Raw genomic sequence first — 144,179 nt, 5'->3', positions numbered from 1 at the left:
GCACAGCGCCTGCCTGGCAAGGGTGAGGTCATGAGTTCCACTCCTGGTACCAAAAAATAAAAAAACTGAGTGTGCCTTTCAAACTTCTGGAGCCGATGGGGCATGGAAACAGGGCTGACACCACTGCACCCCTCTCCACAGCAGACCCGCAGTCCCTGCGCAGCTGTCATGCTGGCCCCTCCACAGGACTGGTCCCACGGGGACCTCCCTCCAGCATCTTGATGACCACCCCAGGTCTCCCACCCGACCCAGCCCCCCGAGGGACCTCAGGGACTTGTTGGTGTGGGCGTGGTGGCCTCCTCTGGAATGTAAACTACAGGCAGAGTCTCCTTTAAAGCAGAAAGCTGAGCAGCCCTGGGCTGCTGGGCAACGCCTGGCCGCCTCTTCAGACCCCACAGGGACCTCTTCTCAAGCCTCTGCCCCCAGTCCTCTACCCTTTCTCTTCTCAGGTCCATGACTACCTAGCCAAATCTCCCATGACCGCCACCGGTCCCCAGAGGCCATGGACCCAGGTTCCAGCTGCCAGGGGATGCTGGCTTCCTGACCTTCACGAGAGGGCTGAGGGCTCGGTCGCTCCCTTCCCCCTGCCTGACTGCCACATGACACTTCCCTCCCTCCCCCAGGCTGGTGTCTTCTCTCTCTTCTGTTTGCTGCTAAAGGAGAATGGATCTCAAAGCTAAGTGCTAGTGGATAGCCTGGGTAGGAAACCTGGAAGATGAGGCCATGAACCCGAGTCTCAGGACCTGCTGGGATACCCCCATGTGTACAACATCTCCCAGGCTGATGCTCAGCTCATGCCTGCCAGCTTCAGTGTCACAGTTGCTGGTCTTCATCGGTCCCAGCTGCAAGCCGAGTGCAGTCCACTGAGAAGGGCACTCAATGGTGAGGCTCAGTCCCAAACCACATGTGTGCAGCTGTGAGCCTGTGTGTGCACTCTCAGGTCACACTGACTGAAAGCAGCACACCAGTCCCACTGTGCCAGTGGCCAGGCAGGAAGATTGCAGCCTTGCCAGCTGGGGGACAGTGCTCCACCCCGTGTGAGTCTGCCAGGCATTCAAGCCACTCCATGAGGGGAATGAGGAAAGTGTGAAATCCAACAATGCTGGTGTGACGGCATACACCTATAACCCAACAGGAGGAGATGCAGGCAGGAGGATCACTTAGAGTTCCAGGCCAGTCTGGGCTGCATAGCAAGGCCCTGTCTCAAAAAACAAAATGAAACAAAATTGTTCTAGTAAATAAATAATCCAAACAGCCATGTCTCTCCTAGCATCTTTGGCCAGAGGTAGGAAACGAATTATCACACAGGAACAATAAACTCGCCCCTAACACCATCTCCCAAGAAGGCCACACTGCTTCCAGGGAACTCCACTCTGTACCAAGCAAGTTCTGAGGTCCAACGAACACCAGCACCCTCACCTCCCACCCCACCCCTGTCTACCTGCCTGCTGTGTGGCACAGAGTTAACAAAGCCAAACGAAAGTACAATTCTGCCTCCTCAGGGCTGATGTTCTTTCTCTGTTTATGGAAGCACAGAAGAGAAGGATGTCCTGATGAAGCCACAGTGGTGCCCAGCGTGTGTGGATTCTAGGGGAGGGATGCTATGTGGGGACCTGAGTCATGCTGGCTGGGCTGCAGTCGTCCTGCACACTGACAACTAGAAAATTAAGTGGGCAGATGAGAGGAAGCACACAGCCCCCTGATTTCCCAGGGGCAAGTAAAAAGTTAGTCATTTTCTATATCGTAACAGGAGACTTTTTGTTTACCATTTTCTCTTCAAGTGGAGCAGGACACAGTCACTGAGCTTTTCTTACCACGATAATCCCACCAGCCTGCGGGCAGCATCTGCCCCAGCACAACACCCAGACCCAGCCAGACCCTGCCCAAGGCAGAGCCCACTGCACGGCGGTCAGGAGCATCAAGCACAGGTGCCATGGCAGGGATTTGAAACTGAAAGAATCTGAAAGGGCATGGATTAGGCACTCAGAATCCCAGGAAAATCTGCAAAGTAGTTCAGATAAAAGACATAGATAGAGAAAGAACCTGTTATCTCTGTAGTGCTTGTATACACCTATGTTTTCTAAATTTACACATTTAAACCAAGTGGCATCTGGAGGTAACAGCAGCGTGCAAGGTGATGGGTGCATTGTTGATGGAACAGAGATATTGCCCAAGGTGATTAGAAGTCTGCCAGGCTCCTGAACTGCTTTAGGTGGAAATTAGAGGGAGGATGACCCTGTCATTGGCAAGTGGAATTTATGTTTGATGAGATGTCCTCCCAGGCTGCCAAGTTTTTTCCTGACAGAAGGAGTGAGAGGCAAGACAGAGTCCCAATTGCCCGGGTGATGGTAACTTTTTGACAGAGGAAAATTTTGAAGGCAGAGTTCTGTTCCATTGTCTACCAGAAAAGTCACAAGTTAGCCCCTGACTTTTTAATGATCATAGGCTCTCAGGATTCAATTCGATGGAGCTCAAACTGTCCTACCCATCCAGGCCCGACAGGGTAAGGAGATGTTCAGGATGAGGAGAGATTCAGGGTGAGGTGGACCTGGGTAGTCAGGTTTCTTTGTGTCTCACAGATGGAGGGGACATTGGTCTTTCCAGTGTCCAAACTGTCTGCTATCAGTCCTGGGCTGTGATGTCTGAAGAGCCCCTGAGATCAACTGTCACAATAGGGTTGTCATCTGATCCAGGCTGAAGCCTTTGAGCAGTCTTTGAACCTGAAGAGACATTTATTTTTCTTAGTTCCCATAGTCCTTATCGTTAGCCAGAGGGTATGGTTACTTATCAGATTGGGTTTGTGTGTGTGTGTGTGTGTGTGTGTGTGTGTGTGGCTATCAGGATTCTGGGTAACAGCAATAACTTTTAACGTATTGTTGGGTGTTGGGCGCAGGCGCTCAACATACCATACCCCAGCCGGGACTAAGGACCACGCCAGCTTCCGCAATGCACTACGTTCCTCTTTAAATTAGCCAACCCGTGCGCACCGCGCTCACTCCGTACTCTGTGGCAACTCCTGATTGGCCACAGCTGGATATAGTAGCCAGAGCCTACATCCCATTCCCGCCCTGCTTCCTTGTGGCAGCCTGTGATTGGTCACGGCCAAATATATAAACCAGAGCCTGCGTAAATAAACTAGCAGTTAACTGTCGTCCACAAAAGCGTCTCCTGTCTCCTGTTTCATTGGAGCTGCGCCGGTCAGTTGGGCTTTTGCCACCCTCTTTGATGTCTTTGAGAAATGCTTGACTGATTTTAGATTTCTAGGTAGAGCAATCTTTGAGAAAGGATATGGCAACTCACTTGTCAGGGCTGACAGTCTAATTTCCCTCAGTCAAAATGTGAAACTCAGAAGGAATTGCTGACAGCCATCTTGGCTGGGCATTAGATGATGTCATTTGACCAAGATAGGTGTAGCTGTGAAGCATACGGTTCAGGGAGAGGGCTTCTATGGCCAAATGCAGGCAGTGGCTAGCCAAAATCAGCTCGTCTGGTTGGAAGTAGATGAGTTGGGAGCAGGAAGCAAAGCTATAGGTGTTGGCAGCAACTGTGCCAAGGCAGAGTTCTCAGGAAGCATGGGCCTCTTTTTTTTTTTTTCCTTTGAGACACAGGGAGTGCTTTGATCTCATTTTTAGCTCTATAAAAGCCCTTTTTCCTGAAGTCAGGGATTGGGTTTTGACTAATTAATTCCCATATCTGACTTCCTACATATGTGTGCTATGTACTCTTAGACAATGGCACAACAGCCAAAGGGTGGGTGCTCCTCAGAGAGAGACCATTCAGATGCCTGCCTGCCCATGCCCCTTGTTGTCATTAGGCACAACTTAGCTAAGGAGGGTGTGAGGCCTCTATGATGCCATATATTGATCACCAGGGAACTGCAGGTAAAAGCCCAATCAGCTACCAAGAGCAGTGCTTCCCAGTTTGGTGCACAAATGGAATAGCCTATTGCCTATTCTGTCCAGTCCACTCACACACACATTTATTAAACAGGCACTCAGAGGTTAAACTCTACAAGTCCCTTCCCATGATGGTGGTCCTGACTAATAGGAATTGATCAGATTCCTCTTCTGTTCAATTTGAGCAGGACTGACAGTCAGACTGGGGTGCCCCTGGGGCAGGGGGGGGGGTGTCTCACCTGAATCAGTCAAGCAGACAGACAGATTACATCATTCTCCCTTTAGCCATGCCATTCAAGCAGGGAGCCTGGAATCCTCCTCCAGACCTCTGAGGGGACTAAAGAAATCTCCAGGGTATGCCTTCCCACAAGGGTCTGGAGAGGTCCCTGCTCCATCTAAGGGGGCTATGATCAATGACCAAAGAGGTCAGCATGATCAGTCTTTACTACCAGCACACCAGATGCTACAACAAACAGAAACACAGAAACTACACTCAGGATTCGGAGACAGATTTACTTTACATTGATGAACATTGACTGGAATCATTTCCAAAATATCAGGCCCTGATTTATGATGGTCTAGGGCTCATATGGGAGAAGTAAGCAGGAAATACAGAAGCAGAATGACTTGTCAATTGAGGATTGGTTCCTAAAATATGCATCATAGTGACCACCTATGCATCACAGTAATGAGCCATTTCTAGGAGACAGAAGCAACTGTAACTGCAACAGGAACTGAACAACTAAGAAACTGAATTATGGGGCTGGGGATTTAGCTCAGCAGCATAAGCGCATGCATAGCAAGCACAAGGTTGTGAGTTCAATCCCCTGTACAAAAAAAGAAAGAAAGAGAGAGAGAAAGGAAAAAACAAAGTGAAGCTAAAGGGGGGAGTGCATTTTCTGTTACAACACAGCTGCCACAAGTCCTCATCGTCTGCCCTCCCATTGTGTCTTGAAAGAAGTATTGTGGGATCTGGGTGAGTGGTGACAGGACAAGTGACTCCAGGTGCCTCTATGAAATGGGATGTGACACCCCAGAGTGGATAGGGAAGAAGGGCCACCTACTCTGTCCCAGTCACCCTCCTCATGTGCCCCTGCTCCCCACTCTGGAGAGAGCTGAGAGGGGGTGGTGGGGAAGAGGGGAGACTTGCTCTTGCTCTGCAAACAAGTCAAGTAAAACTTTTACACAGCTAGATGCAGTTTTAAATACACATTTAATTCCCCTTGTAACACACAGCTGTTCTTATGCATGCACATTCTAATGACCTATGATTCTTCAGATAACTCATAGATATAATTTATTAATGAAAGTGTCATTTCCACACAGAAGATTAGACTATGCAAGGCTGGCTGGGAAAGTGGGTGTGCCCTGCTAATTGCAAAGTTCGGGACACATGCACAGGACAGTTCCCCAAGCCTGCACAGGGACTTCTCATCAGATCTGGGTAAGTTGTCCTAGGCCTGAGGTCAGCCCAGTGAGCGAGAGATCAAAACAATCACTCTGTGCTTGCTCGGGTCCACTGCACTCTTCACGGTGGTCTGCACTCAGGCTGTGGAGTGCACTTCATTTTCTGCTTATGCTTGGCCCACACTCACTCTGCAGAGCCTGTGTCTTTCCTCTCCTTCAACAAATGTAAAAGCTCGCAACCCTTTGTGCTTGTCTTGACCAGCTCTTTGCTCAGCACAGAGAACCAGAAATCACACTGGAAATGGCTGCAGCCTGAAACCCAGTAACAGTTCACTCAGTGAGTGCTTGGAGTCTTCCTGTTTACAGGTGCAAGTGATTGTGACACATGGAAGAAAGCCTGTTTGGCTGCAATGACAAACTCAGATGTCATGCCACACGGCGCCTGGCTTTGAGCTCTCCTGAGTGGCCGGGACAGGCCTTGGAGAAGCACGCCGAGGTGTCTCCTCTCAGTACAGACATGTGAACCTACTCAGTGATGCGACATTAGGAGAGAAGGCATCTGAAGTCCTTTCACCTACGAGTCCCCTACAAGTCCCTACGAGGGACCTACTCAGTCCCTCTCCTGAGTTTTCTTCCAGGTCGTCATCTAAGTATCTCAGAGCTATTGAGAGCCACCCCAAGACCTCACACCTGGTGAAGACGGGAAAGCGCTTTCCCCTTCAGGACTATCCTGGGAGGGTGTGGCGATGCCAGGGGATTTCTCACCCTCTGGCTGTCCCCTTTCATTCGGTTACTTTTTCCCCAGTGATTTTTAGTTCCTACCACATCCATTTCCATGCTTTTTTGCTCCCATTTTTGCACCCATTTTCCCTTCTGTTCTCCCCTTAGCACCTCTTCCTGCTCCATCTATGACCCCCCCTTTCAGTCTGCCCCATTCATTACTTCCCGCTGTCCCATTTTCCTTTGTTCAACTCAGAACAGCTGCCAGAAGCTTCCTGGTTGCTAAATTACTGCATCACCCACACCGCCTTTTTCTGCTCTTAATTCTTGTCTGCTGCTGTGAAACACTCCCTGAGGGCAGGCTCCTCTCCATGCCCTGATCCCCCATCCCATCCCGGCTTCTTGGCCTTTGCCCCTTGCCCCCGCCCAGTGCTACAGAAGTGCCAGCTCCCCACTAGCTCTCGCACTGAGGCAGGGAGGGCAATGTGCAACTCCTGCCCAAGGATGGCAGGGAGAGAGGTGTGGTCTGGCTCCGAGCCTTGGCACCACTCTTTGGGGCTTCTGTCTAAACCCGAGTCCGCCCGCTTTTCCCAGCCGAAGGTTTCCATGAGAATCCACTCAGCTGCCGCCCTCTCACAGGCGCATCTGTTCCCCCTGGAGGGAAGTTGCTAATGGCTTCCTGAGTGTGATTTGCACAAAACAGAGGGTAAGAACAATATGCAAGCCCATAGTGCAATTTTCCAGACTCCAGCGCTTTCCAGAGAGCTGTCTGCCATGTGCTGCTGTGAGGCATAGCTGGAGGAGTGGCAGCCCCCTCATAACACATCCTTGAAAGGTTCCAAGTCACCAGCACAAGAGTGGCTTAGTGAGAACGGCAACTCCGAATGTCCAAACGCTGGCACAGAGGAGCCGGGTTCAGCGCCCCTCAGCCTACAGGGGCAGGAATGGCTCCCACCCAGTGGTGAATTCCTCCTGTCCCCTGTCTGTGTATGTGGCCCTTAAGGCCTCCCCTGAGACCCACCCCATGCTGTTGTTAACTGGGTGGCCACACAGCCCCCACCAGACCCTGAGTCCCTGCTACTGCACAGCAAGTGCTCCAAGGTCCAACCGAATCCTGCACAGATACCCGCCAGGCCTTCTGCAGAGAAGAAGTTGGGCAGCAGTTCCTGTGCTAAGGCGGAGTTCATCAGGATCACACCAGGAAAGAAACCCGTGCACTCCCCCAAATGCACACTGAGCATATTGGTAGAGAGGAGCCTCCAGGCTTCACCACCCTGAAATTCAAGGCTTTGCTGATACCCCTGAGGAACCTGAGACAGCAGACCAGGCAGCTGCAGCCTCATCCTCTAGGGAGAGGCTTGTGGAGAACAGAAAGCCCTGCTGTATTTCTCCCTAGACGCAGGACAACCTTGGCCACTGGGCCACGTGTGTGAGCCTCCTGGTGTCTTTATTCTCCGTGCTGCCCTTGTGAAACCGCTAAGAATCATGTAGACCGCTGGTCTCCTGCATCTGCTCCTCTTTCTCTTCTTTCTGACTTGAAGTTTCTGAGCACTGCCACATGGGCTGCTTCCCACCAGTGAGACATTCAGTGCCCCTTTCTGCTTCGTTCAACCTTGTCCAGGGCCCAAGCCCTATGCTGCCTGCCCCTGTGCCTGTGGTCTGTCCCCACAAGCAGAGCCACCTGGCTGCACGTCGGAGAGGATGTGGCCCTGGCACAGGGCACTCTATGTGGACAGCGCCTCTTCATGCCCTCAGCGCCCATTGCCAAGGACGCCGCTACTCTGGGACCCTCCCCAGCTTCAACAAAAAGCCTGGGCTTCCCTCCCTGAAGATATTCGCAGGCACAGCGCACACCCTGCCTGGCAGAAACCACATGGCCATACTGCCCACATGAAAGGGAAAATATAAACATTAGGAAGGTGTCTTCCTTTCCACTGAAATAAACCTTGTTCCTATGAAGCAAATCCCCCAGGGCCAAACCTTGAGTTTTAAATTCAGTCATTTCAAATAAGCTGAGAAGGCTAAGGGATAGTGAAGACCAGTGATCCAGGAAACAGAGCATGGAGCTAACTTGTTGGCAGTCTAAGTTACCTTCTCATTGCTGTGATGAAATACCTACCAGCTACAGTGAAAGGAGGAATAGTTTATCTCCTTGCACAGTTTCAGAGGTTTCAGACCCTGGCCGGACAGTTCTATGGCAGAGGGGTGCAGCTAGCAGCCAGCAGTGAGACTTCCTCCTTCCTTCCCTTTCTATTCCTTTTGGGCTACAAGCCTATTGGTTGGGGTCACCACACCCAGAGAAGGCATTTCCCATTCAGTAATCCAGCATCCACACCCAGAACCATGCCGAACCAGTGAGCATAGTAACCCAGTGCAGACATCCGTGGTCCAGTCACCCCCGAAGCCACACCTAGGAGCACATGAGGCTTTGGGGGACATTTGGGTAAAAGTCATAACTTTGGGTCATCAGATTTCCAAGAAAATCAAATTTTGCTATACACATTTGTCACAAATTATATCCAAAGTTAGGAAACACAACAGAGAGAATCTATAGAGACAAGTAAAGATTCTATGAAAACGCTTTCACTGTGGACTCAGGATTTACCAACCTGAAGTGGGGTTCACCATGATTTTCCAAATACGTTTTAAACAATAAAGTCATGGCATACAGCTAAGATAGGACCCATGGGTGATAAATCATATCTTAAATTAGCCATCAGAGCTTACTGAACCAACAGAAAGCTAACCACTGGGCTTACTTCCTTGTTTTCCTGTCTTTCCACCTTGAATTACAGGGATTTATATCCCACATTATAAAAAGTAGATGTGTCTTTTAGAATTTGAACTAATTTTTAAATTGCTGCCTGCTAGTTGCAGCCAATCAAATATTAGTTTTTTTAAGGTTAAAAAGCCTTCATACATACACACTACATGGATAAGACTATATTTTATATTCTACAATTTTTTAATTTAACTATATGCTGAATCTTCTTATGATATACACATAGATTTACTCATTCTTTGTTATTTTACTCTACAATAAGGAATCACCATATCAAACCTTTCTGTATTACAAACAATGCTTTAATGGGATATGTGTGCATTTATTTTCATTTATATATCTGAGTATTTCTGTGGGATTCATGCTGGGAATTGGAACTCTTAGGTAAAAAGAGCTCTATATTTTTATGCATGAGTGAAGGCAAATCTAAACCAAAACCACAGGTAAAGATACTCAAAATCACTAATAACCAGGAAAATAAAAATAAAACCACAGCTTTATAGCTATTAAGCTGGCAAAGATATAAAGGATCAGTAAAACCCACAAATAGTGGAAATGTGATAGAAGGGGTTGCCTTTGTTAGAAAACAATGTGGCATGACATCAACAAAAATTAAAAATGCATATGGATGCCAACCCCACGCCTTCGGTTAAAATCCAGTTCCACTAAAACAGAGGCCCAAACCATTGGGACATAGAAAGCACATTGGTTTCTCCCAACAAAGTTATTAAGCTCGCACTGCTGCCACATGTCACCTGGGCAAGGAGGGAGCAGGCGATCAGGACCCTGAGACGGGTGATCTGGGGCCTAGGTCACCGAGCCCACTGACCGCAGATGGGTGTTGATGCCAAGGACCAAAGCCCAAGGCCAAGACCACAGACCAAGCTGTGCAGCCCAGGAAAGTGGAACGAGATGCAGAGGCCACTGCACCTGGGGCAGTCGGGGCTGCACAGTGGCCTCCAGATGACACTGCCAGTGAGGCCACAGGTGCTCGAAGGCTGTGATGCTGGCACAGGCGGGATGTGAGACTCGGTGAGCGAGGGTTCACTTTCTGCACAGAATCAAAAGAGTCTGTGACTCAGTGGAAGCCGAAGTTTCATCGGCTCGATGCCTTGGGGCTGTGTGTGTTCTCACAGGAAAGCTGAGACATCACACACTCACTGCAATGACCCGGAGCTAAGGCTGGGATCACCCACTGCCCGTGGTGCCTGTCACCAGCCGAGCTGCCCAAGGCCTGTCCTGCCCATCCCAGCTCTGGCAGAGAAGGGCCCTGCTCCCCCTATCATTCACATGTGTCCCATGTGCAGGCGTGTCCTGGACACACTGTGCAGCATGGGTGTCACTGAGCTGACACCTGCTGTCCTCCCCAGAGCCCAGAGGCAATGAGCAGCAGTGATGCCCATGAGTACCCAGCTGAGGGACTCTGGTGGCAGGGCTGGTCCACTGCCCGGAGGAGCATCCAGCTTCCGCCACAACCTCAGAGCACACAGAGGTCACACAATGCCGGCCGACATTCGCTCAGAAAGCAGAGTCCAGGCTCTCACACTGCCACCTGTCCATCCCTCTCCCACAGCTGTGTGACCTGAGGAACCCAGTAACAGTGCCACCAGACCCCAGTGCTTTTCCTGTGGCCACAGCTTCCTAAACTCTCAGAAAGGTGTGGAGATAGCACTCATGAAACATGATCAGCAAGTGACTCACAGTGAACAAAAATAGACATGGGAGCAATTTGTCATTCTCTGAGAGAAGAAGAGGAAAGTGCTCCAAAACTGGAAAAGGGACTCACTTTCCAAAGCTCCAAAGACAGAAGCTCCAGGTGAGGCAGGAAGCGGCTGCGGTGAAGCCGAGCAGGGAAACCGAGCCAGGGCTGCAGTGTGGCCGGTTTCCTGCACAGCCACCAGGCTAGGTCGCAGGAAGCTGACGCCACCTCGTGTGCAGCTGTGTCCACTGGCCCCTGACCCACACTGCCCAACTCACCTTGGGCCTCTGACCGCCAGTGCTCTATGTGGGTGGACTCTAAGGTTTGGGCTCCAGAAAGCAAGAATGGGTATGCCATCCACCCTGTCCAGCCCTGTGGACCTCACATGAGCACCTTGATGAGAGCCCCATCCCCTAGGAGCACAGGAGCGCTCCCACCACAGCTCTTTCCATAGACGTGTACCGCGTGATATGGAGTGCTCCCTGTACCAGAAAGCAGGAACCTTGGGCAGCAGGAATGGGCTTGGCTGGCCACCTCCCCCGGGAGTTACTGAGCCTTGAGCACCAGGTGCTGACCAGAACTTGGGGCCTCCAGGAGCAAAGCAGACAACATCCTCCCATAGAACCAGGGTCACTCGCAGGCCCTGGCTGAGTGCACTCCCATCACTGCTGTCCTGGAAGAGCTGCCTGGTGCTGTGCAGTGTCCACAGGAAGAGGGGAGGGGAGGCTTAGGTAGGGAAGGCATGGCAAGGACCCAGAACACTGGGACACACTGGTCGGCAGTGCAGAGAGCTCCCACGAGAGACTGGAATCGCATCTTGACAGCAGAGCCTGGACTTAATGGCACCTTCAGTACCAGGCAGCCTCATGATGCTGACCTGACCCAGAGAAGCTAGAGAGAAAACCAAGGGAGAAGTGAACAGAGGGAGGAAGCGGCCCTGAGAGCCGAGGGAATATGGAGCTCCAGGAACAGAGACGGCTGATGCTGGCCCTGGCCCGTGGACAGCAAAGCAACGTTGGGATCATCTTAAAAGCAGAGATGGTCCTAGCCCGCAGGGGCATCTGGGATCCATGGTGCTGCACATTCCCACGGCCATTAACCTCGTGGGCATCTAGCACATTACTTAGTGTCTTTTGTGCCTCCTAACTGGGGGGCCTGTTGCCCCACAAAGGCCCTGGCAGCAGCCCAGAAGCCAGGAGCAGGCCGTGGCCACTGGGGCCTGGGCTGGGGCCTGCTGGATGCCTGGTCCATGGGGTCTGACAGGTGCTGATAGCCCCACCTCGGCAGTGTCCCCTGAACGCTGGTGCTCCTCTGCCCAGCAAATGGACACACATCAAGACAACGGTGCAGTGGTGGCATCTTTACCTGCAGGCTGTTCAGTCACAGCCAGACAGCCACGGACGGAATCTGTGGCCTGGAAAGCTCAAAGCTGCCTCTACCACACAGCACGGAAACAAGAGGTGGGAAAAGAAAGTTCTTCCTCCTGTTTCCTTTTGGGGATTTCCCACAACCAAGCTGCTGAGCGGGCTGCAGAGACCGGCCAGGAGGTTTGATGTTGCCACACAGGAAAGGACCTGTGGCTTGGGTTCTGGGAAGGGAGAGGTCGGGCTTCCAAGGGGCAGGACTGGGCCCAGCACCACCAACCTGGGAGGCTGCAGAGACACCAAGACCACAGTGGCTTCGCCAGGGAGACCCTATGCACAGGGACATTTGAACCCTGTGGAGATGGAGAAGCAAACGAAACCAGATGAAACCATGATACTTCCACCAGGGCCCTCGCTGAAGAGGGAAGAGCAGGGCCCAGGCCCCCTGGAACATTTGTGACAGAGGTGATCCCTGCGGGCTGGAAGGGGAGTAGCGCCCCCAGTGGCAGGGACAGTGGTCTGCTGAAGCTTCTGGGGCAGAGGGCAGGCAGAGCAAGGAGGGGTGAAGGTTGGGACGCTGCAGGCTGCAGTGATGCACACACAGTCATCCCAGACCTCTGTGAAGCTGAGGCAGGAGGAGCGCAAGTCCAGGCCCATCCAGGGCGACGCAGGCAGTCAGCGAGACCCCGTCTCAGAATAAAACTTGAAAAGGGGAAGAGACTTCCTGGTGGGCTGGGTAGCGCTCAGGAGAACCTGGGAAGACACTCACCACCATTCGCAGGTATTCGGACTAAGGGGTCAACAAAACCGGGTGCAGGAAGGCAGCGCAGAGGGGAAGCCACCATGGGATGGACCAGTGCTAGGGTGCTCAGAGACGAGGCAGGGCCACCCCTCAGTCCTGTACTGCTCACAGTCAGTCGGGGGAAGTGGGAAAGGAACGGCCCTGGAAGGAGCCGGCTGGGGCTGTCGGGCTGTGCCTTCCGTCCTTGGTCCCTCACATGGGGCCACACAGTCCAGAGAGCCAGACATGGCCCCGAGAAGGCACAGGGCAGAGGCTCCCCAGTGGTGAGACAAAGAGGAGCAAGGGCACCACTTAAGGATGGGCTCTGGCCCTGAGGGCCAGGGGAATACTCAGTCCCAGGCAGCTGGAAAAGCTGTGGCCCGTAACTGGGGTGGAGACACCTGGAGCCCCTAAAGGCCAAGCCCTGTGCCCACCTGGGGTCTCTCACACCACACGCCCTCCAATCTATCCCCACTGTCACCAAAGCACAGCTGAATTCCAAGGTGGAAGCCTCAGCTGAGCCCAGCACACTGCTGGGCCCCTGGGCTGGACAGGCGGTGATGGGGACCCAGTGGGGAGCTGCGTGGTCAGGTGTGGTGAAGCCAGCTTACTAGGACCGTGGGGACACAGCAGACAGACAGCTGCAGGAAGGACAGAGGTCCAGGGCCCCCAGGAAGTGCTGCCACGGTCCGAGGAGTCTGGGCCCTCAGCCTGTGCCTCATCCTCCCCCAGTCCAGGGAAGGTGTTGGGTCTGTCGCCCACAAGGGCCATTCTACTTGGCATCGGAAGCAAGGACACTCCTGGGCCAGCCCCTCACAGCGGGCCAGTGAGGCACAGTACGGGGAGCCAGCTCAAGTCACAGGCAAGGAAGGCTGGGTTTTGGCCCGGAAGTGCAGCATGACAGGGCCCCTCCGTGTCTGAGCGCAGGGAAGAGTACATGGTCTGAGGACCAACGGACTCCCCATGTGTGCATGTACGTGTGCGCGTGTGCGTGTGCATGTGTGTGTCTTCCAGCCTTTTCCTCTGATGCATGTGGTGGGTGTCTGTGTGTGAGAAACGGAGGCTGGGACCCCATCGTGGCCTGGGTGTACATGGCTTGACCATCACCAAAGGCTGTGCACAGAGGATCCAAGCCCGGTTCTCGGCCAGCACAGCATGGGTGAGGGCTCTCCCGGCCGGAGTCTGCAGCCATCCCCACCTCTCCAGCTCTCCCTCTTCCTGCCCAGGTACAAACACAGCCCTGCCTTTGCTGGCTTCCTCTGCTGTCGCCCCATTTCCTTCTCTCCTGCTCTGAACTGTTTCTTCCTCTTTCCCTCCCTCCTTCTTCCCAGCCCTCTGCAGTCTCACACCAATCTATTTACCGTCCTCCTGAACTACCGAAAAGTGTGAAATTTTGAGTTTTAGTTGTACAATCAGCTCTGTAGATGCTGGAACAACAGTGGCTGTTCTGTTCTCAGGATGCAGGATTGGGATGGCAGCAGTAGCTGAGCGGCTGATGGGAGTCCAAATCCCAAAACAGGACCATACCCCAGCCCTCACAGAACAGGACCATACCCCAGCCCTCACAGAACAGGACCATACCCCAGCCCTCACAGAACAGGACCATACCCCAGCCCTCACAGAACCACATGCTGACAGCAGAGGCCCCCACGCAGCAGCAGAGTGGTCCACCCTCAGTTACCTCCCACCTTCAGCACAGAACCAACAGAAACATCAGAGACCAGGGCCATAAGAGGCCCCAGAACTTGGCTCTCCAGGAGCTGACCTCAGGGCAAGCTTTAGTCAAGGAATTCAAACCCAAATAGCTCGAAAAGCTTGACAATATCAAAGAAGAAACAAACAATTACATTGATGTTCAGTGACCTCAAAGAGGATATAAATAATCAGATAAGAAATTTAATTAATAAAGTGATCGACAGAACCTAGCATGCTGGCACATACTTGTAATTCCACCAGTTAGAAGGCTGAGGCAGGAGGATCATCATGAGTTCCAGGGCAGGCTGAGCTACACAGTGAGTTCAAGGCCAACTTAGACTACACAAAACGACCCTGACTGAGGAAAAACTCTAAATAAGTAAATTATTTAACCAGCTTACAAAAGAAACGAACAAAGGTTGATCAGATTAAAAAGACAATTCGAGATGTGAATGATGGCTTTGGAGAAGAATTGTGGTTAATGAAGAGGAATCAAGCAGAATCCTGGGTATGACGAATTCAACAGAAAATTTGGGCAGCCGGAGCGATCAGCTGAGAAGAGGCTGTCGGGATCTGAAAAGAGGTGGACATAGTGGATCTCACACTCAGTGATACCCTACAAACAAGACCCTGGAGAGCCAGCTCCAGCAGCACGAGATACCTGGAAGAACCACTGAGAATTACAGGAGTTAAAGTAAAAACGCCACACTGAAGGTAAACACAGTAGAAGTATTTTCCAGATGGAGGGAAGGAATTCAATGGCCAAGTAAACAAGGCACGTACAGCCCGAGTAATCTGACCAGAAAAGGTCCTCCCTAACACACCAAAGTCAGAACCCCAGAAATTCAGCACAGAGCACAGCATGTTTAAAGCTGTCAGGAGAATAAAGGTTTAGAAAGCCAAGTCCACCAGTCCAACAGCAGAATTCTGAGCACAAACCTGAAAGGCCAGGAGTTTAAATCAAACTTTTGCAAGCTTCCAAAGGAGAGAACTGCCACTCTAGATTACAGTATCCCACAACACTGTGCCTCAAACTGACAGAAATGATGACTCACCACGAGAATCTAAAGAAATTCATAATCACCAAACCATCACTGCAGACAACACTGCAAAGAATCCCAGACACAGCCTGCCAGAGCAAATCACCAAGGAACCAAAAGGAAAGAACAGAGTCAAGCTAAAGGGAAAAATAAAGGAATCAGCAATGGTTAAAACAACTGAGTGACAGGATTTAGTAGATGCCTTCCAATAATAACACTCAAGATAAATGCTCTTTATCCCTCAATCAAAAGATACAGACTGGCAGAGTGGATCACAAATAGAACCCAACTATATGCTGCCAGCAAGAGACACACCTGTGCACAGGCGCACAGACTGAAGCAAAAGGATGGGAAATGGTGCCCAGTGCAGCCAGAGCCTGGCAGTGAGCAGAGCAGCTGTCGTATTTTCAGACAGTGTGGGCTTTAAGCCGAGACTGGTCAGAAGAGACAAGAAGGTCACTAGGTGCCAGAAAAGGGAACAACTCAGCAGAAAGAGATCATAATTGTAATAATTATGCACTTGATGTTGGTGCACCTAATTTCATAAACCAAAACTACCAGACATGTAGTTTTCAGTGGGGCTGTAAACTAGTACAACTATGAGGGAAATCAGAATGGAAATTTTTCAAAACTAAAAGCAGAAATTCCATTTGACCTAGCTGTTCCCCTTCTAGGTATCTTCCCCAAGGAGGTAAAGCCCTCATAGTCCAGTGCTCCATGCGCACCCCTTTACAGCCGCACAGTGCATAACAGTGAGCTCTAAGGGGCGTGCAGGTCCATCAGCAGACGAATGAAGAGGAAGTGTGGTGTTCCATGCAGGGGAGCTGTGCTCCCTGCCGCAGAACGATGTGTGGATCTAGGGACCATAATGCCAAATGAAACAAATCAGACACAGATGGTTAAATATCACATGGCCTGTCTTACATGAGAAACCCAAAATACACATAATTTAAAGTGAAAAATAATAGAGGTGGCAGGAAAGGGAGGCAGGCTTTCGGGAGACGGAAAGGGCCAGGGGAAGGGAAGGGAAGTATGGCGGGGGAGGGGTACAGCTGGTGGGGGTGGGGTGTGTGTGTACCGAGCCTGGAATGAACGTAATTACCATGTGTTGGGAACATGTACTACCACTAAAATCTTAAGACAATGAACAGGCCTGGGGGTGTAGCACGGTGGACAGGCTCAGACACCATCAGTGCTGGCACGTGTGACGTGAGCGTGGTACACTGGCAGAATGTGGCCCGAGACTGACTTAAATCTGTCAGATGCATGGTGAGAAAGAAGACTGTGATGGTCAGGCTGTCAGAATAAGGGAGTGGCTGAGGGGGGCCAGCAAAGCTGCGTCCATGGTCATGATCCTGTGCTCATTCCCTGGCCCCCTCAGCCTGGAGAAGGGGATCATGTAATCGCTGACACTTTTTGACAAAATGGTAGAAAGGAAAGGTTTGATAAGTTTGGAAGTGTAGCAGGCTGGTGGATATGGAGCCACCAAGGACAAAAACCTTCAATTCTAGAATCTGGTTTCAAACAGGAGAAGGACAGAAATAAACCTGACGTTGGCCACATGTATCCACAGACAGAACCAACCAGCCCCCGACCCAAGCTCCACCAGAGGTGGCACCAGCCTTCAGGGGTAATAACTCCAGAATGTGTAGGACAGCACATGGAGCTGCTTCTCATCACAGAGCTGGCTGGTACTGGTAGGACAGGCACGGTCTACCCCACTCTGAAGCATGACACAGATGCCGGCTAAGGGTCTTCCCTCCTCCCTCCTTGGCAGGGACACTGCTGCCAGTCTTGCTGGGGACACGATTCTTGCAGAGCACCTTCTCTGCCATCTGGCAGCTCCGAAGCTCCCCAGCTACGGAATTAATGAGCTTTCTCCCAGTGCCAGCTCGCTGCTCTCTGGACCCCATCATGGGGGGAGATGTCACCATCCCCTCCAGACTCCCACATGCAGGGTAGGGACTCCACCAGGCTGCAAGGTGAGCACAGCCTGCGTACAATGGTGTCACACTTAAGAAACTGGCATCTGGCCTCACTGTCATGCCTGGTTCTTGTAACTGGATTGCTCAATAATTAAGGTTCTCCACCCTACACTTCCAAGGCATAAGCTCAAGGTTTTATTTCAAAAAATCTGGAAAGTTTTCAAAAGAATGGATTGAGTTTTCACACAGGTTAGCACTTCCCTAATAGAAAACCCACGATGTGTGTTGAACAGTGATAAACACAAAGGACTTCCCGTTCCCTCTGCAGCTCCAGTGTCTTTGGAAAGGGGGCTCCGACACAGCCACCTGACAGACTGCAGGTTGGGGTGATGTCACGGCACCTCTGCGCTGTGGGCACCACTGCCACCCCCTGTGGGCCAGAGAAGCCCAGGTCAGAGCCAGACAGAGCAGGTCTGAACCCGATGTGTGGCCTCCGGCAGGACTTTCTGTCTGGCACCTATGAAGTGGCAGCCATGGTACGCAGAACAGAGGAAGGGCATGGAGAGAGGAAATGAGGCAGCTGCAGGAAACGCTGGTGCTCAGCAGGCCCGGGGCTCAGACTAAAGCTCCTGGTGACTGCGGCGTGAGTCACAGAATAACTGTCTTATTCCGCAGAAGAGTCAATGCCATGGGTCAGAGTAGTCAGTAATGAGTTCATAGCTGGGCATGGCAGTACTGCTTATAATCTCAGCACTCAGGGAGGCCGAGGCAGGAGGATCACAAGTTTAAGACCAACTGGGTATTAGTGACTAACACATTGTCTCAAAACTTAAAAAGAAAAAAATTAAAAATCCCTGGGGATGTAGCTCAGTGTAAACAGCTCAGATACTGCTAAAAAGCAAACAAACAAACAAAAGTTCACCCAGGGTGGTTTGACCTGAAGTTGAATTTCTAACTCTCCTCAAGTGCAGAGCAGTGGCAAGTGAAACACTGAGTGAAGAATCAAAGTGCTGCCCGCCTGCCGAGTCACCAGTGGGTACTCTGAACCGTCTGGGTGCTGGGCGTTGAAGACTTGATTGCTGAGCTGCGCTCCCCACCTCCTGCAGGAACCTGGATTCCCGTCAGTGGAATCATCCGTACCTGGTTTTAAGACCCTCCAGAGACACAGACCACGACTGCCCTCACCCACTGACCCCACAGTCTGAATGCCTGCCTCCCAGTCCCTTGAGGAGGTAATCAGGGCTCTGTGTTGGTGTCTGAGGCTGGCCCTCCACATCCATGCAGGCATACCTGACCAGCCACACCTGTCCAGTCCAGCTGCAAGTGCAGGCTCCTGATGCACTGCAAGGGATCCCGGTGCAGGAGATGGTGCATGGCCAGGGACAGCAGAGCTCAGACTCATCCCGGCAAAGTCACACACTGGGATGTGCGAGTGACTCATGCACGAGCAGCACCAGCTGGCAGTGAGATGCACATCCACACCTACTGTCCATCACCTGGGCTCCTCTGGTCTTGGGCTCTGGAGCTGGCGCCTCCCCCGGGACTTGGTGCTCAAGGCCAGCTCTGGATCCTCCCTGGAGGGCGACTCTCTCGGGTTTTCTTCCCAGGATGCCCCAGGCTTCTGCACAGCAGTAAGTGAGCGGGATTCGTCAACCAGAGACCAAATCACCACACACGAAACTGGCACGGATGTGTGGGAGATGCCTGTATCCAGTGAGGGGGGGCCAGGGCCCTGCTCTGTTCAGGGCTGAAAAGTAGGCTGAGTGGGCTGTGAGGCAGAAGAGGGTGGCCCGAGCCCAGCTGGACAGGGGACTCCTCAAATTCTGAATTTCTTTCCCACCCCATGCACAGAAGGAAAGGAGAGACTGAGATGGTGTGGATCGATGCCAGAGACCCGCACTGTAACCAGAGAAAGGACGGTGGGAGGGTGACAAGGTCAGGAGAAGCAAAGACCCTGGATCTGGGGCTGCAGGCTCAGGAGCTGCAAGGGGAGGAAGAGCTGAGGTGAGGCGCAACAGCGACCACAGGAAAGCAGGTGAGGGCTCCCATTGTGGAGCAGGAAGGACCCCGGAGGCCTCAGCTGTGGAGAGAAATCATGAGCCATGTTGCAGGGCCGCGGCTGTCCTCTGCTGACCCTGAACACTGCCCCAGTGGACACAGGAGAGGTGGGCTGTGGCCTGGTTGTTGGGACCAGAGGAGGTGACCCGCAGTCCTGCAGCACTGGGTACCCTGCTTCTAACAGGAACTGAGGACTCGGCCCCCCGGTCCTCGGCCTCCTCCCCAGTCCTGCAGCTGGAGAAGCCCCACCCAGTCTCCTGGTCTCCACACAGAGCCTGTGGGATGGGAGTCACACAGGTCCCTTGTGAGCACTGACCGTGCCTGGGCTGTGCGTGAGGACACAGGCCCGCCCTGAAGCATCCAGGGCTCTTGCGCTGTGTCCTGGTGCCCTCGGGCTCCCTACCCTCCCGATGGCCCGGCAGCCTTCCTGCCTTGGCAGGCCTTCTCCCTGGCAGGAAGCGCCTCCCTAGACCCCTGCAACTGCCTCCCCAGCCTTGCTGTGCTGCTGTGGGACAGCACGGTCATTCAAGAACAGACTTCACTTCTCTGCTATGTGAAGGTGCAGGGACATCTCAGCTCCAACCCATGTGACGTCTACAAGGCCCCATGGTGACCACCTCCTCAGAAGAGCGAAGGCAAGTGTCAGAGCAAGGTGACTCGGGCGCAGCTCACTTCCCTCTCATTCCCAGCAGGGGCTCACACAGTGCTCAGCACGCAAAGCCATAGAACAGCCAGGGAAGGTGCTGGGGCTGTTGCTCAAGCTTAGGAAAAACTCTGAGGCTTCCAACAGCCCAGCGCAGGAGAGGGACACAGCCCCCGGGAGGGAGTCTCCAGCTCTGCATGCCCCTTCCTTACCTTCAGGACTCTGCTCAAACGCGTCCTTACCAGGAAGACCTCACCTTCCACCCGCTGAAAATGCTCCCCTGGGACGCGCATCCCCTCATTCTCTGTTTTTGCTGTTATTTGAGACAGGCTCTCACTGTGTAATTCAGGCTAACCTAGAACTCACAGTGATCCTCCTGCCTCAGCCCCCGGGGTGCTGGGATCACAGGTGTGCGCCTCCAGCCTGGCTCACCCTTGTTTTTAAATCCCTTCTTCCCCAGCTCCAGCATGAGCTACAGCTGCTCCTCCAGGCTGCCTTCCCAGGGTATGTGTCACAAACCCTGACCAGGACTGGGCTTTTCGTACTGTGCTTCCTCTGTGCTAGGGCAGCGCTGCACATGGCAGGCATTGAACGGTCACATGAACGAATAAAGCTGTGCTGTGCCACATCGGGGGCACAATAAATATCCCATGGGACAGGGGAGAGGCAGGATTTTAATTTATTCTTGAACGTTGGAAGAACAACAAAAGCTGTCTAACGCTTTCCCTTTCACAGGAATTAATTAGGAGCAGAGAAGCACATGCTGTTTTGAGGAAGATGCAGTCACTGTGGGGAGGAGATTGTAACTCGAATGTTTCTGCATCCCAGTGAAACCTCAGCATGGGTTTCCTGAGTTGCCCTCACTGGAGAAGAGGTGCTGGGAAATGTGGCCGTTAAAGCATCAGTCCTTTGTGGTTGCTGATGTCGCTCCAAGTTGTTTGTGCCCGATTCCACCGTGTCCTGCAGGTGCTGGGCAGCCCAGCACCCCTGCTCCCCACCCTGTCATCGTCACTGGAGGAAGAGGGCAGAGTGGGACCGAGTCTCTAAACTTCAGGGCTGGTGTCCTCTGAGGTGTCCTCTGTGACCAGTCTGTGGACTGCTGTCTCTGCACAGCAGAGCCTGACCGAGGTGGCCCTAAGGATCGAGGGCAGCTTCAGCTTGGGTGACAGCAGCAGCCTGCATGGCACACGTGCCACAGATTCACCACCCTGGCCTGAGCCTTCTCCAGGAAATGGCGAGTCCAGCCTGGGGGCAGCAGTCAGCGTGGAGGGGGAAGGAAGGCCTCTTTCTGGACCTGGCCTCCGCACGCAGAGACCCCAGGTCCACTCAGTGACTCAGGCCTTGTTCTGAGCCTGGGTGGGGTGAACACGGTTGGGTGCCCTGTCTGTCACTGTCCACACCAGATACCTGCTCATCTCTGCCACAGCCTGGTCCTGGCCCCGCTACGAGGACTCAGGGTGATCACAGAACCTGCTCCAGGAAACAGCACAGCTGGAGAAGCCAGGTGCAGGTGCCGGAGAAGCCAGCTTTGTGGGCCTGAGGGCGCCGCAAAGCTGGGTGTCTTTGGGCAGCACACCTGATCCCTCATGTGAATTCCCACAGCACCAGAGACCCCGAGAGGGGTCCAGCAGGAGGACACCGCTGTGGTCCAGCCTCCGGCTCCAACACAGGGTGGATACTGAGGTAGAACATTCTCATCGCTGAGATCTGGGTTATATGGACGGCTCACTGGAAATTTAGGGAGGAGCCCCTTGCCTTTCCAAATGTCTTGAGCAGCAGCAACATGGGAGGAGCAGCATGGAGTAGGGCATTCCCAGTGGGACCAACAGGCCTGAAAGCTGGATTGCATCTGCACACGCCTGGCACTGCCAGTGCTATGTGAGCACAGGAGGCATGGAAGGCCCCAGCTGAGACCAGGACTGAAGACAGCCCCACTGAGGAGCCAAAGAGGGATCCAGGCTCCCAAACCCCACTAGCCCAGGTGAAGGGCGACTCGGGAGCAACAACTGAGGGGGAGGAGAGGAGGTGCAGAGCACACACAGAGGGCCCCTCAGAGGGGGTCGCATGAGCCCTGCACCCCACAATTTGTCCTGCGCCTTTCTCAGGGTCCTTCTTTTTCCTGCCTGCCGAGGAACAGAACGCCCCCTAGTGACACTGATGGGTCTCAGGTCAGGACCAGCATGTGTGTGTGTGTGTGTGTGTGTGTGTGTGTGTGTGTGTTCGTTCGTATCCAGTGTATGTCTATAATATATCCCTCTAGACATAGATGACTGAATTTACAGAGCAAACAATGGCCCACAGAGCACAGGAAGTGAGGCTAGAGAGGGGGACAGGCTCAGGGCAGGAGCCTGGTACTCCATTTTCGTGATCTAGAACAGCGCTGCCTAAAAGAAACAGGGAGCCAGACATCTGCTTTCAAAGTTTGTAGCAGCCATGCTAAAACAGCAAGAAGAAGCAGGCAAGGTCAGTTGTAAGCGTGTACTGCAGTGAGCCACAGGACCCAGCGCTTCCCCCTCCGAACATGAAATCTGTGTTAAAACAGCGACCCGGGGCCTCCAACACAGAGTGAGCTCCGCTCCCCGACTCCCCGCCAGCCCAGAGAGCACTCAGCTGCCAGCAGCGCTGACGCAGGGCCTGCACTGAGGATGCAGCACCCTGAAGACAGCACCCATGAGTCCCCCTCAAAATCCTCCCCTGGCTTTAGACTCCCTGGTCCCATCCTCCTGCCGCTTTCTGGGCAGCTGGAGCCCTCTTTTGTGAGTGTCCCCGGTGTGCTGCTGTGGCCAACTTGAGCTCCTGAGCTGATTAGAACATTTACTTCAGGAGCCCACTATGGAGCTGAGGAAGCGCCAGGAGCCGGCCGCACAGTGCCGGCTCCAGTGGGTAAGGTGGGTGAGGATGCGGCGTGGGTGAGGGAGAGGTGTGGGCATGGTGAGGCGATGGGTGGGGGCACAGCCGTCTGAGCTGCCTCTGGAGTGGGTGATACCTGGCAGCACTCACCGTATTTTTGATCCTACCTCACAAAGACACAAAGGAGGACCTCAGAACTGCTCCAGAAAGTGGTAAGGATGACGGGGAAAATGTGTTCAAACCTGGGGGACCACTTTGAGGGGGGCTCGACAATATGTCATTTGTTGTAATACATATTTTTTAATTTAGATGTTTGCCATATTTTTTGGTCACACCACATATGGGCAGTAGACCTGCAGTCACACAGGCGAGCACCCGAGGTAAGGAGGAAAGGCCCTGAATGAGAGGCCAGCAGGCACAGGGGGTGGTAGAGAGGGGAAACAGGACTGACCCCGCCTCCAGCAGGGTGCCCATGGAGGGCCCAGCTCCAGGGACCCGGGGTGAGTGCCCCAAATACAGGGTTGGGAAGTCCAGGCTGGGGTGAAGCCCGGCAGCTTTGCACTGGCAAAGCTGACTGGCTGACCGTGAGGGGGTAACAGGACACAAGGAGAGCTGACCGCTGGGCATCTGGATGTGGGGCAAGGTTGTGCTGAGGACATGAGGTGGGCATCTCAGCCATGGCAGGGTGTGAGGAGGGAGAGACAACATGCTGAGAGGTGTGGTAGCCACGGAGGAGCTGGGTGGTGGGAGAGGCAGTGGGGACTCGAGGAGGGCTGAGTCCATGACGCCCACATTGGACCTTCAGTGGCGCTGGCAAGCGGTCACCATTCGCTCACTAGCCCAGTTCCCACTGACCTGCACCACAGCGGGTTCCACACCAGCAACAGTGACAGCAAAACTGACAGGGCCCCTGCCTGCCTGGGATCCGCACAGCCCAGGCTGGGGCGGCGAGGCGGGCAGGGCTATGGGAGGGACTCTGCTTCTGGGCAGCTGGATCTCGAAGGAGCTGTGGTATCTGGGTGGAGGGGCCACGGGGTTCTTTGCAGAGAGCCTGGTGTGCATCCTTGCACACGTGTATGTGTGCTGGCTGCTGGGGAAAAGGAGTCGGAGATGTGAGGAGCTGGAGCTGGAGAGGGGACATTTGGTGGGCTTTGTAGCTGGTAGAAGGCGCAAGGCTCCCAGACCCTGCAGGCTGGGCAGATGCTGGGTGTGCTGGGTGTGAGGGGCAACCGTTCCTTTTCCTCCTCTTTTTCTGCTGATCACTAAAATAACCTGCTTGACCAGGGCTGAACCAACCAATGAGTAGGTTGTGTATCACACCGGGGGTTTCTCTAAGGGGGAGAGAGGCCTCCTTCCTCCTCTTCCTCCTCCTCACGGGGGGGGGGTTCTGATTGTCTAATCTGGGCATGGTACCATCTTAGTCCCAGAGCAGGACCCAGAACTCTGCTCACAACTCTGCTCCTGAGTGAGCCCACAGTCAGGACTGCAGATATGCATATTGCTAGGCGGCAGAGGATTCTGGGGGCAGTTCGGCCTGGGGCCCAGTTTCCACCTGTGATGAGGATGAGGTGGCACCTTCCAACACTGAGCACAGATAGGAGACTCTGCGTGGTCCCCACGCTGCCTGTTCACAAGTAGACAGAGGACACCACTCAGGTACAGGATGCCGCTCTCCACAAAGAGCTCTCCCGATGACACAAGAAGACCAAGGGACAGGAAGGCTGTGGTGTGCTCCTTCCAGCGTGGAGTGCATCTCTCCAAATAATGCCAGGGTTGAAATGAAGCCAAGACACGAGGAGAGTTTGTCTCTGATCACTGTGCCAGATGCTGGGGATCGGCCTTCCCAGCTGGCTGACCCTCAGTCCCTTCCACTTCCTCCTCCCCCGTGAGCCATGCTCAGCATCATGCACGTCAGTCACTGAGCTCTCCTGGATGGGCCCTGCTCAAGGCTCCCCTTCGTATGATGTATCAAAGCAAAGCAAAGCCAGCTTCCTGTGAGTAGTCACCCTCCCCAGGCCCCTGTGGCAGGCCAAGTTCCGAGCTCCGATGGTTGAAATGGTTCACGGAAACGGCAGCCAGAAAACGGTCTCCATCAGGCAGGTGAGGAGAAAGACTAGGGTGCACATATGATGTGTCTGTGTGTGCCTGACACCTGTGGGTACACACGCAGGCTGGTGTGGACATGGGTGTGCACACATGCACACACACACACACACACGCACACACACAATCTTACATGTACACCAGTAATAATTTCATTTAGAAATTGTTCCAGAAAATAGCTTCATTCAGATGCTCACCCCATAAACCAAATAGAAAATGAAAGTTTTGCCTCTCAAGCATTACAGCCATTGCACTTTGCTTACGGTTGTGAAACAGCCAGATGGGAAGCAATCTGGGGAAAAGTCTGCTTCATCACTGTAGAGAACAGTGAGAATGCGAAGCAGTGAGTCTCACGAAACTGCACAGAACGAGGCCTTTATGTGGAGAGACAGTGGCACACAGTCATTGGGCTGGGGTGGCCTCGGGGACCCCGTCCACCCCAGCACCAGCCGCCCTCAGGATGGAGAGCTGGTCCGCACTGCATCCGCTCCCCTGCAGCCCCAGGGCTCCAGCCGCTGCAGGTCCTCTGCAGAAAGCAAGGCTGGCAAGCTTCCTGGGCACTGACCCACTGGCCCCCCACTTCCCTCCAACAAAAGGCATTCCTGGAGGGCCCTTCAAGTGCGAGTAAGCCGAACTGAGGCTCTGGAGCCATTTATGATTAATGCGCAGTCTTCTCCATTTCGCCAGCCGCAGAGCCCTGAGAGTGAGCACTCGTGTTGCAGCAGAGGCAGCATCTGGGCCAGGAGCGCAGGGGACTCACACTGCTCACTCCAGAGGGCATCTGCTCACCTTGCCTGCCCTTCCAGCCGCCGGCTTCCTTCACAGCATCAACGATCCTCCTTTACTTCTATCAAAGTCATATTGTACTATCTAACTCACCTTTAGTAAATGCATCTTTATTGGAAAGGGGAAAATATCCTCTATCCTGCCATACTCATGTAACCATATTAAGCATTTTTACTTTTAATTATTATTATTCTTCTGGCATGGGGCTCAAACTCACATCCTCATGCTTACCAGGCAGGCACTGAGCTGCTGAGCTAAACTCCGACCCAGCATTCTTGCTTTTAAACATTATTGTTCCCATTGGCCCAGTCCCAACCAGTTGTTACAAAAACATTAATAACCATATTCTGTCTCCGCCTCCTACTGACTCCCTGGTACTTTTCTTATTTTGCTACACAGTATCCTCAGGAAACATTTAAATGGCTGTAGTATGATACTGAGGTTATGTGTATGTGTATGTATATATGTACTTATGCCTAACAAATGGCTGTGTATTTATATTATTAAGATTATATGTTAATTTATTACACATTAAATACAGTCATAGATTATGTAAACATATTACTCGTGTATTTATATATAATAACTTGCTATGTAAGTACATGCACATATGTCATATATACACGTACATACATATCCATGTACATGCATAACAATTAGTCTATGTAGAAAAAAACTATGTACAACAGCTTCTCTAACCATTGCTCTTTTGTTCAATATTGAAGTTGTTTCCTGATTTTTTTTTTTGCTATGAACCATGGCTGCAACCTCATCAAAATGCCTTTTCCATATTCTGAGTCATTTTGGGGCAATTTTAGAGTTACAAGGTCACATTGAATAAATCCTTTTAAAAGCAAATGCTTAGTTTAACCATAATAAAAAATTACTTATTTTTACATTAACATAGAAGTTTCCACAAACTGAGGAAACGTGATTGAAGCACTGCACATTTTAATGGATAATATAATTGTAAAGTTTTGACTAGAAAGTGATCAGAGGTGGGTCACAATTGTCACCCTAAGTATAAAATATTCATTGCTATTCTTATTCACAATACATTAAAGCCCAAGATTCACAAAAAGGTGCAGCACGTAGTCCTGCATGGATGGCTGAAAGGTCACCCTGAAGAACAGGCCTCCTCCGCAGTGATGACCTAAGACACACCTTCCTTTTGTCCGCATCTAGGACAGAAAGGCTACTGTTCCTGGAAGGACTCATTTTATCATGAAGCAATCAGAGATGGGTGCATTCAGTGATTTCAAAGACTGGAACACTTCAAAACCTTTTCACTTTTATTAAAGGTTTTGATACTGAAGAATTCACAGCTGTCATGAAATTCTATTTCTATACAATAACCACCCACTTCCAAGTAGGAGGCCTATGCCATGTCACTCCATGAAACAACTCTGAATTTTTAGCATAAGAACTTTGGCTAAACGTAAACCATCCTTGCAATAAAACTGACATGCTGCCTTCACCACTCACAGGATTGCAGCGGCTCCCAGAAGGAAGAATGACAGCTCTGCATGGAAAGTGTCACAGTGTCCTAAACTGGGGGAACGGCCGGTGACCATGGAAGAGCACACACTTCCCCCTCCTCCATGTTGAGTGAGGCCCGCTTCCTGGCTGGGGACATAGCAGGATCCAGGCATGTCTCTGAAGCACAGACACCCATGTGACTCTTCAGGACCCCCCGCTCGGCTATGAGTACACCAAAGCAGGCACTCCTGCAAAACCGTGTTGCCCCCAACATGCCCTTGCTACCTCTTCAGCATGCATTTGGAGGCAAAGGATTAACTCATGCTAAGGGCCTAGGGACTCTCCTGGGTGCTCAGGGACCCTCCTGATCATCGATTCGTACTGGTTCCCAAAGGCCTCTGAAGAAAGACAAACCCTCAGCGGGGGGCGCAAGGTGACAGCCAGAGCAGAGTCTGAGGAGGTCACCGAGCCCTGGGCTTTTACTTCTTTCCTTTAAATCCTTGAATTTTACTGTTTCTTCATGAACTCTCCCTCTTCATAACCAGTCATGCTCAGGATCCACACTGGGTCACCCACCCTCACCTCCCGCGTACTTTCTCTGTGGCTGCAGACCCGGCTCCTCCCTGCCCAGCACCGTGCCACCCTGCTTCTGTCACAGGCTCCTTGCCATCCTGAGATTTGCTTGTGGGGCTGGTGGCTGTGCAGGCTCCATGGTCTCGCTGGCTGGGGCTTCCAATCTCTGCCAGATACCCTCTAGAAGGGCTGCCTGCCTTGCTCCAACTCCCTATGCTGTGGAGGTCATGTTCCAAGATATGGTTGGAGAATGCAGTTATCATGACCAGCAGTGCCTCAGATTGTGAGCAGTAGCCTGTCCCGGTCTGCTGTGGCCATGCTGGCCCCTCCAAGAGTGGAAATCACCACCCGAGGCCATGCAGCAGTGGTTCCCAGGGTGCCGGTGCATCCCCACTGTGATCCACGATGTCTGCTTTGTCAGCTGCCTTTGGCATCAGTGCTAACTAAAGCCATCTGCACAGCCACCACAGTGGCCTCTTGAAGTCTCCTTGCACCTTGCTGCCACCTGCCAAGGTGCACTGGGGCGATCAAGTTCAGCACTGTTCTCGGGAGGGTCTTGATGCTATCCAGGAGGTTCTCATTAAAGCGCAAAGCTCAGGTAGTCAGTTCTTACTGTTCACCAATCCTGCATGTGCAAGTTTGCCTTCGCCTCCTGTGTGTTAACAACTCCACTGCCGACTTTCAGTGCGCTTGCGGCCATCACAGACTGTGGGCCAGAGTGGACACACAGTCAGTCGGCATGTGCGGCCCCAAGCCTTCAGTTTCACACTTTCTCCTATGCATAGAACTCTGTCCATGACCTACGTAATTGGACTTCTTTTGTTCCTTGCTGCTGACATCATGGTTTAAATGTGCCTCAAGCGCAGTGCTATGCTTTGTCTCTGGTCCCCATCCAAAGGAAGGTGCTGAGGAGGCTGGTGGAGACCATGCTGCAGAGCCGCATCTGGCAGGAGCGACAGCACTCTTTGTCCAGGACTCGACAGGAATGAGGCATCTGTAGACAGACAGGAGATGAGAGGAGACCATGTGCATCCGTGGTGGGATTGTGATCGGAGGCCCACAGAGCCTGGCCCTCCACAGGAGAAGCAACTCCAGCCTGCCTGCTCGATGTCTGTGTGACACACAGGCACCCACCACTGACCAGAATCAACTGTGTCCCAGAGCTGCACACAGACTTCGACCCCTCTGTAACTCCTGTATATTCCAAGCCTGTCATTCGGAGCCCTGAATGAAGTCTTTGATTTATCTCTGGTGCAGAACTTCTTGTTGAGAAAGGCACCCGTCTGAATGAAACAGAGCTGGTTGAAAAATACCTTCAGATTCACAAATAGAGGCCCTGATGGGCCCTTTGCTTTAGGGTGAAAATCACCGACATCGCCCTCTCCGTCAGTGCCTAGGAAATGGCATCCACCCGCACCTTCTAAATCAGCTGCTCACAGGGCCGCACTTTCTAGGGCGCTGTTTCCACTGTTGCCACAGCTCCTATGCACCCCTACTCCAAGTCAGGCTGTCCCTACTCAACTGGAGTACTTGCCGAGCTCAGGGGAGCAGCGTCTGCAGCCCATACATGTAAGTCTGACCTTCTTTTGGAGAACGCACAGTCCTGCAGCCATCAGGGCTGGGGGTGGCCACACAGCAGGGCCCGCCAGGGTGGCCCGGGCAGTCAGAGCACAGATCATGGGACATGAACTGGTATTCAAGTCCAGGTGGGTCTCTATCTCTCCAAGTCCCTGCAATCTGAGTTGCAGCCCGGGAAAGGAAAAGGTGCCAGCCCTGCGTTTACCTCTGTGAAGCTGTGACACTGTGGTACCATGACACCGTGATATTGTGGTGTTGAGTGGCTCTGGGGACAGGGTTCTGGGCAGTGACCAATAACAATGCAGCAGCAGCCAGAAGGAATGAGTGACAGAGGGAGCAGCCACGGCATGGACCAGCTGTGAAGCAATGTCTCCCCAGACATAAGGGACATGAGGATCCCTATGAGTATCACCCCCAGACCCCTGCCCACAAGATAGGTTCACAAGTCCCTTGGATGCATGACAGGTGGGGAAGGATAGCTGTGTGGCAGTCATGTAAGAAACTAAGTGCCAGGGACTGGGGATTTAGCTCAGCAGCATAAGCACCTGCCTTGCAAGCAGGCGGTCGTGAGTTCGATCCCTGGTACCGATAAAAAAAGGAAAAGACAAAAAAAAAGAAAGAAAGAAAGAAACTAAGTGCCTTGAACACAGAGGGGCAAAGCCACAGAACAGGTGTCTGGCCTGTGCACATAGAGAAGCTGGCTGCAGAGGCCTGGGCTCTGCCAGGAGAGTGGGTGCAGAGCCCTGCATATGCTCAGGGATCCCTGGGAACATGGGCGAGGGGAGACCCAGGAGACCCGTGAGAACCATGGCCAAGGTCCTTATCCTCCATGAGGCCACTGCGATGCACACTCACCTGGCCTCTGCCTTGGGAAGAGCATTCAGGTGCAAAGGGACAGGAGAGACGGAGAGCCACCACCAAGGACCCCTCACCCTACATATGGAGCTGAGGTTCCCCAGGAAGTGAGCCCAGCAGCTGGGCAACATTGGGTACTCTGTGAACAGCCACATGGTGACAAGGGGCACCTGGACTGAATAGAGAACTGCACTGAGAGGCACTGGATGTGGGGACTCCTGGGCCATTGCCTGGAAACCCACTTCCTGCCTGCCTGCCTTGCAGCTCTTGCCTCCGTGAAGATCTCTGCTTTCAAGCCCTGGGGGAAGCAGGAGTGGAGCCCCATGCCCAGCTCGGGCTTCAGGGCAGCTGCTGATCCAACTGCTGCTGCTGCACTTGGCAGAGAGATTTGCCTCCTGGCTGCCCCTGCTGAAAGTGCAGAGGCAGGGTGTGTGTGTGTGTGTGTGTGTGTGTGTGTGTGTGTGTGACAGTGTATGCATGTTTGCTTTCTTCTGTTCTTCTTGGAGCAGCAGTTCCTTGGGGAATCACAGCCCAACACTCATGTGCTACGGATGAAGAAGCAGAGGACCGTGTGGGTGGCCAGGGACAGGACGCCCTGGACAGACACATGGATAGCGAGGGTATGCTGTGTATGTTTTTGTACACCAGGGCGGCAACTTGGCCACATAGGAGGGCAAACTTGAGCCATCGGTAGGACAACATGCACCTTGAGATCGTAATGTTAAGGGAAATAAATCAGACACACAAGCTCAAACAGCACATGGTTTCTTTTACACAAGAAACCCAAAATATCAAAATAAATAACAGATAATGGGAAACAGAAAGGTGGATCTTTTGAAGAAAGAAAGAGACCAAGCAACAGAGGAAGTGGGGAGGGCAGGAGGAGGAAAGGGACTGGGAAGAACCAAGATGTGCTTCCTGCATGCACTGCCTCCCACAAGGACGTGCTGCGAACTTTTCTAATAAAATAACCTTGTTTTTCTTATTTTTTTTTAAAGGAAAAAGTCTTAAGGCCCAAATGAAATATTCTGAGTAGGAACCTGACTTTGCTTTCACAGAACATCCTAACATGAAACAAGTGTTCACCAGCAGCATTTCCTAGAGGACAGGGTTCTGCTTCTGGGAAGCCATCAATTTCACATCTGTTTCCCGCTCCTTTGGGCTCTGTGTCTTTGGACCCTCTGAGTCAGGATTCCCAGGCTGCAGGCACAGCTGAGGGGCTGGGCAGCTTGACAGCTGCTGCTCCAAGGCAAGTCGCCTTCCTCTAGGTCTGAGTCCCCTTCTTGCCCCCTGGGAGAAGCAGGGCCTGACACAGGATTTGAGGGCATGCAGTCCACCTGGGCTACGCAGAACAGGCTCAGAGAGTAGGGTGTGAAGAAGTCATGGGGGCCACGGAGGACATGTGACCGACTCACCGTCACCTCACAGGGAAACTTGAGGAAATGAGGCAGGGAAGTGAACTTCAGTATGTCCTGTAGGGACCACCAAACCAACGGCACATGCCAGCTCCAGAGAGCCATGTACCACGCTGCTCCTGAGGAGTCTCCAGAGCCCCGACTGCTGGAAGCGTGGAAATGAAGTCTGCGGACTCACAGATGCAGAACCAGGAGTGAGGCGTGGGCTGCGCTGGCATCTCTGCTGTCCAACTCCAGCAGCAGGAAGCTCTGCTGCAGTGCTCAGCACCTGCGCGCTCCGCTGCAGTGGCTGGCTGTGGCCTTAGTATTGGCTGTCTTGGGACCACAGCCCTTGGCTGAGTGAAGATAGAACACAAGCATGACTGTACCTGCAGGAGGGCCATTCAGGGGCCGGGAGCAGGACAGAATCTCAGGGAGGACAGCAGCACTGCACACGTGCCATTCCCATAGGAGGACAAGTGGAGGCGTCACCCTTGCCTCTGCCTGGTTTTGGGTTGGTACATTCATGGTGACAGAAGGAAAAGGTGAAGCTGGAACCTTTTCAAACACATTTTTATCTATGTGGCCCTTTCCCCTAGGAATTTAGCATCTGTTTTGTCTCCTCCTAACTTGAGACTCTCCTTGCACTTTACTCTCATGGTTATTCTCTTCTCACGTGACCTTTGCCATGAGTGAAACCCATGCCTGTGCAGGAGGGTTTGTTAGACTGGAAGTGCCACCATCTTGGTTTCTGATGTGTGCAGCATCAGTGTGGGGACGCCGTTCCCACAGACCTGCTCTGCCATCTCTGTGTTCCCCAGGAGAGCCTCCCACACTTCTCCCTTGCTGTGGTCACTTCTGAGCACTCAGCCTGTGCACACAGTGTTTTATTGTTTAGTGTCAGTTTCCTGATTCACGTGAGCTTTACAAGAGCAGATGCTGGACAGAGATAAAGTTAACAACTTTGAATGAATTAGGCACTCGAGGAAGGGGCTTTCTGGGCTTTTTAAGGCAAGGCCAAGGGTCACTAACTCAGGTTGATCCTGTGGCACCTGCTGCTTGGTCCTTGCTGTGACAAAGTTGTTCTGGGGTGGTGGCTGGCCTGCATGGCCTAGAATCTGGCAAAACTGAAGCCAGGGTGACTTTTCTGTCATTACTGAGACAAAATATCTGACACCCAAAGTTAAAGGGGGAAAGGTTTATGTAGCTCACGGTTTGTAGAGGTTTTGGTCCATAATCAGCTGGCTCCAGGGCAGGCTGGCACATGGCAGAGGGGCAGCAGTTCATAGCAGTGGAAGACAGCAAAAATGACAAGAGGGGGGAGACAAACTTCTGCCTGTCTCTTACACTGTATGCAGGCTACCATCTTACGGTGGGTGTAGAACTTGCACTCTTAATCCCAGCAGTATTCCATGAATCAATCACGAACTCCAGCCTCAGCCACTCTGAAAAGCCTGCCCTTCGTGACTGCATGATGCTTGGGGGACATCCAGACACAAATCATGACATAGGGCCAGGCTCATCCCTGGGAATGGAAAGCTCAGGGAATCACCACGGCACCGACAAATTAGGAGCCAGCCGCACAGCAACTACGAGAGGAAGACAGCTGGTTAGAGGTCAGGACCCACCTTGAGGGAGAGTGCGGCCAAGCCAGCGGGGTTCTCGGCAGGCACAGTGCTGACTGCAGCCGCTCTGGCTTCCACAGTAACACGGAGCTCATCCACATAACCTCTGCAGGAAATGACTGCGCTTCTGGGTCAGTTCCAGAAACCTGCACGCGCTGTGACCACTAGCAATCAGTGCCAACACATGCCTACATCTTATGTTCCTTTTATGTCTGATTTTGGAAATTTACTTCAAAAAATTTTTTTAATAGATTAAGCATAACTCAGGTATTTTCCATCCTGACTTCCCTGGATCCAGATGCTAATTCCAACAACACATTGCAGGAAAACATCCAATGGCACTTAACATCCATGTTCTTGAGGAGAAATGGGATCGATGGGAACAGCAGTCGCTGGAAATGCGCTGTGAAGACTGAGGTGTGGCACCTCCAGAGCTGTGTGAGCAGCGGCCGGTTACAGCCAGGTGGGAGGACGGAAAGAGGGCAATCAATGGGCTTCACGCCCTAAACCCACACTTGCTAGTGTGGTCCTGCACGGATGCCTGTGTGGAGAAGAACTAGGCTCTTGTCAAGGCAGGGAAAAGTTTACCAGCAGCTTCTGCGTGAAGGGGTCGCTCGGCTGCAAGAGGGCACACGTGTCGGAAAGGGGCAACACCAGACAGACATCGAAGGCTGGGTCCAGACATGAAGAATGGGTCATCCTGACCCTTTTTCTGAATGAACCTGGGGAGAGAGTTCCAAAAGGAGAGACTGCTAACCCTTTCGAGAGTGAGCTCTCCAGTGGGTGCCACTGCCCGCTCCATCCCCCTTTGGCGTGTGTGACTGTGTTATCCACACCGACAGTCACGGCACACCCTGGGGTAAGCTTCTCTAGGTTAAAGCTGGAGCATTAAGCCCGAGGACTTGGCCATCGCAGAAAGTGCAAGGCTTCTCACCCTGTTCCCAGATGGTCCTATGGTCCTCCAGGCACCTGCAGGTGAGTGCGGCTTCAGGTCCTGTAACTCGGAGCACTGGATCTGACTGCAGCCCTCCCGAGACAATTCTCCCCCTCATTCACTCACTCACTCCCTGTGGGAACCTGCTCTGGGCCAGCCCTATCCTCATGTAGGTGAACTGTAACAAAGCCCAGGAGCTGTGCTAGGGCAGGGTGGCTGTTTATTAACCACAGACACATGAGAAGGTGACCTGTGCTCGCAGAGCTGCAGCTGGGACAGCTGCCATTAGCTGGTTCGAGGACAGGAGTGGGGACTGAGGGCGGAGCAAGGCTGCCAGGTCATGGACAGAAGGGGAACACGCAAAGGGAAGGAGAAGGGAGAGGCCAGAGCACAAAGACCCCAAGCAGGGGCCCAGAGGCTGGGGCAGAAAGTGGACTGAATCTGCAGAGATCCTGGCTGGGGCTGCTGCCGGGAGCCCCGAGGAGTGAAGTCAGGACTGAGCGGGAGGCGCTGGCCACCGTGGTTCAATGGGGATTTAGCATGGTGACGTCTCACTGGAATGGCTTAGGAGAGAAGGGGGCAGGGACATTTGAGGTTCAAGGCTACCTGCCAAGAGGAAGAGAGAGGTGGACAAGAGAATCCAGGAGCACTTTCCCTGGAGGAGAGAGAAAGCGCAGTGCTCAGAGACAGGCCGGGCCTGCGGCCACCAAGGGCCTCAGTCCCCCACCTTGCTTCTGAGCCGGTGGGCCTGGGGTGTCTTATCCACTGGCATCCCCAGGTCCCCTCTCCCTTTCCTTCCTCTGCTCTCTGCACCTCAGGACAGCAGGTGGCTTTGCTGCAACCCGCTGGGCCATCTGACTCCACCACACCCGCAAGGCCCGCCAGGAACTGCCCTGTTCTCCTGGCTCCTGGCTCCTAGAACATGGCCAACAGCGTTCACTCCAATTTGCCAAATCCTGGATCAGCATCCTCGGACATGAACTTACAGGGTCCCAGCCAGGACCCTGCGCCCGTTGCTCCCAGTGCCACCTGCCCTCTGCTTGTCTGAAGCACAGTGCAAGCTCCATTTTGTCCTTCTATTGGCAAACTACATTCTTTCCATCATTGTTTCTGAAAGGTAAATTCTGTTCACCTCCCTGGTGAAGGCTCCACCATGGGCGTGGGTGCCCGCTCCGAGTGAGCCCCTCCTCTCCCCTCCCGTGACCCTGCCCCTCCCCCTCCCCGCGGTCCCCCTCATCCAGAAGGCCGAGCTGAGTCAGGTAACCTCTCCTTGCTGCTCTTCACCCTTTTACACAGGGAGGCAAGAGTGGGAGCAGGACCAGTGCTGCCTCAGTGGGGAGCCGCAGCAGCAGCAGGGGTGGCTCTGGTTCCTTCGAGAGGGAAGAAGATGGAGGCTGACACTTGTCCCAGATCACTGTTGGGCCAAGGAAGCTCCTGCCTGCTCTGTCCCTGTCGTCTCTCAGCCTGGAATGGCGGGGGGCGGGGGAGGCTCAGGAAAAGCAAGCAAGCATTTGTCACACCACCCAACTCCATGTTCCCTGTGAGGCTGCAGTCACAGACGCTGACGTTAGGATTCTCCTGTCACACTTCAGGCAGTGTCACCTTCCCACAGAATCCAGATCTCCTAAGTGGTGCCCTGCAAACCGTTCTCAATGGGCCTGAGGTAAAAGGAAATGCGTGCAAACAGGAGGAGGCAGACTGCCGAGGCACAGCCCGCATCGTCCCAGAGAGATGGACTTGCACACAATCACCTCTTACCTATAAATTTAACCTTCTGGATTCCTCTAACTATGCAAGGTGCCTATTTTTGCAGAATGGGGTTCTGTGCTCCCCTTGTGATGAGGACTAGACCTGCACTAGTCCAGCTGGAAGCCTAGAGCCCATGACCGTGTCTCGCACAAGTCCGTATCAAGCCTGGGAAGGCTCAAAGATCAGCTATGGAAGCTAGAAAGTCTGCACCAGCGGGAGGAAGGATCCGTGCCAGCACTGGATCCAGGGTTCTGCACCGGAGCCCGAGTGATGCTCAAGGTGAGGACCAGGGCTCCCCAAAAGACCCAGAGCCATCCTCTGGGACAACGAGGACCTGAGCTCCTCTGGTGATGAGAACAGCCAGCCGAGTTTACATCAGAAAAGAGCATGGCAAAGCTTCTCTAGACTCAACAGCACCATCTTCCCGTCTGATTCTGCTTTCGTGCTGTTGGCAGCAGTCCTCAGGTGACCCCACACCCAGCACCACGCTGACTCAGTCCAGCCATGTGTGACAAGCTAAGCGCTGTTATCCATGGCAGTGGCCTTGTGCAGCGCTGTTGGGCGGCCTCCACTAACCATGCGCCTTCCTTGAGTGACTGCTCGCCTACGTTCTGCTCCCAATGCATCTTTCCCTGGAGAACTGGGACCCATTCCTTGCAGGGAACCTGCCTGTGTTCATGGGCTTGGTCTCCACGGTTCTGCAGGCCAGGTGTCAGCAGGGCTGGCCTTCTGGGTTCCTGTTCCTTTCACTGGAGACCCTGGCTCCTGTCTGTCCTCCCATGGCCTCCTCTTCATGACTCTGTGCTCTCATCTGTCCTTTGAGGGACACCTGTCATCTTAGTGCTGATATCACCACTCTCATCCAAGCTTGGTCTTCTTTCAAGAGCTTGTCTCCCTGTCTCCAAATACCGCCCCATTTTGAGATCCTGGAGGTAGGACTTCAAAGCATGAAGTTTTGTTTTGTCTTGTTTTTTTCAGACAAGATTTCGCTATGTGGTTCAGGCTGGCCTTGAACTCTCTGTAACTGTCCTGCCTTGGCCTCCCACTGCATGCTGGGATCACAGGTGCTCACCACCAAGCCCAGCTCAGAATGTGATTTCTGGGATGTGAGCTGTGCTATGTGTTTCCTGTCCACCCACCCAGGACTTAGTCTGGCTGCTTGTTTGGGATTCCTGAGAGTCACAAAGCCAAAGCTTGAGAAGAAGATACGGACTGAGACAGGCCAACAAGGTCTGCAGTCCTTGGAGAGAGCAGTGTCCATGCCGGATTCGGGGACAATGCACCCTGTCCTAACAGCCCATAAGGTGAAGCCTGAGGAGGTCGCAGCTAAAGGACAAGAGAAGACGTGATGCTGATCATTCCCCATCATTCTCAGAGGCCCAGGAACCTCGGCCCTTGCCTCCTCCAGGCGTGGACAGAGGGACACAGAGGGCACAGCTGCTCCCAATCCCCAACGCCAGGCTCAGCGTCTTCCAGAGCCCTGCCAAAGGTGGCTCTGCTACCTGTGAGCGTGTTCAAAGCTTTCTTTGTTTTTCCCAACACAGTCAATGTTTTGTGATTGTGAGAATAATACACACCCCCATTAGTGATCACACACACACACACATCACATGTATACACACGTGTGCATGCACGCATGTACTACAGAAGGAAGCAATGGGTCCCAAAACTTTAAGACATCTGAGATGAGCCCAATCGTGAGCACCTCCAAGGATGGGAATGGAGAGACTGCACTCGCCTCAGGGAGGAGGCAAAGGTAGTCCAAATCAGAGGGCACAGGCCAGGCCGGTACTGCCCCACACGCAGTACTCACCTTTGAACAAACACAGCCCCCGAGCCTCACGGGACGGAGTGAACTTCACCCAGGGAGTTTGGTGACACGATCTGCCATGAGAGGCTGAGAGAGAACCAGGGCGTCATCGGCAGGGGCGGGGAATGTTACTCAGCTCAGCTAAACACGGGGTCATGTAAGACAGTTAGAACTGTGCGGAAGGCCTTCCTTGTCGGTGCTGAGACGCACTTACCCAGGCCTGCGGCAGACATAGTTAATGAGGAATCTGCACAAGTGCTCTTCAAGGCAGAAAGCAAGGATGCAGCCACCACCAATAACCACAGTAGTGACAGCTACACACTGACATGGAACAAGATAAGGTAATAAAATCATCATACATAACCCATTTTTTCCCACTTTAACATTTCTAAAACTAAGACGCTGGTGACTAATAAACTATCTGATGTTTCTGAACTACAGTGGAAGGATAGGAAAAGCCATTATTTGCAGGTAGGAGAGCCTACAAATAACAAGGTGAGGTGAAAAGTTTGAGGGGGCTGGTGGATACATAACTCAGGCGCAGGCACATCACAGTCAAATGCATTCTTCCTGTCAGCAACAAAAGTTAATTGTTAAGGTGCCACTTATAATACCAATAAAAGGCGATACAAAGAAAAAACCCAAAGAACAGGTATAAGCCCACGTGTGTACGTGCAATGTATGCACACAGCAATTATGAGAAAACTACAACGCTGCATTGAAAAGCATGAAAGAAGGCTGTATAACCAGAGAGGTATATCTGGCCCAGAGGACCTGATATTTTAGAGTTAGAAACGCTTCCCAATTCACCTAATGTCCACTGCAACTCTCCAGAGCATATTTGACAATATCGTTTAAAATTGGTACAGAAGGAAGGAAAACAAAGAACCCCGCAGAGCTCAGGGGAAAGAACAGTGGGAGGCGCAGCGCTGTCCAGACTCCTGAGCAGCCCGCAGCCCCCTCGCTGCATCCGGATCCCAAACACATGAGCCCTTCATCAGCAGCAGACAGAGTACCCTCAGGCTCAGAGCCCCAAGGTGGTGTCCACTGGTATCAAAATAATTTTGTGGGGAACAGTATGGACACCAGCCTTTGCCAATCGCCAGTCACGCGACCACGAGGCGTGAAAGCATTTCCCCTGATGTTGCGATCTCTGTAATCCCATTTTTCCAAGTCAGGTGCAGACTGTATTGTCGGCATCCCATCCTCAGGAACACCCTGCTTGCAAGATCACAAGCCTTTCTGCGTTCAGATCTCAGACACACAGGAAGCCGCGGCAGGGACTCAGGTTTGCCCGGTGCCCACACTGCCTCCGCCGTCCATGCCAGGAGAATCTCACCCATGGAGAGCAGCTCGCTTTCTCTAGGACATTATTCCCAGTGTTTTCAAAATAACGTTTTTACATAGAATTCACAGTGAAACTGGAAAACCTTTTAAGATCGCTGTGCTAAAGGAATTATGTGGAAAGGAGTTAACTCTGTAAACTTGGATTTATTTCCAGGATGTCTTGATGACTTTTCTGTGGTGTCCTGATTGAAACCAGGGAAACTTGTGCTATAACCCAGGCTATTTTCTTTTAAAATTTGAAACAAAATCCTGCTAAGTTGCCCAGACTGACCTCAAACTTGCAGTCCTCAGCCTCATGAGTAGAGGGGACTGCAGCCATGTCCCATCACATGTGCCCAGAAATTCACCCTTTTGCTTTCCACAGGAGGAACTGAACCCAAGGCCTCTTGCATGCTAGGCCAATGCTCACCACTCAGCTACTGCCTCAGCCCTTGATTATTCTCAAGTAGTCAAGTCCTAACTAACAAGGCTTTTGCATGTACCTTGGACAAATGAATTAGGCCAGTACCATTTCATCAGGGGACTGATCAAGCAATCACCCTCCTTAATCCCAACACTCTTAATCCCAGCACTGCACTATGAATCAGTCACACACTCTGGGTTCAGCCACCTCAAAAACACCCTATTATTACATGAGGCTTTGGGTGGACATCTAGACACAAGTCATAACAGGCACTGCCTATCCCGGCATGATCATGGTCTCTGGTGAGTCTGAGCTTGCCTCTTCTTTCCCTTTAAGTTTTACTTTCATTGGCAAATGTTTTCAGTATGCAGTGATTACACTCATGGCGGGGAGTTGCAAGGAGATGTGACATACATTAATTTTTTAATGTCTCCTTCCCTGGAAATTGCAAAATTTCCAGCTTCCCATTTCTGGTCATCTATCTTTCACTGTGCTCTTTCTATTTTGGGTTTCTTAGTAGGAGAAACTAAGTGATGTCTAAACTTGTGCGTCTGATTCATTTCACTTTGCATTTAGGTTTCAGTCCCTGTTATTTTCCACTTCTCACTCTGTCCCCACTGCTTCTGCTCCACCGATCAGACTCCTGGGCTCTGGAGAGAGAACAGGGGCTCTGAGGCTCTGTGTCGTGCAGAGAGGGGTATCAATCACAGTCGTGGCGCATGCAGGGCAGAGAGACCAAAGAGAAAGAATAGCCTGCAGACACAGCCCAAGTGAGCAGACCTGAGAGCTGGAGAGAGAGTCAGGAAGGGACAGACTGAAACCAAAGCCTTGCCTCACCGGAAGCCAGACCAGAGCTGGCCTGGAGCGGCAGCAGCATCTGACCCACATCGATTCATTCCCCTCACCCTCAGTGAGTGAGCTGGCCTCAAGAACACTGGAGCTTTCAGAGCAGCAACTGAGCTGGCTGCTCAGGTGACGGCAGGGCATTTCCAGACAGCGCTGCTGTGCTCTGCTTCCTCCTGCTTCAAAGGGAAGCACTTGCTGCCCTGCCATGTCCCAGCCTTCCACACGCGCCTGTCTTCTCCTGCCTTTGGTAAGCAGAGAGAAAGAACAGGAAGCCCAGCCTCCGGCCTGCAGGGTCTGGTCCCAGGCCCAGCTCTCCAGTCTCACTGGACAGTCAGCTGGCTCACACTACTGCCTTTGTGCTTTAATCTGCTTGAAACAAAACACACTTGTGCTGCAATGTTTTCCCGATGCAATGTACTTTAGTGTTTTAAGCAGCACCAAAGATATTTCAGTCTCACCCTCTGTACTGGTCAGCATCTGTGTCACTGGCACAAGATACCCAACACCATAACTTACAGGAGAAAGGTCAAACTGGCTCACAGCTCCCAAGGTCTCCATCCGTGGCCCCCTGGCTCCAGGGCAGAATCAGCATAGCAGCAAGGCCTGGAGGGGCAAAGCCAGGATGCAGCAGGAAGTGAGCAGGGAGAGATGCATCCTCCACGCAGAGCCAGGGACCAGTCCGCACACTCAGCTGTGAACTAAAGTGAATCAACCCTCTTGTTAAGGGGCTAGAAAAAAGGACAGCACAAGGCTTTCCTTAGTTACTAAGGAAAACAACAATGCTCATTTCAGGTGATTACTGCCATTCTCTTCTCCTAGTGGCCACGCTGCAGACATCTAAGTGAGGTAGAAACATTACAGCCAGTCAGGCAGAGCTGGGCCCCAGGGGACCCAGTACAGTCGAGGCTGGCGGTGTGTGTGGAAAACCAGGCCTAAGATAAAGATGAAAGGACTGTGTACCTTCCTGAGCGGTAAGCAAAAATGATCAGTGTTCTCAAAAGACATCAGTCAGCTGGTGGGTAACAAAGACCTCCTGATGTCTCTTCCGGAATAGGGCCTTTGCGCTTTCCATGCACACTGGCTTCGTGACTTGCTTCCCCTCTGGGTCAGTGTCACCCGAGTGACTGTACTCGTAATCTTATTAGTGACCACAGCTTTGTTTTACCCCTCACCCACCTTGAGATTTTGTTCTGCTTCATGATTTTGCTCTATAAAACTCCCTCTGAAAAAGAAAAAAAAAAAAAAAAAACCTCCCTCTGAGCAATGGGCTGGTGGCTGGTGGGCAACACAGTCTGGGATCCCTCCCCTCTCTCTCAGGACCTGTTTCTTGCTCAGTAAAATTTCCTGCTCCTAACCTCCATTGTTGCTCAGAATTGACTCGTTGGTTTTGGGGAACATGAACCTGGCATATCAGACATCTAGCATGTTGGGAGTTATAATATCTTATATCATTTGGAGGTCCTGTGTCAGCCACATGAGTAGTCATTCCAAGATAAAATTAAATTCGTAAGCTGGCTGTGAGGGTGACACTTGAATCCCAGCACTCTGGGAGGCTGAGGCTGGAGGATCACAATTTCAAGCCCAGTGTGCACAATGGCAGCTTTGTGAGCCCCGTCTCAAAACAAAAACAAAAAGGGCTGGAGATGTAGCTCAGTGTAAGGCTCTCACTTCAGCTCTCTATGCTGAAAGAAAATTAAATCCATTTGTGTGTGTGTGTGTGTGTGTGCGTGCGTGTGCGTGTGCGTGTGCGTGTGTGTGTGTGTGTGTGAGCGAGATCCCTCTTAGTTTAAATTTAGCATCCTATCTGGAAGAGAGGATTGAGTCATAACTTCAAATCTGTAGAATTGCACCAAGCATAAAGAAAAGGACCTGTCCTGAATTACAGACTTGAGGTCCCTGGAGCTGCTTATCCTGCAAAAAAACACAAATGCTTAAGAGCAAGTGCCTTTCCTTACTGCACAAAACTCTTCTAAATGGGTCACCAGGGTCCGCTGCCCACTGATCTGGGCCCACACCTCTGCTGCCCCGCAGCCTGGTGCGGCAGCCCCACAGTGTGCCTGCGCCTCTCCACAGTGAGCCTTTCTGCCCTGCTTTGTGTTGGGCGCCACGGCCCAGCCTGGCAGGTGGAGCAGAGGACAGAGGCAGGGCCTCACAGGCCCTGCAGCCTTCCCGGGGTGGAAGGTGGAGGCAGAGTCCCTGCACTCGCTGTGCTTTAATTCAGCTTCCCGGTCCCCTTTCTAAGGGGCCTGGGGCTGACCCCCAGTGAGCTCAGCAGGAAGAGCAGGCCTCATTCTCAGCTCTGCTGCCAAACAGCTTCAACCTCTGGCAGGTTAAGGGTTAGAGATCAGTTTCTCTGCTGTAAAACACAGTGAGAAACCTGAGGACAGTCATTACATCAGGGTAGTTTAACCCAGTGGAGCCCCCAGGGTCACACTGCTCCCTTAAAGTTCTGGCTCAGCCACTCTTTTCCTGTGTGACTGCAGGCAAGCTGCTAAAATCCTTAAACCTTGCTTTCCTCGATGCAGATGATACTCGTGAACCATGAACCGTGAAACCGGCTGTCACCTCCCGGGTAGATGGTTCTGTGAGCGGCAGGGCGCTTGCCCACTATCAGTGAGCCCAGACCAGGCTGTAAAGATGCAGGCACCAGACTGGCTTCTGTTCTTTTAACTAGGCTGCAGATGAATGCCAGGCTGGTGGGCTCGAGTGCCCAGAGGCGAACTCTTCTCTTCACAAAGACGCCCTTTCTCTTTTCTTTTTGCTGGTGAAGAATGTTCTGGTGCACATTAACAGAGTGCCTTGGGGGAGAGCAGCTTAGGAGCCTCTGAGTGCTCACATTTCCTCCACAGCCAAGGGAAGGGGGTGCTTCAGGAGAAGTAGGTGGGGGAAAGGGGTCAGGCGGCGCCCAGCACTGTCCACAAAGCAGCAAGGAGGGTCCTGGGTCCCTGTCCCTGGGGGATCTTCACTAGTCCACTCTTCCTTGTGCTTCTTACAGTACCATCTGGGGCTGTTCAGAGACTGACTTCCACTCGAAGGTGAGAAGGGAGCACACAGCTCCAGCTGCAGAACAATGTCCTCTTCATGGCATCTTCGTTCATTTTCTTTTGTATTAACCAAAATTCACCAAAAAGAAGTTCAGTGGAAAAGACAAGACAAGGCTTTATTTTAAAAAGAAGAAGAATAAAGGAAAGCCACAGCCTTCAAGACACAATGACAAAGAGTGAGACTGTCCCAAGGGACCGAGAGAGAGAGACTGGTGCAATGGTGGAGCTTCCTGCCCAGCTGCACCCCCGCCTCTGCCCAGGGGAGCAGTCCTGACGCTCCTAGAGGTTTCCGCCACCAGTCAGCAAGGAGCAAACTGAGGCCTTGCATGGGCTCCATCGTGGTGTTGAAAGATGAGTGCCCCCAGGCCACAGGCTCGGTCCCCATAGTACCTGCATGGCCCCACTCAGCAAATGTGAATCCAGCTGACTGCAAAGGTCATGCAGGCCAAAACGGAATATCTAAGACAGGGAAAAGTATAAAGGAAAAAGGTTTCTTTTGGTTCACAGTCTTAGAGGGTGGTGAGGGCCTTGACTGCTTTTTTCTCATCAGACAGGGATGGAAGCAGGCATGGGAGAAAGAGGGGCTGAACTGGCGGCAGCAGTCCCAGCCCCACAGCAGACGGACGAGGTTCACCAGGCTCTGCCTCCAGAACCCAAACACCTCCCTCCAGCCTCCACTCCATCCTGAGGAGTTAAGGCTCACCCTATGAGCCTGCGGGATGTGCACAAAGCAAATAGAGCTGTGGAACAGTGCTCGGGTTGCTGACTAACAGACTGACTGGCAGACTGACACTCGAGCCCTGACCCTCCCACCTGCCTGAGCTCCCAGCCTCCTTCCTCCACATGGTCCGGCGGCACTTCCATGGTCAGGTGTCCTCTCTCCCTGATGCGTGGGCCTTCCCGCCTGAGGCCACCCCCATGGCCACTGCACAAGGAGCAGACAGAATTTTCACTACAAGGACTCTCTCGGCTTTGCCATTTTTCAGACACCTGCAGGTTGGTTTTTGTACAATGCAGTTCTGAGTCTGGCTCACTAAATGAATGTGCTTAGAAGGGTGAGATTCTGTAGCTGACAGGCTAGGGAGTTCCTAACGGGTACAGAACTTCCGTTGGGGTGATGGGAACACCCCAGGTACAGGTGGTAGTGATGGTTGCACACACTGCCAACTGTAGCATCCACAAATTACACACTGAAAAGCAGCCCAAATGGTTAGCTCTATGTTATATATGTGACAATAGAAAGGGACACTTAGCCTTTATAGATAGGTGTTCTGTACTTGGAAGGCAGCAGTCTCAATTGCCTGCCATTTGGGGATGGACACCTGTAGCAAAAAGCACCCCTTCCAGCAGTGGACCACATGACAGGGCCTCACAGCTGCAAAGCCAGTGTCTACCATGGACCCCGGGGCAGGAGGGCATTGCCAGGGCCAATGAATCTGCCCTGGCTGACTCTGGCTTGATGTAGGCAGTGTGGAGACGCAGCCAAACGCTGCTCTTTAACGGAGCCAGAGACCTGCAGGCAGCACCCAACTTCTGGATATGCAGGAGACAGAGCCGGTTCCACACAGAACCTGACCTGCCAGTGCCCAGCACTCTCCTCTCCCGATGGAAACAGCAGCTTCCTTTCAGAGAACATGCAAGGTGGTGATGTCTGTGTGACATGGGGCCTCGGGCCAGTGCATTTCTGCTGACTGGGGAGACCCCTGCCCAGTGGTGTGTGCAGAGACCTGCGTGCTGGGGAGCGCAGTTGCCAGCGCAGAGTGAGAGGAGCAGTGCTGGCGGGCTGCTGTGGGTCTGTACTGATGAGCCCGGGCCGGACCCATCACCAATTCAGGGGGTGCTCCGTATGAGGCACCATGTGAGGGTGCTGGGATAGTTCTGCACACCTGCAAGAAAGAATGGGGACTGACCACAGCCATGCTGGTGTGCACCAGAATGTGTGGAAATGTGAACACATGCACACACACACCAGTTCTCTATGGGAATGGAAACGGAAGCCAGGTCTCTCTCTAATGAAATATGTCTAGCCATTTAACTGTCTGAACAGCTGAGTTGTAAGCTCTGAAAACCATGGGTTATCTCTGAAGTGACTCCTGGCTGTCCAAGGCAACCTGGGGTGTCCCAGGTGTTAGTGCTCCTGGCTTCTGCTCTCAGGGACAGATCCCTGGTTGTCTGCTGCTGGCTGGCAGATGCCACACAGCTGTGGGGAGTGGGGATGACTCAGCTCAAACAACCCTGGCCTGCAAGGGAGGGGCTGGGGATGAGCTCAGCCAGCTGGCTCAGAGGAGAGAGACCACTCCCCATTGCTGTCCTCTGCAGGGCATGGCAGGGCCACCACACATCCCCAGGCTGAGACTCTCTGCTTGGCGCTCCCCCTGGAGGGACCCAGAGGAGAAAGGACGCTGGTCTCTGGGCCTAGGGAGAGAAGGGGATGCCATGAGGGCGTTCGGCTACTGCCCTCAGCTTCTGCTTCAGGGCACATTTCTGGTTGTCAACACATCAGAAAGAAAACAAGAGATTTGGACAGATCCAAGAGACACTTGGGAGGCCTGAGATGCTTTGCGGCTGGCTAGACAGGGCTGAGGGAGAAGAGCTGGGGCTCACTGACTGCAGCTCAGCGGCCAGGGCCCCGGGACTGGGGGCAACCCAGAACCCTGAACCATGGGCCACAGTCGCTTGAATCTGCCTGCTCCGGAGGGAGACACTTCCACGGCCTCTGCTGGCCTTGGCGACCACTCTGCAGCTGCTGTCCACAGGGTTGTGTGTGCTGGCCACCCAAGCTGTTCTCAGGCCAGTGGGACCAGAGCGTGTTTTGGGCTTTATCACAGGCTGCACTGTGGGATGCAGACTGCAGGGAGCAGCCAGGGGCTTTGGTTCGAAAGGAGCATAGTTTCTGATGCCTTGCTTTTTTGTTGACTAAGAAAAATAATTGCTAGCCTCTTTCTTTCCTTGTTTTCCTGCTGTTTCATCTTGTTTGCTTGTTTTGTTTTGTTTTGTTTGCGATGTGGGAGACAATCTGAGCAACTCCCCTTGAATGCAAAACAATTGCTGCACTTTGATTATTTGGAGACTTCCTTATACTGCTCTGTAGAGAGCTGGCTGTGGTATTTCCTTCTCTCTTCAATTGGCTCTAAGCATTGCAAATAAGGCCAGCCTAAAGCCCCCAGGCAGCCTCCTGGCACAGTGCCCTCTATAAAAGGTATGGGCGCAGCTGGATGGTAGAGCCAGTCCCCAGGGTACAAAAGTTTACATATCAGAAACCTAAGCAGCAGCCTCCAAAAACAATTTAGTTGCTACCTTAGTTGAATTATGCAAACTGACCCTTTTTTCATATCCTTATGTCTGCATTTTGCAGAGACGCTTTTCTCCCCGCCTGGCCTGGCCAGCCACCTCAAGTTACATAGTTCCCCCACCATCCTCACTGTCACCCATCCCTGAGCCACCTCCCTTCTTCACAAGATAACCAGTTCTGGGAAAGGCCTAGGATCAGGGCCTTTGTCCACACATCCTCACGGGGACTGGATTTAGGGCCCCTTGACTGCCCTTAACTTGGAATATGTCTTGGTTGGTTGCATTGGAGACGGTGGATTGGAATTAACTTGCTGAGATTCTAATAATGTCTCAATGAGATCATGAATATAACTTTCTGGATTGTGAGGAGGACTGGAAAAGGGTTACAATACATGGATGACTGTACTCAGTATTTGGGATTAAACTCAAATTGTCTTCCATATGTGCAATATTGTGAGTTGCTCCAGGGCCTCCACACTAACCACATCCCAAGCTCTTAATTAAATTTTTGAAACAGAGTTTCATTAGGCTGCTAAGTGGCCCAGGCTGGCTTGAACTCCTCCTCCTCCTCCTCAGCCTCCCAGAGTGCTGAGTTTACAGGTGTGTACCACTGGCCCGGGCTATCTCTTTCAGCTAAAGTTCCATTTCCAGGCTTACAGAAACTGCCTGAAGAACACATCACTGGAGGCACCCAGCAGCAAAGGGAATGGACAGTGCCTTATTCCACGACTAGGATACAAGCAGCAACTGCTAAGCCAGTGTCTTCCGTGGTCACCAGCACTTACAGGAGCTGTGTCACTACGACCTGACGGGAGGCTCTCAGCTCTCAGCATCCTGAGGCACTAAACACAGACTGAAGACACCTCCTGGGCTTGAGGTCTTTGGAAGGCAGCCCCGGATGTGTCTCCCTCGCTGGGGGGAGGTGGGGAGGAGCAGTGGTCCCGGTGTATCACTGTGTCCTGTGGCTACTCTCATATGCTGTCTGTTTAGGGACATCTGGGCACAAGGCCACTCTGGAGCACAGAGCCTTTCTCTGGGGCAGAGGAAGACTGGTTTCCTGGTACAGGAGATAAAGATGACGTCTGTCTGGGGCACTGGCTGCAGCAGCTCAGCTCGAGAATTCAGGCTCCTCAGGGACACAGCTGTGTGACAAGCGCTGCCAAGGCCGTCTGTGGCTGAAGTCAGAGAGCACCACCTCTCAAGGCCTGAGGCCACATCATGTCACAGCTTCAGCATGGCCAAGCAGGCCAGCTCCGGGGCACTGTGCCGCAGCCACAGCTTGCCAGGATGGTGACCACTCCTCCTGTAGGGAGGCGCCCACACGTGCCTCCATCCTCTTCAAGGCCTGGTCTGCTCTTGCAGTAGTTTTCAAAGTCTGGGATTTGCTCTGACTTGCAGCTCAGGGTTACATTTGCCCAATCAGAGAGCAGAGCGCTGAGACACAGGACTCCCACCGCACTCATCCAGCTGCCCAGGCCCAGCCCACACCCTTCCCACTGACCACGCAAGCAGCCACTTGAGGTTCCGGAGGAGAACGTGAGCAGTGAAGTTGGCCATTTGTTCCACTCCCTCTTCCCAAAGGACTACTCTTGTCTGTGCCATTTCCAAGCTGCTGCCCACTTTAATTGACCCCTCCAATGGCCAGCCCACAGCCATTCCTCAGCCCTTTCCCATTTGCATTTTTTATTAAGCAAACTATCAATAGCACTTTTTCAAGCTGGCTGGAAATCCATGTGAAGAAACAAGTTAAAGGGCGCTGGGCTATGCATGATGTCAGAGAAGAATGACAGGAAGTATAAAATGCACTGACCCTGGGCAGCCATGAGAAAGCTATTGATGACCTCAGCTTCCTGTCCAAGGGATGTGAGATGCACCCACGGGAAATTTGCCTAAGAGCCGCTCTCCAAGTCTCCTGGGGGAGAGAAGGCTGCTGCCAAGCCTGGATTCCAGGAAATGAGGTGCAATTCCTTGTAGTGGTCACTGCAGGGAAGGGAAGAAACTGGAGGTCCCTAAAAGGGAAGGGCAATTGAATAAAAGTTTTCAGTAAAGGACAGAAAAATCACAACCTACTTTTGTGCGCCGGTGCCTCGTGCCTGCTGTCACCCATGTGTTGGTTTTGAAATTCCTGTGGCCTGGGAGCAGGTGGCAGGACACTCTAATGCCACTAACCTTTGCATTTCCAAGCTCCTTACTTCCCAAACTCCTGGGCTCTAGGATGTCTCAGGACAGGGAAGATTAGAAAAACACAAGTGTGTTTGCAAATTCCTCCTCACTGTCACATGAAATAACAAAATATTTATCTGTTGCTGCTTTCAGAAAAACACCAAGGGAAAAACACTCTAAACCATGCCATAGTCCAGTAGCTTCATATTTCCTTGAACTGGGCTAAGTGGCTGCGTTAAGGAAAATGACAACCTTGGGAAGCCATCTGGAGAGGCTGGAGATGGGTTGGGAGGAAGACACAGGAGGAATGTGGAGATGGCTCCAAAGGATGGAGTGCAAACTCTGCCTTACTTTGACTGGCTGGGTCTGAGGTTCTGCAGTCACTCAGGAAGCCCTGAGGACAAGAAAGTCGAAAATTGCTTTCTGAGCCGTCACATCCTGTTCGGGTCAGCTGTTCAGAGTGCACTTCAGAGAGCCTGGAGACAGCAGAGAGCTGGGCCCGGCTCCAGAGCACAAAGAAGAGATTGCCAGCAGCCTCTAGCCACTGCCATGGACCAGCCGACCATCTCGTGGCCCTGCCATCTCGATTGGTGTGAGCACAGCACACATCCCTATTCTGCCAGGCTTTACTGTTGAGAGGCCCAGTATCCAAAGCCAGCAGGTGGCTTGTGGCAGGAGGTCTGATCCTGTCTCTCGGTGCAGAGGGGTGGTGTGTGTGACATAGCTCAGAAGCACAGTGCAGGACGCTGGTGCAGGCGCCCGACGCTGCCTCTCGCTTCCCTAACCAGCGCTGCACCCCTTCGGCTCCGGGCCTGGGCTCCTCTTCCTCCCTTTTCTCTTCTCCTCATCTAAGTTTGTCTCTTTCCCTCTGGTTTCTACCACTCTCTCCCCATCCTTCCCCCTATTTCTGCCTTTCTGTTGTTCGGCATTGGACTGAGTGCCAAGCCGTGTCTCTGAAAAGCACAAGATTTCCCCTTTCCAGGTGGAACGCAGCAGGCTTTGACACACAGGGAGCCCGGTGGCCTTGTTCCCTGTGGGTGAGGGATCTCTGGCCTGGGGTGCCACCTGCACACCATTCCACTTGGGCTCACCCTTCGAAGCTGCTGGAAAGCCAGCGGGGGACATGAACGGGAGCTTCCAGGAATGGAGAGAAACTAGACATTAATTTCTGTAAAAAGGAAACATTTCATTAAACTCCTTGATTTTAAACTTTTGCAAACATGAAACATATAGCTCTCAAAAGCTAAGAACCAGAGCTGAAAGCATGACCAAGCTGATTACAGTTTGTACTTCCTTCAAATCTACTAACAACACATTTAAATGTTTGAATGACTCAGACTTGGGCTGGATTGCTCTGAATTTATTTTCTCCTTAAATGTCTCGAATCTGTGCCTCCCAAGGCCTCTGGTAGTCTGTGCTTCCAGGGTCTCCAGGGTGAGGCCGATCTAGGGCTAGCCTCAGGCTCTCTCCCTCCTGTGGACGCCTTGGGAAATCTGGCTGCACCTGGCTTCCCCAGTGCCACACTGAGAACCTCTCCAGGGCTGTGCTCGTCCAATAATTCCACCAACTGTTCCACCGGTAAGTCATGGCTGCTGGAGACTCTCGGAAGCCACGAGGAAGGAGATTTACTGTTCATGAAGGGACCTGCCCACTCAGCCCTGCTGGCTCCCGCTAATTGCTGGTGGCTTCCACCTGGGTCAGCGGAGCGACAGGAGGGCAGCAGCTAACGCTCAGATGTACTCCAGCCTGGCCTTTTCTGCCCAGGAGACAGCTTCATGGCTCCTAATTCCACGCAAATGGAGGCGTTCCCTGCTTTCTTCATTCCATTACAGAACTAAATGATTTCTTTTAAAACAGGATCCAATTAAACTTTGGTGATGTCATAAGCTCACCTATTCTCCCAGATGAGATAACTTCCTTTTGACTAAGTTTCCTGCCATGGCCTAGGCCGCCACAGGCTGGGGCTCACATAACAGACACTCACTTTCCAGGCTTGGGGCACTCAGCCAGGTATCAGGGTGGGGGCACCCTTGGTTCCTGAAGGGCAGGAGCGCCAGGCCCTCTCCTGGGCTCACTAGTGGCCACCTCCTCTCCAGGCCTTTGCATGGCCTGTGCAAAGATACTCTCCCCGCAGGGTGTCAGGAAAATTAGGTGGTACCCACCCTATTGACCTCGCTTAGTCCCCTCTGTTTGGACCTCATCTGCAAGTAGAGGAGGCACACCTAGGATGGGGAGTTAGGACTCTGCATGTGAGTTTTAAGAAATAGGGGCACAGTTTGGAGCTAACGTGACCCCAAAGCCTCACCTTCGTGGAAGGTGACTGAACTTTGAGGGTGGCGGTGCCATAGCCAGCTCTCTAGAGATGGGGCCTGGCTGGAGGTGGTCACTTGCTGTGACCCAGAAGGGTGGGTGTTCTTGTCCCCAGCTCCCCCTTCGCTCTCTGCCCCCTGGCTTCTGAGATGTGAACAGCTGTCCCCTGCCAGGCCCTGGTTCCTCTGTGCCCGTACTTGGAGTCAGGCTCCGTATAGGGAGAGTTCAGTGAGGCCTTAGGATGGGCGCTGGCCTAACATTACCCATGCCCTCGATGAAGAGACAGTGTAGACACAGACTGTGCACAGGACCCTTGTGCAGGCCCCATCTGCCTTGGAGCCTGCCCACCACCTGTGACCCCAGTGTACCTCTGCTCCAAGCTGCGAGTGCTGGAAACTGTGTCTCAGCTAAAAGGAAGGTAACCGAGAACGAGTATATAACCCAGGCCTCTGTAAGCGTTGGCTGTGGCAACTGCAAGCTGTCCCCTAAAATGCGTAAGGAGAGCCCATGCCTTTTCTCCCAAGGGGAAATGGTGTGCAAGTAGCTTCTTAGAACTCACAACCTTAAGCTTTCTGTGACAGTTTCCTTACAATCAGTGACCTTTGTGTGAGGGCATAAATGGCCCATGGGGCCCTGGGGCAGATTCCCGTTGGGATCCATCCTGCTCCATCAGAAGCAAAGGAGGCTTTCAACTGGGTGCCGTCTTCCCCGAGCACAGCCCAGACCCTGAGCTCCAAATTCAGAGGGCTGCTTTCCTAATCCTAGACAAGGACCCAGGTCTCCGGAGGAAGCACAGGGGTTGGACAGCTCATCCCAGACCAGCACACTCTCGGCCTCTCCCTGGCCTCCGCCTGCCCTGACTTCTCCTCAGCCTTAGTCCATACCACCCACCACACTCCCTTTCTGGCTCTCTCTCTCTCCCTCTTCCCCATTCTCCTTCTCCTCTTCCCCATTCTCCTTCTCTTCCCCATTCCCCCAACTCACCATAAAGCCCGGACAGCGGCTTTAGCCCCTGGATACCTGATGGTCCCTCTCCCAGCCTGCTCTCCCTTGGGGAGTCCCTGTCTCACAGATCTGGACCAACACAGTACTGCTGTGCCTTGAGTGTGTGCAGCTCTTCAGGCGTGTGCTGGGATTTAACCTCCAGGGTGTCAGGATTAAGAGGTGCAGCTTCCAGGAAGCAAATCCCAAGGCTCTGCCCTTGTAAGAGGGTCTCAGGCTACTGCCCGGCCCTCTGCTCTGCCATCAAAGGAGGACACTGGCAGAAGGTGCCATCTCGGAACCAGAGAGCCAGCCATCGCCCGATATGGAACCTGCTGGTGCCTCAGCCTGGGCTTCGGGGATCCAGATTGTGAGGGACGGATCTGTGCTCTCCATAGCTGACCCTGTGTGTGGTGACAGCTTACAGCAGCAGAAACAGGGTGACAGCACCCGTCTCATCAGGCTGTAGATCTCCAGTGCCATGGGGAAGGAACAGGGACAAGCCTCCCTTACCTTCACTAGGAGGCTGAGCTCCTGGGTCAGGAGCCCTGCGTGTCCCCTGCATGGGCATCGTGGACACGCCAAGGCTCCCGCCTGCTTCTCCACACACAGCTGTGTGTGAACTCCAGGTGTCAGAGTCTTAGTTGCTTTCATCCTGTGCCAGCCTGAGTTCTTAGCTACAAGAAACAAAATCCATCTGTGTGGATTTAAGTACAAAGGGCTTTTGCTGAAGGAAAGCAGGCAGCGAGTATTAGACAACTGGACTTGAGAACAGGCCTGGCCAAAGGAGAAAGAAAAGCAGCCAGGGCTACAGTCAAACTCCGCCCTCAAGCCAGAACACTCGCTGTGCAGCACACACTGCCTCTCTGAGCAGTGCCAGCTCCACTGGCCACAAAGGCCTGCCTGTGCCTGGGCTCCCAGGGGTGCGTGCCCCTCCCCCACGCACCCCGGCCTTAGTGCACAGGGCAGACCGGGGTGTGTGTGTCCATCTGATGCCTCAGTGGCTTCTCTGCCCAGGGTGTGAAGGAGCAGTCAAGCCTCAGGAGGAACTCTGCCCCAGAACCCCGGCAAATCCACACAGCAGTGAGCACTGAGTGTGTCCAGGAAAGGATCCACTTTGCCAGGAGAATCCTCACCTGGCCCTCAAAGTCATGCTCTGTGAGGCACAGAAAGCAAGGGAAGAGGTCGGGAGACAAGAACCAGAAGAGAGAAGCTGCCATGCCATGGGTGTCAGGCGCCTGTGGGTATGTGCAACACGTGTCCAGGGTGAGAGGACTGTCACAAGACAGTGTCCAGGAAGCAGAGGCAGTGTCGGACCCAGTGCCAGCACCAGCCCTGCGTGGAGGAGGCAGCTGGTGACGGGCTGTCCAGCGCTGAGACTGCTGAAATGTGTCTGCCCTGCGTGCAGGCAATCCTGTCAAGCTCTAATGAACAAAAACCCCAGGCTGTGTGGATCTGTGGTGTGGCCACCCAAGGTGTGCACAGAGAGTCCTCTGCTGATCAGACTTTTTCAGATGGCCCTGCTCTTGTGCTTGGGGTGTGAGCGCCCCTGCAGCCTGCCCCGTGCGAGGCTGTCCTTGACCCTTCACGGGTCACATGAGCCCGCCCCAGCCCGGCAGAACCTGCAGAAGGTGTCCTGGAGAGATCCCCAAGGCAGTCTCCTTGCTGAGCACCGAGCAAGCAAGGCCTCCCGCTCCATTCGGCGCTGGGCTGCTCGCCCCGGGCGCCGCGCCCCCTAGTGGTGCAAAGCCTGGCCGGCTGCGGCCGGCTGCGCTCCACAGGGCCACCGCCCGGTCAGGGCAGGAGCCAGTGAGCAACTCCGCCTGCTCTGGCAACCGCTCAGTGGGAAAAAGGCCTCTGGGAGACCACGCAAGCGCGCTGCTGGAAAACAAGGACTCTTTCGTGACCCCGCTCTCCCAGCTCCCAACCGTGTCCTCATCTCCCAGGGGACAGATGCCCGCACAGACTCCTGCTCCTGAGGATTCTGAGGTTCACATTTTTGTTTGGCAGATCTTGTTTCCATCTTGCTTTGGTTTCTTACAAATGACACGGCATTCTGATCACTAGGACTTCTGTGCTTTGGTGGGACACAAGGTCACCTGACCCAGAGACTTCCCTTCTTCCCACTGGTCAAAAGCAGCGGTAGAACTAGTTATGGGTGCCAAGTAGGGAGCGCATGGCAACAGTAGGGTAGGGGCTTGGGTGGTGATCAGCTTCTGCCCAGGGTGTGAAGGAGCAGCCAGGTCTCAGGAGGACTCTGTGCCAGGACCCTGGCAAATCCACACAGTGGTGAGCACCTGGCAACGGCAGCCGGACCAATACCTGTGGGCAACTGTACCCAGGAGAGGAAATAGAGCCACACTTGAGAACTGGACAGGATGTGGGCAGTGACCCCAACTAGTGCAAGTGGAAGCGTCTCGGCTCTGGTTGGTTTGGGACCTCTGTGGTCTCCAAGTGCACAATCAGAAAGGAATGTGGGTTAGAAACTGACCTGGACTCTGGTCTCTGGAAGCTGGCAGTCCTTCATGGCCCATACATTCTTCACGTGTGGGAAGAGCACACAAGTTGTCCCCACAGACCCCAGGCCACACTGCAGGTTACAGATGCCCTGAGCTGAAGCAGCAGGACACTCTTCTCTTTCTCCTCCCATCCAGATGTCCCTCACCTCAGTCCGTGTGACATGGACAGTAAGAGGCATGAGTGCACTTTACTGTGTGTAAGATGACAAATGCCACTGGGCTGGAATGCTGGCTAGGCCAGGAATGTTCTGCATAGGTCAAGGGGGAGGTCACTGGGAAAGGGTGGTTTTGGCACAGTCTTGGCCAGGTGAGGGTGTGGTTCTCTCCTGGTAATTTAGGGAAGAGCGCAGCACAGTGGGTAAAATGGCCCGAGCCAGACTGTCTCCCCAAGCCTCTGGGAGAACTAGTGAGGTGTGACACAGGCAGAAGAGGGCCAGACACAAAGGGCTTGGGCAGGCTTCCGAGGAGGGACAGATGGGGAGGGACTGTTCTGTGCAAGTTCTGCAGTAAGATAGGTAAGATGACCGGATCCAAAAGCAGCTGTGAGCAGGGTGGTTCTATTTGTGTGCTGGGAAGACTGGCGAAGCCCAGGAGCTAACAGCGGCCTGCACTGGTGTGTTGGCAGCAAACGGGGCAGGGAGCGATACTCTGGAGGCACCTTTATAGGACATCCTGGAGGATTAGCTCGGAGAAAGGCTTCTAGCCTAAGTGTGTGGAGGACCTTGTCTCTACTTCTCTGCAGAAAAGCTGACTCTGGAAAGGGCTGGGTCTGGGGATATCAGGCATGCGATCTGAAGGAGTGTGAGGCTGAGCTGTCCTGCAGATACCCCAGCAGGCATATTGGGCAGGAGCTGGACATCGCAGCCTTGTGATCAGCAGAGCTCAAAATAAAAGTGATCTAAAAATCTACAAGCACAAGACAGCGTGCTCCTCATTCTTTGGTGATATCAGGCCCGCCTTCCCTGGACCGTACCTCGAACTGGATATTTACATCAGCAGCCATGACCCTCCAGCTCACCATCTGTCCCATCCACTTTCACAAACACTCCCCCCAAGGAAGGGGGGTGACAGCAGAGCTCATCTAAGGATGACTGAGGGTGTGAGTGACAGTGAAGAAGGCATGGTGGAGGACAGCTCTCAGTGTAGCAGGCTGAGGCATGAGCCCCATGGGATGCCAAGAGCAACCCCAGGGGAGCAAGCATGAGCAGGAACTGGAGGCCCTGCTTGCCAGGGATGTAGCGAGGGACACTGAGGCAGGGACACGGCAGACAGGAGTAGGTCCTCCTCCTCCTCCACAGCGAGGGAATGCTGGCCTCACCTCCCTAGCCTCGTCCTCAGCTGGACCTGGCTGTTTGGTGAGCTGTACTGGAAAGGCACCCTGGTTCTGCCAGTCCCCAAGGGCCTCAGTTTCTGGGCAAGCGGCTCCCGGGCTGACTGAGGGCCTCCTCCAGCCCAGGGCTTGTAGGAGTTGGCTGAGGCCAGTGCTTCTGCCCAGGGGAAGGGACCAAAATTGAGCACAGGCGGAGAACATGCAGATCTGCTAGAATCAAAATGTACCAACCAAAGCTGGATTTTTATTGAAGTTTTGATGAACCTTCAGAGAAAGTCTAAAATTTGGTCGATTTACACAGAGATTTAAAGATATTAAAATGTTTGTTTTCCCTGTATTTTTATAACACACTGAAGATTACAACAATGAAGTTCCTCATAAATTTTAGTGTACCATATACACATATGCTGAAGATTAATCTTCTATAACGTCAAGTAATTCAACTATTTTAAATAGTATTTACAGTTTACATTCTACTGTTTCCTCTCACAAAGAATGGCCTTTATTATGTTTAAACAACTTACATTATTAAAATTACTTCAAGGAGTCCACTGAGATCAGACATTTTGATAAGCTGATTCAGAAGCAAAATTACATTTTGTACCTCTTTTACTGCCTAGAAATATGGCCCTTTAGACTTGACACACACCTCAAAGCGCTTGTAAGAGGAAAGTGTATTGGGATCCTCAAGATAATAAATGATTTCTGTTCTGAAGATGACCCCAACAGCAGTGAGGAGCCCAGCAGAGCAGGGATGCCCACTGCTTCAGTGACCACTGACCTTCAGGGAAAGCAGAGGGCTGACCCGCTTCTGTGACCGAGGGCGGGAGGACAGGGCTCCCGAAGACCCTGTGCCTCCAGGAAGCTTGGGTGCTGTCAGGAGGAGTACGGGGTGTGGCAGGGACTTGTGAGGCCAGTGTGAGATGGCAGGCAGCAGACGCAAGCACGGCGAGGCAGTCCTGCCCCAAAAGCAAGCGCTGACAGATGTTTTATTTAAGTAGAGGAGTGTCTACAACGAGCACTTTTTCTGCCACTAATTATGTCTGTTTATCATATATCTAGGTATGTCCTTATTTCTGTCTGGGTATGTGCCAGGGGCTGATTAGACCCCCAGATATCTGTGGGGGACAGTGTAGAATAAAAACAAAGATAAAAGACAATATTTGAGGTACAAGGGGTTGGGAGGAGCCCAACCACACAGTTGGTCCACAGTTGGCCCATGTTTGTTAGCACAGGAAAAGAGGCAGAGTACTTTCCCTGGAAAGACAACTGTGGTAGCCAGGGAAAAGTGAACAGTTCCTCCCTCTGCCCATGTGCCTGTGTGCTGCACGCTGTCTTCGGCAGATGTCACCTTGCTTAGGAGCACTGACGCATGGCAGCCTTCTGCAGACTTCTTTGTTTCCTTGGGCAGGATCTCACAGGCCTGGACAGCAGGGGACCTACTCATATGGCCTGGTCCTCAGCACAGTAACACATTCCACATCCCTTGGGCCCCCACAGCTACGCACCCAAGAGTAAACACGTGGAACTTCTAATTGGCCAAGTGATGCTGGAAGGAAGTACTAAAACTGAAAACAGCACTGGCGGTTAGCACCAGCAAGAGCACTGCGATGGGCACAGACGGTAGCGGCTGGTAGAAGACGGTCCAGGCAGCCCGAAGGAGCCAATAGGTGAGAAGAGGAAACTGCACACGTTAAACTGTGGGTTACTCCATGTCCCGAAGAGACACGCTACCTACAAAAACTAAACTACACATGAAACATGAAACCTGTAGGATCAAAACTCACAATAAAGGATAGGAGGATCAAAATATCCTAATGATAAGCCAGTAGGTTAGGTTCTGTCGGCCAGGGAAAACTCCACACATCATTCCTACAAAAGACACCAAGTTTCAAAGATAAAAATTCATAAGAAAGGGACTTAAAAGTTTGCCATTAAAAGTATCAGTCTCACATTGTGACCCAATTTTGATATATACTCGTCTACATAATGAAAATTCAACTCATCAAAAACCCACATCCTTTCTTTTTTCTTTAGTTACAGTAAGAATACTAAAACTTGAGAGAAAAGAATACTGAAAGAGTACAGAATCATAGTACACTGGTAAATTATTAAATGTAACCACAGAAAAAATAAGCCACAGGCTTGATGTCTTAGAATAAGCAGAACTGAACATGCAATAAAACTTTTATAATCACTGCTTATATGTTTATCAACTGCTTAAGGTGTTTCAAAACTTTAAGAGACTAATACATACTAAATTTATTCTCACAAATTTCCAATTTTCCAACAAATTTACTTAGCCAATTTTGAAATTGTTTCAGTGCTCAAGAAAAATTGTTCCTAAATTTTGCTTTTTCTGCATTTAATGAAGTGAACGTTAAGCAAAATCTATGTAGTTTTGAGTAATCTTTATGTGCAAAAGTCCTTAAGACAATTAAGAGATTAATCATGTTTCCAATGCATAATTCAGAAGAGAAAAATCTGTAATAATGGACTCCCAATGACTCCTGCTAGAATCCAAAGAAAAAAGTGATTTTAAAAGCACACGTGCAATAGAGCTTGTGTTATCTACCCCTCCCAAACATGGTGATTTGCCTGTTTTGAAGACAAATGAGTCAGCTTAGCAGGAATCCTACTGATATATTATCCACCAGTGGGATGCACTGCTGCATGGTTGGGTGGCACACTCTTCTGAGCACCCCTCAGCTTTGTTGGAGGTACATGTTCCTGAGAGGCACGAAGTGATGGCTCAGGGAAAATGAGCATGCAAAAGTCCATGCCGCCGGAAAGCTGCCCTTGCCCAATCTCCCAATCTTTAGGGAGCCTCTCAGAAGAGCAAAGTCACTCTTTTGTGCATGAGGATAAACACAAAGTGGTATCAGAAAAATCACAATTTTGGAAGCCATTCTGAATGATAATATCCAATACACTTAGCACAGCCAGGACAGAAAAAAATGAAAAGGCAGAAACTTTTCTGGGGGTGTCAGGAATCCTATCTGCAAAGTTAAGGTCAGCATTGGCTCATCTATCACAAGTGCTGGTGTCACACTGCTCCAAACTGGTCATCCACCGTGAGGTGACCTGCGGGGCACAGTGGCGCAGGAGCTGGCTCTCACTGCTTCTATGGACGCCATGCTGAGCTCTTGGGGGCACAGTGCTATGATGTCTACTCATGGCTTTCTTCTCATCTCTTCATCCCAGTCAAAGTCTAACACATCGTCATTTAGTTCTGGTAACGTGAAGAGAGCATTTTTGGACAGATTCGGTTTCTCAGCAGAAGAGGCCTGTAGCTGGAAGGACTTCCGTCTGCTGCCAAGCCCTGGCACTGAGCTTGCATGAGGAGGGCTGGGGCCGTGGTGGGTCCAGGTTTTCCCTCCACATGCGGGTGGAGACTCAGATGGAGACTCCACAGGTGGGGTGAAGGAGAACCTTGCCAAGGTGGCCAGTGTGCCAGCATGCACTTTGCTGCCTTTGGCTCTGCAGGGACCCTCCTCTGGGGCTCGCTCTCGGGAAGGATGTGCAGTGCCTGCGTGGGTTCCCGACTCTAGTTCAGGGTCAAGGTCTCTCTCTTCTCTGCACACATCTTCCCGGCATGGCTGCTGTGACCACTGCTTTAGCTTACCCTGGGGCTGCGTGAAATCTCTGCTTGCTAAGGTGGACACTAACCTCTCAGGACCCTTCACGGGTATGACAGCTTCTATCCTAGTCCCCTGCTGGGGAGCTCCAAGACCAGGACCTGCCATTTCAGTGGGGTCACAGGACACGAGGCCATGGTCCTTGGGAAAGTGCGTCAGTTTTGACTTCTGCTTGAAAGTAAACTTTGCCAGCTTGGCCATGGGGGGCTCTGGTGTCTCGGTATTTTCAGGGGACTTGGGTCTCTTTCTGGCAGGTGTTTCTGATGTGCCTTCTGGGCCATATGCAGCAGTAGACTCCAGAAGGGATGGGGCCCGGAGCTGGGCTGGAGCCGAGCCAGAGAGCGTTTCCAGCCCCAGGACACTTTCTTGCTGCCATCCGTGTGACCTGCCAGGGATACTAGCAGTATCTGGCTCCTCCTCTGCTGTGGCCACCTCAGATCTGGACGCTTCCCTTTCTGCCCCTCTATCCTGAGCTCCGGGTGACTGCAGGGTGGCAATGGTGGCTTCCTGTGATCGGAGTGGACTAGCTGCTAGTGGGCTCCAATGGCCTGGCTGGCTTTTTACCTGGACCCGAGATCTGCTGTCAGAGACTTCCAAAGCAGTGTTTTCCTCAGCTGTTTGGGGACCAGGAGATGCAAGAGTGGTGTTTCTTGGTCTTGTCTGCTGAGTGGCCATGCGGTCATCTTGATCCTGGCTGTGGTCTCTGCTCATGGACCTACTGGACCTCAGATCAGGCAGGGACTCCCAAGCTGAGTTTTCCCTGGGGCTGCCTCCAGGCAACAAGGAACTTGGGCTACAGCTCTGTTCCTGCTGTGTCGAAGTCTTCAACTCCAGTTTGTTCCCCAGGTCTCTGGAGAACCCTGGCATGGCCTCAGCCTCTACCTCCCCTGCTTGAGGTTGGGACAGATGCACATTCTGATTCTGCAACCTGGCAGAGACAGAGAAGGACAATGTGATCAAGGGGAGCAGAAGCTGCCATAATTTTCCACCCACTTAGGCCCTGAGATGCCATCTAGATGACTCAGGTCAAACGTCACCCCAAATGAACATGGCAAAGCTTCTGGAGCAGCAGAAATCACCCTTTTAGAAACATCAGTGCAGATCACGGTGCTCTGACAGGCACTCTGAGCTACCCTAAAGTGGAGCCAAAAGGAGGAGAGAAAGGTGGTCATGCACATGAAAAGTGGTCAGTGTGAACACTGTACCCCAAGGGAGCTGTGATGCTAGCTGTTAGCAGCTGGGGTACAGGCCAGAGCCAGGGTGGAGACTAGAATTATGACACACCTCCCTGCCCTGCAGGTACTGGACTTGGCACACGTGACAGTCACTTCCTCTAGAGCGCACATGGGGGTTGACCCTGCTGCGTTTATGTTCATGGTGGGTGCCCGGGTGGTCGGGCCACCCTCTCTGTAAAGCCTGGTCATTCCGATACAGAGTGCAAACCACTTTCCTCGCTGAAGCGGGATCTGCTCAGCAACACTCACCCTCGACACACAGAATGAATGGAAGGACCACGCTCTAGCAGGGGGTGCTACACATGGCGAGGCCTTCTGAACACCCACAGGTGCCTCCCATGACCCTGACTGTTCCTACTAAACCTGAGGAAAAATCACACCCAGAAGCAGGTGAGACAACTCGCCCATGATTCACGTGGCATTTATTTAGTGACAGTGGGGATTTAATGTAGCACCTGAGCTACACCCCCAGCCCTCTGTGTGTGGTGCGTGTGTGTTAATTCTGAGACAAGGCCTCTCTGAGTTGGTATTGAACATGCCTTCCTGATTCTCCGAGAGCCGGGATCACAGGCAGGACCCATGCCAGGCTGGCTCCACTGTTCTAATAATTAGTGACTCTTCCTCAGAAATCAAGTTCTCCTCACGTACAGCTTCTGCACTTTGACCTTCCCGCAGGACAGTGCCTCTGGCTTCTGCTTTCAGGTAGGTGGGATGGCCACTACTTAGGGTAGATTGTCAATGGTAATACACTTTCCAGAAGCAAAGTTTGATAAAAATACCAGTGATTTTATGGTAACTGTATGATCTTTTAAGGAACAGAGAACTCTTTCCTAAAGGGTAAAAACCCATGCCTACTCAGGCTTTTCTCCCTTGATTAGATGACTTTCGAGGTGACTTGGCTTCAGTGTGCAGCATCTTAGTTACTCTCAGGTTTAATGCCAGAATGCTGCAAAGAAACACCCACGACAAAGAGCATTTTAAGGCAGAACACTATATTTTTGACAGTCAATACTCTTTTTCCCTCCTCCTCCGGACAGTCATTTTGAATTTGAGAAGTCCACTGCCATCTGTCTAAGGCACAACACTGAAGGGCTCTCACCCTTGCTCCTTTCTGGAACCTCTGTCCAGCAGTGTCTGTCCCTGGGCTGAGGAAATGAGCAGCCCCAGCACAGGCAAAGCCCTGCCCATGAGGGGCAAGAGAGGACCAACTACAGCAAAGCTTCGCGGCTCAGTGGTGCAACCGCCTCGCACACTCTGGATCATGCCCGGGGCTGTTTTCACTCGGAGTGTGCGTTTCTGCAGCCTGGCACCCAGGAGCCAGCAGAGTACAGCCAGCCAGGAAGGCTGTGCCCCCTGCGGTCATAAGTTAGTGTGTGTGCTGGAGCCAGGAGGAAGCAGCAGGAGACTCAGAAGAACAAGGTTTCCACCTGGGGGGTCCCCAGCACTCCAGCTGTAGCTGACCCCTCACATGCACTCCACACCCTAGGCCCCGCTGGAGGGTGGCCAGGCCAGCCCTCCCTGGTCACGCAGATGCCTGCTGCAGTCCTGCCATTCCCATGCCTATGCCCCAGAGGCGACCCCAGTACTGAGGGGACCACAAGCTCTGCCATTCAGCCCAGATTTTCATCAGCGAGGGATGCATGTGGTCACTGACTACCAGACACATGGCTTCCTGCTGTCCACACTACCACAAGTGCCAGGAAAGCTTCTATCCTCCCAGGCTGTTGGCCCAGCTGGCCTGTGTGTGGCAAGGAGATGCCTCTCTTGGGGTGTCTGCACCTGACACCTGTCCAGGGAGTAACATTAGGGCTTGCTTCTTTTTGTCTTTTGTTTAAAAATCTTATTTATTTATTTATTTTAGTATAGGGAATCGAACTCAGGACCTTGTGCTTGCCAGGTAGGTGTTTATGCCGCTGAGCTATATCCCTGGCCCTGTTTTTATTTCTAACTAAATTTACTGGTATAATCTATATATACATAAAATCATATTCATCATAAGGAATTTGTACCTGTATACATTTGTCTTGATTCTTTTTTTTTCCTCAATCCCCTCCCCTCCCTTCAATGCCTCTTCTCCTTATTTACAAAGCTTTGTTTCCATTTTACCCTTCTTTATCACTTTTTTCTTTCCCCTTCCTTCCTTCCCCCATCCTCCTCCCTAGCTCCTTTCACTTTTGAACAATTTCTTTTTTTCTAAGAAGCACGGAGTCTTGCCGTGTTTGTTACACATCGAGACACAGGACAGCGGCTTTTTCACTTAGTTTACAAACCTTTGTTTCTCAAATGCCAGGGAAAGGTTTCTATTTCCCTCTCTGGGTTTTCCTTCCTTACCTTTCCAGCCTTTGAAGCTCTTCACTCAAGAGGCTCGGCAGCTCCAGCCTCTCAAGAATGAGTTTGCACTGCTGCTGGTACTGTGCGCGAGGGTTTTCAGGGAAGGACGTGTGCAGAGCGTTCACCCCTCCTAGCAGCGCTCCGCCCTGCAGAGGGAGAGGGCACCGGCGTCCCAGGGCAGCCCCACACATCCCCCTCCAGGTGCTGGGTCTCTGGGATCCCTTCTCTCCCCTCAGTATCTGGGTGGCACTACTACAGGCAGCTACACTGTCACAGTGAGACCATGGACACCACCCCCTCCCCAGGGTGCTGAAACTCACTGCTTTACACCAACAAGGGACAAGGGCAGCCCCTGCCCCACACCAACACCCAGAGACAGGACAGTGCCGTCCCCCTCTGCAGGGGCCCAGCACTTGAGTCCGAACATGAGCATGTGCAGAACTGGAGACCATGCTGGGGAGCCTGCAGTCAGGGAAAACAATTGCTTGGTGTGCAAAGTCTCTCACCTGCATGGAGGACTCCATCACTGACACCACGGTGACTGCGTCTTCTAGGGTCACGGTGTCACGGAACATCAGGCGGGCGTGGGCTGTGAAAATGAAGTTCACCTGATTTTAGGGTTATGTGAGGGGATAAGTGTACTTCTGCACCTGTCTCCCCTCTCCAAAACTGTACTTTAGGAATAAGCTATTCCTAATAAACTCATTTTACCAGATGAAGTACAGAAGTCTGCATTGCACTGGCTTTACAGTTTTGTGTTAATAAAAGGCTTAAACTTTCCACTTAGCTCATGTAATATTGTCTATTCATATGAAAAAGTACCCTGGGAAATACAGGAGCTGTATGAACATTATATTTAATATTCAGTAACTTTCAACCCTCATTTTTTAATCTGTTATAGAAACATGCAAAATTAAAACTCATTTTTCATCTCTGGCATTTATTTTTATCTATGATTTACGAGCTTCTCAAAGCTACCAAATGAACAAGCTTGAATTTTGGGTATTTCTTGCCTTCCTATTAGCTACAAATCCTTGGAAAAAATGAGGTCCTTTTGTTTTATTATACTTTTTATTAAGCTTATATGATTTCATGATATAATACATTCAGTGCATGTATTTTAAGAGTTATCTGAACACAGGCTGCAGTGTAAAAGCCAATGCTGGACAGCAGGCGGGGGGGGTAGGGGGCGTGTTAGCCATGCGTGCCCGCATCAGTCCCGAGCCCCAGGGAGGTCAGGGCATAGCGCTCTTGACCTCATTACTGTAACAGCAGGATGCCTCTGAGTGGCCGAGTGGCTGGAGATGCTGCTGCACGTGGGACAAGAGCCTCCCCACTCCAAGGGCTGAGAGCCCTGCACAGTGAAAGTGAGGCCTTCCGAGGGCTGGCACCTTACATTATGGGCAATCCTGAGGAGAAGGCTCCAAGAACACAACTTCAGCTCGGCACCCTTCCTGTCCAGAACAGTGAGCTCCAGGGCTCAGTGCCTGTGCTGTCACGTGACCATGGGTACCCTGGGTAGGGATTGTTCTGGGGTACCCACATCACGCCCTAAACCCTGGGACTCAGTGAAAGCATCCCTCAGCAACTGAGCTCACCTTCGGCCAAGCGGATCAAGCTCTCCAGCAGGCGGATGGTTGTGCGGGCTGCGTTGCGGGCATTGCTCTGCCTCTGCATCTGGTAGTAGCGCAGCAGAACCTGGTTGCCTGCGTCCGACAGCGTGGGCTGCAGCGTCCTGATGAGGCAGAAGTAGGTTTTCATCTTCTCCATGCTCCATAGCTTCTTGGCCCTGCTCAGGCAGCCTGCGTCAGCCAGCCAGTTTTAACAACAGCAAGGGTTTCATCATTAAAAGACAGCCTCCAGGCTCTGTGGTCCTGAAATCCAGCCCATTGTCTGTCCAGAGTGAGCAGTAAAGGTGTGCTTCCTCCGGGGCTAATATCATTCAGGATATTCTATTCTGCTTGCTAGTAATCAGAGTACTTAAGGAAATCTGCTTATAGAGGGGCTTGCATTTAGTGATTTTCACCTCACCATTCAGTCCCGTTTGTGTGGCAAGAGCTGAGTTACAGTAATGCGGCACCATGAGGTCTCCTCCTCTTGTCCCAAGGACACCTGCATTCATGGTCATCTCCCCTGGCAGGTGGCGCAGCCCTTCCCCTCTGCTCATTATGCTGGGCTTGCTAACCTGCTCCTCTCACAGACCACCTTCTGGCTAAGCATCCCTTGGGCGTCTGTAAAACAGGTATCTTGAGCATTTCACTGTTTTCCAGGAAAACTGCCTTTATTTAGACCTAAGCTTTCTCTTTCAGCCTGAATAGCTTTCTTTACACACCTTTATTCTCCAAGATGAAGGATGAAATGACTCGATCCCAGTCTTCATTCTTGGTATCAAGCAAAACAAGGATCAGGTCGAATCTACTGAGGAGCGGACTGCCGAGGGCGATGTTCACTGACACGGACTCCTGGGGGTCATACTGGCCTTTGGGATTGGTGGCTGCCAGGATGGTGGTTCTTGTGTTCAGCTTGCATACAAGGCTACCAGGAAAGAGGGCAAATCCACGGATGTGAGTGCAACCTTATTAATAAAATACAGTTGCACTGGTACCTTGAAAATCCAGAGTAACTTCTGTGAAGGAAAATATGGAATGATTCAGGGAGCCCAAACACCAGCTTCACCAACAAAGCATACTAAAGCTAGCTTATTGTAGGAGATGATCTGGGCAGCTCCCCTAGAATGCAGAACAATTGCTTTGGCATTAATGAAACCAAATCCCGTCTCTAAGAGCTGGCTAAGCTATTTTCTTCTCCTTCAATTGGCTCTAAGCAATGCAAATAAGGCCAGTGGAGGTACTGATGTGTAATCAGAAGCCAGCCAACAGTTTCCTGCTTGCTTGCACTGTGTTCCCTATAGAACAGTTGCTCACGGTAGGATGGTAGAGACACATAGCTATAGGAACATCAAGTGGGTTCCAGCTACAAGGTAAGAGGCTATGACTTCCCAGGGCACTGGGGTTTACATATCAGAAACTGAAGCAACAGCCTCCTAAAACATTCAGATGCTACCCAATCGAGTCATGCAGACTGGTCTTCCTGCATATCTCTCTCCCTGCATATTGCAGAGGCGCTTGCTCTCGGCCCAGCCAGCTCAGCTTCCCTTGCTCAGGTAATTCCTGCCATCCTGTCACTCATCCTTGAGCCACTCCCTTCGCCACAAGATAATAAATTCTGGGGAAGGCCTTGCATCAAGGCCTTTGTTCTGTGTGTCCTCACCTAGGACGGACTCAGGACCTCTTTGCTGCCCATAGCTATAAATATGTCTTAATGTCTTTCTTCTCACCGTGGGTTGCACTGGAGGTAGTAGACTGGAATTAATTCACTGGGATTCCAATAACGTATCAACGAAATTACAAAAATAACTTTCCAGATTGCAAGGTGAATAAGAAAAGGGATTACAATATATAATATTGCGGTTACAATATTTATCTTGAGGAGAACTGTTAACTTTTCAGTAAACACGTTTTTATATTTTGGGGAATAAAACTAGGGCTTGGCACGTGACAGGCAAGTATTCTACGTTCCCAGCCCCTGACTTCTGTACTTCCAGAGAGCGTCTTGCTAAATTGCCTAGGCTGGTCTTGAATTTGCAGTTCTCTTCCTCAGCCTTCTGAGGAGGCAGGGTTACAGAGGCTGGGGTCAGTTAATGCTTTTATGCTCTTACAATTAACAGACCCCTTTGCTAAGTGCCACGAGGCAGAGAATAATAAGCCAAATATGAACAGTGGTCTTACGGAGCTTGTAATCCACTAGCTCCTGTTACAGGGAAGGACACACCAGGTTCCATAAGCACGAAGTTCCTGAGCACTATGGACGGACTGCGTTTGTCTGTGCTGGAACAGGCAATCAGAGAAATATTAGGAAGAAGCTTCTGCCCTATAACCTCGTGGTGTGTGGACATTTCCAAACTGAGGGAGGTATATCCTCAAAGGTGGCAGATGGGGGCATTTTAAGGTATGGTGAGGGGTGAACAAAAAGCTTCTGTGTGTTCATTTTATCTTGATTTCTCTAATCATGGGGGAAGGAAATCAGGAAGAAGTCTAACGGCTGATTTAGCATGGAGTTTGGGCAGCCTTGGGGGTGGTTGACAGGACACAGGAAGGGGCAGGACAGAAGGGCAGTTCCTGGGGAGAGGCACGGAGTCTTGCATGGGCCAGTGCAGGATCACAGGACACAAGGTAATTTAGCACTTGTAATTTAGCACTTCAACTAATCAATGTCAGGCAAGTCCTCAGATAGCCTGCTGAGGCTCACGTATGCAAACGTGTCTGGTTTTGGTTAGTGGGAAGTCTGTCTCGCAGGGCTGCAGGCCCCGATCTCTGCACACACGTGCTGCATCTGTTCATGCCTGGTGTTTCCAGCTGCCTCCGCAGCGACTTCCCTCCCTGAGGCTGAAGGATTTGAGAATCTTTGCAGCAAATGGTACAAAAAGACATTCACTGAATGAGAATAACAAAATAAGGCAACTTTTAAAAAGTGAAACCCTTTTTTAAAAAATCAGTGAGAGGGAAAATTTTTCAGAGACAGACATCTGATAATGTGCCAAAGTAAAGGCCGTTGTTAGGACTGGGAACCCTATCTGGCAAAGAACAGTGTGATACATGGCTCCTACTCACCCTACAGATGCACAGTTAATCCACAAGCAGCAGAGATGACTTGCATTTATAAAAAAGGAGTATTTCTATAATACTGGCAGTAAAATAAAAGATAACTAACATAGGAAATAATTCTAAAAAATTATTTTCAGTGACAGGTGAATCTAATTGGCTGTTCTTCTGCTCTCTGATTAACAGACACTTCTGGGCATTTTCTGTGTATAAAGGAAAGGTCAGCCCTGGAAAGCCAAGAAGGCCAGTCAGGGTACAGTGGGCGCTAAAGAACAGGATGAGGCTGCTCAACAGAGCAATGTCAGACACTGGCCAGGCGTGGACCAGAGGACAATGCTTCCATGGAGGCATCGGGATGACTTGGGGACCATAATCTGAACATACACAGGAAGACAAACCTGCAAAGATCAAAGGGAGGTGGCATATTATTTCTGAGGTAATTTGGGAAATATAAATTAAGTCTAAGCAGGGGACTTCCTTAGGAGGACAGGCTGCCTGCAGGCAGCCCTGGAAATGTAGGCAATGAAAGGTCGGAGAGTAGGTGGGGAAGCAGTGACTAGGATAAGTCAGGTGGCCCCTGCAGCAGAGCAGGAGGGTGGGACAGTGATGAGGGTCTCCCTCCAGGCAGCTAACAGTGGGGAGCTTGCAGACCTGCTCCGGCACTGGGCTAGAAGATAAATGTAGGCACACACAGGTGCACATGGCCCTGGTCTTGAGTCCATGTGCACAGCAGTGGCTGAAGTCATGACCACCAAATGAGAGAATTCAGGAACTAGTACAAGGCAACACACTTCCTCGGCCAATCTGAGCTTTATGTGCTTCAGTTATTTTCATAAACTTAACCACCACATTGTAGCAATACTGCACACGGAGTTAGCCCTATACAGATTATCCTGGATTACCACAGAAACCGAAGGGCAGGGATTCTTTCCACAAACTCGGAAATAAGGCAGCTGGACCCCAGATGACAGTGCATGGCTGAGCGCTGCAAGCCCTTTGCTTCCTCAGGCCCTTCCCGCCGCACTGCCCTGTCACCTGGGTTGCAGCATCTCAGACTTGCAACCCCTCCATCTGAAGATTCCATGGGATACTTCAGAATCCAGCTACTCACCTTATTCTTTCCCACTAAATTTGATCCTTTTTGAGGGACTAACCTACTGCTATTATCCTCACACTGTCTGGCACCTATGAAAAGTTCAGTAAACCTATACTAATTAAATGATAAATAAAAAAGTTATTTAGCTCAATATATATTTCTAAAATCTGAAACTTCACATTCACAGGCTTCTACAGTCACAACCTGAAGATGCTGATGCATTCTTTCTGACTTAACTCTGAGTGGAAATACAGTGGTTTCTGGAAAAGCTACTTTTCCATTTACTGGGTCTACATGCTTGAACCTTCCTACAAACAACTAGTAGTTGTATAAACATCATAACGTCAGGTCAGGCTGGTTTGAGCAGTCAGCCCTGCAGTGTGCCTGCTGCCCATGCTGCTCTGCTGACAATGGCGACCCTGTCTTGACTCCAGCTGCCAGCCCCATTCCACTGCTGCTTCTAACCCACCTCTGCCAGGGCAGTGGCTGCCACACACTCACGACACCTTGTGCCTCCCCCACACCACCCCAAGACAGCAAGATGGCACTTCCGTTCCTTTGCAGTTCATGGAGGAGGGCAATGGAATGAGGGTGAAACACATACATCACTCCAGATCCCGCCTGATGGCTCCCTGGGCGTCCTCAGTGTGTCTCCATCTTTCAGCACAGCAGGGAAGGAGAAACCACATGAAGGATGGAGGATGACAGTGGGGAGCAGGGCACCCCACCCTGGCCCTTGTCTCCTGTGATATGAGCAGGAGAAACTTCCTCTTCTAAGGTATATGAGCTAAGTACAGGAAAGAACTGGTTCTGTTTCCAAGGGGAAACGCTTCTAACCCCAGGCAGGATGAGGAAGAATAAAAAGATCTGGGTGACAGAGAGAGGATCCGGAAGCAGTGTTTTCACACTTAATTTATTTTGAGAATAATGTGACAGCTGGGACTGAAAATTTTGGTCTAGTGTTGGTTATTGTTGAGTTTTCTTGCCATCCAGTTTTTTTTTTTTTTCTACTCGAGAATTCTGTGATTTCTTAAGATTAGTCCCAATTGGCTACATAAAATCTTCTAAATTTAAATTCTATGCATAGGAGTAATACGAGCTTTGGCTTATGGTATGATGTCTTGCCCAGCAAATAGAAATAAACGGCATTTATTGATAGCTTCAGTGGATTTTCCTCCATGGAACAACAGCCAAAAATTAGTAGCAAGGATTGGGGAAAAAAGAAATGAATATGTCTTTGAAAGTTAGTACCAAGGTTTTAGACTTAGTGGAACCCCACCACCACTACCTCTCTGTGGAACTCAGACGAGGGCTGGTTCTCGCACTTGCCGATGACCATCAACACTGTCTGTCCACTTCCTCTCAGGCTGTTACTGACCAGCTGAGGCCTCCTGCTTAGGGTGTCAGGAAGCACATACTGGGAGAAGGCACTCAGAGCTTCGGCCCAGAGTGGGATTGCCGGTGCTGTCAGCTCTTAGTACTGGCGCCCCGCCTGCCACACAGAGCAAACCTCAGGGCTTCTTTTGGCCACTGGAGATGGTGGCCCCTGGCTGTTCTTTGCCAGTCTGTGCTTCTCTGCTGTTGGCGACCTTCGTTGTCGTCAGGTCTGCTGTCAGTCACTCTGAGTCACTAGTTCTCAGTGTGCCAGTCTAGCATGTTCCTTCCCCTTCTGAATGACTGTGTGGCCCCTCTCCTCCTTCCCATCCCATTCCTTATGAACCTGTTACAACTCGCTAAGTCGGTGTTGATGGAGGCAGTTGGGAACCCACGCTAACTGGTGACATTGGATGCCCCCAAGAGACTGGGACCCGAATATATCCAAAATTTATATTGCAGGTTTACAAGAGAAGTCTTCCAACTGGGGAACCATGAAGAGGTAAGTTTTCTTAAGGGTAAAATTAAGAGCGCGCTGTATCGTCATTTTATTTTGATACAATTCATAATGAAATGTTTCTTTTTTACACTTAACTCTATCTGCTGCTAATTAACATCATGTTATGCTACAAGTCTCTAGAGACATTTCATCAGACTTTCACATTTGGGAATTTACTACATACTTTACATTAGAAAGATTAACAGGCTTCTAATTAGGGGCAATAATTCTGGAAGCCGTCATTCAAAGTGAGATGAATTATTGTTGCAAGTAGATCTAATTTTTTCCATGCACAGTAGAATAACACTGAATAAATGGTATGAAAGATGAACACTGAGCCAGATGGGTTGAATGGTTCCCAATATCAGGAAGATGACAGCTATGCACTGGGGACTGGGGGTACACTGAACTCCTGCATGAGACAAAAACAACACAAGGTAATCCTCACTTTTCTGTGATATTTCTAAACAAAAGTTAAAATGCTTCAAAGAATTTGGAAGGACGAGAAAATCATAACACTGGTACCAGCTGTAATCTAGGGGGAATCGTGAAGACTACAGAGCTGTACTGTGCCAATCAACCAAGAGTCTACACTGCATGAGGCACACATGCTAAGCACTGTCCTGCCACACTGTCTTGTCACCCCCCCCCCCACCCTTTCTGCCTGTCTCCAAAGCCTCTGAGCAGACTGGTTCATGAGTGTGTGGCCCACTGATGGTCACAGCTCATCATGTGGGGAGGAGGCAGTCACCAGGGCACCACTGAAAGTCTGCCTTTATCCCACTGCTCTTCCTGTGCTCTGCTTCTTGGCCACCACGAAGTGAGTGGCTTTGTTCCACCTGCTCTTTGACCATGGTGTTTCTGGCTTGGAGACAGCTGAACTTTGGGAACCATGAGCCAGATGAACCTTTTCTTCGTTAATTTTGAAGTATTAGGCATTTTCTCCTAGCAATAGAAAAGCTAACACACCTGTTTAATGACAGGTTTGGGTATACTCTTTAAGTGATTTCTTTATCCTTATTATAGTTCTGGACAGCTCAAACAGTAGAATCCTTATCAAGCACATGACCCTATGACTTCTTCTGAGTAAACTTCTATTTAGGGACAACTGGCCAGCCCAGAGACCAGCATCTGACCCAAGGACAGTCAACCTATGACTTTGCCAGGGGCCAAGAAACTGTTTCCTGCACAAGTCTTTTAGTAGATATGATGCTACGTCTCTGGCCCTCTTGGAAGGCACTTGAAGTGGTGACAGGAAAAACAACTACCTCACACAAAATAGCTTAATGAGGCTAAAAGACCCACAGACACAAAAAGTGAGCAACAAATGTTCTGATTCACAGTAATGGAAGGACAGGTTTGAAGACCACAGTGGCAACGAGTTGACAGTACTGTATTTTATATCTAATTTAAGCAAACTCCCATTCCACCAAGCTCTGTTACAACAGGACAATAGTCATGATAGTAGTGAAGTGCAATCGTATGCCCAGCAAGGAAAGAGTGGAGCTGGCACCTCAATTCAGCGGGCTGAAGCTGTACTCTCTGCTCTTAAGTATTATGCTCATTCTAGCTACATGTAATTCACTCTGTGGTCAGGAAAAGAAAAAGTTCTGTTTCTTGAACTATATGATTTCTAACACAGGTCATGTTCAACATTCCATGGTTAAAGGGAAACCCCACTTACGTACATTCATAATCTACAGTAAACCAACCAGCAGCTGAGATGGCCATTGCTGAGACGGTAGGTCAGATGATAAATTCCTCATACACAATAGTCATTAACTTGCAGCATCTTACAACAACCTCTTAAAGATTATCTCTTTACACATTAGATGGCTTGAATTTCTCACATACATTTTTCTACTCTAAACTTGAAAACCTTTACAATCTACAGGTAACCCACCTACTCTGTAGGCAGTTTCATCCATGGGAAAGGCTTCCTTGTCCTGATTGTGAATATGCTCCTCCGTATAGATACGAATGGGTCCAGAATAAGTCTAATTGCATTTCTGTATTGGAGCTCTTTGAAATAATTATATCTCCAACTGTTTTTTTCTAGTATGGTTCAGAGAAACATGGATATATATTACAATATACAGCAAAAGTTAACATTACCTGTTAAACAATAAGAATTTTAAAAATAAAATGTTGATATACAGGTTCCCACAGGATAACAGCAGCTCCTTATACTCAAATGCCTTCATAAATCTTCCAGAGACATCTGAGATAAACAAGGATGGCAAGTAAACCCTTACAATAAAACTCATAAAACTTAAAAAATAACTATGAAAGGAAACTACTATGGACTCCAAACTACACGTAAAAAGACTTGAGTGGGCAGTCAAGCTAACTCTGGAGTCCAGGTTGAAGAGGAGACAAAAGCAAAGCTAGGTAAGAGCAGGAAAGTACAATGGGGTCCTCATGATGGCAGCTGCAGGTAAAGCCACTGTTAGGTTTGTGTCTGAGTGGCCCCAAGCGTCATGCAGTCAGGGCGGTGGCTGTGTCTGGTGTTTGTGACTGGTTCATGGTCTAATGCTGAGACTGGTGGTGTGAGTGCTGCACTTGCCGAGGGGCAGAGCCAGCACACAACACGAGGAGGGAAGTGGGCTCCTTTTTGCCTGCTCTTTTACCGGTTCCCTCTTGCTGCTTGTTGCCACCATGAATGACTGTCCCTCAGCCAGACCCCCTGCCTTGGAGCCAGCTGAATACGGACTTAAGCCTCTAAAACTGTAAGATAAATAAACCTTTTCTTGCTTAATTTTGGCATCAGGTATTTTGTTTCAGCAATGAGAGAAAAGTAACCAAGGCAGTCACCCATAAGAGGAGATTCCATGCAGAGCTGGGGAACACCAAGATCAGGTTTGCAACCTTGGGAATCAAAGCAGTTGGCTACTGGGGGAGACAAGGAGGGACTTGCAAGTTTCTGGGACCACAGTAAGCAGGTGTAGAAAGTATTCAGAAGCAAGGAAGGCCAATTTTCCTAAATGCTAAACACAAAAAACGAGTTGATACCAAACACATTCATCATACCAGTAATTCATGTCTAACTAATGTATTAGAAGATATTCAGGTTGTTTATGAAGCTAAGCCCAGCTCCACGCTGTATACAAGAGAACACACTGCAAACAAAAGGTTGCATATAAAGGAGTGCACCAAGAAATATTAGGCAATGCAAACATTGTGAAGTTGAGCTGTGATTCCAACAAAGGCAAGATAAAATTCAGGTCAGGAAGCACTTCAACTAAGAAATGCAAATGCGAAGGCTAAAGTCACCACCACCACACAGCAGAAGCTGTATGAGTGACACAAAGCAACAGAAAACCAGTCATACAGTACTCAGTCTAAAACCTATCAACAGACAAACAGCTAAGTGAGGAGGCTAGAGAAGACCACACAACACTCCTGAGAAGGCACCGCTGTATGCTCGTTAAGTGACGGGTGTGTGCTGCACCCTGATTCAACAGAATAAATTTTTTCTGAAGTGTACAAAGGGCAGTAATGAAATTAGCCTTATATTAGGACACAAAGGAAAAATCCTCATTAAGTTCCTTAAACTAGAAATAGCATGAAAAATATTCTCTGAGCACAATGCAGTAAAACTAGAAATTAGTAACAACAATAAATAAATATATAATGTTTCTTCTAATTGAAGATTAAAAATTATTTAAACAACTCTGGGGAGAAATGAGATGTACAAACAAAAATGCAGAATTTCTAGCAAAATACTTTATATCCTAATTTATAAGGTACCCCTGAAGTAGTGTCAAGAATGTAGGCCCACCCTCTTGGTAAGCACCCCTGGCGCCGGCTGGGAAGAGAACCAGTCAGCTGTTCCCTTGAGCCTACTGGCACAGGCTAAGAATCAAACATCCCCCCACCCTCTCACCCGTCAGCAACTGGGGACAGAGTTCTGAGCACCTCTTTGGAGGATGACCATATGCAATATAGCTAATATGGGGGATTTTCTTCTATGTTCTGTTTGAAGGCAAAGGATATTTTCAGTGTTATGTTTTGTAATGATTGTTTTGCTGTATTCAATATTCTCCTTCAATTGGTTTTACAATGTTCTGTTATTAGTTTGATTTTGCTACACCTAATTGACTGGACAACTATTGTGAAGATAACAAGATATACTAAGTACCTATTACTGTTATCCCAGTATCCTGCTTCGAAGTTCTGTACCAATATCACTACATTGTCTTGATTGGCTTTGTTCTGTCTTGTTCTGCTGTATTTTTACTACACTTAAAATAAAATAAAAAAGAATGCATATATTATGCTATCTTTTAGATAAAGAAGAAAAGAGATACATATATGACTTCACATGTGTTGCTCATTTTTTGTAAAAAAATGGAAGGATAAATCAGAAACAAATGAAAGAACATCTATAAGAGAAAGAAGAAATCAGAACTAAAGGGATAAGGGTGATTTCTTTGGATTTCTTTTTATATAGTGTTGGATTCTGAACCATCTTTTAGAAATTGAGAAATAAAATTTAACTGAAAAAACTGAACATGGGGCCAGGGATTTAGCTCAGCAGGGATTTAGCTCACATGCTGGTAGATGCAAGGTCATGAGTTCAATCCCTGGTACCAAAATACAAAAACACAAACACAAGTAAAAGCAAAAAACAAACAAACAAGCAAACAACTAAACAAGGCAAATTATAAAAGTGAACACAAATAGAAATTTAAAAGCTTATTTCCTTAACAGTGTATCAAATCAATAATACAACTACACAAGGAAAAGAATATAAACTACTTTTGAACATGCACTCTGACTGTATTTAAACTTACTAAAATATATTCTATGCACAAAAAAGAACTGCAAAGAAAGCTTGAATTGGGGCTGGGATTTAGCTCAGTGGCACAAGTGCCTGCCTGGCATGCACAAAGTCATGAGTTCAATCCCCGGTACCAAAAAAAAAAAAAAAAGCAAGCAAGCTTGAATATTAATTTTTGTGGTTATTGGCACTGATGTTGGTGCAATAATCCTGAAACTTATTTTGGAGGCTCAACTGACTTCAGAAATGTAGGGAAACCTATAAACACCTTCATGAATGCAACAGGTTACATATAAATATTACAAAATATTGTATCTTTTTTTTTTTTTTTTTTTGGTACGGGGATCAAACTTGCAACCTCACCCTTGTCAGGCTCGCTGGCAGGCACTTATGCTGCTGAGCTAATTCCCTGGCCTCTACAAAATACTATGTCTCACATATATGGAGAGTCATTATCTTCTCACCCGTTCTGAGAAGATATTGGCTGTTAACAACAGTACATGCACACGAATTTGCACTGAACACTGCTGAAATGCACACCTAGAGGTAGTGAAGAAAGTGTGTGTTTGACCACAACTGGAAGTTACACAGAGCACTGCAGCCCCATCTGTGGAGCACGAGGCGAGGCTGAGCCAGGAGGTGGATATTTCACACGCTAAGCTGTAATATCCCTGTGGAAGGCTGCGGTCATCTTCCCTTTACAGATGAGCGGCCGAAGCTCGGGATGACAGTGATTTCCCAGAGTCGGAAAAGAACTAAGGCAGAGTGCCACTGATGCTAGGTCTCTCTGACCGAGGCCTTCTGTTCTCACCATAACCAGGCTGACTTTGCCACAAAAATACTAACAAGTTAGTTAAGCTTAGTTTAAATGTAGGCTATCTATGTTGCTGGTGGTGGTGGTGGGTATTTGTCTGTACAAGTGAATGATGTGGAACAATTATGGAGATTCCCCAAAAACTAAAAACAGAAATTCCATTTGGCCCAGCTGGTTTTCCTTTGGACATCTTCTTGAAAGAGCTAAGTATTTCACAGCTTTCTCTGCACACCACGCAGGCAGCAGGAGGCTTAAGTACTGACTATCCCAGGCACTGCTCAGGCAAGTGTCATTCCAAACAGCTAATGCTTGCACTGGATACAGTTGATAAAATTGTCATTTTTATATTTCCTGTTACTTTTCTTATAAAAACTAACAAAAAAGGAAGATGGTGGAATAGTAAGCAGCACAAAACACAGCCTCTCTGAAAGACACTATCTAGACGTGGGAATATACCATCATGAGGAAGACAGGAAGGAAGCATGAAGGCAGCTGTGGAACCCGGGGACACACGGGCATGGGGGCACGGTGGCGGTGGTAGCTGGCGACCCCACAGGCCTTTGTGGGAGGACTGGGCAGGGAGGGGAGCGGTTGACACGGAGGACTCTCATGGCTGCAGTGAGTGCAGAGGACTCAGTCCTCCCGCAGGAGAGAGTGACTGCCAGGAGCCATTTTGGAGTCAGGCCCAATAAGCCCAGAACCAGAACTGCTGCCGGCTTCCTCCAGCAGCTCCTAGCTGGGCACAGACCCATGGAAACTGCGTGGACTGCAGTGAGCCCGCTGAGTCTGGGCTCGGGGCGGCCTGCTAAGGCGTCTGCTACTCGTCACAAAGCAGCTCCTGGCTTGCGGGGAAACAGTGGCACGATTGGGACGCCATCTCCACAGGCTGCCTGCTGGTGAATCCAAAGAGAATCCTAGATTCTATTTGTTTTGTTGTTATTTTTGTTTCCCTTTTCTTCCTTTCTTGTTTTAGTTTTTTAAATCTCTTTCTCTTTTATTGCTTTTCTTTGAGTGTGAGTGAGGTCCTTAATCTCCTTCTGCTGTGGTTTTGTTCTGTTCTCTGCCAGCTCTCTTTCCTTCAGTCTGCCGCATCCATCTCTCCAAGTTGCTGGGATTCATCTTTGTCCTCCAATTTACTTATAATCTCTTTTTCTTTTCCTATTTTTCTGTTTTCTCTTTAATTCCTTTTGAATCATAATCCTTGAGAACAGAATTGATATATTATGGTCGTATTTATTATATATAACTGTTTTGCACTCTATTGAAAAGAAATGAGAAGACTTAAGACACCCAGTTCACCAAAGGCAAACCTACGGGCAATGAGGCTAGAAAATCCGAAAGCCCCTACCAGTTCTCTCCAAAGTGGTAACAAAGCAATTGAATGATGCTCTGGGAAAAATGGAATCAGAAATAATCTCTCAAATAACTAAAGAGATTATCAAAATATATACCATGCTAAGAGCAGACACAGACAAAAAATTAGACGAGCTTAAGCAAATTATGGAAGTGCAGCATATGAAACAAATAGAATCCATAAAGCAGATTCAAGCAGATCTCCAGAAGGAAAAAAACCTGAAAGTATTCAAAGCAGATTAGGCCAATGTGAGGACAGGATCTCAGATATGGAAGACAGGCTTACAGTTAGTAACCGGGAAAAGAAATATTTCTCAAAACTAGCAAGGGAACATGAGAAGTCAATCCAGGAGCAGTTAGGTGAGACAAAGAAGAATAATTTAAGATTAACTAGAGTCAATTAATTAGCAGGAGATACCACAAATGACATTAAAAACATGTTCACAGACATTGTGACAGACAACTTTCCTAACAGAGAAAAAGAATTTGACATACAAATAAGTCAGACATGTAAAACTCCAATTATAGCAATGATCAAAAAAAATCCATATCCAGGTATATCATAGTCAAGATTCCAGAAATTCAACAAAAGAATAGAATTTTAAAAGCTGTTAGGGGAAAAAAAATCACTTATAAAGGAAAGCCCATCAGAATTATAGCTGATTTCTCAGGAAGAGCTTGCAGTGAAGTACTCCAAGTTCCAAAGGAAAACAACTTTCAACTCAGACTCGTGTACCCACGAAACTATCTTTCAAAATTGATAAAGAAATAAGATACTTCCATGACAAAGAACGTCTGAGGAAATTTATGATCACCAAACCAGCAATCCAAAACGTTCTGAAGGACATTCTAGAAAGAGATAATATGGACTACAACTCCATGAACCACAAAAGTAGGAAATCACCAAGAAAGGCAAACAATTAGAAGGAAGGGAAAAAGAAAAAAGAGGGAGTGAATAATAGGATAATCATACATTTCAGTTTTAACCATTAATGTTAATGGTCTCAATTCACCAGAAAAAGATAGATATTGGCAGAATGGATCAAGGAGCAAGATACAACAATATGATGTATACAAGAAACACATTTAATCCAAAAAGAAATTCATAGACTGAGGGGCAAAGGATGGAAAACAATACTCCATGCAATAGGAACTCAGAAAAAAAGCACGAGTTGCTATCCTATTTGCAGGTAAAGTGAATTTCAGGCCAAGACTAATTAAGAGAGATAAAGAAAGTCACTACATCATGATAAAGGGAACAATCCAAGAGGAAGAGATAACAATCATAAATATATATACAACAAATATTAGTGCACCTCATTATATGAAACAATTATTAATGGGCACGAAAAATCAAATAAGTTTTAGTACAATTACATTGGGAGACCTCAAAACCCTGCTGTCACAAAAAGACAGATACACTAGATAAAAAAAATCAGTAATGAAATATTAGAATTAAATCAAACTTTTGAGTGAACGGACTTAGTAGACGTCTATTGAGTGCTTACCCCACAACATCAGAATACACATTCTTCTCAGCTGCACATGGGACAGTCTCTAAAACAGACCATATACTGGCTCACAGAACATGCTTAGAAATTATCCCATGCATATTGTCAGATCATAGTGCAGTAAAATTGGAACTTCATTCCAAAGGAAACCACAAGAACATCATCAACACATGGAAATTAAATAGCACCCTAATGAGCAACCAATGGTCACAGATGAAATTAAAGAAGAAATTAGTCTTTACATTTGAATGATAATGACAATAAAACATACCAGAACTTGTGGAACACAATGAAAGCAGTCTTTTTTTTTTTTTTTGGTACTAGGGATTGAATTCACGACCTTGCACTTGCCAGGCAGGTGCTTAAGCCACTTTCCTAGCCCCCAATGAAAGCAGTCTTAAGAGGGAAATTTACTGCAGTAAATACCCATATCAGGAACACAGAGCAAGCACATATAAACAATTTAATGTTGAACCTCAAACTTAGAAAAAGAAGAGCAGGCTAAATCAAAAGCTTGTACAAGGGAGGAAATTACAAGGATCAGAGTAGAAACTAACACACTGGAGACTAAAACAGTACAAAGAATCGATGAATCAAAAAGTTGGTTCTTTTAAAAATTAAATGAAATTGACAAACACTTGGCCAACCTTATCAAAAAAAGCCAATAAAAGACTCAAATCCATGCAATTAGGAAAGAAAAGAGTAAAATTACAACAGATCCTGTAGAAATCCAGAAAATCATCTATACCTAACTTTGAAGACTTGTATTCTAATAAGATGGAAAATATAGAAGAAATGGACAGATTCCTAGATACATATGAATTACCAAAGCTGAATAAAGAAGATATAAAAATCCTAAATAACTCAACATCAATAAATGAAAGTAAAGATTTAATTAAATGCCTATCAACAAAGAAAAGCCCAGGCCCTGATGGATTCCCTGCTGAATTCTGTAAGAAATTTAGTGAAGACTTAACACTACTTCTTCTCAAATTCTTTAATGAAATTAAAAGGGAAGCAATACTTCTAAATTCATTCCTCAAAGCAAGCATTACTCTGAAGGACCCAACTAAGAAAGAGAATTACAGGCCAATTTCCTTAATGAACATTGATGCAAAAATCCACAACAAGATGCAGCAAGTCATCAAAAAGATTGTATACCATGATCAAGTGGGATTATTCCTAGGGATGCAGGGATGGTTTAACATACATAAATCCATAAATGTAGTACATCATATTAACAGAGCCAAGGACCAAAATCATATGATCATCTCAATAGATGCAGAAAAACCTTTTGACAAAGTCCAACACGCATTCATGATAAAAACCCTACAGAAAATTGGAATAGATGGTCCTTATCTCAATCTTTTAAAAATCATCTATGACAAACCAACAACCAACATCATCTTGAATGGACAAAAACTGAAAGCTTTCACTCTAAAATCAGGAACAAGACAAGGATGTCCACTGTCTCTACTTTTAAATAACATAGTCCTGGAAACATTAGCCAGAGTAATTAGACAACAGAAAGAAATAAAAGGAATAAAGATAGGAAAGGAAGAAGTTAAATTATCATTATTTGCAGATGACATGATACTCCACTTAGAAGACCCCAAAAACTCCACCAAAAGACTTCCAGATTTAATAAGCAAAATTAGTAATGTAGCCGGTTACAAAGTCAACACTCAAAATCTATAGCCTTCTTGTACACAAATAACAAACGCATTGACAGAGAAATCAGGGAAACAATACCCTTTACAACAGCATCTAAAAAAAAAGAAATACCTAGGAATTAATCTAATGAAAGATGTAAAAGACCTGTACATTGAAAACTATAGTGCTCTGAAAAAGGAGACTAAAGAGGATACTATAAAAATAGATATCCTGTGTTCTTGGATAGGAAGAATCAATGTAGTGAAAATGGCCATACTTCCAAAACTGTTATACAGATTCAATGCAATCCTAATCAAAATTCCAATAGCATATCTTACAGAATTAGAGAAAACAATCCTAAAATTAATCTGGAATGAGTAAAGACCTAAAATAGCAAAGGCAATTCTGGGCAACAAAGAGAAGACAGGGGGCATCACAATCCCTGACTTAAAATTATACTATAAAGCTACTGTGATAAAAACAATGTGGTACTGGCAAAAAAAAAAAAAAAAAAAAAAACCAGACCTGAAAATCAATGGAATAGATTAGAAGATGTAGAAACAACTGTAGATATACTAAGCTACCTTTTATTTGACAAAGGTGCCAAACACATTCACTGGAAGAGAGATAGTCTCTTTAATAAATGGTGTTGAAAAAACTAGCTCTGCACATGCCAAAGATTAAAACTGGACCCATCTCTTTCATCATATACTAAGCTAAAATCAGAAGGGATTAAAGATCTTAATATTAAAACAGAAACATTAAATCTGCTGGAAGATAGAGTAGGTAAAACTCTTAAAGACGCTGGGTTAGGCAAAGACTTTATGAATAAAACCCCGACTATACAGGACTTACTGCAAAGAATCAACAAATGGGATCTCATCCTACTGAAAAGCTTTTGCAGAGCAAGCAAAACCTCCAACAGAGTGAGGAGACAACACACAATGTAGGATAAAATGTTTTCCAGCTGTTCCTCAGATCAAGAACATATAAAGAACTAAAAAAAAAAAAATCAGTCCTCTCAGATTTAAAGATCCAGTCCAGAAATGGGCATCTGAGATGAATACACATTTCTCAGATGAAGAAGTACAAACAGCAAACAAATACATGAAAAAATGTTGAACAGCACTGGCCATTTGAGAGGTGCAAATTAAAACAACGCTGAAATTCTACCTCATCCTAGAAAAAATGGCTAATATTAAGAAATCAACCAGTACCAAATGCTGGAGGGGAACACTTCTCCATTGCTGGTAGAAAGGCAGACTGGTACAACCACTGTGGAAATCAGTATGGAGATTCCTCAGAAAACTAGGATTGGAGGCATCATTCAATCCAGTTATTCCCCTTCTGGGCATCTTCCCAAAACAAGATACCACAGTGATCTATGTGTACCCATGTTTGTAGCAGCACAGTTTATAATAGCCAGATCTTGGAAACAATCTAAGTGCCCATCGTCTGAGGAATGGGTAAGAAAGATGTGGTGCTTCCATACAGTGGAGTACTACTCAGCAATAATGAATGAATACCTGGATATTTTATAGGCAAATGGATATGCCTTGAGGACATACTTATCAGTGAAATAAATGTCATACATGTATAAACATCATATTGTTTCATTAGTGTGACAAGCTGAAAGAAAAAAATACGTATTTTGCCCCAGAATGAATGACCTCAGCCAAAGCAATGACTCTGATCACATCTGCCTTAACTTTAAATAACCCACTGTGAGCCATCTGGAGTTGATTTTTGAATGTCTTAAAAAATTCTTGATGTGCTGTAGAGTTTGGGTTTTCTGCATGTGGGCATCCAGTTGTTGCAGTATATTTATTGAGGGTACAATCCTTTCTCCACTTAATTGCTTTTGCATCTTTGCCAGAAATCAGATGTCTGTTATGCTGGTGTCTATTTTGGGATTTCATACTGGTACCTTGGTGGTTTGTCAGTCTGGACATCGATGCCGTTTTACCATGATTGGTGTGACTTTCTGGTAAGTCATGGGATTGGCGAGAGTTGGAGCCCTAATTGTGTTTCTTTATCAAAGTTGTTTAGACTATTCTGAGTCTTTTGTATTTCTACAGAAATATAAGCATCAAAATGTTAATCTTTATGAAAAATGATGTTGGCATTTTGATGAGGGATTGTGTTTTCTGATCTTTATTATTTTATCCTATTCATTTTTGGTTTTATTCTGTCTTTTATTTTTAATTTCTTAAAGAAAGATATGAAGATATTTCATAACTTTCTTTTTTCTAATAAACGTACTTGGTGTTAAAAAAAGAAAATAATTAACAACAATAACACATAAATTTTGGTCATCCTGTATTTAAATAATTGGACTGGTAAGTGGGTTAAAGACATTACAGTGAAACATGCATATCCATGTCTATGGCAGCACAATAGCTAAATCTTGGAAGTAGCCTATATGTCCATCAACAGATGAGTAAATAAAGAAAATGTGATATTTAGGGCTGGGGATTTAGCTCAGTGGCATAAGCACCTGCCTTGCAAGCAGGTGGTCATGAGTTTGATCCCCAGTACCAATAAAAAAAAAAAACCCGAAAATGTGATATTTACATGCAAGGTAATACTACTCTTCCATAAAGAAAGATAACCCTGAGGCATTTGTAGGTAAATGAATGAATCTTGAGACCATAATGTTAAGTGAAATAAAATAGGACACATAAACTTAAACATCTCATGTTCTTTCTTACATGAGAAATCCAAAATTTTAAAGAACAAAATAAAGCATGGATGACAGGAAACAGTGAGATATGCTTTGTGGAGATGGAAAGGGATTTGGGGGTGTGGGCAATGAAAGGGGGGGAAGGGGAAGTACAAACAAGACGCGCCACACACGTGTACCAACTCCCCAGGATGCACACACTTACTACGTACGATAAACACACATTAGTTCACAAAAGAAACAGAAAAGATGCGTGGTGGTGGCAGTCGTGAGTAATTCCTGCTCAGTGGGAGCCTGCGTGTAGGCCACGTACTTGGTAGGGAAAACACGGAGCCATGTAACCCAATCTGAGAGATTTAGATCCAGACTGTGTGACCACTCTGCTTCACACAAAATATTAACTTGTTAAGACTGAGAAACCTGAAGCCTAGCTGGTATTGCTGGCCAGCACTGGCAGCAACACTAGGCATCAGAGGTGCTCGGGAGCACGGGCAGGCCTACATCCCTGGGCAGCAGTACAATTTATACAGCACTTCACTGCATGGATCAAGAAAAAGAAACCTTTTCAGGGTGCAGAAATAAAAGGTCTAGGCCCCTGGAGCGTATCAATAAATTATACAGTATGCAATGTGTAGAAAGAGTCTTTTAAAATGCATGATGATAAGAAAATATAAATGCTTTTATGAGTCCAGAAACAATTTATGTGGGGGAAGAACAAAACAAAATACCACCCAAATCCATACCTGACACCCAAAGAATAAGACCCATTTAACTAGAGCAACTAGAGAAGTACAAAGATCTTCTCACTCCTTCTGAAGAGTTAAAACATTCAGGAAACTCCTCTTGCCTTGTCACTCGGTCAGAACAACCAGATGTTCTGACCTGAGAGGGAAGTTGTGATCCGTCGTCCCCAAAAATAAGAGTACCATGAACTATCGACACTGCCAGACAGGATATGCGTTTTCAAAAACATCAATCCACCTGCAGCAGATAGCTCACCCACCAGTAAGCAAACGACAGGACCCCTATTAACCAATGCCATCTGCTTCTGTAACCGACGCTTGCTTCGCGCTTTCGGCTTTATATACCCTGCACTTGCCTACTCGGCACCCTCCTGCTCCCTCTCCCACCGACGGTCGGAGGGTCCCTCGCATGCGCAGACAATAAAAACCCCTTGATTTTTCATGAGAGCTGGATCCTTAGGGCCTTCTTCGCGACAGTGATCTTACACTTCAATGCACTAAATTATGGTAATCATTAAATAAAATACATATGCTAAAATTGTTTGCAAAGTAAAAGTTCTTACATTAATGTAAAGAAACTGGAAGGCTAAAGTACTTTGTGATCCATGTCTCAATTCAAAGGCCATGATACTCAGTAGAATCTCAAACAGAAATATTTGGAGGATTTTATCTTGAAACCATAATAATACAAATGTTTAGCACACTAACCATAACAACGATACTCACCATGCTGCAGTGGTCTAAAAAGGAGGCCCCCGAGAAAAACTTGTAAGTCAAAATCCTGAAGTGCTTCCCTGGCCAACTCTAATACACACACTGAATATCTGACAGTTTAAAGAAGACACTGAAACACTGAGCAGCAACATAATTAAAGTTCAAAGCTCTTGTCTCCAAGCTATGAGTCCTCTTCTTTCCAGCAGACAAAGAACTCTGATTTGTAGTTTATTCTTAAAATTATTTCCTTTGGGGCTGGAGACATAGCCCAGTGTAGAGAACCTGGCTGAGTATGTGTGCGGTCCTGGGTTCAATCCACATCACCACCATAAAAAATAGGTGTGACCCACCCTAAAGAAGGGCCCTGTACTTCCTCTCCATCCTCTCGTACACTCATCTTTCATGGTCTCTCTGTGCACATCCACCGCAGGACTCAAACCCCGCTCTGTGCACCCCTCCTGTCTTACACCAAGTCAGGAAGAGACAAGGATGCAAGGGTAAGTGTTCAGAACTTTTCTAAAAATAAATATATAGGGGCTGAGGATTTAGCTCAGTGGCATAAGCCCCTGCTTGGCAAGTGCAAAGTTGTGAGTTTGATCCCTGGTTCCACAAAAAATAAATAAAAAATACATAAATACACAGGTTCACTTGTCTTTAGGATGAAGGGGTGATCCTATGGTCTGAACACACAATTCTAAAGTTACCCTTTGAGGTGTGCTCCACAGTCACCCTGCAACCCGCACCCTCTAGCAACTACTGAGCTTTCTCTCCTCGATCTTGTCTTTTCTAGAATTTATAAGAATGAAATCATAAACCACACAGCTTCTCATGCCTGGCATTTTTCACTTTGCAGAATCCTTTAAGGTGTGTCCATATTGCTGCACATGCAAGTTTGTTCCTTTATGTTGCTAGTAGTATTCCACTGCAGGGATTTTTTTTTTTTAAATCTTTTTAAGACAGGGTCTCACTCTGCAGGTCAGGTTGGCCTGGAATTCACTTTGTAGCCCAGGCTGACCTCAAATTTGCCAGCAATCCTCCTGCCTCAGCCTCCTGAGTGCTGGGATTACAGGCATGTACCACAATACCTGGTAAGACGTATTTACCTTTTCATTGCTTGATGGATTTCTGAGCTGTTTTCAACTTAAGGTAATTATAATTACAGCTTCTATAAACAAGATACACAAATAAAGCTGCTACAAACAAGATAACTTTTACTTTTTTGCTTATAGATATCCAAGTGTCCAAGCATCATCCTTTTAACTGACTATCCTTTTTCTCCTGAATTACCCTGGTACCGTTCAGAAAAATCAGTGGACTTCACTGCATCTATTTCTAGACCACCAATCTACATCTATCTTCACCTCAAGCTACAATGTCTTTATTACTGAAGTTTTACAGTAAATTTCAAAATATAGTAAGTTCTCCATTTTTGTCCTTTTCAAACTTGCTTTGACTGTTTCAGTTCTTGTGTTTTTCTGTATAAAGTTTAAAATCATACCAGTTTATACAAAAATGTCCTCTATAGATGGGGAGAACTTACATATTGTTATGGTTGATACATTGTGTCGACTTGAGCAGTTTAGAAATTTAACTAAGAGACTCTGCAGGGAGCCAGGGTTCTTACTTCCTGTGCAAAGGATGAGATTTTGTCAGTGCTACACCCATCTTGAAGGGTGGGGATGGCCTGCATACAATATAAGCCAGGAGAAGAGGTTTGTTTTCTCCCTTTAGCTTTGGCTACCGTCTTAAAGTGTTGCCCCAGTGCCATGCCACCTTGCCTTGCAGCCAGCTGATTATGAACTGAAACCTCAAAAAATCTTTCTTTCTATCCTTAATTTTTGGGTGCCGGGTGTTTTGTCCCAGCAAGGCGAGAAAAGTAATGAGACACATATTAAGAATATAAGTTATCTGATGAATAAAGTCAGGTGTATCTGGTCCTCTAATTTCTTCATCAGTGTGTTGCAGTTTTTGAGACAGGGTCTCACTCTATAGTTCATGCTAATCTTGAAGTCGCAGTGATCCTCCTGCCTGAAGCTCCTGAGTTCTGGCCTTCTTTGCATATTTTGGGTAGATTTACCTCTAAACACTTCTGGTTTAAGATGCTTTTTACATGTACAATTTGCTTAAATTTCTAACTGTTCATTGCCAGCTCACAGAAATATAATTAAGTTTTTATATGCTCCCTATGAGGGGGCTTCATATCCTATGAGGGCTGTTAGGTTCATTAATTAGTTCTATTATCTTATTTGTTTATAGTTCTAAGTGTCTGGCTATGTAGTTAACAGTGGCTTTGACCTCACTATATGATCCAGGATGGCCTCGAAATCACGATTCTCCTTCCTCAGTTACAGGCATGCACTACCATATGTGGCTTAGTTCTATAGCTTTTACCAGAGTAATTGGAAATTTCTATGCAGATGATCATGACTGGCTCTTGCAATATTTTTTTAGTTTTTTTTTTCCAGATCCACTTAAAAAAGGCAGAGGAACTTTTCTAATGTGTTGAAAATTTTACTCATGAATATTTAATCTTGTTCAGAAAATCTTCATTTATTGGATTTCTAAAATTCTGTTAATATTGTGAATTGTACTGATTAGTTTTCAAATGTTAAACCAATCTTGAAAATCTGGGATAAGATTTGCTTGATTATATTGTAGAGTCCTTTTTATATAGTGTTGGATTAGTTTGCTGAAGAATTGGAAAGAATTCTTATGTTTTGGTACATGGAGGATACTGGTTTGGAGTTTTATTTTCTTGTAATTTGTTAGTCAGGTTTACTGTTTCCATGGTATATGTTTGTTTACACTCTTGTTTTTATTTTTGAATGTTTAGTTGACACAGGAGAAGTGATTTACTGCATATGTCATACTCAGCCCCAACAGGGAACCGAACTTAAGCAGCCCCACACAGACCCAGGCAAGGATTAACAAGGGGTGCTGCTGGGTGATCAAGGTGGGTCTCTCTGGATGGTGGAGATGCACATTCTCAATCCAGTGGGACACATTCTAGACCGCAGCCTGCAGCCCAACAACTTATACAAGGATCTGAGGAAGATGGTTCTTATTCTACCCTTCTTCTAGAAGCAGTATGCATTAGCCAGGCCTTGGGGAGGGAAGGGTTTCCCAGTCCACAACCCCAGAGAAGCCTTTACCCTTGGCTTAGAGGCCCTGGGGATGTGCAGGTTTGTTGCCTGGCACCCAGTGATGAAACCATTGCTATTGATGTGAAAGATGTTCAGGAAGCTGGTGCTTTCACGTCCACACCCAGCAGCAGTCATCTTGTTGCTTATGTGACTGATGACAAGAGGAGGGTGTCGCTGCTCATCTTCTGCATCTGGTGCAGAGCACCAAGAAAGGGAGTGCAGATGAGAGCACTCCTTTTTCTCGGAGCTGCATGTTATTATCAAGTGATATGCTCACACACCCTCACTTCAGGGAATTAAATTTATTTATGTCTTCTCATTCATTTCTGTGACAGCCATTTCTTCCTCACACTCTGCCAAACATGCAACAATCTGTGCGCTCCAACTCTTCTTGGAAGGGTTTGTTATACTTAGAAATTAAGTTGCCTTGCTTTGTTTGTGACCTCAGCTCTTACAAATTCAAGGAAATATATAATTTGTGTGGGCTACCTGAATTTTCTTGTTAGGGTGGGATAGGCTTCTCTTAAAGAAGAACAACTTAGGTTTGTATGTTATATGCCCTTGCCTTTAACTTTCACATTTTTAGTAATTCATTATTATTATATTTTATAAAAATATGGCTCTCAGTGGAATAGAGTCTTGCATGCTTGCTTCTCAGCTACTTGGAAGGCTGAGAAAGAAAGACTGAAGTTCAAGAACAGCCCCAGTAACAGTGAGACTGTCTCCAAAAAAGGGAGGGGTTACAAAAAAGGGGGGTGCAGCTCAGTGTAGAGCACTAGCCAGCATTTGCACGGCTTTGAGTTCAATCCCTTCTCTCTCTCCCTCTCTCTCTCTCTCTCTCTCTCTCTCTCTCTCACACACACACACACACATACACACAGATATAGTTCCATAACCAACTGCAAAGAACACTAAACTGGCTCTTTATCCCCGATAATGTGGAAAGTGCTATTGCAAAACATAAGGTGCTATAGTAATGATAACATTGTTCAAACTCTTGGTATCATAAATGCAATGTTTGGCTACAGAACAGTAATTGTGGAAACAACAACACAAATTATGGACAGCACAGAAGGTTAATAGTAGTTTTTGTTTGTTTGTTTTTTTGTTTTGTACCAGGCATTGAATTCTAGACCTCATGTGCTTGCCAGGCAGGCGCTTCTGCTACTGAGCTAAATCCTTGCCCACTCTCTTTTTTTCACTAGTTCATATTTTATAGCGGTAAGACAGTTGGGGGTAGTTAACAAAATATTTTCACTTTAACATACTTAAATTTAACATGCCACTGTTAATTTTGTATTTTTTAAAAAAATTCATAGAATTCGTTTCAGTTTTTTCCTAATAAAAGGGTTATTTAGGAATCTTGGAAAATGTCCCAGATTATCTCTGGAAAAGGTGTATGAAAATAAACCATAAATTCTACTAACTACCAAAGGTGTCAGTTAAATGGAGACACAGTAAGAAGATAAATCAGTCTTTGTAGATATTTGAACAGACTATGTTTACTTTCTGCTGCCAGAGTTTAGAGTAAGTAATTATTTTAAGGTTTGCATTCTCAAGGCACATTTCTTATAAACTTATCACTTTAATGCCATTTTTGTCTCTCTTTCCCAAAAAAATGGTCAAGACTTCGAGGACAACACCCCATTCGCTGTGTGCTTCTCAGTGCCTAGCATGGTGCCTGGCACATGGCAGGTTCATAACAAATACAGGTTTGCACCGAGTGAGTGAAGAAATAAATAGGTCTGATGCAGTTCTGCCTGGCTCCTTCCAGTATATTTTCCCTGTGACTACATTCTGTTCTCACTCCCTTCTCCTCTCACTCCCCTTGCTTTTCCCTAGTGTACAAGGATCTACAAGTACCATGTCTTCCGAGCCCCCAGTACCATGCTGCTGAGACACTGCTGCCGGCTGACTTACCAAGTCAGCTGGTCTTACACACCCTCACCTGCAGCACTGAGGCTGAGATTCTGGCCTGACATTTGCTTGGATGCCCAACCAACCACCGCAGGGCCTAGGTGAGTAGCTCTCTACCTGAACCTGGCTGATATTCCCCTCCCTGGTCGTGTACAGTCAGAGAGTCACAGATCTCCATCTAAGCCACTATGAGTCACAGAAGGCCTTCATCTTACATTAATGTAATCATTATTTAGTTTTCCATATGATGTGGTCCACTCTTCATTAGGACATATAAGAAGAAGGCCACTTAGCAGACTCTAGTCTTTCAAAATTCCTAATATAGCACTATGCCCAGATTACATACACAGTATTTAATGAACTGAAATAATGAACTGAATCTTGCATAGAAATCTCTGTATAAATATCTCCAATTAGTTGTCAACCTACATTCGTGCTGTATTTTTCCTAAAAGTCATTTTTATTTCTTCACACTATAGTCTAAGAGGGAAAAACTTTCTTATATACCTTAAAGGGTGCTGACTGATATATTCCGAGAACACCAGTGACTGTTCCCACAGATTTTTAAGGAGCACTCACCCAGCCTTAGCAACACTGATTGTCTGCTGCTCCATCGCCTCATGGATGCTGGTTCTGTCATGCTCTTTGAGGCTGTTGAATTCATCTATACAGCAAAGGCCTCCGTCTGCGAGTACCAACGCCCCAGCTTCCAGATTCCACTCGCCTGAGTCTTTCACAGCAGTCACCGTCAGACCTGGAAACCAGAAGGTTACATCAGCTCTCATTTTCAGAAGTATAACCCGCGCCTATGAAGAGCAAGAGGCAAATAACATAGGCCAGAAACACAGCTCTGCATTAAAAAGGAGCATCAAAGAGTGAAGACTGCAGGGGAAATTAAAGCTTTTTCTTATTTGTAATTGATCAAATAAGTAACAGTGTACTCAGAATAACAACAGCAAAATGAGTTCAATCATGAAAGCCATGTATGTGAACACAGTCAATCCTTCTTATCTGCAAGTAAAAGGACTGCAAAGACACAGGAGCAAAGGAGCCAAACAGAAACACCCTGTCGTTATAACATACTGGCACCCACGAGGTGGCAGACTACTGTTTCAAAGTGGACTTCCATTGGTTGAAAATGTATATTCAAGCTGTAAGGTAACCACATTTCTACATAACTCATGTTTCTTTTTTTCTTTCTGAGAAGGAAAAAAATAAACTATCTTTGTTCACAATTAACATGATCATCTATGTAGAATGAATTGACAAAAAACATCAGCTGCTTTTCTAAACAGCAAAGATGAACATGTTAACTTTGAAACATCAAGACCCATAAAATGAAATACGTTAGACAAAAGTCTAACATATACAAAATATACGTTATACAAAATGTATACAGGATTTATATGAGGAAAATCACAAAACTGATGAAAGAAATGAAAAGGAAATAAAACAGAGATACTCTGTAGGAATGTTACTAATTCACCTAGGGTTCTTTTGCTCAATTTAGGTGGAAATCATGAAGCAGCTCTGCTAGCATCCCTGACACCTCCAAATGACACCAAGTGATGTTGGATGCCAGTAGCTGACATAGCTCTGCTGCTGCCACACTACTGTGTGATGCCAGCTTGTTGTAGGGTGACAGCCAGCTTCTGATGTCTGCTACTGCTGGCCACCACTGCACAATGCTAGATGCTGGGTCCCTGCTGCTCTTCCTCACTGGTGGCTGTCTCTGGAGCTCTTATGCTTCCTGCACTGTTCAGGATAAAAGTCCTAAGTAGATTGATAGGACATTTGGAGCCCACGTAGCCAAGAAATAAATCACAAGCAGGTTTACAGGTAAAGCAAAGTGAGTCATTTTAAATAGCAGGGCCTGAGCTGTGGCACAGGGGTGTCAGTACACAGGAGGGTCCAGAAGACTGCCCTGTTGATTATGCCCAGAGCGGGCTACAAGCATGCAGGCCTACAGCTGTCTTGTTTTGAGCAGTGAGGCGAGCCAAAGCCCACAGGACTCACAAAAGCACTATGGATGGCAAGTGGATCAGCATTATCTTCCCACCAACAGCCACATCAGAGACCAGAGATATAGCCTGTGAAGCAGGGGACTCTGATATGAGATAATATGGCAGCTGATGACAAGTGATTCCTCCCAAATTCCTTTCCCAGAAGTATACTTTATTTTATTTGAAAAAAGAGTTAAGTATTAAGCATGACCTATTCCTGGGTCTCTTCTTGAGGCAAAAATGTTTTGTTCTGTCTTTTATAAGCACCGCTGCATCAGTATCTTATCCCCCAGCAACTACATGTAGGCTTCTCACCCTGTTCTATAGACTGTACAACCAATAAATACCACAGGTCTGGCTAGTTTGGGGTCTTTGCTCAAGCAGTGACCACCCTAGTTCCCCCTTTCATGTTTATCTGGTCTGAGTTTTTCTTTGCAGCCTTACACTGTAGCACCAAACAGGAGATGGAGGTCTTTGCTGAAGTCCCTGTAAAACTCAAAACTCAAAGGCTCCAGTAGGTAACACAAGAGAAATTCACATGATCTTGAATATGACAGTGACTTTAGATACAACACAGCAAGCAGTGTCCAAAAACAAGTGACAAATTGGACTTCACAAACATTAAAAACTTCAGTTCTGTGAAAGATTGTTAACCAAAAAAGTGAAAAGGTATAAGACTGGAAGAAAATATGTGCAAAAGTACATCTGACTGGTCACCAAAATATAAAAAGAAGTCTTAGAAATCAACAATAAGAACATAAACAACTGAATTAAAAATTGGGCAAAAGATGTGAACATGCACTTTAATCAAGAAGATATGGGGCCAGGGAGAGGCCCTGGGTTTAATTACCAGTACTGCAAAAGAAAAACAATTAGAAGATAAACTAAAGACTAAAAAATTAGTAGTTACTAGGGTTGAAGCACCTAAGGATCTGCAGGCAGTGTGCAGAAGGCTGTTTCCGGAGCAGTGAAACTGTTCTGCATGGTATTACAAGGGTGCATACATACATCACACACTCGTTGAGACTCAGAATGTGCAGGAGTAAACCCCTGCAGGCGACGAAGGGTTCGTGCAGCTCTGCGCCTGGATGCTGACAGAGGGGAGGGGGACATGTATGACCGGGTGAATGGGGAAAGGAGGGCGTAAGGGAGCTCTGTACTTTTTGCTCATTTTTATTGTGAACCCAACAGAATTTTGAAAATGTTAAGAAAATCTGAAAGACACACAAGAGAAGAAAATACTTGCAAACGCTGTACTTTATCAAACCTTTTGTACAGAACATATAAAAACTCAGAATATTCAGTAAAAAATAAGCAAAAAACTTATTCAAAAGTGAGCACGATAAAACAGACTTTTATCATAGAAAATATACACATGGCAAATAAAGCCGTGAAGAGCTGTTCAGTGTGCGCTCCGCTGTGAAGCAAGACAGGCACGAAGGTTTGGATCTACCCCATCACTCACCGCAGCTCAGCATGTTGAAGTCTTAGCCCCAAGGCACCAGTGTCCAGAGGTGAGAGGACCACGAAAGCTCAGCCTCACCAGTGGGTTCATCTGTGATGGGTCTCCAGCCCCTCTGTAGGAGGGAACTCACTGGAGCAGGTTTCTGGAAGATTCCCTAGGAGGTTCTGCATGGCCCCAGTGCTGTCCTCTCTCCAGGCAACTCCTGTCCACAAGGCGGTAGGCTGCTCTGTTCGAGGGTCCCTATGGGGTTTTCCACCCTTCATGCCTGTAGTCAATGGAGCCCAGGACCATGGAGCACAACTTCAAACCAGGAATCACAATGAACCCCCAAGATTTGCCTTGTCAGGTATTTTGTCACAGTGATGGAAAGTTGGCTACTATAGCAGGCCTTCTTGACTACCTTGATCAATACAGCGTGGTAAAGTGATTTGGCTAACCTCTAAAAATGCCATGCCTCATTTCCTTGAATACTAGTTTCTGGAACCAACTCCCATGCTAGGAGGAAACCTAAACACACCCACACTAATGTGTTTCCATGTCGTCTCCAGCTGCAGCAGCAACATAGAGGAGCTGCAAGAGACACTGAACAGCATTGCAATCCAAACATTGCATCTGGCTTTCGGCAAAAGGTACTGCTTTTCAATTTTGAAAGAAATACTCATAGTGCAGAGCAGGGTAATGAGATCACAGCAAGCATGGAAATAATACCATCTAAAGATTAGTTTAGAGCAGGAAATACGTTTAGCTTGAAAAAAAACAGAGGGAATAAAACTTTGGGCATTTTAGAGAGTGATACTATAGAAGAGGAATTACATAAATTTGAAGCAGCTTTCAAACACACTGGGAGCTGCTGAGTGAGAGATCTTTCCCTGCTCAAGAGCCTAAAGAAAGCACACAGCCCCAAGGAGCGCCCCCAGGGCACGGAGCACAGAGGTGAACAGGTGTGGTGGGAGAACAGGGGCATCAGAGGTGAACTGGAGAAGCAAGGTGGTGCAGCATAACAGGTATATGCGTAAATGCACTGTGGTGGTTGAGCAGTCTCTGCTTTCCATAGGGCTCCACCTGACCTGAGCTTTCTGTCTGTTTTCTTCATCCTCTCCTTGTTCTTTCCTGCGGGAATTTAGAGATGCTGTGGATGCAATGCGAAGAAATAACTGAGATTCACACACAGCCATCGACAGAAGGCTGTTGGAAGATCTCAGGTATTTAAAAGCAGGAGGCTGATGGGGACTGCTATCACAAAGAGAATGAGAGATGCGATGGTAGTTGCTATTGTCTTCCCTAATTTGGAACTTGAGGACCTAAAAAGACTCCATCATCCTGTAATGATTTGATTAGTTCTATAATATGCAATAAGTATATAAAGTGGGTGAAGTTAGGGACAACTATTTGTAAGAAGCTAGAGACAGTTAGATAAGGTAGATCTCCAGTGGACTTGCTTTGAAATCTGTATTTCTTTAAATTGTTTTTTATTTTTTTTTTAAATGTTCTGTTCTGTTTTGATATGGTTAACCTTACCCTCTTTGAGATGTAAAACAAATAGGTGGGACTGATAATCATATTACAGAGCTTTTGTTCGACCATAGAGCAGAATGGTTTGTAGGGTCACTTTTTTGAATGTCATTCTAAATACTTTAATTCTATAACCTGAACCTGAACAGCCATTTCGAAGATGACAATTTGTAACTTATCAACCGGCAATTTCTTACCCTTTGTTTGTCTGTAATTTAGTATTATTTCTACCCTTTTTTTTTTATCTCCATGTATTTTTTTTTCGTTTCCTTTTCTTTAAATAAAATAAATAAATAAATAAATAAAAGCAGGAGGCTGCCTTACAAAGCACCTAACTTTCATTAAACTCCTGAAAAAAAGCTGGAGTGTCCACTGTCAGCGTTAAAAGCCATGTGTGCGGTGAACAGGCAGCCATGTGGAGGACAGAAGGTTCTGAGAGTCACATCCCACCCCGCCACTCTTTGAAGTGTGGGAGGGTTCTGCAACCTTACCTGTATTCTGTGGCAAAGATAACCAAAAACAAGGACACCTGAGAATTTTTTTCCTACTTTTATTAATTTCTGAGATAGGATAAAGAGTTATCTCTGTCTTTGGAAAGGCAGGGAAGGAAAAAGAAATATTATTTCTGGTGCTTAAAAGTCAATATATTGAGGATAAATAAATTTTGGGGTTTTGGTGCTAAAATAGCAAAATCAGCCAAGGTAGAGAAGTTAGTCCCCAATTCTTTTCCTTTTCTGGTAGAGGACTTTTGTGTTCAGTACCTCAGCAAATATTTACTGTTAACATCAAAGAGTATGCTCAAGAAGGAAGCACACTCAGCTTAAGGACTGCATCAGCCGGTATTTAAGTCAATCTGTGTAATGTTCAATTCCACATTTGAGTTCCCTGGGCTTTGCCTCTCAACCTAGTCTCTATCCCCAGGTCGACAAAAGAACATTTCTTCCTCCTGCTGGTACCCTTTTCCTTCCCCAACTAGCGCCTGTGCCCTCAGGAGAGATTGCTGTATGTCAAAACCATGTATTTGTCTTTTGCAGGACAACACTGAGATTGCTCAACTAAGTCTTTGGCAATTTTGGCAGAAGAATGACAAGAGGGTAACAACAGCACTCACATTCCTGGTGACTCATGGTCTGCTTGTATCCTAAGTCAACACTCAGCAGACCAGTGTGCAGAGTTTATTCAGTGGTCTATTCTAATAAAGGTTCCTCAGAGACACAGAGGCAGGACAGTGGCACCAGGAGTGACTGCACTCTAGAACAACCGAGGAGGAAAAGCGGGGTACAAACAAGAGCACGAGCCGTCAGCTCAGGAGCAGCAGTGTGAGAGGCTCCAGGGAAGTTCCTCGGGGAAGCAAGCATAACTGGTGGAAATTACTTTTAAAATTGCAACCAAGTACAGTTTGTGGAAGTTTCACTGAGGGCATACAGAAAACAACAAAAATTACTCAAAAGAATCTGAAATTCGTTAAGACTAGCAGGAGTCTATGAAACTTAAGTCACTTAGGAGAGCTTCCCTCTTGAGCACTTATTTTAAGCACACTTCCATTTTAGCTTCATCTCCTTCCATTTTTCCCCAGGAGAGCTGCACGGGAACTCTCCTCCCGATTGGGATAGTCAAGAAGCACTCCCTCATACCCAGCTGTTACTGGAGGAGTAAGGCCAGACAGTCTTCCTCATCTCCTCAGCTCTGATGCACAGAGGGCACCTGCCTAGCCAGTGCTGCCAAGAACTCTACACACTGCCAACACAAACAGCAGAGATGGACCAACAGTGACTGGCAGGAAACACTGGAGCTCCATTAGCTGGGATTCAGCTCACTCACACAGTGATGCTTCTATACTTGAAAAGGCAAAGACAACAAGAGCAGAGTCTAACACACCCCACCCAGACCCTGGGATGGCAGCTCAGAGAGTTCCACCAGGAGGAAGGGATGCTAGGACTTGGGTAGTTTAAGTGTGTCCTCTAACTTGGTGTGTTAGAAGAGTGGTTCCTGTGGGAAGTGTGGAACTTTTAGGAGGTACAATCAAGTGCAAGGTAATTGGGTCACCAGTGGCACTTGTCTTAGAAGGAATTGTTGTTTTCCTATTGGGACCTTGATTAGTTCCTGTGAGAGAGTTTTTATAAAAGCAAGACTGGCGCTCCCTGGCCTCCTCTCAGGTTCCTGTCTCCTCATGTGATCTCCCCCTCTTGTACATGTTCTTGTCAAGCCATCTGCCATCATGTGATGTAGCCCAGGGACACTCACCAGAGACAGCACCATGCTGTTGGGACTATCAGCCTCTAAACTGGGAGCTAAGTCCCTTCTTTACACATTATCCTGTCTCAGGAATTTTACTGTAGTAACAGGAAACAAACAAACTAAAACACAGCCTGCAAACTCTAAACCTCTCCCTAAGGAAACTGATTTTATCTGGACAGAATGCAGGTAAGTTCAACCTTACCATAGATTTTGGAGGCAAGTCACAAAAGGTAGGTTGATAATTTCAGGATAGCTATGAGCTAAACCATGACACTAACGTACCCATAAAAAAACTGAGAAATAGCTAAGAAAAGCTCTACTAGGGTCAGAAAAAACCCTCAAACTCAGGACTAAAAAGCTACCCCTGCAAAATATAATCAGACTAGACTGCCCAGCAATTTATGTTCCATGTCACTGTCAAAACAACAGAGGAATTAGCAACTATGTGTCCCAACAGATGTGTCCCAAATAGGGTAGGGGGCTTAACAAGCAGGTTAAGGAAAGAGGCAAAAAGAAGTCCTGCTGAAACAAGGCATCTTTCTTCTTGCACTGGTTCAAAGTAGTTAGTTTCTTTTTAATGGCACTAATCTCTTCAGCAACTACCCCTCCTTTGGCTACAACTTTAGATGTAGTACATTTATGGCCCAAATTTACATTTTCAAGTACTTTTGCTTTGACATTTGCTTCTGATTTTTACTATAAATATGGCTAAAAGAAGACAGTTATACCCATGTTACAGCCTGAATGCTGGGTTGACTTGATATTTCCAACCCTACATCAGTAAGTCCATAGCCCTTATATTCAGTCAACCGTGAAGCCTCAGGATGTAGGCAAAATACAGTCAGTTTTTTTCTTTTTCTTTTCTTTTTTTTTTTTTTTTTTTTTTGCCAGAATATAATATGCATGGCCTCTAGGTCAATTCCCAATAGAGTCCTTGTTCCCATCTGAAACCTAATGAGCCTGGGCTTTAAAGTCTACATTCCTATGGGCACTCTGGCACTCTGGTCTTCCAAGATCTGACAAGTTCTCCTTAAAACACTTAGGGCTTCACTGCCCTGCATCTCCAGACCTCATGCAAACTGTAATAAAGGTTTCTGAACCTTCTCATGGACGGTAGTCACAGCAATGGCTGCATTTTTGTGGAACCAATTTTCTGTATTAGTCAACTTTTCCAATTTGCTCAACAAAATACCTAACACTTGCAAATGAAAGGAGCAGTTTAATTAAGCTCATAGTGTCAGAGGGTTAAGTCCATGGTTGGCTGGCCATGGTAGAAAAGCATAGTGGAGGAAAGCCAGTTAGTTCATGGCAGAACAGGGGAGCACAGCCAGAAAAGGAGGAATAAGAGACCAGATTACAGAAACCCTGGTAATGCCTCCATGCCTATTATTGCCAAATATATTTCTATATGTTATAGGTACCACAACATACTTATATACATATTGTTTTAGCTAGTTCTTTTAAAAACCAGTTTAGAAAAGAAAATGCCATTAGACTTAATGACACAATCACCTTCTGTTGGTGCTGACTCTTCTTACAGATTTGAATGCCATCTAGGGTGAGTCACTGTCACCCTGAAGAATTTCCCTCAGTAATTCTTTTAGACAGGTCTGCTAGGTGCTAATGCCCCCAGTTATTATTTATCTGTGAATGTATTCTGTCTTCAATTTGGGGAGATGATTTTGCTGGGTGTTAGATTCTAGGTCGAAGCTTTTTTTCCATTCAGCTTTTTCAATGTGTTATCCATCTCACTGCCTTTGGCCTACATCAGTTGTGATGGGAAGTTAGCCCTTAATTTCTTTTAATTTTAAGTTTAAGTTTTAATTAACACATAACTGTACATAGTTATGGTATACAACATGATAATGCTAACACATGTCTCCCATGTACAATGATTGAATCAGCCCATGTACCCAGCCATGGAAACCTCTGAAATAAACCTTTCCCTTTTAAGTTGTTCTTCCTTAGGTTTTTAGTCAGAGTGAAGGAATGCTGATCAACACAATTCTGATACAAAAAGCCCTATAGCAAACACTAAGGAAATAATAAGCAATAAATAGTTCTGGTTTTTACATTACAGTAGGTTAACTGCTGGCCCCATTAAGCCATGTCATATGTAAAATAATGAGAACAGATTACAGAAGTACCCAACACATAAAATGAATAATGTCTGAAGTGACAGCAGTGCTCGTTACCCTAATTTTATCATTACGTGTTTCAAAATCGTTAAACTATACCTCATCGATATATCAAAATATATCTCAAAAAATTGTTATTCCATTCACCTTAGCTAATTGTGCTGCACATGGGCCCCAGATTACATTTTAAGAAACTCTGACTCAGCATCTCCCCAACTTGGAACTGAAATAGCTAAAAACAGCCAGAGAGAGACAAATGGAGGAGGAAATTCACTGAGGTTCAGGAACTGGATGGAGTCTTTGAAATAGCCAGTGACTAACCTTATCAACAAGAGGACAAGAAGGAATGCATCCATACCGAAAGCCACAGAGCTCAATTTCTCTTTAACCATTTGGAAATTGCAGCAAATCTGAGGACAAAAACAAACTGTTCTTCCATATTCTTAAGGGTAACACCTGACCTCACAGGGTTAAGACTGGCCAGCTTGGGTGGCAGGTCAGGACAGATCAGGACTAAGCAAATGTGAGTGACTGCAGGTGAGAGTGGGCCATAGAAAGTCACAGTGGTGGGCAGTGGACTTCATGGGACACGCCACACCTTTGCAGTCAGAAAAGTTTCTCGGGAGCAGCTAAAGGTAGAGATCATGGCATGTGAACCGCTGGAGCAAGGCTGGTCCTGAGAACAAAGAGCGCCTGAGGCAAGTCACATGAACAAGCTGCTCCAGGCTAGAGAACACCCAGCCTCAGGTTGCTAGGCAAAGGGGTGTCATGTGACATTAACCTGCCAAAAGTATAAATAAACAGGCTGCTGCAGGAGTTGAACAGTTCCTGTCCACCTTCCAGGAGAGAGGGCTCTACTTGATCCCAGCTTTCTGTCACCTTTATTTCTTCACCTTCCTATCGCCCTTCACAGTCCTCACCCCAGGAGTTTGAGAGCCATGCAGACATGGCAGGAGTTATCTGCCTATGCTCTAAATGGGTTTCTCAACAGGTGCTACAGACCCAAGGATATAGCTTGCCACCAGCCTGGTTTGCAAAGATCAGCTAATTGTCTCTAAGCCAGCCAAGCAAACTTCTTGTTCCATACGACCTTATAATACGCTCCAACACATGCTCACACTGTGGACATGCACTGACCACTATGGAAGAAATATCAAGGAATACACACTAGGCAGTCCATTTGGAAATATATTCAGTGCTTCAAACCAATCCAGTGTCCCAAGACACATTGTGAAGAGAAGGCTGATCCCTGAAGAGACCTTTACATTAAAGTGGAAGTGATATCCAACAGAAAGGTAAGTAAACCTCCAAGCAAACAACCAAGGCAACAGGACTCCTCCAACGTGACACATAATTCACTAGCGAGTGACTCAAAACATACTCATGTGGATAAAATGTCAGATAAAGAAATCAAATGAATGATTTTTTAAAATGAATTTCAAAACAAGACCGCATAATGATAGAGCTAGAGACAGCGTAATTTAGGATTACCCAACTCTGAGAGTGCTGGCAAAAGGCTAGAGTGCATCTTTCTGCGATGATGAAAATGCTCCACAATTAACTGTGGTGATACATGAATAACTTAGAACACTTCTGTGAATCTCCTGAAAACTACTGACTGACACATCTTAAGTGAGTCATATGTTATGTGAATCATATCTCAATAAAGCTGTTATTCTAAAAAACATCACGATGCAACCACCAGCAGTTGCCTGGAGGATGCTCACAGCGCGCTGGGCTCCAAGCCTCAGCAGCAGACAGAACTCTACCAAATCTTGGCCAGGTCACTCTGCAGCAGCTCCCTTGCTGTCCTTCCTCGGTTTTGACCTTCTCCATCTCACAAAGTCTACCTGGCTAGCTCTGCCAAGCAAGGCTTCCTTGACTGTCACTGGTTTCTATAGTAACCAACCAGTGGAGGCTGCAGTACGTGCAGGCTGCAGTGGAAGCCAGAGAGCTTCCCCAGATCCATGTCCTCTGCTGCCGTTATCTTGCGGCACCGAGGAGAACCGTGGTGAGTGGGCAGGGGAAGGGTTAGAGGAAAAGGTGAAATCTACAATGTGAAGTAGACTACAGGGGAAACTGAGCTTGAGAGTCTGAGTTTGGTTTAAAAGAGGACCAAGAAGACATGGAAAAAAATTAGAGATGAGAAACAGGAAATAATTACTAGACACTTCCATTTGTATTCTTAGTGTCAAGAATAATAAAATGATGTTATTGCCAAAAAAATTATAAACAGTACAACTGTGCTTCAGAAAGCCGAGTGACATAATGTAGAGCTGCCGACAGGGCGCTAACAGCACAGTCCACCTACGGTGAGGGGCCAAATGCCGCTGAAACAGCCTGGTGCTGAGCAGAGGAACGCAGTGACACTTCACTCATGGGGCGGAGGAAAGGATCGGGAGGGGAGGCGTTCACTTAGCATGAGAGACACCAACGCACACTGTAAACTGGCATGTGTGGTCCCCAACTTTCGGACCCCTGGCAGGCTGCAGGAGCCCTGCAGTGAGACCACCTCCAGCTGTGCCCGGCTGGCGCCTCCTCACCCTGAGACCTGGTCAGCCTCTGCCCCTCTGAATCACACTCCAGTCCCCATGCTGCCGGTGGCTGCCAGCTTGGGGGTTCTTGCTGGAAATGAGGCCCATCTGTTTCCTTTGGTGAGATCACAGGAGGTCTCATCTGTGTAGTGAAGAAGAGGGGCACCAAGATGGCATGGCACAGAGTGACAATATCTGCCCTCCTACCCTGCCAGGATGCTGTCAGGCTTAAAAAACATGCAACTGGAGAGCGCTTCAAAAAAGAAAACAGCTTTGCTTTTGCCAGTGTAAGTATGCTTAGAGCTGCACCTCACTCTCTGCTTCCTATCATATTTATTGGCTTGTATAAACTCCCTCTCTGCTATACCACAGGTTAGTCCATGTTTTATCTTAGGACCTTTCACAGAGCTCAGTGCAGAAGCTTCATATAGCAGATGCTCTTGTATTACGAATTTAAAACCGCAGAATTTATTCTACTTAGAAATATCTGTAAACTATAAAACCTCTACATTTTTACTGAAAATTTATTTAAAACAACGATTACATTCTGATATCCTATCACTAGGCAGTAAGTATAAAGAAGCCTTTTAAGCGAAGCTTCTAGGAAAGCCACAAGCCTGGAGGTGCAGCTTGTGTACAAGGCTCTGCGGTGAGTCCCCAGCACGTCAAAAATAACACAATGCAAGCCTTAGCAAAAAATACTCTCAAAGAGACAGGACATGGGCTGGGGATTTAGCTCAGAGGCATAAGTGCCTGCCTGGCAAGTGCAAGGTCGTGAGCTCAATCCCTGGTACAAAAAACCAAAAAACAAACAAACAAACAAAGACAAGACAATGACAGACTACCCTTTGAAGACATCTCAGCACAAGGCTAATGCAATTACTCCACAGGGAAATCTAGGATTAGTACTTCCACTCCTATGACAGTGTTAGCAACAGCAGGGGCTAAGGTCCGCTTAATTCCTACCAGACTAGCTGGCATGCACAACACAGTTCATTTCCCCACAGCTGGGAGGCACAAGGCTGATCAAGGCTTGCAGGCTGCACTGCTTCCTTCGATCATCTCTCCTGGGCTTGTAGATGGCTGCCCTGGCTGTGTCCTCCTATGCCTGTGGCCCCTGGTGCTTCTCTGGTGCCCACTAGGCAGACTGCTCACTCTTCAGAGGCACAGTTGCCCTCCAGGCACCAGATGTCAGTGCATCAGAACACACACCTGAGGGAGCCACGTTCAGCCTATGACAGTGCGTAACCAGGTTCCGTTATTTCTGCCCTGACAACTAGCCAGGCTCAGTTCATCTTAAAGGCCAAATGATTTCCCACCATCCTTTCCCCAGAGATCCACAGAGAAGTTACTCGGAGATTACCTTCCACAGCCTCCTCCAAGCCTCAAGTGGGCACCCTTGGATGCTTACTAATTGAAGATACTGGTCCTGACCTGTTATTTACAGTGTGGTTTGCAGTCTAAGGGTCACCAAACAGTTGTTCTGCAACAGCTCCCAGACACCATCTCTGACATCACAGAGAGGCTTTTACAACTGTTTTTCCCCTAAGCACATCCATGAATTTAGAATTATGACAGGACATACCTGAAGGACTCTGCTCTTTCCTGAAAGATATTGTTCAGTGAGTGAACTACTGGGGAAAGTGCTCTGACACCTTTCACATTTTTGATGTACAGTAATTAAGCAGTTAAGCTGAGAGGAAGTGGGAGGGGCCTGGACCTAATTCTTGCAGCTTCCAGTGAATTATCAGAAGATTTCTTCCTTTTAAATGCTGTTGTAGATGAGACATTAAGGAAAAAAATTAAGCCAGTAGTAACCAGGTACATCTTCTCAGACTGCAAGACCACACACTCACTAAAAAGTTTAGTAAGACTCACTTTGTTTTCACACACCTACTGTCAAACTGCAAAATGTGCTTCACTGTAACAAGTATTTGTCATTTTTATAAAATGAGTGACTCAGAATTCCCTCTTAAAAGATCCTACAAAAATCAGACAACTGCATACTCTAATCTCATAGGAGTCATGTTTTGATCTTCACTTGATCTTAGCCAACAGGTCAAGAAATAATGTCGTTTTAATTTTTAAATGGCCACCTTTATCTTAAATATGTAGCATGTCTCACAGTGTACAACTTCTTCTCTGTTAGTACCAACACTGGCACTTGCTAAGAATGAAGAGCACACTCTTAATCAGACACAATACCCCGTTTCTAGTACAGTATGACGCTGCTACTCTTGTGCAAACAGCCGGCTTCCGGGAACTTCCTTCTCCGGCTGATCCTATTTGGCTTCCTCCCCTAACTAGTTTGCTTACATGTGGGAGGCCAGGTGTTAGTGGTCCTACATTCACTTCAAAGACTATCAGATGAACATATTTCATCAAAATCAAGCTATTTAAGTATGAATAATGTCCAAAGAATGACTAGTCAAAGTTTTGGGTAATGCACTATGAGAAAATTCATCCACTATAGATGTTCTTAAATAACTTCCACTCTGAATTTTAGTCAAGATCAATGGTTTCATATACATCACGAGGAAAAAATAGTGTTTATGAATAGCAAACAATAAAACTAACCTTTATACAACCTGACTTAGTAAACAGGGACAGCTTGCCTCACAAACATGTGCCCAGCTGCATAAACGAATCGTTTCCTCTGCTCAGCCTTGAACTGGCTAGACATGCAAAAGCTTCTCAGTATCTGTCGTGCTACAAGTATTATTTACTCAAGACTTCGATTATACATGCTTTGCAGACCACACGTCTTGATGTGGCTGCGTGTTCCCTCCTTTGATTTCTCCACCTGGGTTCCCTGGTCCGCGGAGAGCTGAATTTTCCCCTCCCATGCGCTCCTTATGTGCCCCAGCTGAGATGTAGCTCATCACATCTCCTATTATTTCTATTCTCGTTCTGGGAGTTGCTGGATCTGGAATCCGGAGAAAACCCAGATGCAGCTCCAGACGACCAGTCTAGGCTTCCCTGAAAGCCTGTATGGAGACTCGCCCCGCCTCTCTTTTTGTGTCTCTAACTCAACGCAGCCGCTAGACAAGAACTCCATTTCCAAAATGGCTTTGCGCCTTTAGAGCTGACATTGGTGTACAAGTTGCTATTTCTTTCCCTGCAACCAACCCGCTCTCTACTCCAAATATCATTTGGATAACAGAGGAGACCAACAGACAGTAGAAAAGTCAAGCTTATCTGCTAAATGCAGAAGTATCGACAGAACCGTTACACTGATACTAAAAGAACGCTAAAAGAAAAAAAAAAACCTGAGAAAACCAAAATTCCTCCAGGAAGCACAGAGGGCAGGATGGCGCGCTCCCGTGCCTTCCCTCCGTGGCCACGCCCGACGCGGGGCTCGGGGGCGGGGCCGGCGGCGGGGCGGGGCGGGGGCGGGGCCTGCGGCCTCCGCCTGGCTGGCCCCGCGCTCGCTTTGTCCGGCGCGCCAGCAGGTGGAGCCGCAGGGAGAGCGCCCGCGCCGCGCCGCCTGGAGCCCCTCTTGCCCGCCGCCGCGGCCTGGAGAGGAGGTCCGAGCGCGCGGCCAATCGCGGCGGCGGCGCGGCGCGTTACCCGGCAGAATGGGCCGGGGTTCCGCGGACTAGGCTGCACGGCCTCGCGGAGCGCCCGCTCCCAGCGAAGTTCCCGGCGGGCGGAGGCAGAGGCGGAGGCGGCGGCGTGGGGCCGCGGGCGGCGCCCGGCCCGCCCTCCGCGCCATGGCCAAGGTCCAGGTGAACAATGTGGTGGTGCTGGACAACCCGTCCCCCTTCTACAACCCGTTCCAGTTCGAGATCACCTTCGAGTGCATCGAGGACCTGAGCGAAGGTGAGCGGCGCCGGCCGAGCGCGGGGCGCGGCGCGGAGGGCGGGCGGGTGGGAGCCATGTTGCCAGCTTTGTCTGCGGCGGGCGGCGGCGGGACCCGACGGCGGGCGCGGGGCCATCTTCGCGGTCCGTGGCCTGACCTCCCCGCTCCGCCCCGCCGCCGCGGCTGGCCCGGACCGTGATGCGCAGTCGACACCGCGCGGGCTTCGGCCCCGCACCGCGCTCCGCCGAGCCGCGCTTGCAAGTTACACGGAGCTCGCCGCGTTCACTGCTCGGCCCTAGGAGGTCTGAAGCGAGACTGCTCGCAACCCAGGGGCGGCGAGCAGACGGAGGTGCGTGCCTGATGGCCATGCAACAGCTTCTGTTAACAGAACACCTATCTGCCTATAGCTGCTTTCCGTAGATTTCATGAAAATGTCTTAGTGCTTAATTTTCAAAAAATGAAAAGAAAAAGTTTAAATTCATTGTTAATTTTACAGTTAAGTAGGGGGACATCTTTGAACTTGCAAATCTATTTGACAAAGTTCACTTAAAAGTTATTACATACTGGGGCCGGTGATAATAGCTCAGTGGCACAGCGCCTGCCCGGGAGGTACAAGGCATTGAGCTCGATTCCAGCACCACACACACACAAAAGTTATTATACTAATCACATCGTGTAAAGCATTTTTTTTTCGTTTTAAAAACTACTTTTCGTCTTTAAAATGTTTTATGTTAACTTTACTTACAAAACTAACATGCCCGTTGCAGTAAACTTTTGGAAAGTTGTAAAAACGTATAAAGTAACAGTTCATACTTCCCCTTCCTTTGGCTAACCACTATTAGCACCTGAACATGTGTCTTGCTGCTCTGATACACGTACAGAGCTTAGAGACACATGTATATTTATCTGTGAGGTATACTGGGAAGGGTGACATTTATTAAAAGAGTACTTTCCAAATACAGCATTGATTAACAGAATCAGAAGGTAGTTTCCTCATTACCCTGAAACCATCGTTTCTCCTGGAGTACTCCAATAGGCAGTACTCCAATTGGAGTACTCCAAACCAGCCCGGTTTTCCCGCCCAGCGTCTTGTATTGCCAGCTGCACACGTGCAGGTAGGCGCACAGGTCAAGCCCACCCCGGCCCGCAGGCGCTGCCCTGCAGTCCAGGACCTAGCCGCGCGCCTGCCCTCCATTTTAGATCCCTGCTCCAAGCCGGGAAGGCAGGGCTCAGGGCTGTGCAGAGCCTGCCATTGGCTCCCCGGAAGCCCATCGGTAGAGGCTAAACTGCTCCACTCTAACTGGGGTCCTTAGACCTGGAAGATCAAGGCTGCACCTACTTCCACTGAGGATGCCTCACCCAGTACATCACCGCTGGGTATTTAGTACTTTTTAAAATACTTCAAGCTGAGTCATTCCAAAGCTGCAAAGGAATCTCAAAAAGGTGCCATGCCTGTGTACTCCACCTAGAGGCTGTGTGGATTAAGGAAATCAAATTTACCTAGCAAAGGATCCTGACAGATTTTATACTTCTGTATTGTAGTTCTTTAAGAAAAGTCTATCCCAGAAATCAAATGACGGAATATTGAGAATGTTCATTTTGTGTTATTTTGTCTCAGCCGTTTTTCATACGTGTTAGCAGTCCCCGAATATTTTCGTTTTCCTTAAAAGCTGCCCTGCAGAGAAAGCTCTAGTAGTATTTGCCCTTTAGGTAATTGGGTCATTTCTAATGTAAGATCTATATCAAGGAGAACAGCCTTAAAAATGGGAGGTTGAAATTCAAGCAGGCTTTCTTGTGCTTGGTCACCAGCCCTGTAGAAGTTTGGTGCCCCTCAGCTCACTGCCGTTTCTGAGTTCACTGATGTATACCCATAATCAGAGCCTGGACAGTCAAATATTCACAGTGCACCAGAGCAGAATATTACAGAGCACCAGAATGCACATGATGCTTCACACTGGGAAACTTCAGGTTCCCTCAGTGGCTACCATGCTATACTTTCAAGGCTGGGACAACCATGATTAAAGGAAAGAATTAATTAACTTTGTAAATAAATGAATTAACATCTTCAGCGGTAACGTGTGAACCTTATCCTTTCTTTGTTGGAATACAAGGCACTAGGGAATGAAACCTAAGTTTAAAAAAATACATGGGCCTTAGGGTTGTAAACCTGTCTCTCTGGCAAGCTGAGGCAGGAGGGTTGCATGTTTGAGCCCAGCCTAAGCAAGTTAACCACTTACTAAGAGCCTTTCTTAAAATAAAAAGTTAAAGGGGCAGGGAGATTGTTCGGTATAAAGGACCTAGGTTCAGTTTCCAGTGCCACAAAAGTAAAACAGCTGATACCACCTTAAATGACACTGAGCATTTAAAGCTCAATAGCTGCTACACACATCTCATGGTGTAAAATCAGTGTGCTTGTGTTGCGTGACAGCCTGTACTGGTTAACATACAATCACCTGTCAGTTGCCTGGTCTCTGTGATCCTTCCCCTGGATTAAGTTTCCTTATTCCACTACTGATTCACGCTAGAAAAGGAAAATTTCTCTGCCCAGTCACAGGCTTTGGAGTTGCAGCAGCACAGCTTGCATTCTAATGCTGAATAGTGTATAAGCAGTGCCGATTCAGGGAGAGCTTAGACTTTTGTTGTTTGTGTACTACTTGCAATATATAATAAATGCATATATTGCACAATCAAGTGTGTGTGATAGAGCTGTTGAGGGTGAACAGCATAAACTGGCAGGACCAAGGCCGAGCATGTGGCCAGTATCTTTTAACGCAAGTCTAAGTCATGGCTACGCTCCTGTGATAGTTTACAGCAGTTAGAAGAGCATTACACATGCAGCACACATACATAAAAAGGTATATACCTCTGTGAGAGTTCTGTTTTATCCTCCCTTGGCTCATCTGTAGCCATCGCAGCCCTAAAACAGCTGCTGCTTGTTTGTCTTGGCCTCACTCTACCTAGGAAGCCCGCGTTGTCATAGCTTTGCATGGGTCTCACTGGTAGTACACCTCTCACCAGCTGCTCGGTATCTCCCCTAATCAGTAGCAGACACCTCAGACGCCTGCAGCGGTTCCTGATGATCTGCCTCACCTTAGCCCCTGTGAAAAGCAGTGGCTGCTGCTGCTGCCTTCAGAATTTACAGCCACACATGATCCTGGTCTAGTCCAGCCTGACTGCAAACCTCAACTGTTGCGGTGACCTTTGATTTCCCTTAGCTTCCTGTGGTCTCCTGAGCCCTCAGCTGGAATGGTGTCTTACGTGGATAGCTGGACCTTTGCCACTCCAGCTCTTGATAAGACGGGCTCAGCCTTAGTAGAGGTTGTGGCCTGGCATGCGTGAGGCCCTGGAGTCTACCCAGCACAGCGAAGCAAAGCAGAGCAAGTTTCCCTGCCACTTTGTGGGAAAGTCAGACTTTGATGGCCTTCAGCGCTTGGCAGACTGGCTGTGTCCCTCCTCCCTCTTCTCATTCTGCTCCTGTCCTGGCATCCCCTTCTCCTTGCTTTGCCTCCTGACTGGATGCTTGGGAAGCCTTTTCCTCAGCTCTGTCAGCAGACACAGTAGGTGATCTGCTGAGATGGCAGAGGCAGGAAGCTGTGCTAAAAGCTGGAGAAAGAAGTAGTCTTAGTTTAGGATAGAGCCATGATGTGCCAGGTCCTCAGAATGTCACTGCTGACTTAAAGAGGAAGCAGAAACTAACTTTCAGTTCACCGAATTGTAGTTAAGAATCAGGTGAGTGAGAAACACTGTAATACCTACACCATTTCTCTACATTCCCCACCAGGATCCCAAAACTCCCTTTTGTGAGTCTGGCTGGCCACTTGCCATTCTGCCTCTGGGGATAAGTATAGGGACAGTTAAGTATTTGCAGTTTTTCTTCCACTCCTGCTGAAGAGCCACAGTTTTACTCATCTCTGCTCCCCAGAAAATGCTGTAAAAGGTGCTCAATGAAGACTGCTGGATGAATTATACACCACTGATGTCTTTCCCTGCTTGTTCCCACCTCCACCAAACATGTGTCAAGGGTATAAGGGTCTTGGCTCTTGTTCAGGTTAAAGTGTGCCATGAGGGGCACCGTGAGGAGGAGCCCCAACACCTGCAGTTAGTAGTGGGTGGGCATCCCAGTCTCAGCTGCAGGGACAGTGATGACGCCACGTGCCACTTCCCCTGGTGAGCAGGAGCCCCAGCTGCTGCGCACCAGCAAGCGCTGCTGAGGACTGGGTACTGTGGTGCTCTGCTGATTCCCACCTCAGGGCAACCCTTCCAGCATGTTAAGGGGGCTGTTAAAGGATGGCTTTGGCGCTGGCACAGGAACAGAAGTGGGGTTCCACAGACAGATGAATACTGTGGGGAACACTGAATGGATGTTCCTGGGTCCTTTACTAAAGAAGGTGTCAGAACACTCAAATGAAGTGAACCCTCAGGACAATGCTGATAGCATTTCAATTCTGGTAAAAACCATATGAGGAGCACTTCAGTGCCTTTCTGGATTTTCTGCTATGGGGAGCCATTTAGCAGCCAGTAAATGGTAAAGTGCATTAGCATTACAGAGTACATCTGGTCATGTAATTACTGATCTGAAATAATGTTTTGTTTCTTAACTCTAGACTTGGAGTGGAAAATTATCTACGTGGGCTCTGCAGAAAGTGAAGAATATGATCAAGTTTTAGACTCTGTTTTAGTGGGCCCTGTTCCTGCAGGAAGGCATATGTTTGTATTTCAGGTAAGACTGGTCTTGATAAATGTGTATGCCAAATAGTTTCTAGAGACTGCATTTACTATCTTGTGGGTCCTGTCTACTTAGTTCTGTGTTAAACTGTTGTGCCTAAACTGCTTCCACTCTGATGTGTTTCAGACTGTCTTAAAGAAGCTACTCCTTTGGTTCTGTAGGCCAAGAGGTGTGTGTATCATCTTCTCTAGATGCACAGCACACAGCAAGCCTTAGCCTGTTTCAGGGGCAGGCACACAGTGGTGAAGTCTGGGCTTGAAACTTTTGTGGGCCCAATCTCCAGGATGGCTCTTCAGCAGCCCAAAATAGAGATTCAGGGCACATTTACTGTCTGGTATAACCCTGCTAATTAGTGACAGACGTCATAAGAATGATTCTATCAGTGACTAATGTACACCTTCGCTCTATGGTTTCAGTCACTAGGAGTGAGGATATAACCGGAACAGTTCACTTTTAGCTTCCTCGGGAACTGAGCTAGAATAACAGGTATGTTAGCGGACAGGTGTGTGATCTTCAGTCACAGGAATTACAGTGCAGTAGTTATTAAAGCATCTACTCTCTGCCTGTTGAATAGGCTTAATCTGAAAGAAAAATCTGACTTCTGCCTGTTTCTTCACTAGGCAGATGGGATCACATTAACTGAATTCTGTCTGTTAACCATCCTTTGGAAGACAGCAGAGTCAGTCAGATGCACGCTAGCTCCAGGGATACATCCTTTGCTGCCCCTTCCCTCAACACAGAATTCAGGAGCTTGGTCTCAGAGCCTTGGTCTTTTTTATTAGGAAGCAGAAGATAATCTAGTACCTCTAAACATGAAGGAAAGCTTAAATATACTCATTAGAAGGCTCAACTACTCTAACTACAAATGCTGCCACCTGGGTTGTGTGAGACCAGGTGACAGAACACCTGCGCTACTATAGGAGGAAGCCCTGGGGCAGATACAGCCTCTGCATGTTAAGACACATGACTTCACCCAAGCTCCCTACCTGCTGGGTCCCTCTAAAAATATGGGTAATTAGAAATAAATTTTTATTGTCAGCTTCTTGAAACTGTTATATAAAAAGGCAGATCCACAGCCTGGGGAGCCCATATCTTACTGATCATGACATGGGAAACTTGGTATATAGGGATACAGTACATACCTTTTATGTTACTGTAAACTTACTAATAAATGCCTTGATTTTTGAAATAAAGCTTTGTGCATCTTCTGTTTCTGTTAAAAACACTATCCTAAGCTTTTGTCTCACAGTCCTGTTGAAAAAAACTGATTAACAAATACTACCTTCCAGTGATAAGTAGCCTTCCATTGGTACTAGTATACATGTTGCCACAAAGGACAGAAAGTGCAGTATGACTTATGATTTAGGTCACATGATTAGCCTACACATTTTACAGAATTCACCCATTTCAACAGAAAATGCCTAAGGCACTGCTGTGAACTTCTTAGAGCTTTCAGTGATGTAAACAGCCCACTGCAGCATGTGTGCTGTAAGTTTGCCATTACTGGCCGAAAGTAGTTTTTGTTTTGTGTTTTAGGCAAATTGCCTTAGTATTTTCCTGATCTGCCATGATTTGACTCAGAACAAATAGGCCTTTCTCATAAGTGGGTCAAAGGTCAGCAGGAAGATGTGCAGGCCTCTGCCCACTATGGTTCTTTGGTATCAGCAGTGTTTGCCCCTTCTCCATGCTACATTATCATAAAAGACATGCAGGTTTCTCTACTTGAACCTGTTCAAGCTGCATTCTGTTCACTGAGTGAGGGAATCAACATGAGGGGAGCCTCAGCATTAGACACAGTTGTGTTTCCCATATCTACCTACTTCCAATTACCTAAGAATCCAATGGGCATCCTAGACAGGACCTATGACAAATAGCATGTTCTCCTGGAGAAGTTTCTAGCCCCACCCTAGTATGTCTCTAAAGAGATCATAAACCCTTCCAGGACAGGAACTGAGTAGAAGTGAATTTCAAAACCCAAATGCTCATAGCTGCATTGAACATCATATGATCCAGATAACTGGATGGAACTCCTACCCTGAATAAAGGGTGAGAGTCTACCAGGGAAGCCTGAAGTTTAAACATGCAGAAGATGTTGGGCACACACTAGTAGAGGGTGTGTCAAGTAATAAAGATTTGAAACAGGAAGCTGTTGATTCTACCTTCAGAGTTGGAATGGGCTTGGCTGAGGAGGGAGACACACATGTGATGCAGATTTCCAAAGATGAAATGATTTCAAGATGGGAGGGGCACTAGGTTCAAGGCACAAAGGATCATCACCATGTGCTGTGTAACTCACACTTCTGGAACAGGGATGGGAGGACAGTTGAAGGAGGTAGAGATGGAGATAAATTATGAAGGGCTTTAGAATTAAAGAACTGAGGCTTTTGTCCCTTAGAAATAGGAATAAGGTTTTTAAAACAGGCATAAAGATACTGGATGGGCTCTTTCCCCTCAATAAAGTGTCGCGAGTCTAGCAAGGAAACCTGAATAGCTGTTTAGATGCTCTGCAGTGTGTGTGATAGGCTAATGCTAGGACACTTGCTGGGACATTCTAACACTCCACAGGACAAGAACTCGGCCTTGAGAAATGAGACACAGAACGGTGAGGTGGAGGTAGGGAAGCTGGGGTGGGTAATGCTCAGGTCTGCCCTAACAGCCTGTCTGTGTGTCCAATCTTCAGGCTGATGCGCCCAACCCAGGACTCATTCCAGATGCAGATGCAGTTGGCGTCACCGTTGTGTTAATTACTTGCACCTATCGAGGTCAAGAATTTATTAGAGTTGGCTATTATGTAAATAATGAATATACTGAGACAGAATTAAGGGAAAATCCACCAGTGAAACCAGACTTCTCTAAGGTAATGTTCTTATGGCTTCTTTTTCATGTCTTGTACCATACAATGTCTTGGCACTTGCTGTTTCATAGGACATTATGTAAACGGCTGAGATGCTTAACAAGTTTGAAGCCCTTGTGCTAGCTGGGCAGGGTAGTCCTTGTGCCATGACCATGGACAGGCTCCAGCCCTGGCTCTTGCTGTGTTTTAAGCCGGTAATACTGGGCAGACCCCCTGTCCAGAGGCCAGTGTGGCCCTCAGTGCAGGTTCCCACACTTAGCCTTGCGCTGCTGTCCAAGCTCCTGTCTGTTGGGAGGGTTAAATTGGTGATTTTGTCCAAATTCTCCCTAAAATTGTTGGAAGTTTTATGCTTATTTTTCATATGAATGTTGCTATCCTTATATCCCCACATGCTTTGTTCTGTCTGCTATTCTTAGAGGTTCAACCGAAGGTTTAATTATTTCTAATGATGGCAGGCAGGCTAAATACTAAGAAGCAAAAATCTAACACACCATTTTCAAAGGTATTTAGTATCTTGTGATTTTTCCATTTGGAGCTGATTTTGAGAGGGTACAGAGTAAGTGAGGTTGAATATGGTATTCTGTCTGCCAGTTCATGGTAGTAGAACAGTTTTCAGATAATCAGACAGGAATGCTTTCCACCTTGTGTGCAAGACCTTCTTTTGATCCAATTTATTGTTACATGTGTGGCCATCATGAGTACCAAAAAAGAGAACTAGAATACTGTTTATAAAAATAAGCCATTGTGCTTAAAAGGTAGGAAGCTACAAATAAGTTATATTTGAGGAAATTGTTCATTTTCCTTGAACATTGTTTAATTAAAACATCCTCAGAAACATCTTTACGACAAAAAAACTCTACCCTTTTAGGGGTTGGATTATGGAATATCTGGATGAATTCCCTCAGATTCTCTGGTTTCTGTTTTGTTGAGGTAATTCCTTTGCTTATTCCTTGGTTATTGGTTACACCTAAAAGTTCCTCTGCTTGTGAATCTATCTCTTTAGGAAGACTAACATCAACAACCATTTTGAAGCTTTTATCTATATTTGGCAACCTAACTCTGCTAATGTTTATCATTTATACATTTTTTCCTCCAGCTTCAAAGGAATATTTTGGCATCTAATCCCAGGGTTACAAGATTCCACATTAATTGGGAAGATAATACAGAAAAACTGGAAGATGCAGAGAGCAGTAATCCAAATCTACAGTCACTTCTGTCAACAGATGCTTTACCTTCGGCGTCAAAGGGGTGGTCCACATCAGAAAACTCACTGAACGTCATGTTAGAATCCCACATGGACTGCATGTGACCACTGCCATCCCTTTAGTACAAATTAAGCTATCAAAACCAGAACTGTTTCCCTGAAATTCCATAAATACATAGTTAAGACACAATGTGAAGAATTTCATCCTGTAGAAAGTTTGTAAGAAAACCAGTATTTGAGCAAATTGTGGAATATAAATACAACTATTTTTAAGTAACTTTTCTCTAATGCGTTATTTTATTTGTTCTGAAACTAATCAGATTAAAGTATATATATTATTTTCTTCTCCTTTATATGTAATTAAAGCACTTAACAAAAATATGAATCTTCTGACTAGACTGTAAAGCTGCTTAGCCTCCTGGACAGTAATCTTTGGACTGCTGTTTTACTGGTTTACACAAAGTTCACTTGTACTAAAAGGCTTATTCCTGTGAAAAAGTGTGGTTTTGATTTCAGGGGCAGATTTCTATCTGTAGTGAAAGAGTGCCCTTAAAAAGGGAACTTGTAGTCAGCCATATGCTACTAAGAACCTTAGGGTAGCAAAACAAAGCATCTTGTGGCTACTATTACAACTCATGCTATTGGATGCATTTATAACAAATGTGACCAATGGTTTCTAAGCTCTGCTGCCTATGGTTTTTGTAACAGTTGATATCAGAGCACATGGGTTATAAATGAGTATTGTCCAGTTATTTCAACATATGAACAGCAGACACAAACTCCCTTGGTGAAGGATAGGAGATTGTAATGGCTCAAACCTGTTCAGCTGATGGCACGACTGCCTTTGTCCTAACAGGTAAGGGACCAGAAACCTGTGTATCCCACACCTGTACTCTTCCCTGTACCTGCTGGCATGCAACGACTAAGGTCAAGCATACTTGTGGTGGGCATCTTCTCGATACCTTTCCAGTAACACGATTCTGAATAGCAGTGTTTCTAATAAGGTGTTTCTAATTGGAAAGGGCTTCATTACATAAATGCACCAAAAAGTTACTTTTCTTTGATGAAAGCTAGGTATTTCCTTTAAAAGTTTCTTATGCTGCATTAAATTCAGGGCAGAGTATTTTTATTTAACTGTTAACAAGACAGCTACATCATACAGATTACTCAGTGCCTTCATATCTAAAGTTCTATACTGTACTTTTAAAAGCTTTTAAGGAAAGTGCATTTGTCTAAATACAGATTTAAGTTGTATATATTTCCTGTCATCTTAAAATGAATTTATGCAGCAAAGTTTTGCTGTTATACTTTAATACACCACAGTTCATAGATTTTTAAAATATGTCTAAGGGTTAAAGTTATAAAGAAAATCTCATTTTTGTCTAACTGCAGTTAAAATATCAAAGTGAAAATAAAAATGCTTTCTAATAACTCAGTGACTAATACGGCAGGAACAAGAAATGATATGTACTTACTAGAAATAAAACATACCCAAATCAAATAATTCACTGCTGAATTTTTATTCTAATTAATTTATAAAGATTGCTTTGTAGTTACATCAAATAGCTAGGTTTTTATACCACTTTGTAAACAGCCATTTTTCATGTAAGTTTCGGACTTAAAAAATGATTCCTTTTGGTTTTTTGAGATAGTCTCCCTATGTAATTCAGGCTTGTCTTAGACTTATTATGTAGCCCAGGGTGATCCTCCTGCCTCAGCCTCTCCAGCACTAGAATTACAGGTGTATGCCACCATGCCTAGCTTATTACCTTTTTTTATGTTAAATTTTATAGCTGTATAAGGCAACTTTGGAATGTGACAAAACAGATTCAAAGTTTTAAAATTAAAGTATGTACATTTCTTCTCATTTAGCTTCATCTTCAGACTATCTGAATCAGCTAGAAGGCTTCAATCTCCCCACTCCCACCCATCAGTAAATAATTGTGCCTGGGGAACATAAACAGGCATATGTTACTTTGCCAAGAAGAGCTAGAAGAAATGAAGGGTAACATTTTGGAAGACAAACAGCCAGGAAGTGTAGGGAAGCACCATGCATTTGTGCACTCATATCTTTATGTGACCTTAGGGTTCTATTAGAATTAGAAGTTTTCAGTTTTACCAAGAAAGTTGGCAGCAGTTTTCAGAGCTTTTTTGTAGGGAGCGGTTTTAAATAGCTGCTGCTGCCCTGTCCCTCCTGCCTGAGGGCATTTTGTGTGTCAGCCTATATTTTTTATGATCCTCCCCTTGCCTGCAATGCACATGACAAGCAAACTTCCTGTTTCAGCCTGCCTACATTACCCATAATCCTCTCCTGCTTACATCATATATCCGGATATGATGATGACCTATCAGATTAAGCCTTCTTCCTGCCTATGGCCCGCCCCCACCCTATATAAGTTGTAACCATTTTAAAAATAAACGAGACTCGATTGGAATCTCATCCTGTCTCCATCTCTCTTTTCTCTTGTCCTGCCCCCATCCCCGATCCCCTCTCCAGGTTGAGACCCATAGATTGGTCCGCAGGCCGGATCAAGTGGCGACCACGAAGGGACCTCACCTGGCACGAGGGATAACGACGCGGGACCGTTCACAGGAGTAAAGCGCTGGCCAGCGTGACTGATTCAAGGACATTGGTCCTGTGATCTGTGCAGACGGCCACCTTACGTCTCGCCTGAATCACGGTAGGTGAACGGCATTAACATGGGACAAGCACTCAGTGAGCACGAATTGTTCGTGACTGGCCTCAGGGAGGCTCTCAAGATTAGAGGGATCAAGGTTAAGACAAAAGAACTAATAAAGTATTTTCAGTTCATACATTCAGTGTGTCCATGGTTCCCCCTAGAGGGTACGATTAATTTAAACAGGTGGAATAGAGTAGGAGATGCTCTTAAGGACTATTATGAAGTTTTTGGTCCAAAAAGGGTTCCTGTAACTGCTTTTTCATATTGGACTTTAATCTCTGAGCTGCTGGCACAACGTCACGCAGATCCCCAGCTCGCGGAGACGCTTGCCCAGGGTGAGGCTGCGTTAGCTGCCTCCTGCAATTGTACTCCGCCACCACCAGTCTTATCTAAGGCACCCAGCCCTCCCAGCTCTGTTGTCCTTGAGATCCCGGAGCCTATTCAAGATGGCGATGTGCCGACACTCCCTTTGTCTGGAGACCACGAGGGTCCTCAAAATGGCGCCGCCACGGCCCCTCCTCCATACCGCCCTATTTACCCTGACCTTTCCAGTGGCCAGGAAGTTGATTGGTCACAATTAGCAGAAGAGGCTGCCCAAAGCCATCCCCACCGGGATTTATGGCCCTCTTCCCAAGGGCACTCGTGGGTTAATTCTTGGACGCGGCAGCACAATATTAAAAGGGTTACAAGTTGTTCCAGGAGTCATAGATAACGACTATACTGGCAAAATTGTTGTCATGGCATCCTCTATCTCTGGCCTAGTTTCCATTAGCCAAGGACAACGTATTGCTCAGTTGGTGCTGCTGCCTTTAGTTCAAACTTCTAATGCAGCTGTGGCTTCCTACAGGGGAAATTCTTCCCTTGGATCCTCAGATATATATTGGGCTCAATTCATTTCCAAAGATAAACCCCTTATGTCTTTATTGCTTAATGGGAAAAGTTTCTCAGGGCTCATAGATACAGGTGCTGATGTAACAGTCATTAGAAAGGAGGACTGGCCTCCCACATGGCCCTTAGAAACCACTATGATGCATTTACAAGGGATTGGACAATCTAAAAATCCACAACGTAGTGCCAGTCTACTTACCTAGAAAGATAGTGAGAACAATCAGGGGCACATACAGCCCTATATTGTAGAGGGGCTGCCCCTTAACTTGTGGGGCAGAGATTTGCTAACTCAAATGGGAATGATGATGGGCAGTCCCAATGCTGTAGTCACCAAACAAATGCTCACTCAGGGCTTCCTTCCTAATCAAGGTTTAGGCAAACGAGGCTCAGGCATTAAAGTGCCTATTTCCCCAACTCCAAACCCCTCTAAAGCAGGCCTAGGCCATTTTCAATAGGGGTCATTGACCTTCCTGCGGCCCATGCAAAAGAGATTACTTGGTTATCAGACAAACCTGTTTGGGTCGATCAGTGGCCCCTTACCTCTGAAAAGCTTGCAGCCGCACAGCAGCTAGTGCAGGACCAGTTAGATGCAGGCCACATTGTCCCCAGTGATTCCCCTTGGAACACACCCATCTTTGTTATTCGAAAAAAGTCAGGGAAATGGAGGCTGCTACAAGACCTTAGGGCAGTAAATAAGACCATGGTCTTAATGGGACATCTGCAGCCAGGACTCCCTTCACCCAGTGCCATTCCTCTGGGATTTTTTAAAATTGTCATTGATCTTAAAGATTGCTTTTTTTCTATTCCCTTACATCCAAATCCAAAATACAATCAGCCCACTACAGATCCTGTTACTACTGTTCAAATAACTACAGTAAGTCCCTCAGCCATAACAGTTTCTCAAGCTCCGCTACACCAGACAGATCATGTACCTGCCCCTCAATATTCACATTCTAACCTATTCAGTTTGATTAAAGGAGCATACATGGCTTTAAATCATACCCAACCTGATCTCACCCAATCATGTTGGTTATGCTTGGCTGCTCCTCCCCCATATTATGAAGGAAAGGCCCTCAATTTAACCTTTATCAGTTCTTCTAGCTCATCTGCCTGTGACTGGAACAATCACCACAAGCTGACTCTCCCTGATGTCTCAGGTAGAGAAACTTGTCTTGGGGATTCCAGCCGTCCACCAGCACTGGCAGCACAACTCTGTGCCCAGCTTCATTCCAAATTCAAGCCAAATAATTACCTCATTCCACCCCCAGGAACGTCTTGGGCCTGCAATTTTGGCCTATCACCCTGTATAGCAACTGCTGTTTTTAACAAGTCTACAGATTTTTGTGTTCTTGTACAGGTTCTTCCACGCATAACCTTCCACCCAGGAGACTACTACCTCCAGGCATCGCAGACCGGCTATATATCTAAGAGAAAACCTGTGACATTCACCTTAGCTGTGTTACTAGGGTTAGGAGTAGCAACGGGAATAGGGACAGGGACCACAGCTCTAGTGTTGGGAGATAAGCATCTAGCTCAATTACAGGCAGCAGTAGATCAGGATTTAAAAGAAATAGAAGCATCTGTGACAGCTCTACAGGCGTCCCTGACGTCTCTATCTGAGGTAGTCCTGCAAAATAAAAGAGGACTAGACCTCCTGTTTATGAAGGAGGGTGGCTTATGTGCAGCCCTCAAGGAAGAGTGTTGTTTTTATGCTGACCACTCGGGAGTAGTCAAAGAGTCCATGAGTAAACTGAGAGAGCACCTCGAAGAGAGAGAAAAGGAGTGCATCGGAGCAACCACCTTCTCCTCCATGTGGGAGGATCTCTCCCCTTACATTGCCCCCCTCTTGGGACCCCTAGCTGCCTTGCTGTTGCTGCTTACTGTAGGACTTTGTGTTTTCCAGAGGATCATAACACTCATTAATAACATTAATAACAAGGTTGACACATTTATGGCAAAGCCCATTCAGGTATATTACCATCGGTTGGAAATGGCAGAACAACAAACTTATCGGGAAAATTCACCCACTGACGGCCCACATGATGCTGTGGCCCAGACGCCCTGAGGCACTGGACAGGCAGTCAGAGACGGGCAACTAGGACACATATGTAATGCCAATCAGCCACCTAAGACAGGTCCAGGACCAACAGCTGTCCTGCAGGCCCATGACGGGTAAGGCTCGATTGGGTTCATATGAGGAGTCCTTGACCCAAGGCAGGCGCTGTCCTCCCAGGGCCTGCCATGTTCCAAAAAATATATATAATAATAAGGGAGGAGATGTAGGGAGCGGTTTTAAATAGCTGCTGCTGCCCTGCCCCTCCTGCCTGAGGGCATTTTGTGTGTCAGCCTACATTTCCCATGATCCTCCCCTTGCCTGCAATGCACATGACAAGCAAACTTCCTGTTTCAGCCTGCCTACATTACCCATAATCCTCTCCTGCTTACATCATATATCCGGATATGATGATGACCTATCAGATTAAGCCTTCTTCCTGCCTATGGCCCGCCCCCACCCTATATAAGTTGTAACCATTTTAAAAATAAACGAGACTCGATTGGAATCTCATCCTGTCTCCATCTCTCTTTTCTCTTGTCCTGCCCCCATCCCCGATCCCCTCTCCAGGTTGAGACCCATAGATTGGTCCGCAGGCCGGATCACTTTTTATCTAATCCATGGTGTAAAACAAGCAACCCAAGTATATATTTACATTAAAAATCATGATCTACACCCATTCACGCACCCTTACTGTGTGCAGTACAACTTCCTACTGAGTTGCAGTACAGAGGCTGAAAAAGGCTCCCCTGTCCTTTGGGAGAGAAGTAGCAGTTCATTCCTACAATTAGATGATTTATACTCTCCACCAGCCTCATCTCACAATTATGATTTTGCATAGAAAAGCACTAACACAATTTATTAACACTGAATTAGCAGCCATTCACTACGAGATGTCCCAGTCTGTGGACTCTGCAATTACTTAAACATTTCCTGTAATCACTTGGGGAACATCCTTAATTCTTGTTGCTGATACCTTACCAGAAGTTTGGAACTGTGGGTCATAACCATTTTTAAATGTATAGGAAGTATTCTTTATATATTCTTGTCTATTTCCCTTCCAGTATTTGAACTTGTTCACACCTCTCAACTTCTAATTCTCTTCTTGTCAATGTTTATTACAGTTCGGTCACTTTTATATTCTAATATCTGAGGGTAGTTACATCACATCAGTAGTAAACTTTTTGTGCTATATGACGAATTTTAAAGTATAAGCTGGTTAGAAGTTTGAGGGCAGGCCATGTAAGTTCCCTTAAGTAGAAAATTATATACCTAAAATGTGTGAACCACAACACCTCTTTTTAGAAGGAGAAATATTACTCCAATGAAGACATAAAACAACATCAAAACACGTTTTTAAAAAACTTCCCATACCAAAAATAGAAAAAAAATTCCTAAATTCTCTTCAGTCACTTTGAAAACCAATCCTGACTTGTCACAAAGACTTCTAACATCTATGCTGAAGAGTCTACTCTGTGAAGAAAGCTCCCTGCTGTGGAGGGGAAGCATGCTGTCCAAATGCCAACAACAAATCTCTACCTTGGCGCTGCTGGTGCCCAAGAGTCCCGATCACAAAAGCGTGTGAAGCTCTCTGCTATCCAACTCACGTTGTACAGTGCAATGTCCCCATTTACTTTCCTGTCATGTTCTGTTTGCTGAGTTTTCATAAAATGCCAGATGATGTGTACATTTTCTTGCATAAATATGTATGAAGGTAATCACAGAAAAATTATAGCACTGTTTAAAATAGCTATGAAGGTAGAGCTTCTAAAATATTTTTTCATAACTACAAAAGCAATGTTACATATTTCCTTCAATTTTGGCAGTAACTCAAAAACTTGGCTTGAAATTTATTCTATGGGTATTTTTTCATAGAAGTGTTACCTTTTTAGTACACATAAATTACTTGAAGCTGTCACATAAAATACCTGCACTGGTAGATCCAATTCCTGTAGTCAGCACGGATCTTGGTGTAATCTTGGCTGCATATTTGAGGAACTGGGATTTCCCAGTGCCAGGATCTCCAACCAACAGAAGATGAGATTCACCTAGAAAAAAGTAAATATGTAGTTTTATATTTCTACAGAAGGACCCATGAATAAATACTATCAATCAAAAGACTCACCTGGAATGCTCAACTTAAAACTACAGTGAATGTTAAACGGTTGAAGGAGGTATCACCCTGAAAAATTCAAAAACACTTAGTTGGGTGTGGTGGCTCACGCCTGTAATTCCAGCACTCGGGAGACTGAGGTCGGAGGATCATTGCAAGTTTGAGACCAGCCTGGGCTACAAAGTGAGCTCAAGGCTAGCCTGAACTGCATAACAAGACCTTGCCTCAAAAAAGACAAAAAAAAAAAAAAAAAAAAAAAAAAAATCAAACACACTTGTCCCACTGTTGGAAGCAGCTCTAAGTCCTCTTTTGTGACTTTACTTACAATGTTGTGGTTGCCTCAGAGTCCTGAACCAATTCGAAATGTTTACATTTCATGGCTGCAATGGTTGATTCGTTGTGTCAACTTGAGAAGTTTAGAAGTTTAGGTGACTCAGCAGGGAGTCAGAGCCCTCACTTTGTGTTCTCAGCCTGAGCAAGAGGAGGGCTCCAGGATGGTGTGAGCGCTACACCTGCCCAGGGTGGGTAGGCTGTGTACACTATATGGGGAAGAGGCTTGCTCTCTCCACTTTTTGGTCTTGTTGCTTTTGATGTCTTCTGCAGCTATGAAGTGCTACCCCTGTGCCATACCACCCTGCCTTGGGGCCAACTGATTCTGGACAGAAACCTCTACAAACCATCAGTTAAATAAACCAAATAAATCTTTCCTTCCTTAATTCTGGGCACCAGGTATTTTGTCTCAGCAACCAGAGAAAAGTAACCAAGGCAATAGTCATTTTGGTTCTAGGGAAACGCCAGAAGTCACAGAGCTGGTGAAGAAGAGGGATGAAGACCCAGCACCAGGTTTTCATTAGCCTGACTTCTGTTGGATGGCACTTGGTGGCACTATTCACTGTATTTTTGATCATCTCTCAAACTCCTGAAAGAGGACTTTCAAAATTGCTTCACAAAGTTGCAAGAATGATGGGCTAAATATGTTCAAAGCAAGAGGGAGGCCAAGTGTGGGGTGGCACAGACCTGTGATCCTGCACTTGGGAAGCTGAGGCAGGAGGACTGCCATGAGTTCAAGGCCAGCCTGAACTACAGAGTGAGAGCCTGTCTCACAAAATCAAGTGAACAGACAACTTAACAAGCAATAACAACAACAAACATCCCAAAAAGCAAAAAAAGAAAAGATCACTAAAGCAAGGGAGAGTGTTTTGAGGGGAATTAGCAGCAATTTGTCTTCTACTGTGATAAAATTATTTATGACTTTCATGGTGTATTTTGTTCACCTTTTCTGTATTTTGTATAACTTGTGGGGAGGTCTCACTGTGCAGTCCAAACTGGCCTCAAATTCAAAATCTTGCCTCGGCCTCTGGAGTCCTGGGATTCCAAGTATGAGCCACAATGTCCAGCCTCACAAGATTTTCTGATGTATACTTTTATATAAGATTGCTCAGGTTACTCCTGATATATAATTTTATATAAGGTTACTTTAATAGAAAGTTACTCAAGAAGGCTAACTAGAATATCTTTAGGAATGTTAACAATAATAAGTACAATAATCTAACTGCTAAATGTGACATTTAAATTTTAAATTCTACTTATAGATTCTATATTCTTTCCAGATGACTAACTAGGTCCATGTTTAACATTTACCATGTTCACAACGGGGCTGTACTTCCTGCCTCTCTGCCACACCGCTCTGATTTGAATTGACCGTCCTTTGGGTGGCTTGAACCACTGGGAACAGCATGAATGCCCCACTGGGTGACTTGAACCACTTTTTAAGGGGTCTTGGATTATAATAATGCAAAAGATGGCACTGATTTAGCAGGCCAGATATACTACAGTTCCTTAAGGAAAACACTGAAATGGCCAAAAAAGAAATTATAAAATGGCATCAGTTGTAAATGCATATTATATACTCCAGTAATGGAGTACTTGTAAGATTTTCATGTTAAAATTTAGAGAACTGATAAACTATTAACCTGTGAAGAAATGCCACAGGCACAAGTTACTTGAAAAAACATTCACTTTATAAAAGCTTATTTAGGGTTGGCAAGGAATGTACAGCAGCAATATAAAAAATGTTATCAAAAATTATCTGAAAAAAATGGAGGCTGCACAAATCAGCTGATTTTATGTATAAAATGTTGTAAAGAAGTTCATTAACTTAAATTTCTTTTAATGAAGTAAATAAATCTGCTGATTACTGTACTGTTTTTAATTGGTAAACTATTAACATTTATGTTTAGACAGTAATTATTTCAATTCAAGCAACTAAATTCAGTCTATTCATAGTCTTTTTATAAATTCATTTCTTTTTATAAATTATAGCATCAGTCCTCTGAATCCCACCAACCAGCACCATAGATTGTGAGTGATTAGGTCTGTTTATTTTACTGTGGTACAAGCTACCTGATGGGACAGTCATGTACGTACTGCTGATGGATCAAGTTGACTGAAACACTAAATTTTATAAAGCTTCTGATTTTATCTTTTTAAATACCCAACTACTGTGATTAAGGCTTTCCATACAAGTCATGCAAGTATTTTACTCAATTTTTATGGGGGCAGTCTCAGTGTTGAGGACTCTGTAAGTGCTTTATAAATACTGAAGTGATTAAATTGCTAACAGTTAAGTGAAAATCTTATTTTATGAAAATTTTAGTTTTGTAATAAACCAGCTATCTTAATTAACTACCCTTAATTTCAAATGTACCATAAACATGACCGTCTCAAAGTACATATTACCTTTCTAGCCAAGCAGTCATACTTAAGAATTTCAATAGAAAACTCCTATATTAGTTCACATATCCAGTGAGAGCCTTGCAAGTAACAGGTGATGGAGATACAGAACATACATAACCTTTACCCATAGCATTCCTTCCCTACAGGGCTGTATGGTTTCAGAGACCCAATGTGTTAACAGACTGATTCACAGTACTTTATTTTACACTTTGGGTTCACTCTTGGGTTATTACAGCTTACATGAGGGATGTTCAGGTCTATCAGTCTGTGAGCTGCAGAAGTTTTCTGTGTCTAGACACGAAAACAACCATCTCCGCTGGAATATGTGACCTGCATTACGCAGGTAACAGGTCTGCTGTCTGCCAGCAGAAGGGGCTCATCAGGCACATGGCTGAGAGAAGAAATCTGAGAACCCCACAGTCACGGACAGAGATGACTGAAGAGTCTTAACCATCTTCTCAGGGAGAAACCAGGGGGCTGATGACAAACAGTGATGGAAGGTGAGGATTTTCCTTCAGGTCCCTTTACATACAGCGGTATAGGTACAAACCCACTAAGAAAGGGGTTCTTTTGTCTGAAATTTGAGAAAGTAGCTTCTGACAAACACAGGAGGTACAGTAAGTCTGAATCACTCATACAACTATAAACTGTAGGAGACTATTTTTAGAAAGTAAAGCTCAACAGTTTTTTTCAGTATATAAAAGTCTAGCTTTTCTCCTGGTATGTGTGCATTTCTCAGAAAGTTTAAGCAGGTACTAACCTCTGACCCTTGTTCCTGTAGCATCAGTCCTCTGAATCCCACCAGCCAGCACCATGGCCACAGCAAGCTTCACCAGATACATCCCGAACACCTGCGGACACAGGCTGGCCAGTATCTCATTCCTTCCTGGGGGAGCAGAAAGATCAGAACTCACCAAGAGTTTCAAGAAACCCTAAGTGAAATCTCCTTCCTGTCTCAACTGACACCTTTTCATAAATGTACTTTTCCTACAAATTTAAAGTGATCAAAAAGGCCAATGCAAATTACTAAAGAGTGAATAGCTAGTTCTTAAAGTCCTTTTCTTAATGTCATGAAAGGAAAGCCTGCTTTTTATTTTTGTGTGCTTATCTTCTTAAATTTATTTCTGTCGTATTTCAGAAAGAACACAAGAAAGAAATCTTTGCTGCCACATCTACCACTCATCAGGCCAGCACTATTCCTTAAAATAATACCAGCTGTACTTTCTCCAAGGTCCTTTCAGGGAAACTGCTTCCCTGCCTAATGTAAAGGAGCACCTCAGAGGTGAAGCAGACTGTAAGAGCCTGAACTTGTAAACAGGTAGCTGGAAGTTTCTGAGCTCCTCCAAAAGTGGAAGAGAAGGGAGGGAAGAAAAATCAACCCAACCCACAAGTCAGTTCAGCATTTGCTCTGGGTTCCTTGGTAAATTTCATTCTTTCTGAAGTAAACAAAAAAGATCATTACCAAAGTACAATGCTATAAGTGCAAACTAAAGCTTTCAAATTCTTCTGTGTACTTTAAATAAATAAAAAACTATCACTATTTCTGTTCTCAGAAATAACAAAGCATTGAGTCTGAGAACCTGCGTCCCCTGCCCTCCAGTCACAGGCCCAATCCAGCCACACAGCTCTATTGGCCTTCCCTTGCACCAGTCCATGACTTTCAGCCCAAACACAAAGATCACCTTTTATAAAATCTAACCCGGGTTTGGGTTTTGCATGCTGGAGATAAGAGCTAGAGCCTTGAGCACCCTAAGCATACACCAAACCCCCAAGCCCTGGATGAATCAAAATAAGGCACACTGGCCTGGAATGGTAGAAACAGTGGAGAGAGAATATCTTTACTAAGAAAGAGACCAGAGAGAAGACTTAATGGCCACAAGAAATCCATCCCTTTCCAGAGACCGGCTGGAGAGAAAAGGTCAAGAATGTAGGAACATAAAACCTCAGAGCCATCATGTCAATTCTGACCAGAATCTAGGGATTGCACATGTAGAGAAAAAGAGGCCCAAGATGCTGATTTAAGAGTCAGCAATACTCTGGAGGCAGAGGCAGGAGGAATGGTATGATTTCAAGGCCAGTCTGGGCTACATAGTGAGCTCAAGGCAAGCCTGGACTATACAGGGAGCTCCTGTCTCAGAAACATGCACACACACACGCAAACACACACACACACACACCCAGCATAAACAAACTGACCTGGAGACACTCAAGCCAAAACTGTTACAGAACCCAGTGGTAAAGTGCACAGGCTCTGGGGTATGATTAGACTAAACTGTAGTCTTGTTCTTTACTAGGACCTGACTTTGTGTTTTACAATCCCTCTGTCTCCATTCCTTTATCTTTACATGAAGATGATAACTGTACTATATGGAATTTCTGAGAATGAGAGGAGTTATAATTTACAGCACACAGTAAAAGTGGCATGCAGTGGGAGCTTCTTGGCTTTTTTTTTTGTACCAGGGATCAAACTCACAACCTCGTGCTTACCAGTCAGGCACTTAGGGTGCTAAGCTAAATCCTTGGCCCTTGGCTGTTGATTTTTATTTCCTAAACTACCTCTGCTTATCTCTGATCTCAAGGTTTCCTCAAGTGTAATCAACACAAAGTTCTAGTATGAAGGCAGAGCTGGAGTAACAAAGACAGGAAAAGGAAAGGGCCATATCCTCAATGTGTTGTCCAGGGTGGAAACCATGATTCCTTGAATCATGGCAGCAAAAGAGTTCATGCTGTACCATGCAAGAGAATGCATCAAAAGAAAAACTACTCCCATCTCTCCATTCTTCCCAAATTCCTAACTCCAGAAGAGTATCTATAGTGTGGTGATGGCCAAGGATAGCCACTCTGATGGAACAACCCTCAGTTATCTCTGTGAGAAAAGCCTCTTTGATCTAAGATAACCAAGTTATCCCCAGGTGGGTTCAGTTAGCATGGCAGAGAGCCCGGCATCTGGCATTCTGGCCAGCAGTATCCAGGCATCATGATCAAGGGGTCCTCAAGGTCAATGCAGACTGAAAACCCTTAGACCTCATGCTAGTCAATACCCACAATATCCAGAAGCAAGCAACCTCTGAGAGCAGTGGTAAAACAATCTGTTTCTTTGCGACTGGTAAAACAGAGATGTCCTACTGGGTAAAGCTCCCACCTTCACCTCACCAAAATATACACACTCATTCTCTCTCTCTCTCACACACACACACACTCACACACACACACACACTTTAAAGTAGTCAAATATAGTGCCCAGGTACCTGGTATATAGGAAACCAAGAAAGGAAAGTTCATTCATATTCAAAAGGAAAATACTGCCTCATTTTTTCACTGTCTTCCTACTTGCATTTCTTGAAGGTTACTGTACTTTCTCTTTTCCCTTTATCTACTGATGTGCTTACTTAACAGAATCAGGACTCTGGGCATCTTTCTATTTGTATCAGGTAAAAGAGGTCAGGAAGTAATGTATATGTCTTACATAGATCAGTTTTTAAAAAGCCATAAAAGCAAACTGCCAACATATAAGCAAAAGGATACTTATGAAACAGTATCCACCTAGTTCAGCATGTAATTTAAGAATAGTCAACACAGACTTGGGGAAAATTTTATTAAAAAAAATCTATTACTGGCTTCTGTATATTTTTCTCACATGCCTATAAGGAAGAAAGAAACCAAGAGAACTTAATTGCTGGTTTATACATTTGGGGATTTTTTTTTTTTTTTGTCTTTTTCCTTTTTATCGGTACCGGGGATCAAACCCACGACTGCCTGCTTGCAAGGCAGGCGTTTATGCCGCTGAGCTAAATCCCCAGCCCCCGGGATTTTCAATAAAAACTACAGCCCGCCCCAAGGCTGCTATTTTTTATTTGGTGTAACTACATCTTAGTGCCATGCTGCGACGGCAGAGCTTGCTGTAGCATCTTCTCTTCGTCATCACCCTTTCTACTTACTTCTGCTTTTAAAATCTTCATTGGCACAGTGGAATGCTGTCTTTATTACTGAAAATACACTAGAAAATAATGGTTTTAATACAGCATAATAAGGTTGTATATTAATATGGTGAGCTCAGTCATTAAAAGAATTGTATTTTTAACTGGCAGAAAAGACAGAACACTTAGAAACTTTTGGCAGTGTGACAAGTGATTAAATAACAGTTAAAAATGAAAAATCTCCAGGAAGACCTCCAAGTGAAAAAACTAGCTAGAAAAGGGGTTCAGATGGAGACCACAGCTCGAGGTGCTCACTGTGCTTTGGGCTGGCTAAAGCCTGCCTGGCACAGCATGTGTGCTGTCCCCAAACATCAGACACCGGGTAGGCAACAAAAGTCACGTCAGTAATAAGTGTGAGCCGCACACCCCTGACCACAAACCTGCAAAGGGATCGCTTCTGTAGTACTCCCAAAAGTCCTCAAACTTCTTCCGGACTTCCTCATCCACAACGATCCCGGAGGACTGCTCGTTATTTATTTGCACATAGTTGGCTTTCAGGACTATCTCCACCTCACAGCGCACATCTTGCTGAAAGAGCTTCCAGCGTTGCATCACAACCCCATAGACAGTGAGGTCATCCCCTGGGAGAGAGCACATGTGAGTCCACAATGGCAACCCACAGCTGGGCAGAAAAGAGAACAAACCACTCCCTGCTATGGCGAAGGCTGTGGCTTGCCCAGAAACACTCCTGCCGCTGCCCTACAGGCGCATATTGCACAGCCACAGGTGAGCAGAGCGTTTTTATTTTTGGTAATATGCCACATGATAAGCATACCAGATTAAGTACTACTCTTTACTGGGAAAACAGTTTCCTGCATGAGTTAGTCTTCCGTAATCTCAAAGTCTCTAACTGCCTAGTTCTCATTTAGAAAAAAGATGTGGGAATTGCAGCCAGAAGGTGAAACCAAAACCAACCTGGGGTCCGGATGAGATAATCCTGTGTTGCCCACAACCTGATTAGTCTCTTCATGTCCATTTTCATCTTCCACATTTGTTAACATTTTACTCAGTACCTCTGCTTTTAAAGGAACCCAGGAAAGAATGAACTAAGCAATCAGTGAATATCTGTTCTACTTCAAACCATGAAAGCCCAGAACACTACCTCAGCATGCTCCTGCTTGGTGGGTTCTTCCCACTTGAGGAAAATCTCCTGTTTCAGGCTGGCTGCCTGCTAGATTTTCTACATGGCTCTGGGCAGTTTACAGGCATTCACTGAACACAGACTTTTATGCTTGTTTTCACACCGTGTGCCAGGTACCAGCGAACAAGTGTCTGTGAATGCTTGGCTCAGAGAAAAGGAGCCAAACACAACAAACCTAACCTAGTAAATTTCCAAATTCTTTCATGTCCACACTAACTGTATGTCGCTTGTTGGAGCAAATGCTTGTCCCTCTAAATGTTAACGCACAATGTGTACCTGCAGAGCTGTGGGTTCCTGAAGCACAGTATTCGTGATGCTAAGTGCATGTTTCCAGTTAAAGGCTGCTTCCCATTAATGGGGACAGAAACACTAACAAGGTGTGCAACATGTCTCCAAGATTGTTCTGCCGTGGTCACTTTCATGGATTATGTTTAGACTGTTTCTATGTCAGCTAAGTAGGGAACTTAACTCCAGATCTAACACCTTTCAATAATAATCCAAGCTCAATAAGTAGTGAATGGTGAAGCCTGTGTCACCATGAATGACTCTCATCAGATGTGACTTACACCTGCCTCCACCTTTCATTGGCTGTGTGACACTGGACAAGTCATCTAACTTCCCTAACCTACAAAAAGAGTACACTTACATCACAGGACTACAGTGAGAATCAGGACAAATAATGCCTGTCAACTGCTGGCTGCAACATCAAGAACAGAGAAGTCCTCAGGAAGCAATAGCTATCACTATACCAAGCCCACTTATATTTACAGAGACAGTAATACCTTAAAAACCCTTTGAATACATGAGGTTTTTCATTTACTCAAATGCTTATGGAATGGCAGGTTAATATGACCATGGATAGGCCATGCCTGTACTTAATTATTCTTTTTCAAGAAGCTAAAATTCTTATTTTTAAACAACGCAGTCTCCTCATGGCCTCTGTCATTCATGGTATCTTTCCAACTGCAGCCACCCCACCCAGTCAGACTCATCTCTGCTCTCCTGCTGTGTGGACAGGAGGGTGCAGGACTCCGCATACTTCAAACTGGGGTTTCTACCTAAAGAAACTTCCTAAAGGGCAAAAATTATGCTATTCACATTTCTTGAGTCCCATAGGTTAATAGCTATGGGTAAATGAAAAATTGCCGTCATCAACTACTTCCCATTCATCCTTTATTATTAATGACATTTGAAAGAAAAACAGCTTATAATTCTTTCTAGTGCAGAACAGTTCAGTCTGGAAGAACTACATGGAAACCTCTATCACTACTGCCTCCCAGCCTGTACTAGAGTCATAGCACAGAGCTCAGGATAGTCACCACCTTTCCTCTGGGCATGGCAAAGCTCTTGAGAGCACCTGACCGAGTATGACCTGCATTGCCTTGGGTGTGACTGTCCACTGCACCACTAGACTGTGTCACAGTTGCTTCCACTATGCTGCAGAGCAGTGAAGAGAAACCTGCAAGCCTAGGCTGTGGCTATGGACTCCTGCTCCAGCACCATCACTTAACTCAAGGTGGCCCCAGGCCGTCAATGCCTTGTCTGGATCTCAGCTGCAGCCCACTTTCCTCTCATCACCTGCTGATCGGCATCAGGGGAGCAATTATACTCTATATTTCCCTGCCAGAGACCTCTGGGAAAATCACAAGCAGCTTTTCCTAATCCTATGTCTACCTCCACATAAGCTAACACGTGTTCATTCTTGCTGGGCCTGGTGGAACTCACCCCTGTGACCCCAGTTACTCAAGAGGCTAAGGCAAGAGGACCACTTGCACCACAATTTGAGACCAGTCTACACAACTTAGGACGATCTTCGGTCAGAAAACAAAGTTCATTCCTACCAGATTTGCAGCTGTCTACTAAGTCGTCTTCTAGGATGATCTTCATAGATCGTGGGATACTTCCAACAGACAGCTTTTGAACCTAGTAAGGAAAAGAAAGCAGACACTGAACATGCTTAAAGATATGCTCAGGAACTACGTGCTTTGTAGATGTTCACCTGGACCCAGGTGTGGTCACATAACCAAGTTCTGGCCCAGAGGCCTAGGCAGGCATGTGCTGGAGGACTGCCACAGATATGGTTTACATGGAGACTTGGCGAGATGCAAGTACATGCCCTTCTCCCTCCTGTCCTCTCACAGAAATACAGATGTCACAGAGTTGTAGCCACTACCCTGGACCTCTGAAACCACACTTACAGAAACCACAAATTGCGTCAAATCTGAGTCCTTGGACCTGACACTATATCTTAGTCTTTTCTGGGGGAGGGTACCGGGTATTGAACTCACAACCTTGCGCTTACCAAGCAGGTGCCTGTGCTGATGAGCTAAATCCCCAGCCCCACTATGTCCTAGACTTTCGCAGCTTATCTCCTACTATTTTAGATGACAGAACAAAGCTTTTTAAGTAAAGGACAATGAGGATCACTGTAATTTTTGTTTTTGAGACACAGTTTTGCTATGTAGTTCAGGTTGGTCTTGAAGTCACTCAGATCTCCAACACTCGGTGATCCTCCTGCCTCAGCCTCCCAAGAATGTAACTTCATAAAGAGTGTTAATGTATACTTCATTAGGCACAGCATATGAAACTGAACCAAAACCTAAATCATACTTATCCCAGTGTTTAACAACCTCATAACTATGGGCTTAACAATGAAACCATTTTACTCTCCCCTCCCTTAGTTAACCACAACTATTTCAGAATTCTTAAATATCCACTTGAATTTTAACATACAAGGCATTTCACAATCTTTCTGTCAGTGCTCTAAGATGATAATGTCATTGCTTCCAAAAACTATACTCTGATACAAGGACAGCAGTACCAAGACTGATCTGCAGAGTGATGATACGAGTCCATTTGTATGCATCTGATGTGCGCTAATCCTAGAAATCTGATCATGGGAGAAAACCACTTCAAATTTGTTTCTTTTCTCACTTATTTCATCATTTACCTGTTCTTGAATTTTGATTTCCTGGTAATCTCTACATCTGGCTGGATTTGAAGACAAGTCTGAGAGGCAAGTGAATTTCGAGGAATCACAGCTCTCCAAGCTGGGGCACGAGGACGGCCGGCAGAAGGTATAATACTGCTCAAAATCAGCCTTGACCACGAATGTGTGCTTGCACTTGTTGCACATATAATCCCGTTCAAATTCCAGCACCTTCACCAGACTCGTGCGAATCACTGTCCCAGTGACAGATAAAAAGTGTCCCACGTCCTTGGTCTTAGGAATGTGCTCCCTCACCAGCTCCGGACAGACTGGCAAACCTGGTGGAAAAACAACAGCACCCACTTACTGCAAGACACCTGCCTACATGGAAGACACTCTTCTAATATTTCCTGGGAAGAAATTACAACTGCAGAGAAATAAATCTTTTTGTCTCAAGAAAAAAAATCATATTATATACTCAAGAAACAGAAGAGATTTCAAATAAGAGTTATCAACAAACTCTGTTAAAAACAGATATTATAATCAGAACTTAAAAAGAATTGATTCTCATAAGACAGATATCACAGTAGGATCTAAGGTATGTCACACTAGGTATGTCATTATAATCCCATCTTACAGAGAAGGTACTGCCTCTTGCTACATGGAAAATCAACTGATATTCTTTGAGCCAATGACAAAGCAGAGAGACAGAGAGACGGTAGTGCTATGATCAAAGACTCCATAGTGCTAGGTTACTGCTCTCCTCCGGCTCACAGTTCACTACTTGGAAATACACTCACAACATCACATAAGCCTTGAAACCCTGTGATTTTCAACATCAAGAAAACAGGCAACTGAGAGCACAAAATGCCAAAGCCAAGTCTTATGTAAGCAGAAATTCGCTGTTCCTCCTCCATGGGGAGCTGCTGGCTGTGATGGCCCACAACTGCCTCCGCAGCCTTTGCCAGGGAAGCTTTTGCTATGCTAGTCCGTGGCGTGGGGTTCACCCACTAAGTGGGCACACTGAGATCCATCTGTCAGACCCTCCGTACTCAGGAGAAGCCACCACAGTAGACCCCTGACATCTTAGGTTTCTGTGACCAGCCGCAAATACATCCACTCTAAAAGCCTAAGGATCACAGTAAGAGTAACAGCAGTAGTTATCCAGAGGTACTCTGGGGGTGTGTATGTGTGCATGCGCGGGTGCAAAAGGGCTATTAACCTGGTGTGACAGGTCATGGGCTACAGATGTTACTATTCTGAGTGTGAGACAGTCTCCACACACTGTACAAAGTGGGCACTGCCCACACATGTCTCTGTGGTTCCTTTTTCTGAGCTTCCAAGGCTGACTTGCCTGTTTTCAGTTTTCTTTATTTACACCAACTCTAACTGTCTCACATTTTGCCCCTAAGAGATCTATGCTTTTGCATAGGATGATTTTGTGCATTTCTGCTGTGCTTTGTGCAATTTAACACTCAGAAAACAAACATTTCTCTTATTTCCAAATTCTTGGGTAATACTTATTAGAATATCAAAAGTAAAATCAGTACCTGTAGCAGTCTTCCCCCATCCATTCCTACCCCTAGCTGCTAGCAACGACAAATCTAATTTCTGATGTCATGGACTCATCTTTTTGGCCATTTCTTATAAATGGAATCATATTACTACGTCACGCCTACATATGGCTGGGTAACATTCTATGGTATGTATAGACCACATTTTACCTGCTCATCAGATGAGACACAATTTGGATTGTTTTCATTTGGGGACTATTATAAATAATGCTTCTAGAAACATTTTTGTGCAAATGTTTGTTTAAGCATTTGTTTCCAATTATCTTGAGCATAAACCTAAGAGGTAAATTAAAGTGATTAAAATAACTTAAAATTTTTTTGTTTATAAACAATTAATGGTTCTCTAATGTATATATACAAACAGCTACTCATGTGGGAAATATGATTATTAACCCAATTTGCATTTTGAAGAATAAACAGAAATCTACCAACAATTACTTCTAAGAAAGACGAGGAAAGTAAACAGGAAAAATAATATGGGTTAAGCCAGTTTATTTAAATAACAATTTTTTTGGATTTAAAAAATATTCACTGGCCTAAAGAAGTACCATTTCTGCATCCCACTTCTGCTTCCCATTTTTATCTCCCAGTTCTGTTTCACATGCCACTTGATCATTAAGTTTAAATCATAGTGTCAACATATTAAAACTTAACGAATATTGTGGCCATGAAACCTTAAATGTTGGAATGTGCTGCATGTCATTCGGATGCCATGCATAAATGCGGCATGGCCAGAAAACTGGACTCCTCAATATAAATTAGTACAGTCCTGGGATTTTCAATGAAATAACATCATATGTATCAACAGAATCTTACCTAATTGTCACACACATCTCAACAACAGGATATCCTGGTAAGAGATCAGGAGACAAGCTCTGGTCAAAAAAGAAAAAGCTACTTGTTGCTGTACATCAGGAAGAGGACACAGGACCTAGGAGGCAGCCAGGTCAGAACCCTAAGGACACTGGTAAACACACAGTTAAGGGAAATGGTACACACAGTGGAGCTAGAGAAGCTTCAGCAGGAAAGTGAGGAAGAGAAGAGTGTAGGCAGTGGACCAAGGCTGGAATCCACAAAACCAGAGGCGTCAAGGTATCTTAAGTCTGCAGAGTAACAACGGAAGAGAGAAAGACTGAAAAATATCCTCCTCGTATCCATGAAGCCATCATGGTGACGCTGCTGAGGGCTTTTCAATGGGGTGGACTGAAGGTAAAGGGGAGCTGGGTGTGTTGAAGAAGGAATGTACTGCGCTTCGCCAAAACTCCAGCTGCCCAGAGAAGAGCAAGTGGAGGAAAAGGGGACCAAGAGTTCAAAGAGGGTCTTTTTCTTTTCATAAAATGGAAACTATGTGAAACAGAAAGGATTCCAGAAAGGCTTTTTTAGTCACTAGACACACCCAGGAAGAGTGCACCCAAGAGGTGCCTGCATTTACAGAACTCAAGATCAGATTAACCTGTGCCCAAGCTCCCTTGCCATAGAGAGCATCATGCTGGAAAACAACAAACTGCTCCTCACCAGAAGAGGAGGCTTTTGGGGAGAAAACTTATTCCAGAAGAAACAAAACCTTATACTAAAAACAACCAACATATAAAATTGATTCATTTCCTAAAATGGTTTCAGGTCTACCACTGTTGTGATTCTGGTATCGCCACCTCTTTTCAGCAGTCACAAAAGCTCCCAGAGCCACACTGGGTTACAGTTTTACACACACAGAAGCATGGGTGCTGTGCTGTCTCCCCTCTTCTCCCTCCCTTCATTTGCATGGCTAATATCTGATACCCAGAGAAGATAATCAGTACCCCGGGAAGAAGTGGTGATACCAGCTACCCATGTCTATAAAACACAGACATATATTTTTAGTATAACATCAATCATTTCTGAGCGCTCTGAATCTCATTTGTACCATACTTCCTTCAGATCTCACAGAAAATTCCATGGCAGTAACTCCAACTTACGTGACTTACCTGATATCCTGACATGAAGATTGTGCTTCATGGAAACAGCCTCGTGCTGAGACAGGGACTGGAAAACTGTCAGGGCTGACCTTCGCAGGGCACTATCGAACACAGTCAGTACTTCATTGGGGAACACGGTGAAGTACTCCCCTACTTCCATGTTGGTTTCAAAAAGGGTCATGGCATTAACCACCACTGGGTAGTGAGCATCCTCGTCGTCTTCCTTCAAAATGAGAATGATGTCGCTCTTATGGTACTCCGAAACATAGGACTCAAATACTTGGCCCACCAGTGCCACTTGATCGGTATTCATTTTGAATCTGAAGAAAAAGGAAGGATGACATTACACTTTTTTTTTTTTTTTTTTTTTTTTTGCTTTTTTCTGATACCAGGGATCAAACTCACAACCTCGCGCTTGCCAGGCAGGCACTTATGCTGCTGAGCTAAATCCCCAGCCCTGGACATTACACCTTTGATATTCAAGACCACACATGATTGTTTGGTTATAAATCATACTGTCTTGCCTGCCTGGCAAGCATGAGGTCATGAATTCGATCCCCAGTACCAAAATAAAATAAAATCAATTGTCTTTGGGACACACTATAATCATATTATAATCTGAATTCCAACCTTAAAATTAGATCTGAATTATCTGGTATAGTAAATAATACGTGTACTTTAAAAAAGAGTGATGTTAAATTCAATTCACTGATTATCAAAATTCAAAATATGTTTCTCATATCTTTGCACAACCTTTATCCTCATTAACCTTATGTTAATATAATTGATGTAGTATATGCAAAGGTCCCAACTTTTTCTATGACCACATTTCACAGACACACATTCGTTCTACATGTGTCTTTTGGCTGAAGTCACTCCCAGTGGAGTTCTTTGCAAGGGCCCTAGTTCTAGTTCTCATTCACACAAGAGCATACTACTCTCCTCTTGTTTCTTTAATTAAACACACATACATTTATGTGTATTCTGCTACATAAAAAGAACACATACTATTAACCACAGATAGTTCTAACAACTCATTAATGGTTAGGTTTAAAAATGTATATTTGGGGGTGAATTTGTTTTCTACTTTCTCTTCCTAATCTAGGAAAATTAACAAGCTTCAGCAAAAACAACTGTCAAAGGTATAAAAAAATTGGACAAATTGTAGAAAGGAAAGGAATATTAAGTCTTCAATAAAAATGACTGTCAATAAATACAAAACATACCATGTTTCACCTATCTCGTTCCTCTGCAACCTTCTTTGTAAGTTTTATTTGTAGATTAAAAGGATTTAACCCTTCTATTTTCACATATGTACCATTGGTTCATAAAGCACACATGCGTAAGTCCAATTCCGTGTCTCTTTCCTAGTATCTATCATGTACAAAACACTATGCAGAAAACTAAAAAGCACAACGAACAAAGCTCTGTGTCTTCAGAGATCCAAAAACAATCAATGAAACTGCTCTACCAGAAGTAGCAATATGAGCAGAGGCCCAAAGGAGAGAAGGGTTAACTGTACATGAGGTGCAATTGTAACTGGATGGGGCAGTTACAAATAAACTGTCCAAATAAGAAACCTGCCAGACTGGAAACAGAACAAGGTATTTAACTCCATGTATTTCATTTATACAACTTTACTGTACTAGGCTCAATGAATATAAAGACAACACAGGCCAAGAATCCTTGGAGGCCAGTGTGAGATTAAGAGATGAATAAATGGAGCTGAGTGTGCGCCTGTAATCCCAGCACTCTGCAGGCTGAAACAGGACAGCTGCGAGTTTGAGACCAGCCTGTGTTACAAAGTGAGCTCAAGGCCAGTTTGAACTACATAGTGAGACCCTGTCTCAAAACGACAAAAAAAAGAAATGAATAAATGCTTACCCAAGACAATGAGTGAAAGTAAATAATGGCCAACACACTAAGTCATTTAGTTTTGGGTAGGTATCATAAATTCGGCCCAATGGAAAGCATTAACCTTAGGAAGCATTAACATAAGGCACTCGGGAAGGAACAAGAAGATGTGGTCTATGCTCAAAAAAAGAAGACAGATCAAAACAACAAAACCAAACTGGGGCTTCATGAGATAATCTCTAAGATTGTATTAATGCAAATTGAACTCGGTGTCACAAATTAGCAATTAGAAAAGCAACTTCACATAGGGCAGGAAGAGGGCAGCTGCGGATTTAAAGTTCAAATGAGTTGCGCCCAGTTAGACCAATATTTAAGGTCATGTGCGCCATCGCGTTTGAAAACAGCGTTCTGGGGCAGGAATTTAGCTCAGTGGCATAAGCGCCTGCCTGGCAAGTACAAAGTCCTAAGTTCTATCCCGGGTACCGCAAAAAAAAAAAAAAAAAAAAAAAAAACATAATTTAAAAAAAAAAAAAAGCTGGGAATTTAGCTCAGCGGTATAAGCGCCTGCTTGGCAAGTGCGTAGTCGTGAACTCGATCCCTGGTACCGATAAAAAAAAAAGAAAAAAGAAAAAAGAAAACAGTGTTCCCCTCGATATTGATACTTTTCTAAGCAGTCCGCTGACCCTACAAACTTGCCAGGCACTCACAGACTCAGGGCACTTATTTTGAGAAAGGAATACTCTAAGTTCTCATTCCTCTTTTCCTATTGACTATTTGAGGCCAAAACAAAATCATTTTGCTCTACTTTGTTCTCTTTACCAAAATGACCGGCCAAAAAACCAAAATCTTCAGGACCCAGCAATCTTACCCCAGGAATTCCCGCCACACAGCTCGCGCCGGAACCACGCCCCCACGATGGCCCCCTGGAGCCCCGCCTCCGGGGAGCCCCGCCCCCGCGGGAAGCAGGGCGCGTCCCGCCGCCAGCCCGCTGGGTGTCTCCAGGCCTGCCGCCTGCCTGCCTGGCCGCGGACTCGCGCCGCCTCCTCCTCCCGTCCTCCCCTCCGCTGCCCGCCAGCCAGCGTGGAGCGGCTGGCGAGGCGTGCCGGCCGCCTCCTCTCGGCTCACCGCCCGGCTGCTCTCTGCGCAGCCCCTGACCGGGCTGGCGCGGGGCCGAGGGGTTCCGAGCTGAAAGCCCCGGCGGGCGAATGGGCGGGTTCGGGCTGAATCTCGGAGGAGCGCGCGTCCCCCGGGCGCGGAGGCAGCGGCTGCCACTTACGGGCTGACGGGCGCGCTGCGCAGGGCTCGGGGGCGCGGCGGCTGGGCCTGGCGAGGGCTGCGGGCGGGGCAGGGTGGGGTCGAACGTGCCGCTGGGCTGCAGCGAGCGCTCCCGGCTGGCGCGGCTGCGCCCGCCGCGAGCCACCCCACCGTGCAGGGCCTGCCGCTCTTCCGGCAAGGGTGCCGCTGCCTCGGGCGGGGTCGGGGGCGGGGCTGCGCGGAGGGGCGGGGCCTGGTTGCTTCCCGAGTACCTGGGGACTGAGACGTGTGGTCCCCGGAGCTTGTGTTTTTTAATGTGCGCAGTGTGGATCTAGGGTTTCGTTTTTATCCCAGTGCGTGCTAGCATTTGCTCAAAAGGCTTTCCTCCTCCCATAGAATAGCTTCACCCCATGTGCACCTCCATGGTTAAAAGCTGTTGTCTTGTCATTGGAGTTTATTCTGTTTCCGTGGTCTGTTTATCGTCTCGTTTCCTGTGGACTTGGGATGAGCTTTGAAATCAGATTGTGTTTGACTTTAGTCTGTTTTTTTTTTTCCCAAAGCTTTTTGACTTGAGGCAAAACCTCACATGCAGCCGGGGCTGGCCTCAAACTCATGATCTACTTAGTAACAATGAGGAATCATTGGACTATTGGGCCATGTAAGACTTTCCATTCATTTAGGTATTTCTGTTAACACAGATTTGCTCTTTTGTCAGTTCCATCCTTGTCAGATTTATCCCAAAGACAAGAGATTTGCAAGGGAAACTTTTTGATGCTATGTAAGTGAACACTTAAAAGTTTTACAGGTCTTTGCTTAATATATAAAATAATTTTAAAATTATGTGTATGCATTTTGTAAAAACCGTTTTTGAACATTTGTAGTTTTGTTGGTAGAGTGCACCAAATTTTCTGCACCACAGAATTTAGATCTGGGAATAGACAGTTTCACTTCCTTCCTGCACAGGATACTTTTTTGTTCCTTTTTCATGCCATTTTGCACTGGCTACAAGCTCCTATGTGATGGTAACTGAAAATGTCCGCTCAGCTTCTGATCTTAGATGAAAAACAGTCTCTGCTTTGAATCTTAGGCATTTTAGCTGAGGACTTGTCTTTTGCACTTGAACCCAGGGTCATGGGTGTGCCAAGCACACACAGTACCACTGCTCAAGCCCAAGCTGGAGGTTTTCATATACACTCAAGCAGAAGACCAGTTACCCTTTATTTTTAAGTCACTGAGCGATTTTGTCAGGAGTGGGCATTGGATTTCATCAGTGCCTTTGTGAAGCTATTGAAGTACCCATCTAGCTTTTCTTTTTCCTTTTTTAAATTGTACATGTGCTCCCCTTGCAAAGGTATTTGAAGTCCCAGTGTAGAACCTATGAATGAATAGTATCTTTTTCTTTTTTCTAATAGTGGGAATCAAACAAAGGTCTGGGGATCAAACCTAGGTGTTCCTGCTTCCCTGCAAGACAAACACTCTTGTGAGCTGAGCTACATGTTCACTCTCATTATTATTAAACAGGGTCTCCCCGAGTTACCCAGGCTGCCCCGGGACTTGGCTTCCTTCTCAGCTCCTATCCAGGCAGGTGCCACCATGCCCACTCATGCAAATGCATTTCCATGCAGGGGACCTGTAAAGGTAATCAGTGAAAAGCATGCCAGTCAGGGTGAGACCTAATCCAGTATGACGGCATCCTTGTAAAAAGTTGCCAGCCTGTAATCCCAGCCATTCCAGAGGCTGAGGCAGGAGGAGTCTAAGGCCAGCTTGGCCTTAAACTAAAAAAGGGCTGGGAATGCAGCGCAGTGGAAGAGTGCACCTGAGCTTAGTTTCCAGTGCTGCAAAGAACACTGAACACAGACGTGCACTGGGGAGAACCCCGTGTGAGGAGCACAGAGAAAGGCAGCTGTCCATGAGCCAGAGAATGCCGAGGCTCCCACAGCCAGGAGAGGAGCCCAGGAGATTCCTGTGCCAGGAAAAATGTGGCACTGACCACCTCCAAGCAGTGACAACAGTCTCACTGGTCCAGCACATTTATTCTCCTTGCTGCCACCTGGGAAACGAATGCCTATGTACACGACTTTAGGCTTTGAATGTGAAGTCAGTTTTGGTGCAGGAACTCTTAGTCAGTAATGTATTATTCATTCAGCATATAGGTTTGCTAACATTTTGTTTAGCGTTTTTTTTTTTTTTTTTTTTTTTTTTGGGTACTGGGGATTGAACTCACAACCTGGTGCTTGCCAGGCAGATGCTTGTGCCACTGAACTAAATCCCCAGCCTGTTTAGTGTTTTAATACATCACTGGGATATTTGTAATGTTTTTGCCTTACTTTGTTACTAATGTGATGCTAGCTTCACAGAATGAGTTAGAAAGTTTCTTTTTTGTTTTCTAGGGGAAAAAAAATTATGTAAGCTTTGTGTTTTTTCCTTAAATATCCCTTAGAATTTACCAGTAAAGCCCTATGAACCTGAAAGAAGATTTAAACTATAATAAGTGTTACTTAGGCTGTCTTTCTTCGGCATTTGTGTTATTTTAGTCATCTAAGCTCTGAGTTGGGGTCCATTTTAATATTCCGTTATCACTCTCATCACACCCGTGCAATCAGGGCTGCTGTTGGCCCTCTCATCCCTGCTCCAGATTTGCTTTAGGTGATTATATCAGCCTCCTAGGAATGCTGTCACAGATCCTGTGGGATGTGGAGGTGACAGCAGTAACTTGAGTTCTCAGTCTGAGGCAGGGAAGGTCCAAGTGCCCTTGACCTGTTGAGCTACTGTGCTGGCCTCAGAAAGTCACCTTTGCGTGTCTGTCTGTCCTCACAGGACACTTGCCCTGTGATAGCAACACCTCACCCTCCTGCCACTGCATGCAGCCACAGAGGGAGGGGCCTGGGCTGCAGCCTTTGCCTTCAAGGATGAGACACACTAGTTCCTTCCATCCCCAGCTGCAAGCAGCCAGGGTTCTCCCTGCTGTGGTTCCTCAGAGGAGCCCTGCCTGCTGTGGCTCAGCCTGGGTCTTCAGCAGCAGCTCTTCTCCTCCAGCCAGCACAATGGAGTTCCTTCTGGTTTCCTGTATGAGCACACAGTGAGGTTCCTGGAGGAAAGGCTTGCCTCAGGGTCAGAACATTCTTTGTAGTGCTGAGCCCTGAATCCAAGCCTTCTCACTGACCTACTTTCTCAGCCTGTTTTTATTTTTATTTTGTTCTGAGACAAGGTCTCACTAAGCAGCTAAACAGCCAAGTTCCCCAGGTGGGCCTGATCTTAAGATCAACCACCTCTGCTTCCCAGGGAGCTGGGATTACAGGCGTGTGCTGTGGTGAAAGCTGAAACCTGAGACCCTTACATTCATGGACTGGCACTTGGTGTTTAGCAATTTGTTCATTTTTCCAAATGTGTCTTTCGTACATTTGGAGTTGTTTGTCTCAAAAAGGCAGATGGAAGGGTCTGGGTCTTTTCTTCAGGCCTGTCTGCATAATGAGTTTAGCAAGACTTTCATCTTGTAGAATGGAAGGGTTTCTCTCAATCTTTGAGCTAAAACCATCCTCTTTTATGTTTAACCTGCCCTTTTCTTTTAGAAGGGCAGGCACATACTATGATTGGGTCTTGAGTTTTGTTCTGCTTCACAGCCTGCCTCTCCTGGAGATGGTTAGAAGGTCTTCACTCATTGTGATTACTGATAGTCGAAGTCCATCATCTTGCTCTCTGCTTTCTTTTGATTTCTATTGTTAATTCTAGTTAATGTTTTTGCTTTTGTTTAGTTCTAGTACTTGTTATAATTCCATTTTATCTTCTTTGTTGACTTCTTAGCTACAATTCTACTATTTTAGTGATTATGTTAGGGTTGTAGGATACATCTTTAATTTACCATATCCTGGCTTCCAAGTGATACTATATTACTAATAGCAAAGGCTTAGAATGACCCCAACTTGTAAAATGACACAGTATTAGCTCTACAGGTACATTATTATTTTAACTGTTACCTTTTACAGAGATTAAAATAACAAGAAAATACTCTGGGTATGATGTCACCTGCCTGTAATCCCAGTACTGTGGGAGGGTGAGGCAGGAGAATCACACATTAGAGCTCAATTCTGTTTCAAAGACAGGCCTCAGGTAAAGTTCAGTGTGAAGACACTGGGCTCAGAACCATTAGGAAAAGAAAGAAATACATATTCATATGCATATGCATTTATATGTATACACATAGACATACATATACATTTGCATGCAGTTACACATTTCTGGTTTCTTTGTTTCAAAAATGTTTCCCCTTTTCAAGGGAATATAAAATTCTTATGATGCCATTTCTCCTTTAGATTAAAATTTTTCTATTAACCTCTTTTGTAGTGTTTTTGGTGATGAATTTAGCTTTTGTGTTTGTGAAAGATCTTAGCATAAAGTTGCGGGTTGACAGGACTGACTTTTC

At 47.0% G+C, this 144,179-nt stretch overlaps 2 protein-coding genes across 5 annotated transcripts; one reads left to right on the top strand and one right to left on the bottom strand.

Moving 5' to 3' along the window:
- Positions 1–56,204: 56,204 nt before the first annotated feature.
- Mcm9 (minichromosome maintenance 9 homologous recombination repair factor) lies at positions 56,205–139,954 on the bottom strand. 4 transcript variants are annotated; one of them, XM_063235099.1, is made up of 13 exons: positions 139,782–139,954; positions 136,661–136,971; positions 133,144–133,460; positions 132,035–132,116; positions 129,433–129,633; positions 125,836–125,961; positions 122,155–122,274; positions 90,708–90,882; positions 65,517–65,719; positions 64,783–64,986; positions 63,691–63,773; positions 63,185–63,330; positions 56,205–60,546 (listed from the first exon to the last, which is right to left on the bottom strand). In XM_063235099.1, exons 2-13 carry the CDS (start codon positions 136,962–136,964, stop codon positions 59,154–59,156), a joined length of 3,354 nt encoding a protein of 1,117 aa, XP_063091169.1. In that variant the 5' UTR covers positions 136,965–136,971; positions 139,782–139,954; the 3' UTR covers positions 56,205–59,153. The 4 variants fall into 4 exon arrangements, with proteins under 4 accessions (XP_063091169.1, XP_003479791.2, XP_063091171.1 ...); XM_003479743.5 differs by lacking the exon at positions 139,782–139,954 and adding an exon at positions 139,374–139,771; XM_063235101.1 differs by lacking the exons at positions 56,205–60,546; positions 63,185–63,330; positions 63,691–63,773; positions 64,783–64,986 and having other exon boundaries at positions 65,683–65,810; positions 139,782–139,915.
- Asf1a (anti-silencing function 1A histone chaperone) lies at positions 105,513–120,739 on the top strand. Its single transcript, XM_013143224.2, has 4 exons — positions 105,513–105,840; positions 110,425–110,540; positions 113,227–113,403; positions 114,497–120,739. The coding sequence occupies exons 1-4, from the start codon at positions 105,732–105,734 to the stop codon at positions 114,707–114,709; spliced, it is 615 nt and encodes a 204-aa protein (XP_012998678.2). The 5' UTR covers positions 105,513–105,731; the 3' UTR covers positions 114,710–120,739.
- Positions 139,955–144,179: the final 4,225 nt, after the last annotated feature.

This window comes from Cavia porcellus, unplaced genomic scaffold (assembly GCF_034190915.1).
Source record: "Cavia porcellus strain 051 isolate PalLab524CR breed Dunkin Hartley unplaced genomic scaffold, mCavPor4.1 scaffold_24, whole genome shotgun sequence".
In the NCBI taxonomy this organism is placed as follows: domain Eukaryota; kingdom Metazoa; phylum Chordata; class Mammalia; order Rodentia; family Caviidae; genus Cavia; species Cavia porcellus.
Note: the sequence above shows the minus strand (reverse complement) of the source record. Positions and strands in the feature narration are given on the sequence as shown.

Bases quoted from the DNA above. Each gene is read 5' to 3' on its own strand.
- Asf1a (XM_013143224.2), top strand. From the start codon at position 105,732: ATGGCCAAGGTCCAGGTGAACAATGTGGTGGTGCTGGACAACCCGTCC. The intron at 110,541-113,226 runs GTAAGACTGGTC...TCCAATCTTCAG, and splicing joins GGCATATGTTTGTATTTCAG to GCTGATGCGCCCAACCCAGG. The intron at 113,404-114,496 runs GTAATGTTCTTA...TTTTTCCTCCAG, and splicing joins TGAAACCAGACTTCTCTAAG to CTTCAAAGGAATATTTTGGC.
- Mcm9 (XM_063235099.1), bottom strand. From the start codon at position 136,964: ATGAATACCGATCAAGTGGCACTGGTGGGCCAAGTATTTGAGTCCTAT. The intron at 122,275-125,835 runs GTTAGTACCTGC...ACTTTTTTCTAG, and splicing joins TACAGGAACAAGGGTCAGAG to GTGAATCTCATCTTCTGTTG. The intron at 64,987-65,516 runs GTGTGTAAAGAA...TGGCTGACGCAG, and splicing joins CTTCATCTTGGAGAATAAAG to GCTGCCTGAGCAGGGCCAAG.